The following is a 144179-nucleotide window of genomic DNA, read 5'->3' as shown; positions in this document are numbered from 1 at the left end:
CCACAATAGTTTACGGGTTAGGCATTAGAGACAACCACATTCACTTTAAATAGGGCACCACGTAATTCCGATGATATGACACCGTATGAACTATGGTTTAGAGAAACCTAAGCTATCATTTCTTAAAAGTTTGGGGCTGCGACGCTTATGTGAAAAAGTTTCAGGCTGATAAGCTCGAACCTAAAGCGGATAAATGCATCTTCATAGGACACCCAAAACTGTTGGGTATACCTCCTGTCTCAGATTCGAAAGCAATAAGGGATTGTTTCTAGAATCGGGTCATTTCTCGAGGAAAAGTTTTTCTCGAAAGAATTGAGTGGGAGGATGGTGGAGACTTGATGAGGTTATTGAACCGTTACTTCAACTAGTGTATAGCAGGGCACAAAGAGTTGTTCCTGCGGCACCTACACCAATTGAAGTGGAAGCTTATGATAGTGATCATGAAACTTCAGATCAAGTCACTACCAAACCTCGTGGGATGACAAGGATGCGTGCTACTTCAGAGTGGTACGTAATCCTGTCTTGGAAGTCATGTTGCTAGACAACAATGAACCTACGAGCTATGGAGAAGCGATGGTGGGCCCGGATTCCGATAAATGGCTCGAGGCCATATAATCCGAGAGAGGATCCATATATGAAAACAAAGTGTAGACTTTGGAAGAACTACTTGATGGTCGTAAGGCTGTTAGGTACATATGGATTTTTAAAAGGAAGACGGACAATGATGGTAAATGTCACCATTAAGAAAGCTCGACTTACCGTTAAGATGTTTTCCGACAAGTTCAAGGAGTTGACTACGGTGAGATTTTCTCACTCGTAGCGATGCTAAGAGTCTGTTGGAATTATGTTAGCGATCACTGCATTATTTATGAAATCTTGCAGATAGGATGTCAAAACATTGTTTCCTCGACGTTTTTCTTGAGGAAAGGTTGTATGTGATACAAACCGGAAGGTTTTGTCAATCCTGAAAGATGCTAATAAGTATGCAAAGCTCCAGCAATCCTTCTAGGGACTGGAGTAAGCATCTCGGAGTTGGAATGTGCGCTTTGATGAGATGATCAAAGATTTTGGTTTATACAAAGTTTATGAGAAACTTGTATTTCCAAAGAAGTGAGTGGGAGCACTATAGAATTTCTGATGAGTATATGTTTTAACATATTGTTGATCGGAAATGACGTAGAATTTCTGGAAAGCATATAGGGTTATTTGGAAAGTGTTTTCAATGGAAAGCCTGGATTAAGCTACTTGAACATTGAGCATCAAGATCTATAAGGATAGATCAAAATTCTTAATGGTACTTTCAAATGAGCACATACCTTGACATGATCTTGAAGTTGTTCAAGATGGATCAGTCAAAGAAGGAGTTCTTGCCTGAGTTGTAAGGTATGAAGTTAAGACTTAAAGCTCGACCACGGCAGAATAGAGAGAAAGGACGAAGGTCGTCCCCTATGCTTAAGACATAGGCTCTACAGTATGCTATGCTGTGTGCCGCACCTGAAGTGTGCCTTGCCATGAGTCAGTCAAGGGGTACAAGAGTGATCCAAGAACGGATCACAGGACAGTGGTCAAAATTATCCTTAGTAACTAGTGGACTAAGGAATTTTCTCGATTATGGAAGTGGTAAAAGAGTTCGTCGTAAAGGGTTACGCTGATGCAAACTTTGACACTAATCCAGATTATTCTGAGTAGTAAACTGGATTCGTATAGTAGAACAGTTATTTGGAGTAGCTCCAAATAGAATGTGGTAGCTGCATCTAGGAGATGACATAGAGATTTGTAAAACACACACGGATCTGAAAGGTTCAGACCCGTTGACTAAAACCTCTCTCACAAGCAACATGATCAAACCCAGAACTCATTGAGTGTTAATCACATAGTGATGTGAACTAGATTATTGACTCTAGCAAACCCTTTGGATGTTAGTCACATGACGATGTGACCTGTGAGTGTTAATCACATGGCGATGTGAACTAGATTATTGACTCTAGTGCAAGTGGGAGACTGTTGGAAATATGCCCTAGAGGCAATAATAAATTAGTTATTATTATATTTCCTTGTTCATGATAATTGTCTTTATTCATGCTATAACTGTATTATCCGGAAATCGTAATACACGTGTGAATACATAGACCATAATATGTCCCTAGTAAGCCTCTAGTTGACTAGATCGTTGATCAATAGATGGTTACGGTTTCCTAACCATGGACATTGGATGTCGTTGATAACGGGATCACATCATTAGGAGAATGATGTGATGGACAAGACCCAATCCTAAGCATAGCACTAGATCGTATATTTCATATGCTATAGCTTTTCTAATGTCAAGTATCATTTCCTTAGACCATGAGATTGTGCAACTCCCGGATACCGTAGGAGTGCTTTGGGTGTATCAAACGTCACAACGTAACTGGGTGACTATAAAGATGCATTACGGGTATCTCCGAAAGTGTCTGTTGGGTTGGCACGAATCGAGACTGGGATTTGTCACTCCGTGTAAACGGAGAGGTATCTCTGGGCCCACTCGGTAGGACATCATCATATGCGCAATGTGACCAAGGAGTTGATCACGGGATGATGTGTTATGGAACGAGTAAAGAGACTTTCCGGTAACGAGATTGAACAAGGTATAAGGATACCGACAATCGAATCTCAGGCAAGTAACATACCGCTAGACAAAGGGAATTGTATACGGGATTGATTAAGTCCTTGACATCGTGGTTCATCCGATGAGATCATCATGGAACATGTGGGAGCCATCATGGGTATCCAGATCCCTGTTGGTTATTGACCAGAGAACGTCTCGGTCATGTCTGCATGTCTCCCGAACCCGTAGGGTCTACACACTTAAGGTTCGATGTCGCTAGGGTTATAAAGGAAGTTTGTATGTGGTTACCGAATGTTGTTCGGAGTCCCGGATGAGATCCCGGACGTCACGAGGAGTTCCGGAATGGTCCGGAGGTAAAGATTTATATATGGGAAGTCCTGTTTTGGTCACCGGAAGAGTTCCGGGGTTTATCGGTAATGTACCGGGACCACCGGGAGGGTCCCGGGGGTCCACCAAGTGGGGCCACCAACCCCGGAGGCTTGCGTGGGCTAAGAGTGGTGAGGGACCAGCCCCTTAGTGGGCTGGTGCGCCTCCCACAAGGGCCCATGGCGCCTAAGAGGTGGGAAGGGGGCAAACCCTAAAGGGGATGGGCCTTAGGGCCCATCTAGTGGCGCCTCCCTCCCCTCTCCCCTCTTGGCTGCCACCCTTGTCCCCATCTAGGGTTGCCGCCCCCCCTAGGGGTGGGAACCCTAGAGGGGGCGCAGCCCCTCCCCTTCCCCATATAAATAGAGGCCTAGGGCTGCCCCAAAACACACGTGATTCAATCCCTGTTGGTGCAGCCCTGCATATCTCTCTCTCCCTCCTCTTCTGTGGTGCTTGGCGAAGCCCTGCAGGATTGCCACGCTCCTCCATCACCACCACGCCGTTGTGCTGCTGCTGGATGGAGTCTTCCTCAACCTCTCCCTCTCTCCTTGCTGGATCAAGGCATGGGAGACGTCGTCGGGCTGTACGTGTGTTGAACGCGGAGGTGCCGTGCGTTCGGCACTTGGTCATTGGTGATTTGAATCACGACGAGTACGACTCCATCAACCCCGTTCACTTGAACGCTTCCGCTTAGCGATCTACAAGGGTATGTAGATGCACTCTCCTTCCCCTCGTTGCCAGTCTCTCCATAGATTGATCTTGGTGACACGTAGGAAAAATTTGAATTTCTGCTACGTTCCCCAACAGTATCTACCTGCTGTTCCAAGTAAATTTGTATGTGCCAAACTCTAAACCTTCAAATAAATATCCTATTTTGTATGCTCGAATAGCTCATGTATCAACTAGGGCTGTCCATATCTTCCATGTTAGGCGGGTTATTCTCAAGAGGAGTGGACTCTGCTCCTCACTCACAAGAAAATGGCTGGTCACCGGGATGCCCAGTCCCATGCTTTATGCAAACTAAATCAAAAATAATTGCAAAACAAAACCCCCCTGGGACCTGATGTATGTTGGAGGCACTCGTTGTTTCGAGCAAGCCATGGATTGATGTTTGTTGGTGGAGGGGGAGTATAAACTTTACCATTCTGTTTGGGAACCGCCTATAATGTGTGTAGCATGGAAGATAACGCCATCTCTTGGTTGTTATGTTGACAATGAAAGTATACCGCTCAAAATGTTAATTATCTCTATTTCAAAACCGAGCTCTGGCACCTCTACAAATCCCTGCTTCCCTCTGCAAAGGGCCTATCAATTTACTTTTATGTTGAGTCATCACCCTCTTATTAAAAGCACTAGCTGGAGAGCGCAGCTGTCATTTGCATTCATCACTATTAATTTATATTGGGTGTGACTATGATTGGATCTCTTTTACCATGAATTACAATGTCTAGTCAGTCCTTGATCTTTAAAGGTGCTCTGCATTTATGTTTTGCGGTCTCAGAAAGGGCTAGCGAGATACCATCTTGTTATATCATATTATGATTGTTTTGAGAAAGTGTTGTCATCCGAGATTTATTATTATGGCTTGCTAGTTGATTATGCTATTGATATGGGTAATCATGAGACCTGAGAATTATTGCAAATATGGTTAGTTATAATCTTTGCTGAAAACTTGAATGCTAGCTTGACATATTTACAACAACAAGAGCAAACAGAGTTTGTAAATGTTTTTCTTTATTTCTTTCAGTTTGTCAACTGAATTGCTTGAGGACAAGCAAGGGTTTAAGCTTGGGGGAGTTGATACGTCTCCGCCGTATCTACTTTTCCAAACACTTTTGCCCTTGTTTTGGACTCTAACTTGTATGATTTGAATGGAACTAACCCGGACTGACGCTGTTTTCAGTAGAATTGCCATGATGTTGTTTTATGTGCAGAAAACAAAAGTTCTCGGAATGACCTGAAACTCCATGGAATATCTTACAATAAATAATAAAAAATCCTCGCCAAAGATGAAGACCAGGGGGCCCACACCCTTTCCACGAGGGTGGGCCCCCCCTAGGGCGCGCCCCCTACCTCGTGGGCCCCCTGGAGACCTCCCGACTCCAACTCCAACTCTATATATCTACTTTCGGGGAGAAAAAATAGGAGAGAAGATTTCATCGCGTTTTACGATACGGAGCCGCCGCCAAGCCCTAAAACCTCTCGGGAGGGCTGATCTAGAGTCCGTTCGGGGCTCCGGAGAGGGGGATTCGTCGCCGTCGTCATCATCAACCATCCTCCATCACCAATTTCATGATGCTCACCGCCGTGCGTGAGTAATTCCTTCGTAGGCTTGCTGGACGGTGATGGGTTGGATGAGATTTATCATGTAATCGAGTTAGTTTTGTTAGGGTTTGATCCCTAGTACCCACTATGTTCTGAGATTGATGTTGCTATGACTTTGCTATGCTTAATGCTTATCACTAGGGCCCGAGTGCCATGATTTCAGATATGAACCTATTATGTTTTTATCAATATATGAGAGTTCTTGATCCTATCTTGCAAGTGTATAGTCACCTATTATGTGTTATGATCCGTTAACCCCGAAGTGACAATAATCGGGATACTTACCGGTGATGACCGTAGTTTGAGGAGTTCATGTATTCACTATGTGCTAATGCTTTGTTCTGGTTCTCTATTAAAAGGAGGCCTTAATATCCCTTAGTTTCCATTAGGACCCCGCTGCCACGGGAGGGTAGGACAAAAGATGTCATGCAAGTTCTTTTCCATAAGCACGTATGACTATATTCGGAATACATGCCTACATTACATTGATGAATTGGAGCTAGTTCTGTGTCACCCTATGTTATGACTATTACATGATGAACCACATCCGGCATAATTATCCATCACTGATCCGATGCCTACGAGCTTTCTATATACTGGTTTATGCTTATTTACTTTCCCGTTTCTATTGTTACAATCACTACAAAATACCAAAAACATTACTTTGCTTTCGTTACTCTTTTGTTACCGTTACCATCACTATCATATTACTTTGCTACTAAACACTTTGCTGCAGATACTAAGTTTCCAGGTGTGGTTGAATTGACAACTCAGCTGCTAATACTTGAGAATATTTTTTGGCTCCCCTTGTGTCGAATCAATAAAGTTGGGTTGAATACTCTACCCTCGAAAGCTGTTGCGATCCCCTATACTTGTGGGTTATCAAGGCACATCGCGGTACACATCATGGCTTATCATATAGAGCCTATGGCTAAGGCATAGGGGACGACTTTCGTCCTTTCTCTTTCTTCTGCTATGGTCGAGCTTCAAGTCTTAACTTCACACCTCCCAACTCAGGCAATAACTCCTTCTTTGACTGATCCATTTTGAACTCCTTCAAAATCTGGTCAAGGCATGTGCTCTGTGAAAGTCTTATTAGGCGCCTTCATCTATCTCTATAGATCTTGATGCCCAGTATGTAAGCAGTTTTACCCATGTCTTCCTTTGAAAAACTCCATTCAAACAACCCTTTATGCTTTCTAGAAATTCTACATCATTTCCGATCAACAATGTGTCATCCATATATACTTATCAGAAATGTTGTAGTGCCCCCACTCACTTTCTTGCAAATACAAGTTTCTTGCAATCTTTGTGTAAACCCAAATGCTTTGATCGCCTCATCAAAGCATATGTTCCAACTCCGAGATGCTTGCTCCAGTCCATAGAAGGATCGCTGGAGTTTGCATACCTTTTAGCATCCTTAGGATTGACAAAAACCTTTTGGTTGCATCACATACAACCTTTCCTCACGGAAACCGTCAAGGAAACTTTGTTTTGACATCCATCTGCCCGATTTCTTAAATGAAAATGCAGCAACTGCTAACATAGTTCTAACAGACTTTGGCATCACTATGATTGAGAGAGTCTCATCATAGTCAACTCCTTGAACTTGTTGGAAACTTCTTTGAGACAAGTCGAGCTTCACAAATGGTGACATTACCATCAGCATCTGTCTTCTTCTTAAAGATCCATTTATTCTCAATGGCTTGCCGTTCATCGGGCAAGTCCACCAAAGTCCATACTTTGTTCTCATACATGGATCCTATCTCGGATTTCACGGCTTCTAGCCATTTGTTGGAATCCGGGCCCACCATCGCTTCTTCATAGCTCATAGGTTCATTGTTGTCCAACAAAATGACCTTTAAGACAGGGTTACCACTGAGAAGTTGTACCCTTGTCGACCTACGAGCTTCGATAGTAATTTGATCTGAAGCTTCATGATCATCATCATCAGCTTTCTCTTCAACTGACGTAGTTGCCATAGAAACATCTTTCTGTGCTGCGCTACTCTCTGGTTGAAGTGAAGGGTCAACAATCTCATCAAGTTCTATCTTCCTCCCACTCAATTATTTCGAGAGAAACTCTTTCTCGAGAAAGGACCTATTCTTAGCGACAAACACTTTGCCCTCAGATCTGAGATAGAAGGTATACCCAATCATCTTGTTTGGGTATTCTATGAAGACACAATTTTCCGCTTTGGGTTCGAGCTTTTCCGACCGAAGCCTATCGACATAAGCATCGTAGCCCCAAACCTTAAGAAACAACAACTTTGGTTTCTTGCCAAACCATAGTTCATACGGTGTCGTCTCCATGGACTTAGATGGTGCCCTATTTAAAGTGAATGTAATTGTCTTTAATGCATAACCCCCCAAAAATAGCGGTAGATTGGTAAGAGACATCATACACCATATCCAATAAGGTTCGATTACGACGTTCGGACACACCATCATGCTATGGTGTTCCAGGCGGCGTCAACTGTGAAACGATTCCACCTTGTCTTTAGTGATTGCCAAACTCATAACTCAGATACTTTCCCTTTGATCAGATCGAAGGAACTTGATCTTCTTGTTACGATGATTCTCAACTTCACTCTGAAATTGCTTGAACTTTTCAAACATTTCAGACTTATGCTTCATTAAGTAAATATACCCATATTTATTCAATTCACCGGTGAAGGTGAGAAAATAATGATATCCACCGCGCGCGTCAACACTCATCGGACCGCACACATCAACATGTATGATTTCCAACAAGTCACTTGCCCGTTCCATTGTTCCAAAGAACGGGGTTTTAGTCATCTTGCCAAAGAGGCATGGTTCGCATGTGTCAAGTGATTCTAAATCAAGTGACTTCAAAAGTCCATTAGCATGGAGGTTCTTTCATGCGCTTTACACCAATATGACCTAAGCGGCAGTGCCACATGAAAGTGGTACTATCATTATCAACTCTACATCTTTTGGCATCAATGTTATGAACATGTGTATAACTACGACCGGGATTCAATAAGCCATTCACATTGGGTGCATGACAATAGAAGATATTATTCGTGCAATCAGAATAAGCATTATTCTTTGACTTAAAATGAATAACCGTATTGCAATAAACATGATCTAATCATGTTCATGCTCAACGCAGACACCAATGCAAACAACATTTATCTAGGTTCAACACTAATCCCGAAGGTAGAGGGAGCGTGCGATGGTGATCACATCAACCTTGGAAACACTTCCAACACACATCGTCACCTCGCCCTTAGCTAGTCTCCGTTAATTCAGTAGTTTTTGTTTCGAGTTACCAATATTAGCAACTGAACCGGTATCTAATACCCATGTGCTACTAGGAGTACTAGTAAGGTACACATCAATAACACATATATCAAATATACTTTTGTTGAAGTTGCCAGCCTTCTTATCTACCAAGTATTTGAGGCAGTTCCGCTACCAGTTACCATTCCCCTAATAGAAGCACTTTGTCTCGGGTTTGGGTTCTTGGGTTTCCTCACTGGAGTGGCAACTGGCTTGCCATTCAAGAAGTTTCCCTTCTTGCCCTTCTTTGAAACCAGTGCTCTTGTTAACCATCAACACTTGATGCTCCTTCTTGATTTCTACCTTTACGGCCTTAAGCACGACGAACAGCTCTGGGATTATCTTCCCTTGCATGTTATAGTTCATCACGAAACTCTAGTAGCTTGGTGATAGCGACTGGAGAACTTTTGTCAATCACTCTCTTATCTGGAAGATTAACTCCCACTTGATTCAAGTGATTGAAGTACCCAGACATTCTGAGCACATGCTCACTGGCTGAGCTATTCTCCTCCATCTTGTAGGCAAAGGTCTTGTCAGAGGTCTCAACCTCTCAACACGGGCATGAGCCTGAAATACCAATTTCAGCTCTTCGAACATCTCATATGTTCTATGGCGTTCAAAACGCTTTTGGAGCCCCGACTCTAAGCTGTAAAGCATGGCGCACTAAACTATCAGGTAGTCATCAGAACGTGTCTACTAGATGTTCAGAACATCCACAGACGACACCAGAGGGGTTGGCACACCGAGCGGTGCATCAAGGACATAAGCCTTCTATGTGCAGTGAGGACAATCTTCAGACTACGGCCCTAGTCTACACAATTGCTTACAATATCTTTCAACTTAGTCTTTCTCTAGGAACGTATTAAAATAAAGAGCTAAAGCGCGAGCTATAAATCCACAACATAATTTGCAAAGACAATTTATACTATGTTCATTCATCTAATCAAATTATTCAATGAACTCCCACTCAGATAGACATCCCTCTAGTCATCTAAGTGATACATGATCCGAATCGACTAGGCCGTGTCCGATCATCACGTGAGACGGACTAGTCATCAACGGTGAACATCTACATGTTGATCGTATCTTCTATACGACTCATGTTCGACCTTTCGGGGTCTCGTGTTCCAAGGCCATGTCTGTACATGCTAGGCTCGTCAAGTCAACCTAAGTGTTTTGCATGTGTAAATCTGGCTTACACCCGTTGTATTCGAACGTTAGAATCCATCACACTCGATCATCACGTGGTGCTTTGAAACAACGAACCTTCGCAACGGTGCATAGTTAGGGGGAACAATTTCTTGAAATTTTAGAGAGGGATCATCTTATTTATGCTACCGTCGTTCTAAGCAAATAAGATGTAAACATGACAAACATCACATGCAAATCATAAAGTGACATGATATGGCCAATATCATATTGCGCCTTTGATCTCCATCTTCGAGGTGCGGCATGAACACCATAGTCACCGGCATGACACCATGATCTCCATCATCATGATCTCCATCATTGTGTCTTCATGAAGTTATCTCGCCAACTATTACTTCTACTACTATGGCTAACGGTTAGTGATAAAGTAAAGTAATTACATGACATTTATGTTGACACACATGTCATAAATAAATTAAGACAACTCCTATGGCTCCTGCCGGTTGTCATACTCATCGACATGCAAGTCGTGATTCCTATTACAAGAACATGATCAATCTCATACATCACATATATCATTCATCACATCCTTTTGGCCATATCACATCACATTGCATACCCTGCAAAAACAAGTTAGACGTCCTCTAATTGTTGTTGCATGTTTTACGTGGCTGCTATGGGTTTCTAGCAAGAACGTTTCTTACCTACGAAAAACCACAAGAGTGATATGCCAATTGCTATTTACCCTTCATAAGGACCCTTTTCATCTAATCTGATCCAACTAAAGTGGGAGAGACAGACACCCGCCATCCACCTTATGCATCAAGTGCATGTCAGTCGGTGGAACCAGTCTCACGTAAGCGTACGTGTAAGGTCGGTCCGGGCCGCTTCATCCCACAATGCTGCCGGATCAAGATAAGACTAGTAACGGTAAGCAAATTGAACAAATCATCGCCCACAACTGCTTTGTGTTCTACTCGTGCATAGAATCTACGCATAGACCTAGCTCATGATGCCACTGTTGGGTTACGTAGCTATAATTCAAAATTTTCCTACGTGTCACCAAGATCAATCTAGGAGATACTAGCAACGAGAGAGAGGGAGTGCATCTTCATACCCTTGAAGATCGCAAAGCGGAAGCGTTACAAGGACGCAGTTGGTGGAGTCGTACACGCAGCGATTCAGATCGCGATCGATTCCGATCTAAGCGCCGAACAACAGCGCCTCCGCGTTCAACACACGTACAGCCCGGGAACGTCTCCTCCTTCTTGATCCAGCAAGGGGAGAGGAGAAGTTGAGGGAGAGCTCCGACAGCACAACGGCGTGGTGGTGATGGAGCTTGTGGTTCTCCGGCAGGGCTTCGCCAAGTGCTACGGAGGAGGAGGAGGTGTAGGAGAGGGGGAGGGGCTGCGCCAGGGGAAGGGCGTTCGACTGCCCTCTCTCTCCCTCACTGTATATAGGGGGAAGGGGGGTGGAGGAGGCGCCCTAGGATTCCCTAGGGGAGGGGCGGCGGCCACAGGGGAAACCCTAGATGGGTTTGGGCGCCCCCACCCCTAGGAAACTTGCCCCCCAAGCCTGGAGGGGTGGCTGCCCTAGGGGAGGCGCCCCCACCTCTCCAGGTTAAGTGAGATGGGGTGGGAGGGGCGCTCAGCCCCTTAGTGGGCTGATGTGCCCCCTCCCCTTGGCCCATAAGGCCCCCCAACGCTTGCCGGGGCCTCTGAAACCCCTTTCGGACACGCTGGTCGTCACCCGGTACCCCCGGAACAATTCCGGACTCCAATACCCTTCGTCCAATATATCGATCTTCACCTCCGGACCATTCTGGAGTTCCTCGTCACGTCCGGGATCTCATCCGGGACTCCGAACAACCTTCGGTAACAACATACTATTTCCCATAACAACTCTAGCATCACTAAACCTTAAGTGTGTAGACCCTATGGGTTCGGGAACCATGCAGACATGACCGAGACATCTCTCTGGCCAATAACCAATAGCGGGATCTGGATACCCATATTGGCTCCCACATGTTCCATGATGATCTCATCGGATGAACCACGATGCTAGGGATTCAATCAATCCCGTATACAATTCCCTTTGTCTATCGGTATGTTACTTGTCCGAGATTCGATTGTCGGTATCCCCATACCTCGTTCAATCTTGTTACTGGCAAGTCTCTTTACTCGTTCCGTAACGCATGATCCCGTGGCTAACTCCTTAGTCACATTGAGCTTATTATGATGATGCATTACCGAGTGGGCCCAGAGATACCTCTTCGTCATACAGAGTGACAAATCCCAGTCTCGATTCGTGCCAACCCAACAGACACTTTCGGAGATACCTGTAGTGCACCTTTATAGCCACCCAGTTACGTTGTGACGTTTGGTACACCCAAAGCATTCATACGATATTCGGGAGTTGCACAATCTCATGGTCTAAGGAAATGATACTTGACATTAGAAAAGCTTTAGCAAACGAACTACACGATCTTGTGCTACGCTTAAGATTGGGTCTTGTCCATCACATCATTCTCCTAATGACGTGACCCCGTTATCAATGACATCCAATGTCCATGGTTAGGAAACCATGACCATCTATTGATCAACAATCTAGTCAACTAGAGGCTTACTAGGGACACATTACGATCTATGTATTCATACATGTATTACGGTTTCCGGTTAATACAATTATAGCATGAACAATAGACAATTATCATGAACAAGGAAATATAATAATAACCATTTTATTATTTCCTCTAGGGCATATTTCCAACCGTTTCAGCCCGTATAAAGCTTTCTTCAACCTAAAAACTTTGTTAGGAAACTCGGGGTGTTCAAAGCCAGGTGGTTGTCTAATGTACACTTCCTCATCAAGTTCACCATTGAGGAAAGCACTTTTCACATCCATTTGATAAATCAAAATATCATTGTAGTTTGCATAGGCAAGAAGAATCGAATTGCCTCAAGGCATGCAACAGGAGCATATGTTTCACCGAAATCAATACCTTCTACCTATGTGTACCCTTGAGCAAAAAGTCGTGCTTTGTTTCTCACCACAATACCATTTTCATCTTGCTTATTGTGGAAAATCCATTTTGTGCCAATGATATTGTGCTTCTTGGGATTTGGTCTGTCAACCAGTTCCCAGACATCATTTAATTTGAATTGCACCAACTCCTCTTGCATGGCATTCATCCAGTCTGGATCATTCATGGCTTCTTCATACTTGGTAGGTTCTACCAATGAAACACAGGAGAAGCTGCCACAGTAGTTTGCCAAACGAGTGCGTGAACGAGTTGTGGGTCGATAACCTGGATTCTCAATTTCATCAAGAATTAATGAAGGGTCAACTCGATTTTGCCACACGAGGATGAGCATTTTCTTCGTGATGATCATTGTCATTTTCATCAGCATCAGTATTTGTATCATCATTTCCTTCAGGATTGCCATTATGATCGGCATTTGGATTTTGATTGCCATTTCCATTTAGAGGAGCATTTTCTTCGGTAGTGGCTTGACGAGTTCTGCTTCGAGTCATTGGAGCATCATCATCAGAGGAATCAGGTGCATTCCCTTCATCAGGCCTGACACTCCCAATGGCCATTTGCTGAATAGCATCCGATATCAATGGTTCATCTATCACATTTGGCAGGTGCTCCTTTTGGGAGCCATTAGATTCATCAAATCGCACGTTTACGTTTCCATAACTTTCATGTGGTGAGAGTTATAGACACGATACTTATGCGAGTTTGAGCCATAACTGTGACACTCCAAAAAAATTTATTTGGTTTATCAAATATTTTGTTCTCTAAATTGGAAGGGGGTTATTTAATTTTTTTCTTAAAACCTCTCCTTCTCAAAATTTTTATGGTAAATATTTTTGGTGTTCTTCTCAACCTTGATTTTTGGTCCTGAAGGATTTTTCATCTTGTGTTGGCTCAACACCAATAACATTGGAAGGTTTTTGCAATAATTTTTATTAAAAAGAATTCCATTAAAACTTTTGGATTTATTCTTCCTCTTTCAAAAAAGTGTCCTCTTGCCATGGCCTTTGAAGAAAATTTTCTTCCAAACTCATCTCCTTACTTGGAGTCAAGCCTAGCACCCTATTCCAGCAAGTCTCAACCCCTTTTAAATTTTATTTCTATTTATTTTGCCCTCAAAATCATTTTCTGTCATTTATTTGGGCTTTGGTGGTTTACAAAGGAGCTGCCATTTTCCCTTTGAGTTTCGACTCCAATTAAACTCCTCTGACTAGTCCTTAGCACCCTCAACCAAGATCCATCAAGATCCACTGGCCCACAGTTCAAATTTTTCAAAATTTGCCCACTGCAAGTTTGGACCAGATTTTCCATTTTTGGTGAAATTCATTTGTTTTCTCTTCCTAAAAATCTGAAATAATTCAGGCAGCCTCCAGATACATCAAAAGACCACCTCACCAAAGATCAGCTCCAGAAAATTCTCCCACATGCCAAAATCATTTCATCGAATAGTTGGCATGCACTGTTGCTGTTCAAATTCACACAAATTCAGACTTTCAGTGTTGGGTTCAGTCGACAGCGTCGTTTTCTTCAGAGCACGGCGTCAATCTCGCCGGTAACTGGAGTGGCGCCTTGCTCCCTGTTCCCCCTCCTTATCCAGAGCGCCGCACGGTCGTTTGGATGGGCACAAGCGTCGGTGGCGACGTGTCCTGCCAACGGCGGCATCTTCCGCGGTGGCAGAGCCACCCGTGGCGGCCAACAGGGGCCAGCCCTGTAGTGCAGCACCGTCCGGCACCACCCACACCACCAGAGGCCTCCGCGTGGCCGTCTCCTTCCCTGTGCATGCTGCAGCACCGTCGCCGTGGCCAGAGAAGCGCAGAGCGCGCTCTCTGCCGCCGACGTGCCCGTGAGCCGTTCCATCGAGAACGTGGAGTGTCGCCAAAGTCTTGCCCAGTTTAGCCTCTGGATGGAACCAATAGACCATCACGTTGATGCCCAATCGCCTAAAACCCCTGTTCGGCCACTGCCTCGCCGTAATCGCCATCGGAGTTATCCCGTTCACGGCAACCGCCTTGGATCGGCTATAAAAGGAGCCCTCGAGCTCACCTTCGACGCTGCACCACACCTCCACCTCACTAGAGCCCCGCCTAGCTACTAGGAAGACCTCGGGGAGGCCTTCTTCCCCGACTCCGGCCGCCCCGATCCGCTTCGGGCTCCGGCACGATTCCCTCTGGTGAGACCACCCCGCCTCTTAGACCATGCCAGTCGCCTCCTAGTGCACCCACTCCTCTAACCCGAGCCTCAATTTGACAGCTGCAGCTCTCCCTGGCGAGATCCACCACCGCCCGAACCACCGTCCGCTGGAGTAGAAGCCGCCGTTGACGTGGTGCTCGCCGTCGACCAACTCCACCACCCTCGGGTGCGGAAGAGCCCCCTGAACCCGTAGGTACCCTTCCTTCCCCCTACCTCACCGTGGATCGACGCCGGCGACCACCGCGGCCTTCGGACGCCGGCGGGCTCTGTTTCAAAATTTAAACCTGGTGGGTGGGACCCCCTCGTCAGCCTCTCTTTTTCTGTTCGAACCGTTTTCCTAGAAAAACGCCTTCGAGCAAAGTACGCTTTCCCGTTGGGTTGGCGTATTGCTAACTGAAACGTTTTTTGTTTTTATAAACTAACCCCTGGAAACTTTCTGTCTCATTATAGATGAGTCCCTAGAATGAAACCCTTATAATTTTTTAACAAAAGATGATTTTGAATTGATTCTTTTTCTGTCCTCTTTATCTTCCTGTCTAGTTTTTATCATATTTATTTGAAAAAAAATTGGAACAATTTTTATGCACACACGGTATTTACATTAGTATGCGATTTCTTTATACCGTAGATACCGGAGGAGGTGACGGAACCGCGAACTTCGCCGAGTGAGGGAGTCCTGGATTAGGGGGTGTCCGGATGGCCGGACTATACCTTCAGCCGGACTCCTGGACTATGAAGATACAAGATTGAAGACTTCGTCCCGTGTCCGGAAGGGACTTTCCTTGGCGTGGAAGGCAAGCTTGGCGATACAGATATGTAGATCTCCTACCATTGTAACCGACTTTGTGTAACCCTAACCCTCTCCGGTGTCTATATAAACTGGAGGGTTTTAGTCCGTAGGACAACATACAGAACAACAATCATACCATAGGCTAGCTTCTAGGGTTTAGCCTCTCCGATATCGTGGTAGATCTACTCTTGTGCTACCCATATCATCAATATTAATCAAGCAGGACATAGGGTTTTACCTCCATCAAGAGGGCCCGAACCTGGGTAAAACTTCGTGTCCCTTGCCTCCTGTTACCATCCGGCCTAGACGCACAGTCCGGGACCCCCTACCCAAGATCCGCCGGTTTTGACCTGACATTGGTGCTTTCATTGAGAGTTCCTCTATGTCGTCGCCGTGAGGCTTGATGGTTCCTACGATCATCAATAGCGATGCAGTCCAGGGTGAGACCTTCCTCCCCGGACAGATCTTCGTCTTCGGCGGCTTCGCACTGCGGGCCAATTCACTTGGCCATCTGGAGTATATAAAAAACTATGCCCCTGGCTGTCAGGTCAGATTTGGAAGTTTAAACTACACGGCTGACATCCGCGGGGACTTGATCTTCGACGGATTCGAGCCACTGCCGAGCGCGCCGCACTATCACGACGAGCATGATCTAGCTCTACCACCGAACAGTGCCCTGGAGCCAACTACGCCGATCGAGGATGGGTGGTTGGATGCCGCCTCGGGGGCTGCGATCCCAACGGCGATCATGCCGAACACCAGCCCCGCACTCCGCGAGACTCGTGACTCCAAGGAGTCAGACTCCTCTCCGGACTCCGAGCCCTCCGCGCCCCTGCCGATCGAATCCGATTGGGTGCCGATCATGGAGTTTACTGCCACGGACATCTTTCAGCACTCGCCTTTCGGTGATATTCTGAAGACACTAAAGTCTCTCTCTTTATCAGGAGAGCCCTGGCAGGACTACGGTCAGCAAGGTTGGGATACGGATGATGAAAAAATTCAAAGCCCACCCACCACCCACTTTGTAGCCACTGTCGACGATTTAACCGACATGCTCGACTTCGACTCCGAAGACATCGACGGTATGGACGCCGATGCAGGAGACGATGAAGAACCAGCGCCTATTGGGCCCTGGAAAGCCACCTCGTCATACGACATATACATGGTGGACACCCCAAAAGAAGGAGATGGCGATGGAACAGCGGAGGATGACCCCTCCAAGAAACAGCCTAAGCGCTGGCGTCAGCGGCGCCGCTCAAAATCCCGCCAAAGCAAATACGGTGATTCCAGCACGGGAGATAATAATACTCCGGAGAGTGCCGAAGAAAACCCCCTCCAGCAAGATTCAGCACAGGAGGATGGAGAAGCCAGCCCTCATGAGAGAGCGGCAGACAGAGAGGTCGAGGACGATAACTATACGCCTCCCTCCGAAGACGAGGCAAGCCTCGACGATGACGAATTCATCGTGCCTGAGGATCCCGTTGAGCAAGAGCGTTTTCAACGCAGGCTTATGGCCACGGCAAGAAGCCTCAAGAAAAAACAGCAACAACTTAGAGCTGATCAAGATTTGCTAGTCGACAGATGGACTGAAGTCCTTGCGGCCGAAGAGCATAAACTCGAACGCCCCTCCAAGAGCTACCCAAAGCGCAGGTTGCTACCCCGATTAGAGGAGGAAGCACTTAAACCTACATCACCAGCACTTGATACGTCCGACCGGCCACCTCGTGGCCGCGACAGAGAGGCCTCTCGGCCCTCCACTCAAGCCGCACCTCGTACCAAGGCACGGGAAAATACGCCAGACCTGCGAGACATGTTGGAGGACAAGGCAAGGCAAACAAGATCGATCTATGGATCGCGTGGGCGCCCCACGATTCGAGACGATAACCGTCACGCCGGACACAAATCCGGTAGGGCCGAACACAGTAGACAAAGCTCATTGGAGCTACGTCGTGATATAGCCCAGTACAGAGGCGCCGCACACCCACTATGCTTCATAGACGAAGTAATGGATCATCAAATCCCCGAGGGTTTCAAACCCGTAAACATCGAATCATATGATGGCACAACAGATCCTGCGGTATGGATCGAGGATTATCTCCTTCATATCCACATGGGCCGCGGCGATGATCTCCACGCCATCAAATACCTCCCACTCAAGCTTAAAGGACCAGCTCGGCATTGGCTTAACAGCTTGCCAACAGGATCAATCAGTTGTTGGGAGGACCTGGAAGCCGCATTCCTCGACAATTTCCAGGGCACTTATGTGCGACCACCAGACGCCAATGACCTAAGCCACATAATTCAGCAGCCAGAGGAATCGGCCAGGCAATTCTGGACACGGTTCCTAACAAAGAAAAATCAAATAGTCGACTGTCCGGACGCAGAGGCCCTAGCAGCCTTCAAGCACAATATCCGTGACGAGTGGCTTGCCTGGCACCTTGGACAGGAAAAGCCGAAATCTATGGCAGCACTCACGACACTCATGACCCGCTTTTGCGCGGGAGAAGACAGCTGGCAAGTTAAATGCCAAAAATACAGACAAGGGGCTGCATAGCGATGACGACGAAGAGCCCCGGCCGCCGAACAACAGTGGACAGAAGGGTTTTCCCCCACAAGTGCGGACGGTGAACATGATATACGCAACCCACATCCCCAAGAGGGAGCGGAAGCGCGTGTTAAGGGACGTATACGCGGTAGAGCCAGTCGCCCCAAAGTTCAACCCATGGTCCTCCTGCCCGATCACCTTTGATCGAAGGGACCATCCCACTAGCACCCGTCATGGCGGATTCACCGCATTGGTTCTAGACCCTATTATTGACAGATTTCATCTCACTAGAGTCCTTATGGACGGCGGCAGCAGCCTGAACCTGCTTTAACAGGATACAGTGCAGAAAATGGGCATAGATCCCCCGAGGATTAAGCCTACCAAAACGACCTTTAAAGGCGTAATACCAGGTGTAGAGGCCAACTGTACAGGCTCAGTCACATTTGAAGTGGTCTTCGGATCTCCGGATAATTTCCGAAGCGAGGAGTTAATCTTCGACATAGTCCCATTCCTAAGTGGCTATCACACACTGCTCGGGCGAATCGCATTCGCCAAGTTCAATGCGGTACCGCACTACGCATACCTTAAGCTCAAGATGCCAGGCCCTCGAGGAGTAATTACGGTCAATGGAAACACCGAACGCTCCCTCTGAACGGAGGAGCACACGGCGGCCCTTGCAGCGGAAGTACAAAGCAGCCTCTCCAGGCAGTTCTCCAGTCCGGCCATTAAACGTCCGGACACCGTCAAGCGCGCCCGGAGTATCCTACAACAAGACCGCCTAGCACGTTCCGAGCAGGCGTAGCAATGCAGCCCCAACCCCAGCCCTCGCAAACATGCGACACCAGTGCTTCGCGTACATAACTACGCTCTAGAAATACCATGGGTACAGGGGGAGGGGCACCATCACGGCACGCCCGAAACACGGCTTAAACTGCACCAGGGGCTGCCGATTTTTTAATTTTCTCTTACTTTCAGGACTCCATTCTTCGGAAGGCCTGTTCGGCAGTTCAATTACCGCATAAACGATGCAAGAACCAGGGAAGCAGACAAGCCATGCCGCATTACGGAACTCCCAGGTGGTCTCTATCACGAGCAGTATACCTGTTTCGCACACCATTCCGCACCCTGCCCCGGGAACGGACATGTTAAATAGTCCAACCTTTTGCGTATCGCATTATTTGTATCGTTCTGCTTTGATCGCAGCCCCTTTTTAATAAACAATGCATAGCTTTTGTCTATTTTTGCATTACTCTTTTTTACAAATATATGTTCCTTAACGACATGTTGCACCCGTACACTTTGGTACGGCTAAAATACGCCAGGGGCTTTAGTACCCCTTAATACGGTGTGAGAAGTCCGAACACTTTAACAAGTGCGGCACCCCGAACTTATAGCATTATATGCATCGGCTCCGAATCATGTCTTGGGTCAATAGTTGGGTTTGCCCGGCTCCTATGTTTTGGTGCCTTACGTTCCGCTATGTCGGCTAAGGTAGCACTAGGAGAACTACTGCGATTGTGCCCCAGTTGAGCTGGGTCGAGCACCTCAGTAGAGAAAGCTAAAACTAACTGTCATGATGAAGTGAGAGCTGGTCGCTGTTTGAGAGGTTTTTTCGAGTCCCTAAAGACTTATGCCGCTTAGGGCGAGGAGCCGGCTCTGTCCGGCCAAGGCGTGGATAGCGCCCCGAACTCGGTCTTCCGAATATCAGGGGCTTCGCCGAAATTTAAAATTATAGAATTCTATGGCTAAGTGAGAGTGTTCGCGCATTATAGTCCGATTGCCTTGTTCGTTGGGCTGAGCGCCTCCCTCGAAGGACCCAAACATGGGAAAAAGAGCGCTCAGGTTTATCCCCGAACACCCCAGCACTAGCGGCACGGGGGCAGAAGCCGACGACTCGCCATCTCTCAGAATTGATAAACAGCCGCACAGAAGGTAATATTTTAAATTCCAACAGCATTGCTTAGCGCATATGAACAAGTTTTCAGCGCACAGGACAAAACAAGCGAGTTTTACTCAAAAATTACATCCCTGGAACATTCATCCACCATAAGGCGGGCACCCTTCAGAACATCCTTATAATAATTCTCGGGTTTGCGATGCTCTTTCCCCGGCGGTGGCCCGTCCTTCACAAGCGTCTCAGCATCCAGCTTGCCCCAGTGCACCTTAGCACGGGCAAGGGCCCTACGGGCACCTTCAATGCAGACGGAGCGCTTGATGACTTCGAGCCTTGGACAGGCCCCCACCAGCCGCCGCACCAGCCTGAAATAGCTCCCAGGCAGAGCCTCTCCAGGCCACAGCCGAACTATGAGGCCCTTCATGGCCTGTTCGGCCGCCTTGTGGAGCTCGACCAGTTGCTTCAGCTGGTCGCTCAAGGGCACGGGGTGTCCGGCCTCAGCATACTGAGACCAGAACACCTTCTCTGTCAAGCTGCCCTCCTCGGCTCGATAGAATGTGGCGGCATCGGACACGCTACGAGGAAGATCTGCGAATGCTCCTGGAGAGCTCCGGATTTGGGTAAGTAACAAGTAACTCACGTTTATGTGTTTGCTTTGCATAGATAATGCCTTACCCGCCGCTATCTTTTTCACCACATCCAACTCCTGGAGGGTCTTCTGGGATTCGGCCTTGGCAAACTTGGCATTTTCAATAGCCACCGCGAGCTCGGACGCTCGCATCTTTGAGTCAAGCTCCAAACTCTCATGTTTTTCCATGAGAGCCTGGAGCTCTTGCTGCACCTTGCCAACCTGGGCCTCATACTTCTCCCGCTCGGCGCGCTCCGTGGCCGCCCTCTTCTCGGCCTCGAACAGCGCTTGCTTAAGGGTCGCCACCTCAAACGTGGCCCCTACAATAGCCACGATAATCCTGTCATTTTTTGCAATTGCACCTTATATATATATTTAAACAAGGTATTTCTTACCTTCCTTGTCCTCGAGCTGCTTCTTGGCACGTCCGAGCTCTTGCTCGGACTGCTCGAGGTTCTGCTTTAGCATGTCCACTTCCGCAGTCAGTACGGCGGACGCCAGCAGAGAAGCCTGCATACGCATATTGACTCCTTTTTGTTAGACTCTTGTGAATTTTATTTGATCCTCTATTCGCCTTTTCTTCCCGAACGCCAAACAGAGCATCAGGGGCTACTGTCTATGCGGTAATATTATTTACACATTCTTTACTTACCTCAAAGCCTGTTAAAAGGCTAGCACAAGCTTCAATCAGTCCGCTCTTGGTGGACTGAACCTTCTGGACCACCGCACTCATAATGGTGCGGTGCTCCTCGTCGATGGAGGCGCCTTTGAGCACCTCCAACAGATTGTCCGGCGCCTCCGGTTGGACGGGGGTCACCGGCCCGGTGGGCTTGCTCCTCTTGGAAGGAGGCCGCCCGCCGGACTCTGGAACCTTTGAAGGTTCCGAAGCGGTGTCCGGCCTAGAGCCGGACTTGGAGCCCTGGGGGGTTTTATCCCCTTTACTCCTGGAGTCCGGGAGGTCTCCTTGCGGCGCCTCCGGGACCACCTCCTCCTGGCTTGGAACCTGTTGGGACAACACTTCGGCGTCGTCCATAGGGCGGGGGGAGGTAGCCGGCGGAAGCGAATTCACATCCGATGAGTCCAGTGAACCGCTCGACGACGCGTCGAGCCGGTCTTTGGGTGGGCTGCATAATCATATTCGACATAAGGGAAAGCTGTGCAATAAAGGAACACTATGAATTACTCTGGTATCCGCGTACTTACGATTTCGCCAGGGGCTTGGCCCTGAGCGGCCACTCCTCTCCGCCGTCGTCGGTGTTGGTGGAGTAGTCCGAAGGAAGGGTTTTCCCCTTCTTGGACCCTTCGGCCTCCCCAGTGAGGGCGGCCTTCCTTTTCTTCTCTCCCCCCGCTAGAGGGGGAGAGGTCTCTTCTTCCTCCTCCTCATCTTCATGAGAGGAATGTGCCTTGGAGCCGTAGGATGATGAACCCGACGCCTCCTGGCGCCAGGCACTTTTTCGAGTCCCCGTGGCCTTCTTCGTGGCCTTCTTCTCCGGCACCACATAGGGTGCCGGAACCAGCAGCTTCGCCAAGCGGGCATTGGCTGGGTCTTCGGGCAAAGGAGCCGGACACACGATCTGTTCGGACTTCGCCTGCCAATCCTGTCTAAGGTAAGGGAGCTTAGATCCCGCATAGAGTTAAACTATGAAAAACTAATACCCTGTAAAAGGTACAAACAACTTACCGCGCTAGCGTGACGCTGCGCGCTGAATCCGCGATCCTCGGTAGTGGATGCGGGAGCCTCGGCGCCCTTGAGAAGCACCTTCCAGGCATCTTCGTACGTCGTGTCGAAGAGCCTACTCAGAGTTCGGTGCTGCGCCGGGTTGAACTCCCACAGATTGAAGGCCCGTTGTTGACACGGGAGCATCCGACGGATGAGCATAACCTGGACTACGTTGACAAGCTTGAGCTGCTTGTTCACCAGGGTTTGGATGCATGTTTGCAGTCCAGTCACCTCTACTTTGCTGCCGCACGACAGGCCCATCTCTTTCCAGGACGTGAGCCGCGTTGGGGGTCCGGACCAGAACTCGGGGGCTGCGACCCACTCAGGGTCGCGCGGCTCGGTGATGTAAAACCACCCCGATTGCCACCCCTTCAGGGTCTCCACAAAGGAGACCTCGAGCCATAAGACGTTGGGCATCTTGCCCACCATGGCGCCTCCGCACTCCGCCTGGTTGCCGTGCACCACCTTCGGCTTGACATTGAATGTCTTGAGCCATAGGCCAAAATGGGGGAGGATGCGGAGGAAGGCCTCGCACACGACGATAAACGCCGAGATGTTGAGGATGAAGTTCGGGGCCAGATCATGGAAATCCAGGCCATAGTAGAACATGAGTCCCCGGACGAATGGGTGGATAGGAAAGCCCAGTCCGCGGAGGAAGTGGGGAAGGAACACTACCCTCTCATGGGGCCTTGGGGTGGGGAGGAGCTGCCCCTCTTCGGGAAGCCGGTACGCGATGTCGTTAGACAAGTATCCGGCCTTCCTCAGTTTTTTGATGTGTCCCTCCGTGACGGAGGAGACCATCCACTTGCCTCCCGCTCCGGACATGGCTGGAGAAGGTTGAGGTGGGGAGTGCGGACTTGGGCGCTGGAGCTCGAGTGCGCGAAAATGGATAGGCAAAGGAGGAAGAAGGCGTAGGTGAAAAGGTGGATCCTTATCCCCTTATATGGGTGGATGCAACTACGTGTCCCCACCAGCCTGGTAAAACTCGCTTATCTCCAAGCGCCGTAATCAATGGCGCGGTTGGGTTACCCACGCCCGTATTGATGAGAATCCTGGAATAAGGGGACACGATCTCTGCTTTAACAAGACGTGCCAAGGAAACCGCCTCGCATGACACGCCGAGGTGGGACAATAAAATGATTCGAATAAAGGCTTGGCCGTGGTGTGATGTCACACTACGGAATACGTCAGCAGATTAGATTTGTGTAAATATTATTCTCTCTATGGCAATATGTGGAAACATCTTTTGCAGAGTCGGACACTCTCTTTGTGTTCAAAATCTTCTATGAAGTACTTGGAGGAGGAACCCGCCTTGCAATGCCGAAGACAAACTGCGCGCCGGACTCGTCATCATTGAAGCCTGGTTCAGGGGCTACTGAGGGAGTCCTGGATTCGGGGGTGTCTGGATGGCCGGACTATATCTTCAGCCGGACTCCTGGACTATGAAGATACAAGATTGAAGACTTCGTCCCGTGTCCGGAAGGGACTTTCCTTGGCATGGAAGGCAAGCTTGGCGATACGGATATGTAGATCTCCTACCATTGTAACCGACTTTGTGTAACCCTAACCCTCTCCGATGTCTATATAAACCGGAGGGTTTTAGTCCGTAGGACAACATACAGAATAACAATCATACCATAGGCTAGCTTCTAGGGTTTAGCCTCTCCGATCTCGTGGTAGATCTACTCTTGTACTACCCATATCATCAATATTAATCAAGCAGGACGTAGGGTTTTACCTCCATCAAGAGGGCCCGAACCTGGGTAAAACTTCGTGTCCCTTGCTTCCTATTACCATCCGGCCTAGACGAACAGTCCGGCACCCCCTACCCGAGATCCGCCGGTTTTGACACCAACACTGAGTTTGACTCCGACTACTCCGAACCAGGCAAGCATGTTTGAGCCTTTGATATGATGAGTGTTTTGCATGTTTGCTTGAGTAGTTTTCTCATGGCATGTTTATATAAGCATATTGTGAATGTTATATTGCATGCAAGGCAAGCTACAGGTGAGCTTCGAAGTTGATATGTTCATACGATGATAAGATAACCTGATCATGTGGTGGCATGATAGGTTGTAAGCTGGTATTATTGAAGCATGCCAGTCCTATGTCAACCGCGTAACTCCAGTGTTAACGTGGAACAAGTTTTGTTCCCGTTCGTCCCCATCCGTGCTACCACATGCTTTCTGCAAAGAATGTGGTTTAGTAAGTTGCAAACTTCTCTCCTTGTACACACCAAATAGAGGGGCCATGATGAGGGTTCCATGGCCCTAGATTAAAGCCCATCATCCGGTCAGGGGGCATGGGTGTTTCCGGTTGGGACCGAGAGGGGGGCACCCCTTAGAGCGCGCGAATATAAATTTGATCCCATGCTATTCGAGGTTGTAGCCTCCCCGTCTCAAAGTTTTTCTTGAACGTTGCCTAGGGTGACCCCTGGCAGCAGAATGTGGAATGGGTGTGTACTGGTCAGATGTGTTTCTTCTAAAATACCGTAAATGGAACTAGTCCTTCGTGACTACTGAAATCCGTTGGCTGTGGAATAATAGTGCAAACTCTGCAGAGTCATAACCATCCGAGTAACCGTGTCCATGGTCAAGGACTTCGATCAACATAAGTCTCCGTGTCTGTCTCAGTATCCGTCTCAGTGACAGTCTCCGGAGAATAAGCATGGAACCGAGAGTGGTAAACTCGGCTGAATGTTATTCCTGTGAACGGACTAACCAGTTTATTATTATACGCTGAGTATTTCCTTGTGATGGTTTAAATTCATGAACTACTTGAATTCGAATGATGAACTATAAGCCCTTTATGTGATGTCGCTCAGACGTTCGACCGTGGCATTCTTGTTATTTACTTTTGATATAAGCCCTTTATGTGATGTCGCTCAGACGTCCGACTGTGTCATTCTTGTTATTTACTTTCGATATAAGCCCTTTATGTGATGTCGCTCAGATGTCTGACTGTGGCATTCTTGTTATTTACTTTCGATATAAGCCCTTTATGTGATGTTGCTCAGACGTCCGACTGTGGCACCCTTGTCATTTACTTTCGATATAAGCCCTTTATGTGATGTCGCTCAGACGTTCGACTGTGGCACTCTTGCTATTTACTTTCGATATAAGCCCTTTATGTGATGCCGCTCAGACGTCCGACTGTGGCATCCTTGTTATTTACTTTCATTATAAGCCCTTTTCGAGATGTCGCTTAGATGTCCGACTGTGGCCCGCACTGTTATTTACTTTTCAATATAAGCCCTTTTTGTGGTGTCGCCCCGACGCCCGACTGTGGCATGTTAATTTATTTTTCCTTTACCTTTTGAGGCGTCGCTTCAGACACCCGATCGATCTTCAATTATTTCATTGGGATTTCGGGAGGACTACCGCCTGACTTCCTTTTATTTATTGTGTAGTGCAAATTTATTATCAGAATGTGCATTACTAATTTGCTCATGTGCATCAAGTTTGCATTTGTTATATCTTATGTCCAAACTGTCTTGCGAGTACATTCAAAGTACTCACCTGGCTTGTTGATTTGGCCAGATGTTGACGAAGGCGATCTTATGGATGAAGAGTTCGATAGCGAGTCCGACGCCTAGAGGAGTCCCAGTCAGTCCCATGCGATCCCGGAGTTGATCACTTGTATTATATATACGCTTCCGCTACCCAAATAAAATCATCAAGCCTCACTCCGACGCTTGATGAGCTGTAAGATTTAGGAGTCTTGTCACCCACTTCACTGTGACATACCCACCACCACTTTTATTACGAGTCAGTAGTTATGCCACCATACCTTTGTGTCATATCCGCCTTTATGTGTAATATCGGCGCACTTGTAATAAATTTTTGAGCAGCCTCAGCTCAACCTTGTATAATATTTAGTACTTCTGGATTTCTGTATCAAGGATTTGTCTACCGGTAAGAAGGATTCTTCTGTACCAGTCAATACAAGGGTCGGCTTTTCAATAAATGTTTTATTGGAAAACCGGTCGTGACAATAACCGAGAAGAAAACCTTCATGTGCCTTAGGTGCAAACTTGGAAGAGTGATGCATATCAAGAATGTAACAAAGGTGCACCAAAAACACGTAGATAAGAAACATTCGGTTTCTTGCCAGTGATAAGCTCATATGAAGTTTTCTTAAGGAACTTGTGAAGATAAACATGATTGACAACATGACAAGCAGTATTAATAGCACCAGCCTAGAAGCGAATGGGAGTTCTATACTCACTAAGCATTGTTCTCGCCATCTCAATGAGAGTTCTGTTCTTTCATTCAACAACCCTATTCTGTTGAGGGTGTATGCAGTAGAGAACTCATGAGTTATACCATGATCATCTAGAAATTCATCAATATGAGTATTTTGAACTCAGTTCCATTATCACTTCTGACATGCTTAATTTGCACATCATATTCATTCTGGGCCTTCTTAGCGAAACTTTTGAAGATATCTCGAGTGCATGTCTTGTGTTCGAGAAATAATACCCAGGTGTATCAAGAGAAATCATCAACAATAACCAGACCATAGTGACTACCACCGAAGCTTGCATAATTCTGAGGACCGAATAAATCCATATGAAGAATTTTCAGTGGTCTTGTTGTGGTCATAACTGTCTTGGATGGATGGTGTTTCTTAGCCAATTTACCAACCTCACAAGCAGCAGATAGATGATTCTTGTCGAATTTTACATCATAAATGCCGCAAAGATGAATTTTCTTCACCAAGGTCTGCAAATTTCTCATACCTGCATGACCAAGTCTACGGTGCCATAGCCATCCTTCGGTTGCTTTATCAAGCAAACAAGTTTGGACTAAGAGACCCTTAGGGAAATCCACAATATAAAGATCACTTCCAATCCCCTCAAAGACGAAGGAATTGTCGGAGGCCATGAACACAACGCATTTGGATATAGAGAATAGAACTAGCATGCCTAAGTCACATAGCTTGCCAACTGACATAAAATTGAATCCGAGAGACTGAACAAGTAAAACATCATCAATGGACTTGTCCTTGGAAATAGCAATTTTACCTAGCCCAATTACCTTTCCCTCGTTGTTGTCGCGAAAAGTAATATACTTCAGTGGAGAAGTAGTTAAGTTGGCGTCGACAAACAACGACTTGTCTTCGGTCATATGACTAGTGCATCCACTGTCCATTATCTAGTCAGTGCACCCGGAGACATAGTCTTGCAGAAGAATTAGGCTTTCTTAACCACCCACATCTTTGCAGGTGGCTTTGAAACAAATGAACGAGCATGATATGATTTCTTTCGATAAACATAGTTGTTACTCGATGAGGTGCGAGTATAATTCAACAAATAAGCATTGAAATTCTTTCTAGATGAATGAGCATAGTGATTGTATGCGGTATGCATATACTCATTATGTCGAATTCTTTGTGCCCGCATGGTCAGTCGAGCAGAAACATGCAAAGTATCAATAGTTTTCTTAGGCACCCAAATAGCTTTCTTTGAGGGGGGGGGGATTTCTGGTGTTTGGTCCAACATAGCGAGCAACAGTCTCACCACATTGATTCTTTAACAACTTATAATTGTCTAGGGAATCATCATGGGGATATTCAGGGATAGGAGAGTTGTATCGTGAAAGTAATGCTGGATCGAGCATTTTGCTCTTTGCAGGAACCCACATAGTTTGAGGATATTGATGTGGTTCCCAGTGATACGTCTCCGTCGTATCTACTTTTCCAAACACTTTTGCCCTTGTTTTGGACTCTAACTTGCATGATTTGAATGGAACTAACCCGGACTGACGCTGTTTTCAGCAGAATTGCCATGGTGTTATTTTTGTGCAGAAATTAAAGTTCTCGGAATGACCTGAAAATCAATAGAGATTATTTTTGGAATATATAAAAAATACTGGAAGAAGAATCCACGTCAGGGGGCCCACACCCCGTCCACGAGGGTGGGGGCGCGCCTACCCCCCTGGGCGCCCCCTGCCTCGTGGCCCCCTGACGCTCCACCGACCTCAACTCCAACTCCATATATTCGTGTTCAGGGAGAAAAAAATCAAAGAGAAGGATTCATCGCATTTTACGATACGGAGCCACCGCCAAGCCCTAAACTCTCTCGGGAGGGCTGATCTGGAGTCCGTTCGGGGCTCCGGAGAGGGGAATCCGTCGCCATCGTCATCATCAACCTTCCTCCATCACCAATTTCATGATGCTCACCGCCGTGCATGAGTAATTCCATCATAGGCGCTATACGGTGATGGGTTGGATGAGATTTATCATGTAATCCAGTTAGTTTTGTTAGGGTTTGATCCCTAGTATCCACTATGTTCTAAGATTGATGTTGCTATGACTTTGCTATGCTTAATGCTTGTCGCTAGGGACCGAGTGCCATGATTTCAGATCTGAACCTATTATGTTTTCATGAATATATGTGAGTTCTTGATCCTATCTTGCAAGTCTATAGTCACCTATTATGTGTTATGATCTGTTAACCCCGAAGTGACAATAATCGGGACCATTACCGGCGATGACTGTAGTTTGAGGAGTTCATGTATTCACTATGTGTTAATACTTTGGTCCGGTACTCTATTAAAAGGAGGCCTTAATATCCCTCAGTTTCCAATAGGACCCCGCTGCCACGGGAGGGTAGGACAAAAGATGTCATGCAAGTTCTTTCCAATAAGCACGTATGACTTATTGGGGAACGTAGCAGAAATTCAAAATTTTCCTACGTGTCACCAAGATCTATCTATGGAGAAACCAGCAACGAAGGGAAGGAGAGTGCATCTACATACCCTTGTAGATCGCTACGCGGAAGCGTTCAAGTGAACGGGGTTGATGGAGTCGTACTCGTCGTGATCCAAATCACCGATGATCCTAGTGCCGAACGGACGACACCTCCGTGTTCAACACACGTACAGCCCGGTGATGTCTCCTACGCCTTGATCCAGCAAGGGGAGAAGGAGAGGTTGGGGAAGACTCCATCCAGCAGCAGCACGACGGCGTGGTGGTGGTGGAGGAGCGTGGTACTCCAGCAGGGCTTCGCCAAGCACCGCAAGAGACGAGGAGGGAGAGGGGTAGGGCTGCGCCAAGAAGGAGAGGAACTCGTGTGTCTTGGGCAGCCCAAACCTCAAGTATATATAGGGGAAGGGGAGGGGCTGTGCCCCACCTAGGGTTCCCTCCCTAGGGGTGGCAGCAGCCCCCAGATCCCATCTGGGTGGCGGCCAGGTGGAGGGGGAGAGGGAGGCGCACCAGGCATGGGCCCTAAGGCCCATTTGCCCTTAGGGTTTGCCCCCCCTCCTCCCCTTAGGTGCCTTGGGCCCTTGTGGGGGGGGGGGGGGCGCACCAGCCCACCTGGGGCTGGTCCCCTCCCACACTTGGCCCATGCGGCCCTCCGGGGCTTGTGGCCCCACTTGGTGGACCCCCGGGACCCTACTGGTGGTCCCGGTACGTTACCGATAAACCCCAAAACTTTTCCGATGACCAAAACAGGACTTCCCATATATAAATCTTTACCTCCGGACCATTCCGGAACTCCTCGTGACGTCCGGGATCTCATCCGGGACTCCGAACAACATTCGGTAACCACGTATATCTATTCCTTATAACCCTAGCGTCATCGAAGCTTAAGTGTGTAGACCCTATGGGTTCGGGAACCATGCAGACATGACCGAGATGACTCTCCGGTCAATAACCAACAGTGGGATCTGGATACCCATGTTGGCTCCCACATGTTCCACGATGATCTCATCGGATGAACCACGATGTCGAGGACTTAATCAATCCCGTATACAATTCCCTTTGTCTAGCGGTACGATACTTGCCCGAGATTCGATCGTCGGTATCCCGATACCTTGTTCAATCTCGTTACCGACAAGTCTCTTTACTCGTTCCGTAACACATCATCCCATGATCAACTCCTTGATCACATTGTGCACATTATGATGATGTCCTACCGATTGGGCCCAGAAATACCTCTCCGTTTACACGGAGTGACAAATCCCAGTCTCGATTCGTGCCAACCCAACAGACACTTTCGGAGATACCTGTAGTGTACCTTTATAGCCACCCAGTTACATTGTGACGTTTGGCACACCCAAAGCATTCCTACGATATCTGGGAGTTGCACAATCTCATGGTCTAAGGAAATGATACTTGACATTAGAAAAGCTTTAGCATACGAACTACATGATCTTGTGCTAGGCTTAGGTTTGGGTCTGGTCCATCACATCATTCTCCTAATGATGTGATCCCGTTATCAACGACATCCAATGTCCATGGTCAGGAAACCGTAACCATCTATTGATCAACGAGCTAGTCAACTAGAGGCTTACTAGGGACATGGTGTTGTCTATGTATCCACACATGTATCTGAGTTTCCTATCAATACAATTCTAGCATGGATAATAAACTATTATCATGAACAAGGAAATATAATAATAACTAATTTATTATTGCCTCTAGGGCATATTTCCAACAGTCTCCCACTTGCACTAGAGTCAATAATCCAGTTCACATCGCTATGTGATTAACACTCAAGGTCACATCCCCATGTGACTAACACCCAAAGAGTTCTGGGTTTGATCATGTTATGCTTGTGAGAGAGGTTTCAGTCAACGGGTCTACAACATTCAGATCCGTATGTACTTCGCAAATTTCTATGTCATCTTGTGGATGCAACTACTACGCTACATTTGGAGCCATTTCAAATAACTGTTCTACTCGGAGCTATTCTAAATTGTTGGTCCATTATACGTATCCGGTATCTCTACTCAGAGCTATTCGGATGGGTGTTAAGCTTGCATCGACGTAACTCTTTACGTCGAACTCTTTATCACCTCCATAACCGAGAAACATATCGTTATTCCTCTAAGGATAATTTAGACCGCTATCTGGTGATCTACTCCTAGATTACCTTTGTACCCTCTTGCCAGATATGTGGCAAGGCACACATCAGGTGCCGTACTCAGCATGGCATACCGTATAGAGCCTATGACAAAAGCATAGGGGACGACCTTCGTCCTTCCTCTTTCTTCTGCCGTGGTCGAGCTTTAAGTCTTAACTTCATACCTTACAACTCAGGCAAGAACTCCTTCTTTGACTGATCCATCTTGAACACCTTCAAGATCATGTCAAGGTATGTGCTCATTTGAAAGTACCATTAAGCGTTTTGATCTATCCTTATAGATTTTGATGCTCAATGTTCAAGTGGCTTAATCCAGGTTTTCCATTGAAAAACACTTTTCAAATAACCCTATATGCTTTCCAGAAATTCTACATCATTTCCGATCAACAATATGTCAACAACATATACTCATCAGAAATTTTATAGTGCTCCCACTCACTTCTTTGGAAATACAAGTTTCTCATAAACTTTGTATACACCCAAAATCTTTAATCATCATCAAAGCGTATATTCCAACTCCGAGATGCTTACTCCAGTCCTTAGAAGGATTGCTGGAGCTTTGCATACTTGTTAGCATCTTTCAGGATTGACAAAACCTTCCGGTTGTATCACATACAACCTTTCCTCAAGAAAATCATCAAGGAAACAATGTTTTGGCATCCTGTCTGCAAGATTTCATAAATAATGCAGTAATCGCTAATATAATTCCAACAGACTGTTAGCATTGCTACGAGTGAGAAAGTCTCATCGTAGTCAACTCCTTGAACTTGTCGGGAAACATCTTAACGACAAGTTGAGCTTTCTTAATGGTGATAATTACCATCATTGTCCGTCTTCCTTTTAAAATCCATATGTACCTAACAGCCTTACGACCATCAAGTAGTTCTTCCAAAGTCTACACTTTGTTTTCATATATGGATCCTCTCTCGGATTATATGGCCTCGAGCCATTTTGGAATCCAGGCCCACCATCGCTTCTCCATAGCTCGTAGGTTCATTGTTGTCTAGCAACATGACTTCCAAGACAGGATTACGTACCATTCTGAAGTAGTGCGCATCCTTGTCATCCCACGAGGTTTGGTAGTGACTTGATCTGAAGTTTCATGATCACTATCATAAGCTTCCACTTCAATTGGTGTAGGTGCCACAGGAACAACTCCCTGTGCCCTGCCACACACTAGTTGAAGAGACGGTTCAATAACCTCATCAAGTCTCCACCATCCTCCCACTCAATTCTTTCGAGAGAAACTTTTCCTCGAGAAAGGACCCGATTCTAGAAAAAACCCCTTATTGCTTTCGGATCTGAGACAGGAGGTATACCCAACTGTTTTGGGTGTCCTATGAAGATGCATTTATCCGCTTTGGGTTCGAGCTTATCAGCCTGAAACTTTTTCACATAAGCGTCGCAGCCCCAAACTTTTAAGAAATGACAGCTTAGGTTTCTCTAAACCATAGTTCATACGGTGTCATCTCATCGGAATTACGTGGTGCCCTATTTAAAGTGAATGTGGTTGTCTCTAATGCCTAACCCATAAACTATCGTGGTAATTCGATAAGAGACATCATGGTATGCATCATATCCAATAGGGTGCTGTTATGATGTTCGGACACACCATCACACTATGGTGTTCCAGGCTGTATTGGTTGTGAAACAATTTCCACAATGTCTTAATTCTGTGCCAAACTCGTAATTCAGATATTCATCTCTACGATCATATCATAAACATTTTATCCTCTTGTCACGACGATCTTTCAACTTCACCCTGAAATTACTTGAACCTTTCAATAATTCAGACTCGTGATTCATCAAGTAAATATACTCAACATCTACTCAAATCATCTGTGAAGTAAGAACATAATGACATCCACTACACGCCTCAGCACTCATTGGACTGCACACATCAAAATGTATTACTTCCAACAAGTTGCTTTCTAGTCCCATTTTACTGAAAACGAGGCTTTCAGTCATCTTGCCCATGTGGTATGATTTGCATGTCTCAAGTGATTCAAAATCAAGTGAGTCCAAATGGTCCATTTGCATGGAGTTTCTTCGTGCATATACACCAATAGACATGGTTCGCATGTCTCAAACTTTTCAAAAACGAGTGAGCCCAAAGATCCATCAACATGGAGCTTCTTCATGCGTTTTATACTGATATGACTTACGTGGCAGTGCCACAAGTAGGTGGTACTATCATTACTATCTTATATCTTTTGGCATGAACATGTGTATCACTACAATCGAGATTCAATAAACCATTCATTTTAGGTGCAAGACCATTGAAGGTATTATTCAAATAAACAGAGTAACCATTATTCTCCTTAAATGAATAACCGTATTGCGATAGACATAATCCAATCATGTCTATGCTCAACGCAAACACCAATCTCGATGGAAGAGGGAGCGTGCGATGTTTGATCAACCTTGGAAATACTTCCAACACATATCGTCATCTCACCTTTTAGCTAGTCTCCGTTTATTCCGTAGGCTTTTGTTTCGAGTTACTAACACTTAGCAACTGAAGCGGTATCTAATACCATGGTGCTACTAGGAGTACTAGTAAAGTACACATTAACACAATGTATATCCAATATACTTCTATCGACCTTGCCAGCCTTCTCATCTACCAAGTATCTAGGGTAATTCTGCTCCAGTGGTTGTTCCCCTTATTACAGAAGCACTTAGTCTCGGGTTTGGGTTCAACCTTGGGTTTCTTCACTAGAGCAGCAGCTGAATTGCCGTTTCATGAAGTATCCCTTTTTTTGCCCTTGCCCTTCTTGAAACTAGTGGTTTCACCAACCATCAACAATTGATGCTCCTTCTTGATTTCTACTTTTGTGGTGTCAAACATCGTGAATATCTCAAGGATCATCATATATGTCCCTGATATATTATAGTTCATCATGAAGCTCTAGCAGCTTGGTGGCAATGACTTCGGAGAAACATCACTATCTCATCTGGAAGATCAACTCCCACTCGATTCAAATGATTGTTGTACTCAGACAATCTGAGCACAAGCTCAACAATTGAGCTTTTCTCCCTTAGTTTGTGGGCTAAGAAAATCGTTGGAGGTCTTATACCTCTTGACGTGGGCATGAGCCTGAAGTCCCAATTTCAGCCCTCGAAACATATCATATGTTTTGCGACGTTTCAAAACGTCTTCGGTGCCTCAACTCTAAACCGTTTAACTGAACTATCACGTAGTTATCAAAACGTGTATGTCAGATGTTCGCAACATTCACAGACGACGTTCAAGGTTCAGCACACTGAGCGGTGCATTAAGGACATAAGCCTTCTATGAAGCAATGAGCAAAATCCTCAGTTTACGGACCTAGTCCGCATAATTGCTACTATCAACTTTCAACTAAATTTTCTCTAGGAACATATCTAAACAGTAGAACTGAAGCGCGAGCTACGACATAATTTGCGAATACCTTTTGACTATGTTCAGGATAATTAAGTTCATCTTATGAACTCCCACTCAGATAGACATCCCTCCAGTCATCTAAGTGATTACATGATCCGAGTCAACTAGGCCGTGTCCGATCATCATGTGAGACGGACTAGTCAACATCGGTGAACATCTTCATGTTGATCGTATCTACCATACGACTCATGCTCGACCTTTTGGTCTCTTGTGTTCCGAGGCCATGTCTGTACATGCTAGGCTCGTCAAGTCAACCTAAGTGTTTCGCGTGTGTAAATCTGGCTTACACCCGTTGTATGTGAACGTAAGGATCCATCACACCCGATCATCACGACGTGCTTAGAAACGACGAACTTTAGGAACGGTGCAAAGTTAGGGGAGAACACTTCTTGAAATTGTTATGAGGGATCATCTTATTTACTACCGTCGTTCTAAGCAAATAAGATGTATAAACATGATAAACATCACATGCAATCAAATAGTGACATGATATGGCCAATATCATATTGCTCCTTTTGATCTCCATCTTCGGGGCTCCATGATCATCATTGTCGTCGGCATGACACCATGATCTCCATCATCATGATCCCCATCATTGTGTCTCCATGAAGTTGTCTCGCCAACTTATTACTTCTACTACTATGGCTACCGGTTAGCAATAAAGTAAAGTAATTACATGGCGTTGTACAATGACACGCATGTCATACAATAAATAAAGACAACTCCTATGGCTCCTGCCGGTTGTCATACTCATCGACATGCAAGTCGTGATTCCTATTACAAGAACATGATCAATCTCATACATCTCATATCATTCATCAAATTCTTCTTGGCCATATCACATCACATAGCATACCCTGCAAAAACAAGTTAGACGTCCTCTAATTGTTGTTTGCATGTTTTACGTGGCTGCTATGGGTTTCTAGCAAGAACGTTTCTTACCTACGCAAAACCACAACGTGATATGCCAATTGCTAGTTACCCTTCATAAGGACCCTTTTCATCGAATCCGATCCGACTAAAGTGGGAGAGACAGACACCCGCTAGCCACCTTATGCAACTAGTGCATGTCAGTCGGTGGAACCAGTCTCACGTAAGAGTGCTTGTAAGGTCAGTCCGGGCTGCTTCATCCCACAATGCCGCCGAATCAAGATTGGACTAGTAACGGTAAGCATATTGAACAAAATCAATGCCCACAACTACTTTGTGTTCTACTCGTGCATAGAAACTACGCATAGACCTAGCTCATGATGCCACTGTTGGGGAACGTAGCAGAAATTCAAAATTTTCCTACGTGTCACCAAGATCTATCTATGGAGAAACCAGCAACGAGGGGAAGGAGAGTGCATCTACATACCCTTGTAGATCGCTACGCGGAAGCATTCAAGTGAACGGGGTTGATGGAGTCGTACTCGTCGTGATCCAAATCACCGAAGATCCTAGTGCCGAACGGATGGCACCTCCGTGTTCAACACACGTACAGCCCGATGACGTCTCCTATGCCTTGATCCAGCAAGGGGAGAAGGAGAGGTTGGGGAAGACTCCATCCAGCAGCAGCACGACGGCGTGGTGGTGATGGAGGAGCGTGGTACTCCAGCAGGGCTTTGCCAAGCACCGCAAGAGACGAGGAGGGAGAGGGGCAGGGCTGCGCCAAGAAGGAGAGGAACTCGTGTGTCTTGGGCAGCCCAAACCTCAAGTATATATAGGGGAAGGGGAGGGGCTGTGCCCCACCTAGGGTTCCCTCCCTAGGGGTGGCGGCAGCCCCAGATCCCATCTGGGTGGCGGCTAGGTGGAGGGGGAGAGGGAGGCGCACCAGGCATGGGCCCTAAGGCCCATCTGCCCTTAGGGTTTGCCCCCCCTCCTCCCCTTAGGTGCCTTGGGCCCTTGTGGGGGGGGGGGGGCGCACCAGCCCACCTGGGGCTGGTCCCCTCCCACACTTGGCCCATGCAGCCCTCCGGGGCTTGTGGCCCCACTTGGTGGACCCCCGGGACCCTCCCGGTGGTCCCGGTACGTTACCGATAAACCCCGAAACTTTTCCGGTGACCAAAACAGGACTTCCCATATATAAATCTTTACCTCCGGACCATTCCGGAACTCCTCGTGACATCCGGGATCTCATCCGGGACTCCGAAAAACATTCGGTAACCACGTATATCTATTCCTTATAACCCTAGCGTCATCGAACCTTAAGTGTGTAGACCCTACGGGTTCGGGAACCATGCAGACATGACCGAGATGACTCTCCGGTCAATAACCAACAGCGGGATCTGGATACCCATGTTGGCTCCCACATGTTCCACGATGATCTCATCGGATGAACCACGATGTCGAGGACTTAATCAATCCCGTATACAATTCCCTTTGTCTAGCGGTACGATACTTGCCCGAGATTCGATCGTCGGTATCCCGATACCTTGTTCAATATCGTTACCGGCAAGTCTCTTTACTCGTTTCGTAACACATCATCCCGTGATCAACTCCTTGATCACATTGTGCACATTATGATGATGTCCTACCGAGTGGGCCCAGAGATACCTCTCCGTTTACACGGAGTGACAAATCCCAGTCTCAATTCATGCCAACCCAACAGACACTTTCGGAGATACCTGTAGTGTACCTTTATAGCCACCCAGTTACGTTGTGACGTTTGGCACACCGAAAGCATTCCTACGGTATCCGGGAGTTGCACAATCTCATGGTCTAAGGAAATGATACTTGACATTAGAAAAGCTTTAGCATACGAACTACATGATCTTGTGCTAGGCTTAGGTTTGGGTCTGGTCCATCACACCATTCTCCTAATGATGTGATCCCGTTATCAACGACATCCAATGTCCATGGTCAGGAAACTTTAACCATCTATTGATCAACGAGCTAGTCAACTAGAGGCTTACTAGGGACATGGTGTTGTCTATGTATCCACACATGTATCTGAGTTTCCTATCAATACAATTCTAGCATGGATAATAAACGATTATCATGAACAAGGAAATATAATAATAACTAATTTATTATTGCCTCTAGGGCATATTTCCAACATGACTATATTCAGAATACATGCCTACATTACATTGATGAACTGGAGCTAGTTCTGTGTCACCCTATGTTATAACTGTTGCATGATCGATCACATCCGACATAATTCTCCATCACCGATCCAATGCCTACGAGCTTTTCATATATTGTTCTTCGCTTATTTACTTTTCCGATGCTACTGTTATAATCACTATAAAACCCAAAAATATTACTTTTGCTACCGTTACCACTACTATCATATTACTTTGCTACTAAATACTTTGCTACGGGTATTAAGTTTCCAGGTGTGGTTGAATTGACAACTCAGCTGCTAATACTTGAGAATATTCTTTGGCTCCCCTTGTGTCGAATCAATAAATTTAGGTTGAATACTCTACCCTCAAAAACTGTTGCGATCCCCTATACTTGTGGGTTATCAAGACTATTTTCTGGCGCTGTTGCCGGGGAGCATAGCTCTATTCTTTGAGTCACTTGGGATTTATATCTGCTTATCACTATGAAGAACTTGAAAGATCAAAGAACCAAGATTTTTCCCTCAACTACGAGGGGAGGTAAGGAACTGTCATCTAGCTCTGCACTTGATTCACCTTCTGTTTTGAGTAAACTTGTGACATCTACACATGCAATTGATTCCGATAGGTCGCATGTTATTGATGATGCCACTTCTGCTTTGCATGATACTAATGATGAAACTAATTCTATGCTTGATACTACTGTGCCATTAGGTGAATTTCTTGATGAACAACTTGCTAGGGCTAGAGAGAATGAAATTATTGAAACTCTAGATATGAATTGCCTGTTTTTCCTGAGGGTTATGTTATGGATGAAGAAACCGCTAGAGACTTTCTTGCTTGCAACGATAGATCCGATCTCAAGAAATTATTAGCTAAGCTTAAATAAAAGTCTTTGAATGCTAGAATGAAATATGACCCTGCTTTTGCTACTTCACCTATCTTTATTACTGATAAGGATTATGATTTCTCTGTCGATCCTGAGTTAATTACTTTGGTCGAATATGATCCTTTTTATGGCTATGAATCTGAAACTGTTGTGGCACATCTTACTAAATTAAATGATATAGCCACCCTGTTTACTCATGATGAGAAAACTCGCTATTACTTTATCCTTAAGTTGTTTCCGTTCTCATTAAAGGGTGATGCTAAAACATGGTTTAATTCTCTTGATCCTGGTTGTGTGCGTAGTCCCCAAGATATGATTTATTACTTCTCTGCTAAATATTTCCCAGCTCATAAGAAACAAGCTGCCTTAAGGGAAATATATAATTTTGTGCAAATTGAAGAAGAGAGTCTCCCACAAGCTTGGGGGAGGCTTCTCCGATTACTTAATGCTTTGCCTGATCATCCTCTCAAGAAAAATGAAATACTTGATATCTTTATAATGGACTAACCAATGCTTCCACAGATTACCTGGATAGTTGTGCTGGTTGTATTTTCAGGGAAAGAACTGTTGATCAAGCTGAATTGCTATTGAATAATATGTTAACTAATGAAAATAATTGTACACTTCTTGAACCAACTCCTAAGCCAACTCCGAAGAAAATGGGTATTCTATTTCTCAGTCCTGAAGATATGCAAGAGGCAAAGAAATCTATGAAAGAAAAAGGTATCAAAGCTGAAGATGTTAAAAATTTACCACCTATTGAAGAAATACATGGTCTTGATAACCCGGCATAGGTAGTAAAGGTAAATTCTCTCTATAGATTTGATGAAGGTGATATTCCTCGTTATAAGTCTGCTAGCCAATGCTTAGATGAGTTTGATAATTTTATTGTTAAACAAGAAAACTTCAATGCTTATGTTGGTAGACAATTGAAATGCAATGCTGATATGCTTGAACAATTGAGTGATTATATGTCTAGAATTAAAGGTGAACTTAAACTTATTAGTAGACATGCTTCTATGGTTACCACTCAAGTAGAACAAGTACTTAAAGCTCAGAATGATTTACTCGATGAATTAAATAATAAGAAGAATAATGTTGTTAGAATTAGGACTAGAGGTGGTAAAATGACTCAGGAACCTTTGTATCCCGAGGGCCGTCCTAAGATAATTGAGCAAGATTCTTAGAGAACTAATATTGATGCACCTAGTCCTTCTAAAAGGAAGAAAAAGAAAAATGATAGGACTTTGCATGCTTCTAGTGAACTTGTTGTTGACACACCCGAGAATCCCAATGATATTTCTATTTCTGATGCTGAAACACAATCTGGTAATGAACATGAGCCTAGTGATAATGTTAATGATGATGTTCATGTTGATGCTCAACCTAGCGATGATAATGATGTAGAGATTGAACCTGCTGTTGATCTTGATAACCCACAATCAAACAATCAACGTTATGATAAGAGAGACTTTGTTGCTAGGAAGCACGGTAAAGAAAGAGAACCATGGGTTCAGAAACCTATGCCTTTTCCTCCTAAACCATCCAAGAGAAAGGATGATGAGGATTTTGAGCGCTTTGCTGAAATGATTAGACCTATCTTTTTGCGTATGCATTTGACTGATATGCTTAAAATGAACCCTTATGCTAAGTACCTGAAGGATATTGTTACTAATAAAAGAAAGATACCGGAAGCTAAAATTTCCACCATGCTTGCTAATTACACTTTTAAAGGTGGAATACTTAAGAAACTAGGAGATCCAGGAGTACCAACTATACCATGCTCCATTAAAAGAAACTATGTTAAAACTGCTTTATGTGATCTTGGAGCCGGTGTTAGTGTTATGCCTCTTTCTTTATATCGTAGACTTGATTTGAATAAGTTGACACCTACTGAAATATCTTTGCAAATGGCTGATAAATCAACTGCTATACCTGTCGGTATTTGCGAGGATGTGACTGTTGTGGTTGCAAACGTTACTATTTTAACGGACTTTGTTATTCTTCATATTCCCGAGGATGATAGTATGTCGATTATCCTTGGTAGACCCTTTTTGAATACTACAGGGGCTATTATTGATTGCAACAAAGGCAATGTCACTTTTCATGTTAATGGTAATGAGCATACAGTACACTTTCCGAGGAAACAACCTCAAGTCCATAGTATCAATTCTATTGGAAAAATGTCCACAATTACTATTGGAGGTTTTGATTCCCTCTTCCTACTGTCAAGAAGAAATATGATATTCTTATTATTGGGGATGTGCATATCCCCGTTGAGGTAACCTACTTTATTCGAAATTTCTCCGGTTTCATGTTATTCGAAATGAGTTTGTTAACAAGACCTGATCAACCTTGTTAGTGGATTCCTTTTGATGAGCATGAGATGGATGAATTTAGAAAACACAACTCTCTGTACCCTCTTTTTACTTTCTATTATTTATATTAAATAAAGCAAAAATAGTATTTTTCTGTCTATTTTCTGAATTATCCATGCAATAAAAAAATACCCCTAAAATAAAAGTTCTCCAAATGCCCTGAAATTTAAATATGATTATTTTAGAATATTTGAGAATATCTGGCACTGAGAACACAGCAGGGGAAGCAGCCACGTGCCCACGAGGGTGGAGGGCGCGCCCACCCCCTGGGCGCGCCCCTTGCCTCATGGACCCCATGTGGGTCCCCTCCACTTATTCCAGCCACCACACACTCCTTCCTCACAGAAAATCACTAGCCAGCTCAAACCCGAGTTCTTGCTCATCTTGCTGCCATTTTCGATCTCCTTGCTCAAAGCTCCATTCACAAAACTGCTTTGGGGGATTGTTCTTTGGTATGTGACTCATCCAATTGTCCAATTAGTTTTTGTTCTAGTGCTTTATTCATTGCAATTTTTTGCTGCTTAGGTGACCTTGTTCTTGAGCTTGCATGTCAATTTTATGTGGTCAAAAGCAGTTTTAATGCATGACATAGCCTCTAGACACTTGTAGGAGTAGTTGCTATCAATTTTGTTGAGTTTGGTTCACTTTTATTTTTGAGTTACTAAAAAATTCAGAAATTTTTCAGAGGAAGAAATATGTTTAGGAAAATGTACCAAGGTGGTTCCTCAAGGAAGCAAGGACCCAGGCCCGCAATACGCGAGCCGGACAATAAACTACCAAGGGATGCTCAAGTGCGGCCTTGTGAATGGCCGTCAGAGGACTTCATGGTTTGAGCAGGAATCAAGGAGGAATTTGAAGCATATGTGCGTAACGCTGATCTTGAGAGCTTCGTGGCAGATAAGTGCCGTCAATACCACTATTGACCGATTCATTTTTGAGAAGTTTTAAATTTACATCATCACGCAATTCTCAAACTATCCTATTTGATCTCTATGATAAATCTTATACCTTGGACTTAGAAGATTTCAATACTGCTTGTAAACTCCCACAGTGGGGTAATGTTAGTGAACCTCACAAATCTAAATATAAATACTTTCTTGCTAGTATAACTGTGGGGGCATCTAGGGAAATCACACAAGCTACCATAGGGAGCATTCATTTTCCTGCCACACATTATTTTGCTCTCTTCATAGGTAGATGCATTAACGGTAAGGATGAGGCATGTCACATGTGTGTTCCTGATCTTAGTGTTCTCAAGAGTGCTGTATTAGGAGATAGACAATATAACTTGGGGGCCATTGTTGCATGTAGGTTGCATAATAATAGTATTGATGGAGATTTCTTTGGTGGAATTTATGCAACCCATTTAGCTGACTTTCTTGAGATACCCATACGTGGAGATGATATTGAGTTGCCTCCTACTTATTTAGATTATAATGCCATGGTTCGTCATCAGTTTGTTGAGAGGAACAATTAGTTCCTCCAGTATCGACTAATCTTTGATAGACGATGCACCTATCACGTCGCTCTCCCTGCTCCTACTTTCTTTGACTTTCAGGCAAAAGGGAGATATGTTATAACCAGGGAGGAGGCGACCGAGTATGAGAGGAGGGCGGAGGCAGCTCGCCTCCAACCTGCAGCTCATCAGGCAATTGCTGCTGCATCTCAGTACGACCCCAGCTACAACTTTGATCCATGGGCATAGACCAACTTAGGCCAAAAGCCTAAGCTTGGGGGAGTACGTATTTCTCACCGACATTACATTCATGTTCACACACTCATGCCAATTGTCGGTGCCCATACCTTTTCACTGTATTATCCATGCTAGTTTCTTTTTCTTTTAAGCTTTCTTCTTGTGTGTTTGAAAAACCTTAAGAAAAACCAAAAAATTAGTTGTAGCTTTCAGCTAGTTTACTTTCCATGCATGTAGTAGTAGTAATTAAAAAGGAAAACCCAAAAAGATTTCTCGTTCTTCTTTTGCTTGTTGGGAGCTTTCCCGTGTAAATAGTTTTTTATTTCCTTTGGGGGTCGAGAGGAGAAGACCATAATGAAAATGTTAAGTGGCTCTTATATGCATTATTGTTGATCTAACAAAGAGCTCATATTACCTTGTCTTCTCCCATGAATTGAATGCTTGCAGATTCTAGCTTAGTCCAATGCACGTGCACTATTATTATTTTCCACACTATTCGGTCGTGCAAGTGAAAGGCAATAATGATGATTATATGATGAACTGATTGAGATGAGAAAAGCTGGTATGAACTCGACCTCTCTTGTTTTTGTAAATATGATTAGTCCATCGTTCCTAATTCATCCTATTATGAAAGAAACATGTTTGCAATGACAATTAGAGATTGTAGTTGCTTATGTCATGCTTAATTAGCTAGGAGTTTCTAATGGTTTACCTTGCGTGCCAACATGCTATTAAAATGGTCGTGATGTGGTATGATGGGGTGGTATCCTCCTTTGAACGATTCGAGTGGCTTTACTTGGCACATGTTCACGCATGTAGTTGAAACAAAATCAACATAGCCTCTACGATATTTATGTTCATGGTGAATTATATCCTACTCATGCTTGCATTCGGTGTTGATTAATTTTAATGCATGTTTATGACTGTTGTCGCTCTCTAGCTGGTCGCTTCCCAGTCTTTTTCTAGCTCTCACTTGTACTAAGCGGGAATACTGCTTGTGCATCCAATTCCATAAACCCCAAAGTTATTCCATATGAGTACACTATACCTACCTATATACGGTATCTACCTGCCGTTCCAAGTAAATTTGTATGTGCCAAACTCTAAACCATCAAATAAACATTCTGTTTTGTATGCTCGAATAGCTCATGTACCAACTAGGGCTGTCTGTATCCTCCATGCTAGGTGGGTTATTCCCAAGAGGAGTGGACTCCGCTCCTCATTCATGAGAAATTGGCTGGTCAGCGGGATGCCCAGTCCCTTACTCAAATCAAATCAAAGTAATTGCAAACAAAACTCCCCTAGGATTGTTGTTAGTTGGAGGCACCCGTTGTTTCGGGCAAGCCATGGATTGATGCTTGTTGGTGGTGGGGAAGTATAAACTTTACCATTCTGCTTGGGAACCGCCTATAATGTGTGTAGCATGGAAGATATCGAGATCTCTCGGTTGTTATGTTGACAATGAAAGTATACCGCTCAAAATATTATTCATCTCTATTTCAAAATCAAGCTCTGGCACCTCTACAAATCCCCTCTTCCCTCTGCGAAGGGCCTATCGATTTAATTTTATATTGAGTCATCATCCTCTTATTAAAAAGCACCAGTTGGAGAGCACCGCTGTCATTTGCATCCATTACTGTTAGTTTACATTGAGTATGACTGTGACTGGATCTCTTTTACCATGAATTACAATGTCTAGTCAGTCCTTGATCTTTAAAGGTGCTCTGCATTTATGTTTTGCGGTCCCAGAAAGGGCTAGCGAGATACCATCTTGTTATATCATATTATGATTGTTTTGAGAAAGTGTTGTCATCTAAGATTTATTATTATTGCTCGCTAGTTGATTATTCCATTGATATGAGTAAACATGAGACCTAAGTGTTATTTTGAATATGGTTAGTTCATAATCTTTGCTGAAAACTTGAATGCTGGCTTTACATATTTACAACCACAAGAGCAAACAAAGTTTGTAAAAGTTTTTCTTTATCACTTTTAGTTTATCAACTGAATTGCTTGAGGACAAGCAAAGGTTTAAGCTTGGGGGAGTTGATACGTCTCCGTCGTATCTACTTTTCCAAACACTTTTGCCCTTGTTTTGTACTCTAACTTGCATGATTTGAATGGAACTAACCCGGACTGACGCTGTTTTCAGCAGAATTGCCATGGTGTTATTTTTGTGCAGAAATAAAAGTTCTCGGAATGACCTGAAAATCAATGGAGAGTACTTTTGGAATATATAAAAAATACTAGAAGAAGGATCCACATCAGGGGGCCCACACCCTGTCCACGAGGGTGGGGGCGCGCCTACCCCACTGGGCACGCCCCCTGCCTCGTGGGCCCCCTGACGCTCCACCGACCTCAACTCCAACTCCATATATTCATGTTCGGGGAGAAAAAATTCAAAGAGAAGGATTCATCACGTTTTACGGTACGGAGCCGCCGCCAAGCCCTAAACTCTCTCGGGAGGGCTGATCTGGAGTCCGTTCGGGGCTCCGGAGAGGGGAATCCGTCGCCATCGTCATCATCATCCTTCCTCCATCACCAATTTCATGATGCTCACCGCCGTGCATGAGTAATTCCATCGTAGGCTTGCTGGACGGTGATTGGTTGGATGAGATTTATCATGTAATCGAGTTAGTTTTGTTAGGCTTTGATCCCTAGTATCCACGATGTTCTGAGATAGATGTTGCTATGACTTTGCTATGCTTAATGCTTGTCACTAGGGCCCGAGTGCCATGATTTCAGATCTGAACCTATTATGTTTTCATGAATATATGTGAGTTCTTGATCCTATCTTGCAAGTCTATAGTCACCTATTATGTGTTATGATCCGTTAACCCTGAAGTGACAATAATCGGGACCATTACCGGTGATGACCGTAGTTTGAGGAGTTCATGTATTCACTATGTGTTAATGCTTTGGTCCGGTACTCTATTAAAAGGAGGCCTTAATATCCCTTAGTTTCCAATAGGACCCCGCTGCCACGGGAGGGTAGGACAAAATATGTCATGCAAGTTCTTTTCCATAAGCACATATGACTATATTCGGAATACATGCCTACATTACATTGATGAACTGGAGCTAGTTCTGTGTCACCCTATGTTATAACTGTTCCATGATCGATCGCATCCGACATAATTCTCCATCACCGATCCAATGCCTACGAGCTTTTCATATATTGTTCTTCGCTTATTTACTTTTCCATTGCTACTGTTACAATCACTATAAAACCCCAAAATATTACTTTTGCTACCGTTAGCACTACTATCATATTACTTTGCTACTAAATACTTTGCTGCAGATATTAAGTTTCCAGGTGTGGTTGAATTGACAACTCAGCTGCTAATACTTGAGAATATTCTTTAGCTCCCCTTGTGTCGAATCAATAAATTTGGGTTGAATACTCTACCCTTGAAAACTGTTGCGATCCCCTATACTTGTGGGTTATCACCCAGTAAGTGCCATTTTTATTCAGTTTCCTTTCGAAACCGATACCTTCCTTCCTGGGATTTTTGTGAAGATTGGATTTCTTCAGAACATCGCAAAGGGTTTGGTGTGCTTTGAGATATTTGAACACTCCTGTCTAAAGAAGATCCTTGAACCTAGCATTTTCATCAGAAACAGAACTGTTTTCCTCGACTGAGGGGCTAGCATTCACAGATGATTCAGCATTGGTTCGTTCAAGGCATTTCAAACATGGTGGCTCAAACACCTTAGGTTTATCCTTGAGTTGTTGGGTGAGAAGAGAATTTTCTCTAATCAAATCTTCATGAGCCTCTCTCAGCGCCTCGAGTTCCTGTTTCCTTTTTAGGTAATCATATGTCAACCTTTCGTGGTCTGATGAGAGAGAATCATGACAAGTTGAGGGTTCATCCATTCGTGACTTAGAGTGGAATACTCTTTGGTCAACGACTGATTTTTCTCCATCTCAACCAACAACCCTTCAGATTTTCTGAGGGTTTTCTCAATTTTCTTAAGAGAGTTTTGTTGAATATTAGCAATTTGATCAACTTAGCATGGTCATCCTCATCAAAATAATATTGATCGTTGGAGTGAACCTGGTGATGTTTGGAGGATACCTTTTCTTTTGAAGCCTTGTCCATGAAGCAGTAGGCAGGCGTTTCATTGTCGCTTGACGGGTTCCCGAAGAAATTCGTTGTAGAAGAGGAGGCGCATGCAATGCCAGCCATGCCTGAGTTGGAATCTTCATCGGACTCATTCTCTTCTTCAGAGGCAGACGATTCTTATTCTTCAGAATCCATTTCCTTGCTGATGTACGCCTTGGCCTTGCGAGAAGTATTCTTCCGGTTGGAGGAGGACTTGTAGGGGTTCCTTGATGAAGATCTTGACGAAGATTGTAAAGTGGAGTTGTCCTTTTTCTTGAAGAATTCTTTTCTTCATCGAAGTCATAGTTCTTGCTCTTGTTTTTGCCTCAATCGTTGCCCGAATCATATCTCCCACTAGCGCGGATTTCAGCTTCCCAGAGAGGGCAGTCCGAAATGAAGTGTCCTGGCTTTTTACAATTGAAATAGGTGTATTCTCTAGCAGGTTTTGGTGAAGATTTTGAGCCCCCAGAGTTATTTGAACTTCTTTTCTGAAACTAGCTCTTCTTGTGGAAGCATCGAAATATTTTTGTAGTTAGTGTGAGATCTTTGCCGAGTCTTTCTGGATCATCTGAATCTTCTTCGGCATTTCCATTGGAGGAAGAATCAGTCACAACCTTGCGAGCATGATTTTTGCATTGAGTTGAGCCATACAGATCTCTTTTCTCTTCTTCTTGCTCCTCGTGAGTGTTCAATCTTTCCATGACATCTGCAAAGTTGAGGGACTTGAAATGAGGACGTTCATGAATCATCAGGACAAGAGTGTCGAATGAATTGTCAAGTGATCGGAGCGGTTTCTTCACAACTTCTTGGTCGGTGATATCTTTGGTGTCGAGACCTTGAAGTTCATTTGCTATATCACTGAGACGATCAAAGGTTTGCTGACAACTTTCATTTCCAACGCGCTTGAAGCGATTGAATTTCGAGCGTAGGGTATCAATTCGAGCTTCCTTCTGAGGTGAAACTCCTTCATTGATATTTTCGAGGACATCCCACAGTTCCTTTGCATTTTCATATTGACGATACCGAAGGAATTGTGCTTGAGAGAGATTGCCACCAATCTCATCTTTGGCTAGAGCATCCAGTTGAATGAGGTTCTTTTCTTTGTCGGTAGGACCTTGAGGAATAGCGACTATGAGACCGAGCCGCACCACTTTCCACATATCATCATCTATTGCTCGGAGACGGATCTTCATCTTCTCCTTCCAGAAGGGATAGTCTGTCCCATCGAATATGGGAATCTTGAGATGCGACTTGTAGTTCACTGAAGACGTACTCAAACTCCAAAGTTGTTAGACTGAAATGAGCAGAGTCAAGGAGTACCTTTCTCCGATACCAATTGTAGTAACAAAATATGTCTACCAGAGGGGGGATGGGAGTTTTAAATTTTCTTCAGAAAACTTAAATCTCTCAGAACCAGCAGCGGAACAAATGAAAAACAAACTATAATGAACTAACGCAGAGTACCGAAAGGAAACTAGAGCATGCATTGATGTAAATCATACAAATTAAAATGTATTAAAGGTAAACATGAGTGATAGAGATAACCGAAGATGCTCGATGGCGACAAGGAATTTGTTCGACCAGTTCGTCATTCTACATAAGGACTACATCTGGTTGGAGGGGCTGTGACTTAACACGGAAGATAAACTCTCTTCACCCTATGCTCCTCGACAGTTGATTCATCAACTGATGCCGATTACTCGTGGTAGATACTTGAAGGTGATCTCTGAACCTTTATAGACTTCTTCTTCAAGAACCACAATCACTCTTGGTCTCTGAAAAAATTAACGACTAACCGTCTAGAGAGTTTGCAGCTCTCAGGAGTAATAGGTGGAGCGTACTAAACATAGATTCCAGTGATGCTAAACCACTATCTAATTCTTCGGCTCTAGGGTTTTTCTCTCGGTGGATTTTAAACTCAGATCGCTCAGAGAGTGGGTTGCTCAACAATCTTCTCAGAAATCAAACGAAGCAGCCACTGGACAAAGCCTGCGTGGGGTGGCTATTTATAGCCGCAGCCTTCTGATACATCCATTTTGCATCATGCTTTTATATCGATATTTATTGCATTATGGGCTATTATTACACATTATGTCACAATACTTATGCCTATTCTCTCTTATTTTACAAGGTTTACATAAAGAGGGAGAATGCCGGCAGCTGGGATTCTGGGCTGGAAAAGGAGCAAGTATTAGAGACCTATTCTGCACAGCTCCAAAAGTCCTGAAACTTCATGAAAGTCATTTTCAGAATATATAAAAAATACTGAGCGCAAGAAGTTCACCAGGGGGCCACACCCTGCCCAAGAGGGTGGGGGCGCGCCCCCTACCTCGTGGGTCCCCTGGTGGCCCTCCGATGACCATCTTCTGCTATATGGAGTCTTTCAATGAGGAAAAAACCATAAGCCATCTTTCCGGACGAGACTCCGCTGCCATGAGGCGAAACCTTGGCGGAACCAATCTAGGGCTCTGGCGGAGCAGTTCTCCCGGGGAAACTTCCCTCCGGGAGGGGAAATCATCGCCATCATCATCACCAACGATCCTCTCATCGGGAGGGGGTTAATCTTCATCAACATCTTCACCAGCACCATCTCATCTCAAACCCTAGTTCATCTCTTGTATCCAATTCTTGTCTCCAAGTCTGGGATTGGTACCCGTGGGTTGCTAGTAGTGTTAATTACTCTGTCAGTGTCAAAACCGGCGGATCTCGGGTAGGGGGTCCCGAACTGTGCGTCTAAGGCGGATGGTAACATGAGCCAGGGGACATGATGTTTACCCAGGTTCGGGCCCTCTTGATGGAGGTAATACCCTACGTCTTGCTTGATTGATCTTGATGATATGAGTATTACAAGAGTTGATCTACCACGAGATCGTAGAGGCTAAACCCTAGAAGCTAGCCTATCATATGATTGTTGTTGTCCGGACTAAACCCTCCGGTTTATATAGACACCGGAGGGGGCTAGGGTTACACAGAGTCGGTTACAAGGGAGGAGATCTATATATCCGTATTGCCAAGCTTGCCTTCCACACCAGGGAAAGTCCCATCCGGACACGGGACGAAGTCTTCAATCTTGTATCTTCATAGTCCAATAGTCCAGCTGTCCGGAGACCCCCTAATCCAGGACTCCCTCACTAGCCCCTGAACTAGGCTTCAATGACAATGAGTCCGGCGCGCAGATTTGTCTTCGGCATTGCAAGGCGGGTTCTTCTTCCGAATACTCCATAGAAGATTTTGAACACAAGAATAGTGTCCGGCTCTGCAAAATAAGTTCCACATACCACCGTAGAGAGAATAATATTTCCACAAATCTAATCTACTGACACATTTAGCAGCATGACATCATGCCATGGCCCGGTATTTATTCGAACCATTTTCTCAACCAGCACTGCACATATCGCGAGGCGGTTTTCTTGACACGTCTTGTCAAAGCAGAGATCGTGTCCCCCTTATTACGGGATTCTCATCAATACGGACGTGGGTAACCCAATCGTGCCCGTTGGTATGACTCCTCGATTTTAGGCAAGTCCCAAACGGCCACGAGGAGGACGCTTGATATTCACCCTCTTTATAAAGAGGCCAAGGTTTGTCCTTTTTTCCCTCTCGTGCTCAATCGAATCCTTCCCCCGCCTCGAGTTCCAACACCCAAGGCTTCAGGTCAGGCGCTTCAGACCTTCAACCATGTCCGGATCCAACCTGCAAGGTGGGTGGATGCCTTCCTCTGTCACAGAGGAAGACATCAAGAAGCTAAGAGAGGCCAGGTATTTGACCCTTGAAATCTCGCACAGGCTGCCTGCTCGAGGGCAGGTCATTCCCACTCCCGAACCCGGCGAGAGCATTGTATTCATCTCTCACTTCCTCCGAGGGCTAGGCCTCGCTCTGGATCCCTTTGTTAGGGGGCTCATGTTCTATTATGGGCTGGATTTCCACGACCTGGCCCCAGATTCCCTCCTTCACATCTCGTCGTTCATCGTCGTGTGTGAGGCCTTCCTCCGCATTACCCCACACTTCGGCCTGTGGCTCAAGACTTTCAATGTGAAGCCAAAGATAATCGAGGGGCGACACGCAGAGTGCGGAGGTGTCGTGATAAGAAAAAGTGATGATGTTCCGTGGCCAGAGGGTTCCTTCCTAGAGGTGTCCGGTTTATGGCAACGGGAGTGGTTTTATATCACAGCTCCCCGAAGTGCCAATTGGGTAGCCGCCCCTGCCTTTCGCTCGGCCCCCCCGCCACAACTGACGTCATGGATCAACAAGGGGCTGAATTGGGGGCCAGTAAATGATGTGCCGATATTGCAGAGTCGCATATGAGAACTCCTCAAGAGAGATGTCAGCCTGGTCACGGTAATGCAAGTCATGCTAGTTCGTCGAGTCCCGCCTTGCAAACGTTGACCCCTCCATATGTGGGAATTCAACCCGAAAGGACCGCAAACTATTCAGAACTTCCTCGGCATGACGCTTGAAGAGATGTGCAAATTGTTCTTCGAACCACAAATAAAGTCTCCGGACACCACCGAGGATGCCGGTCTGAGCTGTAATCGCCCAGATACCCAGGTAAGTAATCCCGTGGCCGAACACGTTGTCTTGTTATTTATCATAACATTATTCTAAAAAGTCTCTCCTTGACCAGGACTGGGTAACAAAGGTGAAGATGATCAGGTGTTCGGCCCCCCTTCCCAAAGGCTCAGCAAATCCAGTGCTAGCCAGAATGCTCGAGTCGGCGCCTTATCAGGCGCCCTCAGGGGAAGATAAAGGGGGGAGTAAAGAGGCTGAGAGCCAGCCTCACTCATTATTCATCCAAACCGGGGGAATTAGCACCTCCGCGAAGGAGGATAACCAAGAAGAAGAATCTGAAATTCCCTCTCCCCAAGGAAGGAAGAGGACCACCTCTAAAGACCCGGAAATAAAGGTTTCCAAACGGGGGAAGAAATCTTTGCCAGAGGGTCCTGCCTCGGAGGGTACTCTTGCCGCACAGTGCCCGCAAGGGGATCAGCCCTCTACCGAGCTCTAAGTAAACAAAAAGTACTTAATAGTAAAAATATCCTGCATTACTTCTGAAGACAATAACCGAAGCATATGTCTTGTAGTTCAGGTCGTAGCCCTTCTCGACAGAGTTCGTCTTCGGGGGATCTTCTTCCGGAGATGATGGAGAGCGAAACACCTCCCCCTGCCACCCCGCCTCATGAGGTGGGCGACCTTGGAGTGTCGTTGCGGAGGGTTTCTCCTGATCCGCCAAGGCCAGGGGGTAATCCTTTGGCCACCCGAAGTCCTCAGTATTCCGCTCCTAAAGAGAGCAACAAAAATAGTCCGGAACCGTCTGGTGTGTGATCAGACGCACTGAAGAATCTTCTGGAGCAAGCGGCCATCTCAGAAGCACATCGTACGCTAATGGGTACAGTGATTGAGAGGATTTCGTCTGCTGAAAGAGGGTTGCACGAAGCTTTTATGAGTCTACTGAAAGGCTTTGAGGTACGTGAAATAGTGTATGATTTTGACAGTACCGCACATGTTAGGTGTGCCCTATGCAGATAGTAGCCCCTGAGACTCTGGTTGCCGTCAAGAATGGTGACAAACAGAGGATCATAGTCCTAGGTAATAATCAGGCCGCCGTCATGTGCAGGTGGCTAAAGGTCCGGTGGCTAGCCGGACTGATGAGTTTGCCGAGCTGAAGCGGCAATTTGATGCGGCAGATGCTCACATCATGCTTGTCAACAAGCGGCTCGACGAGGCACAAGGTATGTGATTTCTCTGGTGATCAACACATAGTAAGAGGAGCATGATGCCAGTATCTTTAATATGTTGTGACTGCAGATGGAGCTGCCGTCATGGAGACCCTTTAGGCGGAACTTGCCCGAGCCAAGGAACAAGCCAGGAATAGTAATGCGGCCGCTCTAAAGGCGGCCGAAGAGCTGAGGGCCGAACAGGCTGTGCATTGCCAAAGCAAGGAAAGAATAGCCAAGATGGTCGTTGAGTTAAAAGATGCCGCCGACCGTTACCAGCTTCTTGAAAAAGAAAGCCGAGCGAAGGCGACGGACCTGGAGAAGGCCAAGGTAGCAGCCAAGGAAGCCCGCTCCAAAATTAGAGCGGCAAAGGAGGAGCTTCGACAAGCTGGAGATATCGCGGCTGGGAAGCCCTTTTTGTTGCGGACTAAGTTCAGAGATCCGAAGTATGCCCCTCTTGATCAACTATGGAGTTCTGTAGACGCATACGTGGATCTGGCAGCAAGTGCTGCTGATGCGGCCGAGTACTTCAAGGATCAAAAAGATCGTGAAGTGGAAAAGCTGTTCTGGTCACAGTTCCATGCTCCAGTGTGTCCGCTGCTATTGAATGAGCGAATGGCCGAGTGTGCCGAGCTCCATAGGTTGTCCGGACTTGCCATGAGGTCTGTTGTGGATCATCTGTGGTCGGAAGGGCCAAGGCCGAATAGTTACTTTAGTTTAGTGCAACAATTCCTTGGTGCTGTGCCGCACATCAACGCTATGAAGAGGTCGGCGTGCATAGGGGGTGCGCGGATGGCACTTGCTCGTGTCAAGACATACTGGGCAGAGATGGAGGCCACCACCATTGCAGCACAGGGTTCGGCCGTGGGCCGAGTAGCTACCAAGTACTACTTTGAGAAAGTCCTTGAAGGCGCTCATTCAATAGAGGCTAAGTGCTCGAAGAATATGATGTTCTAGTGACATGTATTCCCATTGTAAAAACAATTTTTTATTGAATTATAAAGGCCGTGTTTATACTTTTGCCCGAAAGTATTATGATGCCTCCTGTGCGGCCGTTTATGTATATATGTATATAACCTGAAAGTTTGCAGTCGTCGGCTTCAGCCCCCACGCATATAATGCGGGGGTGTTCGCAAAAAACGCGTATTCTCACTTGATCCAACGTCTTGGTCCATGAAGGAGGTGGTAGCGCAACGAACGAGGCAATCAGACTATATTGCTTTAACACTTTCACTTAGCCATAGGAGTTTGACGGTGGGACTACTATATAGCCCATGGTACTTCCGCGCTCGTCCGAATACGGGGCGCGTACGTACATGACCGTGAAACGACCCTTTGTTAATGCGGAGGAATCCCAAAGATTCCGCTAAGTCATTGAGTGGTTGACCAGTCTCGCGCTTTATCATGACAGTCAGTTTTTGGCTTTCTCTACTGAGGTGCTCATCCGGATGAACCCGAGCACAATCGAAGTAGTTCTCCTGGTGCCGCCTTAGCCGATAGAGCGGAACATAAGGTAGCAAAACACGAGAGCCAGGAAACCCAACATTTGACCAAAGACATGATTCGGAGCTGATGCATATAAGGCCAAACTCGCGACGCCGAACACTCCCTAAGGTATTCGGTCTTTATAAAATATGCCGGGCTGAATAATGCCCTTAACAATAAACCCCGAGTGTCCAGGTACGTGCAATATCCTGACATGGCCACATGCCAATAACGTCAGCATCCTTCTCGGTTGTATTGAGTATCCGGAGGATGTGAACAACAAGAGATAGTAAAAAAGGTTTACGCAGGGTCTTAATATGAAAAGAAACCTTTGAGCGGGTCCCTGCTGCACGTCTGCGCCTGTGTCTCCGTTGTGCCGTGTCCTGGACGGGTGTAGCACGATTGTCATCTGTAAAAGAGAAGAACTTAGGTGAAAGTTGTCGTGCCAAAAAATTGGTTATTATCAATAAGCCATTAAAATTTAAGATAAGTCAAGTTGAGCCGAACTAGCGCTGATTACACGCGGGAAGCCCCTGGTACCGTCTATGAGGGTTTAACCATCAATCCAATCTCATGTATATGTAGTGATGCGCCAGACTCGTCTAACCGTGTCCGTGGTCTTGACGACCTGCCATTTATTCTGGTTGGTGATGCCGTCTAGTGCTCGGCTGTTAAAGTCGCCGCATGTTCTTCCGCGCGTAGAGAACGCTCAATATTTCCACTAACTGTGATGGTGCCACGTGGACCAGGCATCTTAAGATTGAGAGAAGCGTAATGCGGCACTGCATTAAAACAAGCGAAAGCCGCTCTTGCGAGTAGTGCTTGATAGCCACTTCGTAACGGAGCGATGTAGAAAATTAACTTTTCACTTCGGAAGTTGTCGGAAGAACCGAATACAACCTCTAGTAATAGAGAGCCCGTGCAGCGGGCCTTTGGGCATGGTATTACTCCCTTGAAGGTAGTATTACCGCGGCTGATTTTTGTCAGGTCTATCCCCATTTTGCGGACTGTGTCTTGATATATCAAATTTAGACCACTGCCGCCGTCCATAAGGACTCGTGTGAGATGGTATCCGTTTATTATTGGGTTTAACACCAAGGCAGCCAATCCTTCATGCTGGATGCTTGTCAGGTGCTCCCTGCGATTGAAAGTGATCGGGCAGGCCAACCAGGGGGTGAACTTGGGTGTGACGGGCTCTATGGCGCATATGTCTCGGAGTGCATGTTTGCTTCTCCTCTTCGTCACATGGATCTTGTTTACTGTTTTAACCTCTGGTGGGAATTTTTTCTGTCCTCCAGTGCTTTGCTGGCGAGGTTCGTCCTCGTCTTCGCTTGGTGTCTCCCCCCTTGTGTTCGGCATTTAGCTTACCGGCCTTCTTGAAGACCCAGTATTCTCTATGGGTGTGATTTGCGGGTTTATCGGGGGTGCCATGAATCTGACATAGTTTGTCTAGAATCTTGTTTAGGCTAGACGGTCCATCTCTGCTACCTTTAAAAGGCTTTTTCCGCTGACCTGGTCGAGAGCCCCTGAATCCGGCGTTTACCGCCGTATTATCTGGGCTGTCTTGTTTATTTCGACGCTTGCTTTTACTTCGTCATGGTTTTCCATTGCCATCCCTAACTTAGGATGTGTTTGGGCCGCTGGTGCTACTGTGGGCCAACCAGCTATCTTCGCTCGCGCAAAAGCGGGTCATGAGGCTTGTCAGGGCTGCCATTGTTCTCGGTTTTTCTTGGCCGGGGTGTTTGGTGAGCCATTCGTCTCGGATGATGTGCTTGAAAGATGCTAAGGCTTCAGTGTCCGGACAGTCTACGATTTGGTTCTTCTTAGTGAGAAACATGTTCCAAAGCTTTCGGGCTGACTCTCTGGGCTATTGAATTATATGACTTAAATCGTCTGCATCTGGAGGTTGGACATAGGTCCCTTGAAAATTAGCCCGAAAAGCATCCTCGAGCTCCTCCCAACTTCCAATTGAGTTTTCGGGGAGGCTTTTCAGCCAGTGCCGAGCTGGTCCTTTAAGCTTGAGGGGCAAGTACTTGATGGCGTGGAGATCGTCTCCGCGAGCCATATGGATATGGAGGATAAAGTCCTCAATCCAGACCCCAGGGTCTGTGGTCCCGCCGTATGCCTCTATGTTCACTGGTTTGAATCCTTCTAGAAATTCATGGTCTAGCACCTCATCGGTGAAACATAGGGGTGTGCGGCACCCCTGTATTTGGATGCGTCATGGCGTTCGGACGGTTGTAGTATTCGGTTTTGATTTTGTGTCGGAGCGCGCTTCCTAGATCCATAGATGGATCTGGTCATACTGGATTTTTGGCGCAAGTCCTCACGTAGATCGTGTGTTGACTTATGTGCGGCCTTGTTAGCCACTCTATCGCGGTCGCAAGGTGGTTTATCCGGCCGGTTGGCCGTTTTATTTTTCAGCTGTGTGGGCTCTAAGGCCTCGTCGTCTAATTCGGGTAATAGGTTGCACTTTGGATAGCTTTTTGTGTCGTAACTTCCACCATACTTTTCTTCATTGTCGAGCACTTTGTTCCACCAGCTATTGAGCGTATTTTGTGTAGCCTTAAGCCTTTGCTTCTGCTTCTTCAGACTCCTCGCTGTGGCAATAAGCCTTCTGCGGAGGTTCTCTTGCTCCAAGTGTGTTTCCGGGATGATGTGTGCATCTTCGTCCGGACTGTTTTCCTTCCCAGAGGGGGTTTGATGAGGTTTATCCTCGGCATCGCCGTGTTCGAACATCGGATCCATACTATGTTTGCCGGTTATCGTTTCATCGTGCTCTGCCGCTGGGTCGATGTGGTCGTCGTTTCCTATGGAGTCGACTGGAGTGTTATTTTCTCTTGCGCTGTTATCGCTGTTTTTGCAGAGGCGGGATTTTGAGCGGCGCCTACGCCGACGCTTTGATTGCTTCTTGAGGGAGCTATTCTTCTCTGCATCCTGCCGTCCTTCGTCATTGTTTTCTTTGGGTGTATCCACCATGTATATGTCATGTGGTGAAGTGGTTGTCCAGCGCCCTGTGGGTACTGGTTCCTGTTCCTCTCCTGCATCGTCGTCCATGCCGTCGATGTCTTCGGAGTCGAAATCAAGCATGTCGGTCTAATCATCGACAGAGGCTACTAAGTGGGTGGTGGGTGGGCAGCGAATTTCTTCGTCGTCCGCATCCCATTCTAGCCGGACATAGTTTGGCCAAGGTTCTCCCGACAAGGAGAGAGACCTTAATGAATTTAGCACATCGCCGAAAGGCGAGTGCTGAAAGATATCCGCGGAAGTAAACTCCATGACCGGTGCCCAATCGGATTCGATAGGCACGGACACAGGCGGCTCGGAGTCCATGGCCGGGGATGAATCCAGTGGTTCGGCAACACGACTCTCGTAAGGGGTGAAGTCATTATCCGGCTACATCGCCACTGAGAGCGGGGCCTCCATGGAGGGGTCTATTCCCCCGTCCTAGGATGGCGCGATTTGCTCCGGATTGAGGGCCGGAGTAGTTGCAGATGCAATCTCCCGAACATTGTCCAACGACAGAGTTACGTCATGCTTGTCGTGATTGTGTGGCGCACCTGACATGGGCTCGAATCCGTCGAAGATCAAGTCTCCGCGGATGTCGGCAGTGTAGTTTAAGTTTCCGAACCTGACCTGATGGTCAGGGGCGTAGCTCTCGATCAGCTCCAGATGGCCAAACGAGTCGGCCCGCAGTGCGAAGCTGCTGAATACGAAGATCTGCCCGGGGAGAAAAACCTCACCCTGGACCGCATCGTTACCGATGATCGAAGGAGCCATCAAGCCTTATGGTGACGACATAGTGGAACTCTCAATGAAAGCACCAATGTCGGTGTCAAAACCGGCAGATCTCGGGTAGGGGTTCCCGAACTGTGCATCTAAGGCGGATGGTAACAGGAGGCAGGGGGCACGATGTTTACCCAGGTTTGGGCCCTCTTGATGGAGGTAATACCCTACGTCCTGCTTGATTGATCTTGATGATATGAGTATTACAAGAGTTGATCTACCACGATATCATAGAGGCTAAACCCTAGAAGCTAGACTATGGTATGATTGTTGTTGTCCTATGGACTAAACCCTCCGGTTTATATAGACACCGGAGCGGGCTAGGGTTACACAGAGTCGGTTACAAGGGAGGAGATCTATATATCCGTATTGCCAAGCTTGCCTTCCACGCCAGGGAAAGTCCCATCCGGACACGGGACGAAGTCTTCAATCTTGTATCTTCATAGTCCAACAGTCCGGCCAAAGGATATAGTCTGGCTGTCCGGAGACCCCCTAATCCAGGACTCCCTCATACTCCTTGTAGTTGATGCTAGTTGGTTTATTTGGTGGAAGATCATATGTTCAGATCCTATATGCATATTAATACCCCTCTGATTATGAACATGACTATGCTTTGTGAGTAGTTACATTTGTTCCTGAGGACATGGAGAAGTCTTGCTATTAGTAGTCACGTGAATTTGGTATTCGTTCGATATTTTGATGAGATGTATGTTGTCTCTCCTCTAGTGGTGTTATGTGAACGTCAACTACATGACACTTCACCATTATTTGGGCCTAGAGGAAGGCATTGGGGAGTAATAAGTAGATGATGGGTTGCTAGAGTGATAGAAGCTTAAACCCTAGTTTATGCGTTGCTTCGTAAGGGGCTGATTTGGATCCATATGTTTCATGCTATGGTTAGGTTTACCTTAATACTTTTGTTGTAGTTGCGGATGCTTTCAATAGAGGTTAATCATAAGTGGGATTCTTGTCCAAGTAAGGCCAGTACCCAAGCACCGGTCCACCCAGATACCAAATTATCAAAGTACCGAACGCGAATCGTATGAACGTGATGAATACTAGCTTGACGATAATTCCCATGTGTCCTCAGGAGCGCTTTACATCATATAAGAGTTTGTCCAGGCTTGTCCTTTGCTACAAAAAGGATTGGGCCACCTTGCTGCACTTTATTTACTTTTGTTACTTGTTACTCGTTACAAATTATCCTATCATAAAACTATCTGTTACCTATTATTTCAGTGCTTGCAGAGAATACCTTGCTGAAAACCACTTATCATTTCCTTTTGCTCCTCGTTGGGTTCGACACTCTTACTTATCGAAAGGACTACGATAGATCCCCTATACTTGTGGGTCATCAAGACTCTTTTCTAGCGCCGTTGCCAGGGAGTGAAGCGCCTTTGGTAGGTGGAATTTGGTAAGGAAAAACTTATATAGTGTGCTGAAATTTACTGTCACTAGTTACTATGGTAAGTAATCCTCTGAGGGGCTTGTTCGGGGTATCTTCACCCCGACCAGTAGATCAAAGAGTTGCTCCTCAACCTACCGAACCTACTGAAATTGAAAATGTCTACTTTGAAATTCCTTCAGGTATGTTAGAAAAACTGCTAGCTAATCCTTTTGCAGGAGATGGAACAAAGCATCCTGATGAGCACCTAATATATGTGGATGAAGTTTGTGGGTTATTTAAGCTTGTAGGTGTGCCCGGAGATGTTATTAAGAAGAAGGTCTTCCCTTTATCTTTGAAGGGAGATGCATTGACATGGTATAGGCTATGTGATGATACGAGGTCATGGAACTACAAACGATTGAAATTGGAATTTCATCAGAAGTTTTATCCTATGCATCTTGTTCATCGTGATCACAATTATATATATAATTTTTGGCCTCGTGAAGGAGAAAGCATCGCTCAAGCTTGGGGGAGGCTTAAATCAATGTTATATTCATGCCCCAATCATGAGCTCTCAAGAGAAATAATTATTCAAAATTTATATGCTCGGCTTTCTGATAGCAATCGCACCATGCTCGATACTTCTTGTGCTGGCTCTTTTATGATGAAGACTATTGAATTAAAATGGGATTTATTGGAAAGAATTAAACGCAACTCTGAAGATTGGGACCTCGACGAAGGTAAGGAGTCAGGTATGACACCTAAGTATGATTGTGTTAAATCTTTTATGGATACCGATGTTTTCCGTAAATTTAGCACTAAATATGGACTTGACTCTGAGATAGTAGCCTCTTTCTGTGAATCTTTTGCTGCTCATATCGATCGTCCTAAGGAGAAGTGGTTTAAATATCATCCTCCCATAGAATTAAAAGTAGTTTCACCTATTAAAGTTGAAGAAAAGACTATCACTTATAATAATCCTATTGTTCCTACTGCTTATGTTGAGAAACCACCTTTTCCTGTTAGAATGAAAGATCATGCTAAAGCTTCAACTGTGGTTCGTAAAAGCAATATTAGAACTTATACACCTCTTGAGCAAGTTAAAGTTGAACCTAATATTGCTATTGTTAAAGATCTGTTGTCTGATAATATTGATGTGCATGTTATTTATTTCTGTGATGAAACTGCTAGAATTGCTAAACCTTGTGCTAAAGATAAACCTAGACCTGTGGTAGGCATGCCTGTTATTTCTGTTAAAATAGGAGATCATTGTTATCATGGCTTATGTGATATGGGTGCCAGTGCTAGTGCAATACCTATTGACCTATATAGAGAAATTATGCATGATATTGCACCTGTTGAGGTAGAAGATATTGATGTCACAATTAAACTTGCCAATAGAGATACTATTTCACCAATGGGAATTGTTAGAGATGTTGAAGTTTTGTGTGGGAAAACTAAATATCCTGCTGATTTTCTTGTTCTTGGTTCCCCACAAGATAGCTTTTGTCCCATTATTTTCGGTAGACCCTTCTTGAACACTGTTAATGCTAAGATAGACTGCAATAACACTACAAAAAAAAGACACATCCGTGACATTTTGGGCCGAACGAATTTTTTTCCTGAAATACATATGACACTTCTATGACGATAATTGTGACAAAACCCGGTATCATCATAGATGTGGTGGGCTCCTACTTCTATGACAAAAAATCATGACAGAAAATATGCTTTTCGTCTTGGGCGGGCCGGAGACGCAGCTGCATGACATTCTTTGGGCCGTCCATGACGGAAAAACTGTGGTAGAAGCGAGGGGGAGGAAAATTTCGGGGAGTTCCCGGTTACGGTGGGAGGTTGGGGGCCGAGCGATGCGCGTTTCTCTCGTACACGTACGCGCGTGTGTGCGAGGCGTTGGCTCTAACTGAACCCGAGCAAGGCGTTGGGCTCTAACTGAACCCGAGTGATTGCACTGCAAGCTACGCGTTACTGAACCTGAGCGGTCGATCAATGGTTGTTAACTGAACCCGATCAAGCGATTCCTTCGCTACTGCTGCTAACTGAAGCCGGTCGATTGGATGAACAGTGAGCGTTGCGGGAGGGGGGGTGGGGGGGGTTGGATGAACAGTGAGCGGTGGTGTTGCCTCTGGATGAACAGGACCCCATGGTGTGGAGGGCTGGATGAACAGTAGAAGCTGGAGGGGTGCCCGTGGAGGGGTGGTTGAACAGGACCCCGTGGTGTGGAGGGCTGGATGAACAGTAGACGGTGGAGGGGTGGTTGAACTGTAGCCGGTGGAGTAGCGCGCGGTGGAGGCTGGATGAATAGGAGCTCGTGGAGGCTGGAGGAGGTCGACGGTAGCCCCTGGAGGCCGGAGGAGGTCGACGGTGGAGATGAACAGTATCTCGTGGAGTCCCGTTTTGCGGTACGCCACACCCCTCCCGATGAACAGGACCCCCGTTTCGACCGCAGGGGGTCCGTTTCGTCCGTTTTGCCGTACGTCACACCCCTCCCGATTAACAGGACCCCCGTTTAGACCGTAGGAGGACCGTTTCGTCTGTTTTGCGGTATGCCACACCCTTCCCGATCAACATGACCCCCGTTTCGACCGTAGGAGGTCCGTTTCCTCCGTTTTGCGGTACGCCACACCCCTCTCGATCAACAGGACCCCGTTCCGAACGTAGGAGGTCCGTTTCCTCCGTTTTGCGGTACGCCATGCCTTGTTTCCATCGCCTGTTCCGTCCAAGCCCTCCCGATGAACACGATCACGCATTCCGTTCCGACCCAGCTGGTTGGCTCCCATGCGTTCCGTTCCCTCCCGATGAACATGACGCATTCCGTTGCCTCCCCATGAACACGACACATTCCGTTGCCTCCCCTGAACACGACGCATTCCGTTGCCTCCCCATGAACATGACGACGACGCTGTTTCTCCGTTCCGACCCAGCCATGTACACGAGCCCTGGCCGTACGTATGTGCAAGTAGGCGTTCGAGACCCCGCCCGTATGTACACATACGTGGCCGTATTTTCTTTCTTGCACCCTGGCCGTTGTACGTACGTGTACATGCTACGTGCGCGCCTCTACCATGACACGTACGCGCCTCTACTACGACACGTGCGCGCCTCTACATCCACCAGTATATATGTACGTACATGTTCGCGACCAGAATGACAACGCTACGTACGCTTCGACCAGGTGGGTCCCGACTGTCAGGCACTTCCTTGCGTGTGAAGATGTAGCTGGTGGGTCCCAGCAGTCAGGGGGCGAATCATTTTTTTGCCCGGACGCAATTCCTTGCGTGCGAAGATGTAGCTGGTGGATCCCAGCAGTCAGGGGGCGAATCATTTTTTTGCCCGGACGCATTTTATTGCGTGCGAAGATGTAGCTGGTGGGTCCCAGCAGTCAGGGGGAAACGTTTTTTCATGAAAAACGGTGGCCCGTCCGGTGGGTCCCCGCTGTCAGGTGGAGGAATCATTATTTTGCGCATAATAAGGAGGCACTTCCTTGCTGTGGCCGTGGACCCAGCTGTCAGCCTCTCCAAGTAAAGTCCACGTCCGATGGAAGTCGTTCCTTGACCACGTTGACCACGCCGCGCCGAGACCACCACGGCGGTGGACGACGGCGAAGACTAGGAAGGGGACGACTCGGAGCCGGGGAAGATGCGACAGTGGATGCCCACGCGAAGAGGAGTACGAGGGTTCACTGGTCCGGCTGCGGTGTGAGGCTGTTGTCGCCGCAGAATAACAGGGGGTGTGGGTGAGTAGAGGGATGGCCTGGCCAGCGGTGGGAGTAGTAGGGGGCGGTGAGGCCTCCGCGACATCACAGCCGGCTACGGGAGGCAGGAGCACGCGGCACGACCGGCGCTGGTTTGGGCGGCTGGAGCAAGAAGACCAGAGGTTGAAGAAGCACTACGGCCGTTGGATGAACATCGTAAGGTAACAGGAGCTAGAATCGTTCATATTGACTAAGTTGACAAAGCTCTCCATCCCCGTCAACTTGGTAGGCCCACAAGTCAGCCTCCCACTATGCTGGGTTCCAGCTGGCAGGGGAATATTCATTTTTTGTGCGTAATAAGGAGGCACTTCCTTGCGTGCGAAGATAACTGGTGGGTCAAATATGTCAGCGGGGGGCACATTATTTTCGCAAAATACAGAGGCCCTTCCGGTGGGTCCAAGATGTCAGGTGGAGGAATCATTATTTTTCGCGTAATAAGGAGGCATTTCCTTGTGTGCGGCCATGGACCCAGCTGTCAGCCTCTCCACGCACAGTCTACTTCCGATGGTGTTGTTCGTTGACCACGTTGACCACACGGCGCCGAGCGCATCCAAGGTGGTGGACGACGGCAAGGCCCCGGACAGCAACGAGCCGGAGATGGGAAGACGTGGGAGTAGAGTCGCAGACGGAGAGGTGTACGAGGGTTAACTGGTTCTAGTGCGCTGTGGTTCGGTAGTCGGTGGAGAAGAACATGAGGTGTGGAGGGGTGGAAGGATGGCCTGGCCAACGGTGGAGTAGCGCTTCATAGCGAAGCGTGTTAAGCAGAGCTGCTAGCAGCAGGAGGCGGGAGGTGGTCCCGGCGGCGCTGGAGGAAGAAGACGAGAGATTGAAGATGGTGTCGGTCGTTGGATGTAAATCCAATGGCTAACATGTCAGAATCATTTGTTGACTAAATTGACAACGACTTGCGTTGGCTTCGACCTATTGGCCCACATTTCAGCCTCCAAAAATGTGGTACGTATTCAACCCATTTTTTCAGAATTTACAGTCTGTTTTTGCGCGGTAGAATTTACAGTCAATTTGATCATTTTTTTGAATTACATCCATTAGCTGGGCTGGGTGAACAAATAATGTAGCGTCCATTTGCACTTTCTTGAAATACACGATTTTGCTGGGCTGATTCTAATTATAATGTTGGGTTAGGCCAGCAATGTTATCAAAAAATAAAAAGGGGCTGAGCATTTTGTTATAAATATATTTAAATAATAAGTGATATTATTACATTCGTCCTCAAATGTTACCAAGCTTTTGTACACAATCACTAGGATTTTCGTGCCAAAACAATCCAGGATTTTATTTGTTAAGAAATTATTTTTATAACTTAATAAGATGTGGGATATTGTTTTCTTACATATGTAAGTATCTGTTAAATATATGGTGACAATAAAAGGGTCATGCTATTCGTCACCCTGGGTGAGGAATAGTTATTCTTCACTCCCCCTCTATTTTACCATCAATGCACCATAATTTTACGTTCCGTAAGTTTTTTCTTATTTCCAACGCAAAAAGAGACCGTAAGAAAATATATAATCGCTGTAAAAAGTATTTTATGTTATGTAAAATTACAAACGTAAAAACATAGTATAAAATACACATAAACAGCAAATTTTCGTGTCTTATGACCTATATTTTTATTTTCTTATGTCAAATTTTACGTAGTGAATCAATAGGAATGTAACTATTTGAATTCCAAACGTAATTTAATTATGAAATGATCGTAAGATTACCTCTGATGAAGAACAACTTATTCTGCACCCTGGGTGATAAATAGTAACACTAGACAATAAAAATATTATATAATAACATATAAAATAATTTAAATATATATAATATAGTTAGAAGGGAAACATAAGTTGGACCTGGCGTTCCTATTCTTATATAGAAAAATAGAACAGACCTCCGCGTTTTCTTCAAAAAAATACATAAATTGGGCTGCCAAAAATAAAACCTCGGATGGGAGGTCCATAGGCCGGTAAATACATGACGGCCCTAAGAAAATACAAACAGGCCTATGGACCTCCCATCCGAGGTCGTGGGCTGCGCATGTTAAAAATGAAAGCCTAGACGGGGCAGCCCAAAACCACGTCCAACACTTGCCAAAACTTCGTCCCTCATTTTCTCTGTGTTTCGCACACTCGACATTGTGTGGGCATTTTGACTGTGCATCATATGAAGATGTGCTATGCATGAATGTTGATCAGCATGATGTTAACTGGCTGGTAGTTCCATTTTCGACCATGAATAAAACTTCCAACACGATGTTAACCCTGTTTGAAAAGGCCGTGTTAATATAAATGCTCTGCCTCTGAAAGTTGTAGTTTCTTAACTGAAACTGAACTTGCAGTTTCTTATCTGAAACTGAACTTGCAGTTTCTTATCTGAAACTGAAACTTGCAGTTTCTTCTCTGAGAATCACATTGTCTGCACTTTTATACTCCTACGAAACCTCATTTTTTAAGTGCTAAAAATAGATCTCTAGAATTCATAAAATACTTCATATGCTCAATACTGCAAATCTGAAATTCAAAAGACATTCATATATGAAAGTACTCTCAAAATACACAACACAAAACACAATTCACAACCTGCAAATACTGACAACCCTAAGCTCCTCCTGACAATTCACAACCTGCCCGACTATTGGGCTGTGGGGCAGCCCCCTCCTATTCCTCGGCGGCAGACAGCCGCCCCGTGAGACGATGTGAACGGCGAGGGAGACGATGGCGGGGAAGCGTCATCGGGCCAACTGCTTTTCTCCTCTTGTAGTTGGGTTCGGTCGACGAAGACTCCACTGGCTCGCTCTAGCAGGACACCCTCACAAACGACACCTTGTAGATGCTCGATCCTTCAATCTCTGGTGGATGCTCCATCTGGGATCAATACTCCCACCACCGCTCCCTCACGATCGGATTCGGTGAATCTGTTTGCTCCATGGCCCAGAGGAGCAACTCTATGTACTCCGGCGCGACTCCCTCCGGGAGTATCGCCGCCTTTTCGTCCTGTTGCAGATATTTGGCCATGGATGTCGCCGTCGCCGCTAGTTGGTCCTTGTTGTCAAACCAAGACTGTATCTCCAACATCCTAGCTAGCTTCACAGGTCGCCGTCTGCGATCCTCATGTATCGGTTGTACTCCTCCATCGATCTACTTCTCCACAGCACCTTCACTCACCGGCGGTGGTTTTTGAATGGAAGAGGAGAGGAGCAGTGCTGGTTTTGGATTAGAACGGGAGAGGAGCAACGCTGGTTTTGGACTGGAACAGGAGAGGAGGGGCGGTGGTTTTGAAATGGAAGAGGAGAGGAGCGGCCCTGCATTTATATTAGATCAGGAGAGGAGCGGCGGTGGTTTAAGAGGAGAAGATAATTAAATCACAACATATTAGTCCCATTTTTATTAGTCCCGCTGTAATTAAATCACCACATATTACACTGATTCCGCTGCTTGTTGCGTATGCTGATTGGGAAAAATAAATACCCAGCCGTAGCATGCACTAGGGATGTGCGTGAGGCTTGCATGCGGCTGCATGCGGAGGGAGGCGAGACAATTCAATTAATTAATGCCGCTCCTACTCGTCCCCGCACGTCCTTCAATACTACGGCGGTTCGCTCCTAGTTGTCCCATCCATTCACATTACGGCAGTTCCACTAATCCTAACCCCCCTCCCAAATCCATGGCATCCCAAATCTCCACGATCGGCGGTGAGTACAAGGTTAGAACCATCACCGGCGATGAGTTCGACATCATCTACACCCGTTCTTCCACGACGGTGAAAGGATGCCTTTCTCGCTTCAGACGCATGTTCGAAGACTCAGATGATGAGTGGGTCGCTGGGCTAGATGTTGAGTACACCATAGTCCTGGGACCAAAGAAGGATCTAAAGGACGAAGAGAGGAAGAAGCCCGCCGTGATCCAGGTTTGCGTGCATGACTTATGCTTGGTCTACCACATATGCCATGCCAACGTTGAGTGCCAGGAATTTAAGGACTTCCTCGAGAGCAACCTAGTAAAATTCGTTACTATAGACTTTGGTAACGACAAAGAAGTCCTGCGTCGGATAGGCCTCGTTGTAGGCAACACCTTCGACCTCCAAAAGAATCGGCTGGTGTCCTCTCGTTAGCCTTCAATGCTGACCCTGGCAGGAGCCATGGTTCATCCTTCGTACGGTAAACTGGAGAAACCTCCATACACGTTTCATCGTCATGCATGGCAGCGGAATGTACTAAATATAGACCACATCCACTATGCTGCAATGGATGGCTACCTTTGCTTCAATATCTACAAGGGTTGGATGAAGAGCAACAACCAAGTGTGCGGTTCAAGCAAAGAAGTATCGGCCAAGAGGAAGAGGGACAAGGACGAAGTCGAGGACGTGGATGAGGACTCCGAGTAAGGTGGCAGTGTCGTTGCTCATGGTGGTTCTAATGCAGAGTCTACCGGAATAGTTGCAAAGTTTAATTTCATGTGTGCTTAATTTAATTTGAGGGGTGTGTTGTGCTGAGCCTCCAGCAGAACTATGTTATGTTTCTTCTCGTTACTTTAACTCTTCAGTACGTACATACTAGTATTTCTTACATTTCATCTTTTAGTTGGTATAGTAGTACCACTCGTTTCTTCACATTATATACGTACAATATATATGGCCAACATCATATAGCCAACAGTTTAGTTGTCAAAGAATTTCAGGGTACTTAGTTTTGTCAAAGAATTCGAGGATGCTTAGAGGGTGCTTGGATCCAAGGGACTTATTTTAGTCTGACTAAAAATAGTCTCTTTAAGAGGCTAAAGTTCCAAGCACCCCTAACTAAAGAGGGGCTAAAACTAGTCTTGAGACTAAAAAAAATTTAGTCAGGGGTACCCCTACTAAAATGTGGATTAGTCCTCTCTCTACTCATTTAAGTCCTCTCCTTTAACACAGGTGAGTTCTGGATTGGAGGGTTTGGAGGATAATAAATGCTCATTAACTTGATTTTAGCCTTTTGAGTATTTGGATCCAAGCATGGGTGAGGCTAGCATGTTTTAGTCCCACTACTTTTAGTCATGGGACTAAAACGTATCCAAGCACCCTCTTAGTTTTATTTGAGGGGTGGGTTGTGCTGGACACCATTATTGTGACTAGCCTTTTTAATAGTACTATATGCATAATTTGGCGACGAGCGCTCTCTATATGTACCACCTTTTTTAAATTTCAAGTTTTGCTCCACGGCGCAATCCATCGATACTACTGTTGTACAAAAGTATACATTTTTTTAAAAGGCTAGAGGGTGGGGCAGTCTAGCTTGGTCGGTTTCACCAGAGGCGAGGGCCTTTGTGATTTGACGGCTCATTACTGCTGGAAGGCGGGCCTTGTGATTTGACTGCTCGTATAAATGCGCCGACGACCTGATCGAGGAGGAGCAAAGAACCGTGCAGTATACTCAAGTTTTCCACTAGGGTAGTACTGCGACGGAGGAGCACGAAACACGGCAGCCCAGTGCCATATGGCGATAAAAATGATCTAATTTGCTAGTCATCTCATTGTTAGCATTGTTCTATTCATTCCCTAAAAAAACCATTGTTCTATTCATGCCTCGCAGAGAACGTGACACGTGCGGCAAAACACCCGAAGCAAAAGATGAAACACAGGAGCAAAAGAAGAAGGAAGATTATCACCCCAAATGATCTAATTCACTGCGGAGTCGTAACTGCTTCTTCATTGCCTCCATGAACTCCATCTCCTTGCGCGTCTCCTCCACCATCTTCTTCATTCCGTCCATGACGCGGGATTTCTCGACGTGAGCCTTCATCATCTGTTCCACGGCCACATTATGCACCTTGACAGCAGCCGGGTGCTCGATGCGGAGCTTCACCATCTCCTCCATCAGTTCCATGACGAGGGCCTACAGCATCTTCATCGAGGAACTACTATTCTCATGCAGCTTCTTCCAGCCGGCGTTCTTCTCCTTCAATAGGTCGATCTTGTGGCAGAGCTTCGCCTTGTCCTCCTGAAGTCGCAGGATTTTGCCGGTCGCCTTCTTCTCCGAGGCAATGCTCTTCTTCAGCAGCATCACCAAGCCGGCGGTCAACTCCCCCTGCTGATTGAGCTCAGCGGGCATGTCGTCGAGGCTCTCCTTCAGCAACTCCATCAAGCCTTGGATGGACTCCTTCTGCTTATTGAGGTGCTTATTGAGCTGATCGGGCATGCCATCGAGGGATAACGACTCCAGCTCCGTCGTCTCGGCATGTTCGCCTCCGCGGCTAGGGCGCTCCTGGGAGCCATCGCCTGCCCGTGAGAGATCTTTCGAGGTCTCTACGTGGCGGCGAGCCCTCTCTTTTTTTCTGCAGCCTTGGTTGCCGCTCCCTTGTTACGAGTAGTTCTCGACCTAGAGCTCTGCTCACTGGCCATTGATGAAGCTATGTACCTAGGGTAGGGTCATGGACCTGTCCAAACTGACCTACCCAAGGACACCTCCAGAAGAAGTCACATTTCAATTGACTTGGCGATGTTTCATTCGACGGACTCGAAGACACTCGACCAAGAAGCAACCACTCGACCAAGATCCAACCACCCGACGGCCAGGAGACCTAAAGTCACTCCGCACGCTAACGGTCGGCCATTAAGTAGCTTTTATGGTCATCATAGCACTTTATTAGGGGCGTTACCAGTAACGCCCGACCTTAATGTACTTAAAACCCTGCATAACTGAGGGCCGGAGGGGTCTGGCGGACTCTATATAAGCCACCCCCTCCTCAGTGTAAAGGGTTCGCACCCCTGTAATTCATACTCTCATAATCCAGTCGACCGCCTCCGGGCTCCGAGACGTAGGGCTATTACTTCCTCCGAGAAGGGCCTGAACTCGTAAACCTTGCGTTCTTACAACTTCTCCATAGCTAAGATCTTGCCTCTCCATACTTACCCCCCTACACTACTGTCAGACTTGGAACCACGACAGTTGGCGCCCACCTTGGGGCAGGTGTTTTAGCGTTTGTTGGAGAAGTTGTGACCTTTTCCGACCTGAATGATCATGGTTTTCGGCGGAGTTTTGGTGGAGGGCCACGAGATCCATCTCGGTGCGCTCACGTTCATCGTCGGCGACTCTGCTTAGCTCCAGGAGGCTCCGCTCGACGTGGACGCACTCCCTGTTCGCAGGGCAACGCACTTTAGTGTGTGCGTCCGCGGCGTTCTCCTGCGGCAACCGTCGACCCCCTATCGGTCGGCTCCTGTGTTGTCCTCCCTCCCCGTTTCCCGTCGGCGCAAGCGCTCCGGTCGGTCGAGACTTCAGCGGTGGGTGAGACATGCGGTGGCACGTCAGTCGGCCACCCTCAAGTCGCGGCGATCGAGCCCGATGAATCCCTCTACGGCCTGTTCGACCTGTCGACTGGCTCTGCAGAGACCGCATCCGAGTGCGACAGCAGCGATCCGGCGGCGGAGGTTCTGATGGTCGATGGACCGCCCAGTCCTCCTGGTTTTCCCCGCACCGACGGAGGCGCGGGTGGAGGCGACCCGTCACGTCCCCATGAGGAGTATCTTCCCGAGCCTCTCACGTCGCTGCAGAGAGAAGAACTTCGCCGCCGGAATGTGGATGCACTGCACACTCCTATCGTTGGAGAAACCCCCGAGGCTCGTGCCTTGGAAGACGCGCGCCTGGCAAACTTGGCCGAGCGCACTCGACTGGAGAACCTCCAGCGAGCACTCGACGAGCGTGCGCGACAACGGGTTCCCGAATCCAGTCGATGTCAGCTCTTCCCGCCCCCGCAGGTATATCGAACTCCGATTCAGAATTTAGCAGCTGCGGCCCGTATAGCGGAGTCAATTCAGCCTTCCCAGTCGGAGGCTGGCAGAGGCTTGCTGCAGATCAGAGCGTTACTCCGGGCAGCAGGAGACCAGAATTCCGCTGTTTCTCAGTCGCGGAACAGGATTCATAGCAAATCCGTTGCCGCGGACACAGTCCAGTCGGCTCACAGCCCGAGATCGCCCCCGAGGCGTGAGGGACGTGGAGACCAGCGTGACCAGTATGGGAACCATGAGCAGTATGATCACCGAGTCGATCGTGATGGTCGACGTCGAGTGCCCACGCCTCCCCCGAGGAGCGGGTCGTATGTGCCTCGCCAGCAGGATGACAGGCGCCCTCATAGTGGTGGGAGAAGGATTCCAGTCGACCCCAGAGGGCCAGGCTTTGATGCGAGATCCATTCTCGTCCAAGGTTTGGTCGACAGGAACAGGGCTCACCGAGAAGGTCACGATAGAGATGCACCTACCAGCAGCAGAGTACATGTTTCGGGGCCAGAGTGCTTTAGTAGAGCCATCAGGGCCGCTGTGATTCCTCCCAACTTCAGGTTGGCGACTGGAGTCAGTAAGTTCACTGGCGAGTCCAAGCCCAATACTTGGCTTGAGGACTACCGAGTGGCCGTCCAGATTGGCGGCGGCAATGATGAAGTGGCCATGAAGCACCTGCCTCTCATGTTGGAGGGCTCGGCCGGAGCGTGGCTGAACCAGTTAGCGCCTAGCAGCATTTACACTTGGGAAGATCTCTCCCGAGTGTTCGTCACCACATTTGAAGGCACATGCAAGCGACCGGCAGGGCTGACGGAACTAGGGTCTTGCGTGCAGAAGCCGAATGAAACTTTGAGGGATTACATCCAGAGGTGGATCACGTTACATCACTCGGTGGAGAATGTGCCTGACCACCAAACAGTTTGTGCCTTCAAGGAAGGCGTCAAGTACAGAGAACTGAATTTGAAATTCAGTCGAACCGGAGATATGTCCCTGAATCGGATGATGGAGATTGCCACCAAGTATGCTAATGGTGAAGATGAGGATCAACTCAGGAGTGGCAAGCTCAAGTCAGTCGCCCAAGAAACCGGAGGAAATTCCAATCGGAAACAGAAGCAGAAAGCCGAGCCAGCGGCTCCTGGGGAAGCCTTGGCTTTAACCCAAGGAAAGTTTAAAGGGAAACCTAAAGGACCTTGGAACCCCAAAAAGGTTAAAGACCAGGACGGAAATGATGTGTTGGACTTACCATGTCCCGTCCACACAAAGAAAGATGAAGAGTGTAATTTCATTTACCCGAAACATACCACTCGACAGTGTCGACTCTTGATCCAGCAGTTCCAGGGCAAGCAGCCCAAAGGTAAGGAAAAGGAGTCGGACAAGGTCGAGGACAAAGAAGACAGTGACGACGGATACCCTCAGGTCAATTCCACTCTAATGATTTTTGCCGAAGTTGAAAGCAAAAGTCGACTGAAAGTTATTAACTGAGAGGTGAATATGGTCGCTCCGGTGACACCTAGTTACCTTAAATGGTCTCAGACTGCCATAACATTCGACCAGTCCGACCACCCAACGCACATCGCCACCCCTGGGAGGCAAGCTTTGGTGGTCGACCCAGTTGTTGAAGGCACTCGACTGACCAAAGTCCTGATGGATGGTGGCAGTGGTTTGAACATATTGTATGCTGAGACATTGAAAGGGATGGGCATTCCAATGTCCAGACTCAGTGCCAGCAACATTGAGTTTCCATGGAGTCATTCCTGGGACGAAGGCTAAATCACTCGGCCAGATTGCTCTTGGTGTGGTTTTCGGTGATTCCAAAAATTACCGCAAAGAAAAGTTGACATTCGAAGTTGTAGACTTCCAGAGTGCCTACCACGCTATTTTGGGGAGGCCGGCTTATGCACGCTTCATGGCCCGACCATGTTACGTGTACCTCAAATTGAAGATGCCTGGCCCCAAAGGTGTGATCACTATTACGGGCAATCGGAAGAAAGCGGAAGAATGTTTTCAGAAAGGTTCGAAGATCGCTGATGCTCAGATGGCAGTGGTGGAGTTGCAGGAATACCCGAAGACTGCAGACCCGAGTGATTTGTTGCGAGCCAAGAAGCCCGCTACAGAGTCAGCTTTTTAGTCGACTGGCGATATGAAGACAGCTCACATCCACCCGACCGACCCCAGCGCTGCTCCAACTCATATCTCGACAACACTCGACTCCAAATAGGAAGAAGCGCTCATCCAGTTCCTCCGTGAGAACTGGGACATTTTCGCATGGAAGCCCTCTGACATGCCAGGTGTTCCCAGGGAGCTGGCTGAGCACCGCCTAAGAGTCGACTCAAAAGTAAAACCTATCAAGGAACATCTCCGACGGTCCGCCGTCCAGAAGAGAAAGGCCATTGGCGAAGAGGTGGCTCGGCTCTTAGCGGCGGAGTTCATCCAAGAAATCTACCACTCCGAGTGGCTCGCCAATGTTGTCATGGTCCCCAAGAAGGACAAGTCACTTCGCATGTGCATTGACTTTAAACATATCAATCGGGCCTGCCCGAAAGATCATTTTCCTCTCCCCCGCATCGACCAGATAGTCGACTCGACTGCGGGATGTGAGCGACTGCCTTTTTTAGACGCCTATTCTGGGTACCATCAGATCCGTCTGTATGGGCCTGACGAGATCAAAACAGCTTTCATCACTCCATTCGGGTGCTTTTGTTATGTTACCATGCCATTCGGCCTCAAGAATGCCGAAGCCACATTCATGAGGATGATTCAGAAGTGTTTGCTCACCCAAATCAGTCGGAATGTGGAGGCGTACATGGATGATATTGTGGTCAAGTCACGGAAGGGTTCTGACCTGCTGACTGACCTTGCTGAAACCTTTGCCAACCTCAGAAGGTTTGATATCAAGCTTAATCCATCAAAATGCACATTCGGGGTTCCTGGCGGAAAGTTGCTCGGTTTTCTTGTTTCCGAACGGGGAATCGACGCCAATCTAGAAAAAGTCGGTACTATACTCCGAATGAAAAGTCCTGTACGATTGCACGATGTTCAGAAGCTTACTGGTTGCTTGGCCGCCCTAAGTCGATTCATATCTCGTCTCGGTGAAAAGGCATTGCCTCTTTACCGATTGATGAAGAAGTCTGACAAGTTCGAGTGGACTCCTAAAGCTGACGCAGCGTTCGCAGAGCTCAAAGCTCTGCTCTCCACCCAGCCGGTGCTTGCTGCCCCAATCAGCAAGGAGCCTTTGCTGCTTTACATTGCAGCCACAGGACAAGTCGTCAGTACGGTACTTACGGTCGAGTGGGAAGAAAAAGGGAAACCCTTCAAAGTTCAGCGCCCAGTGTATTATATTTCTGAAGTCTTGACCCCATCGAAGCAAAGATATCCTCATTATCAGAAGCTCGTATATGGGATTTATATGACCACAAAGAAAGTTGCCCACTACTTCTCTGATCATTCCATTACAGTCGTCAGCGACGCTCCGTTGTCAGAGACCTTGCATAACAGGGACGCAACTGGTCGAGTGGCAAAATGGGCGATTGAACTCCTTCCTCTAGATATCAAGTTTGAGGCAAAGAAAGCTATCAAGTCCCAGGCAATCGCGGATTTCGTCGCCGAGTGGATTGAACAGCAACTGCCGACTCAGGTTCACTCGGAGCATTGGACCATGTTCTTCGACGGTTCCAAGATGCTAAATGGTTCCGGCGCCGGAGTGGTGTTGGTCTCCCCCAGAGGAGATAAACTCAGATATGTTCTTCAAATCCACTTTGATTCCTCTAACAACGAGGCAGAATACGAAGCACTTTTATATGGGTTGCGCATGGCCATTTCACTCGGTGTCCGTCGCCTCATGGTCTATGGCGACTCAGATTTGGTGGTTAATCAAGTGATGAAGGAATGACACATCAGAAGTCCATCCATGACTGGTTATTGCAATGAAGTGAGAAAGCTGGAGAAGAAATTCGAGGGGTTAGAGCTTCATCACGTACCCCGACTGAAAAATCAAGCAGCTGATGATCTGGCAAAAATAGGTTCCAAAAGAGAAGCCATTCCCAGCAATGTGTTTTTGGAACACATCCACACACCATCAGTCCAGGAGGATCCCTTCACTGAACAGGCCCCGCAGCCAAAAAGCGCCACGGATCCGACTGAAGTTGAAGTTCCAGCTGTGGTCGACCTGATCATGGAAGTCTTGGTTATCACTCCCGTCTGGATAGAACCGTACATCGCGTACATCCTAAGGAAAGAACTCCCAGAAGACGAAGAAGAGGCTCGACAGATCGTCCGTCGATCCAAGGCCTTTACAGTCATAAAGGGACAGTTATATAGAGAAAGCGCGACTGGGGTCGGCCAGAAGTGTATTACACCAGAAGAAGGTCAGATGATCCTTAACGATATCCACTCGGGGACCTGTGGTCATCATGCGTCCTCTCGGACCATTGTGGCTAAAGCATACTGAGCGGGGTTCTACTGGCCAAGAGTCAATGATATGGCAAAACAGATAGTCGACAAATGTGAAGGATGTCAGTATTACTCCAATATGCCGCACAAGCCCGCGTCAGCCCTGAAAACCATTCCACTCGTCTGGCCCTTCGCTGTTTGGGGGCTGGACATGGTTGGACCACTGAGAACAGGCAGGAGCGGCTTCACTCATGTGTTGGTAGCAGTCGACAAGTTCACCAAATGGATTGAAGCCAAGCCTATCAAGAATCTTGATGCTTGCACCGCTATCAGTTTCATCAGAGAGTTGATATTCAGATATGGAGTTCCACACAGCATCATCACCGACAACGGGTCAAACTTCGATTTCGACAAATTCAGGGCCTTTTGCGCCTCTCAGGGCACTCGAGTCGACTATGCTTCGGTCGCTCACCCCCAGTCGAATGGGCAAGCACAAAGGGCAAACGGCCTGATTCTCAAAGGACTGAAACCCCGATTGATGCGCGATCTCAAGCACGCAGCAGGTGCATGGGTCGACGAGCTTCCATCAGTCCTTTGGGGATTAAGAACAACCCCGAATCGATCGACCGGAAGAACCCCATTCTTTTTGGTCTACGGAGCCGAGGCAGTCTTACCGAGTGACCTGCTTCACAATGCTCCCCGAGTCGAGCTCTACTCTGAAGATGAAGCAGAACAAGCCCGACAGGATGCAGTCGACCTCCTAGAAGAAGAAAGAGAAATGGCCTTGATTCGATCGACCATCTATCAGCAAGACTTGCGTCGATTCCATGCCAGAAACATGAAGAGCCGAGCCTTCCAAGAAGGAGACTTAGTCCTCCGAGTGGATCAGCAGAAACCACACAAGCTCGCTCCTACTTGGGAGGCCCCTTCATAGTCACCAGAGTCCTCCACAATGGAGCATACCACCTCTACAATGTCGATCGCCAGATTGATGAGCCATGAGCCTGGAATGCGGAGCTACTCCGCCCCTTTTATACTTGAGTTATCATTCAGATAAGATGTAATAAGAAAAAACTCATGTAGTTTATTTATCAAAGACAAGAGCATTATAATTTTCCCAGTGATTATTATTGTTTTTGTTTACGTAAGAAATCCCCTAGTGGGTGGCTTAGCTGCGAATCCGCTTCACCTAAGTTTATAAAAACGATTTCCTACCGAGTGGCGAGCCAGCCTCCCACTCGGAGTCTTAGCTGCGAATCCGTTTCGCCTAAGTTTGAAAAAAAATCCTACCGAGTGGAGAGCAGCCCTCCCACTCGGGGGCTTAGCTGCAGTCCAGTACTCGCCTAAGTTCTCTCACTTGAGGACTTAGCTGCAGTCAGGCACTCGCCTAAGTTTGAAAAAATCCTACCGAGTGGAGAGCAGCCCTCCCACTCGGGGGCTTAGCTGCAGTCCAGTACTCGCCTAAGTTATCTCGCTTGAGGACTTAGCTGCAGTCAGGCACTCGCCTAAGTTTGAAAAAATCCTACCGAGTGGAGAGCAGCCCTCCCACTCGGGGGCTTAGCTGCAGTCCAGTACTCGCCTAAGTTCTCTCGCTTGAGGACTTAGCTGCAGTCAGGCACTCGCCTAAGTTTGAAAAAATCCTACCGAGTGGAGAGCAGCCCTCCCACTGGGGGGCTTAGCTGCAGTCCAGTACTCTCCTAAGTTCTCTCGCTTGAGGACTTAGCTGTAGTCAGGCACTCGCCCAAGTTTGAAAAAATCCTACCGAGTGGAGAGCAGCCCTCCCACTCGGGGGCTTAGCTGCAGTCCAGTACTCGCCTAAGTTCTCTCGCTTGAGGACTTAGCTGCAGTCGGGCACTCGCCTAACTTTGAAAAAATCCTACCGAGTGGAGAGCAGCCCTCCCACTCGGGGGCTTAGCTGCAGTCCAGTACTCGCCTAAGTTCTCTCTCTTGAGGACTTAGCTGCAGTCAGGCACTCGTCTAAGTTTGAAAAAATCCTACCAAGTGGAGATCATCCCTCCCACTCGGGGGCTTAGCTGCAGTCCAGTACTCGCCTAAGTTCTCTCTCTTGAGGACTCAGCTGCAGTCAGGCACTCGCCTAAGTTTGAAAAACAAAAAATCCTACCGAGTGGAGAGCAGCCCTCCCACTCGGAGGCTTAGCTGCAGTCCAGTACTCGCCTAAGTTCTCTTGCTTGAGGACTTAGCTGTAGTGAGGCACTCGCCTAAGTTTGAAAAATCCTACCGAGTGGACAGCAGTCCTCCCACTCGGGGGCTTAGCTGCAGTCCGGTACTTGCCTAAGTTTTCTCGTTTGAAGACTTAGCTGCGGTCAGGCACTCGCCTAAGTACGAAACACATCCCGCTCTGCAGTAACAAGCTGCAGATCGACGGCCACCTCCTCCTTGGAGAGCTTCGCCACAAATACAACGTGCACTCCATCCTGCTCTGCAGTAATGAGGTGCAGGTCAACTGCTACCTTCCCCTTCGGAGCCGCGCCACAAGTACAAAAAAGTTGTCTCGAAAGAAGAACTATTTCCACTCGACGGGGGATTCATAAAGATATTCAACGATAAACCGAGTTCAGATAAATCCTAAAGGGTCCGGACCACAGGTCAAAGTGCTCAGGCATTCAGCCCGAAAGAGTTTAATGGTTACAAAAACCACTCGGCATTTCGAGGCAAATTTAAGGTGGGGCATAAAAGTTTGTTCACTCCGCAGGAGGAGGGCTGGCAGGCTCGACGAACTCGTCCAGGTCGACTCCATCGGCAATCCGAGTGGCGGCAGCAATGAAAGTCTCCATAAAAGTTTGGAAGTCGTGCTTCTGGGGTTGGCGACCTTGATTGCGGCCAGCTTATCTTGTCGCACCTCCTTGCAGTGGACACGAACCAAAGACAGAGCCACATCAGCGCCACACCGAGCAGAAGACTTCTTCCACTCCTGCACTCGGTCAGGGATTCCGTTAAGTCGAGTCATCAGAGACTCAAGATCGTTTTGGAGTGTGGCCTTTGGCCAAATTGTCGGGTCGATCCGTGACATGGCGACCTTCAGTCGAGCCAAGTAGTCCACGGCACCGTCGATGCGAGATTCCAGTCAGAGCAGATTCATGGCAGTTTCATCTTTCACGGGAGAGTTGATTGGATCCAAACCTGGTTCGATCCGCCCAGTCTCCTCTTCAAAGTTCTGGCAAAACTCTGCATTCACGATCCAAGGATAAGTCAATTTTTGTACAGTGAGTCGACACAAAAAAATCAGTCGGAACAGAATGTGCACCTACAAGCTTGATGAACAACTTCTTGGCAAGACTTCTCAGATAGCTCTCCAGAGCATCCCTCCTGCGAGCAATGTTTTCCATTTTCTTGCCCTGGACGAGATTCGCCTTCTTCCAGCGCGAGCACTCCTTGTTGGAGTCATTCAGAGCAGACTTCAGCCTGGTATTCTCTTCTTCCAACTGGCCGACCGAAGCCAGCTTCTGTTCGGCCAGAGCGACTCTGTCGCCAGCTTCCTTTCAGGCAGCAGCCAGATCCTAGTCCTTCTTTGCCAGAGCTTCTCTCAGCTTTTCTGCAAAGAAATGGTGCTTGATTCAGAAAGAGCAGAAGGGTACTCAAGCCCAAGGCAAACCAGTCAACAAACTCATCTTACCATTGGCACCATCCTTAGCCTTTTGCAGCTCTGTCTTGGCCAGCTCCAAGTCAAGGTTCAGTTGGATCTGCTGTTTCTCCAAATCAGCAAAGCGAGCTCCCAGATCACAAGATTTCTGCAATCAAAGAGGAGAAGTTATTTTACAGCGAAAAACAACAAAGGCAATAAATACTAAGACTACGGTCGACTGCCCGCAGTCCACCATAGTCTCGGGGACTACACCCAGTGGGTGCACTTTGCGTGCCCCCACCGGTTCTGATCCCACTCGACCGGCCCGCCGAAGTCGAGTCCAGGAAGTAAAAAAAAGGCAGAAAGAGAGAAAGTAGAACTCAGACTACAGTCGACTGCCAGCGGTCCACCGTAGTCTCGGGGACTACACCTAGTGGGTGCACTTTGCGTGCCCCCACCGATTCTGATCCCACTCAACCAGACCGAGTGGAAGAGACAAACTACCAGTTTGGTTTATACATTCGAAAAAATACAACGACTACAGTCGACTGCCAGCAGTCCACCGTAGTCTCGGGGACTACACCCAGTGGGTGCACTCAGCGTGCCCCCACCGGTTCAAAAATTTCAATCGACGCACCCAGTGGGTGTACAGATGCAAAGATTTTCGGAAAAGAGTCTTCAGATAACATATCCTAACAAAACAAGCAGTGACCAATTAACCTGCATATTGCTTTGGAGGGCCGAGCTAGCATCGTAGGCAGCCTGACTGGCGTCCCGCACCATCCTCATCTTCTCCATCATGTTGCCCGCCTGACGTATGGCTTCCTTGGCAGCATTCGCTTCGTCCTCCGGGACATGATGGGTCGCAAAAACTGAAGGTGGGTCGACGGGAGCCTGAGCAGTCGACGAAGAGGGAAAGGCACTCGACAGTGGCACAGCAAAGGTAACAGGACTCCGATTGGCGTCGCCAGTGTCCTGAACGACTGGTTCCGTCCTTGCCGTCGACTGTGGCGCCTCGCTTGTAGGAGCCTGCCTATTTTTCCTCGTCAAAGGCCTCTCGGGCTCTTCATCATCATCAGGGAGGTCAATAATGTTGGGAGCTATGCAAAGTTCAATCGTCAAAATCACATCACCCAATGGTACACGTTGCAGTTGAATCGACCAAAATAAAGACAGTATGGCAGGAGTCATACCCAGTTTTGACGTGACCGCATCCTCCATCACCTCATCATCATCCCTGTAAGCTGAGGTCCTAGAAGTGGCAGCGTTGGCAGCTCCAAAGTTCGTCCGGTTAAAACAAGAAAAACAAACGGCGCTGAGCGTCGAGTGTATACAGAGGAAGACACTTACGCAGAAGCGACGGGGATGCCAATCTTAATCTTCGGCAACGCCTTCTGGATTTTTGGCTCCGCAACTTTGGGGTGCTTGGGTGCTTTCTCGGTCGGGGTTGGTGAAGAGATCCGAGGACGCTTTGAAGATTGACCAGCTTGAGCAGTCGCCTTTTCACAGACGCTCGGTCGTTCTTGGGCAAGTTTGGATCGCCTCTCCGTGCGAGGAGGCGACTCAACTTCTTCTTCGTCGCTTGAGTCTTCGCTTTCTCCATCCTCTTCACCATCAGAAGTCCACTCGCCACTGTCGCCGCCGCTCGCCTCGCCTTCCAAGTCTTGCCCTTGCTCTCCATTGGGCATCGAGTACATTTCAATGAGGGCCTGAAAAAATAACAATCAAAAGACATTCAGTCGACCGCAAACGGGACATCACATGGAGAGTCGGAAAGTTACTTACAGAAACATACCTGCTCCGGCTGACGCAAGTTGTCGAATGGAATCACCCTCCTGGATCCCCGAGGGTTGTCTTTGTTGCAAGTGATTCCTCTCAACCAGCTCTCCAAGGTATACTCACCGACCTCCTCCGGGTGGATCCGAGTGGTATCTTCGAGCCCAGAATACATCCACATCGGATGATCGCGCGCCTGAAGGGGTTGGATGCGTCGACCGAGAAAGACCTCCAGCAGATCCATCCCGGTCACTTCGTCGCGGACGAGCTGGACGACCCGTTCGACCAGCTCCTTGACCTGCGCCTTCTCTTCTGGAACTATCTTCAGGGGAGCAGGCTTCTCCACTCGAGCCAAGGAGAAAGGAGGAAGGCTAGTCGACTAGCCAGGGGTCGGCTGATCCTTGCAGTAAAACCAAGTCGACTGCCAGCCCTAGGCCGAGTCAGGAAGGATCATCGCTGGGAAAGTACTTTTGCTCCTCATCTGGATCCCCAGACCACCGCACATCTGGATCACCCGAGTCCTCTCGTCACTCGACTTGGTCTTTTTGACCGACTGGGAATGGCAAGTGAAGATATGTTTGAAGAGCCCCCAGTGCGATCGACAGCCCAAGAAGTTTTCGCACATAGACACGAAAGCGGCCAGATAGACTATGGTATTCGGAGTAAAATGGTGGAGCTGAGCCCCAAAGAAGTTCAAAAAACCCCGGAAGAAAGGGTGGGGAGGCAGCGAGAACCCATGATCTATGTGAGTTGCTAAGAGGACGCACTCACCCTCTCTGGGCTGCGGCTCAGTTTCGTCTCCCGGGAGCCGAGCCGACTTGTGGGGGATAAATCCCCCTTCCACCAGGTCGTCGAGGTCGTCCTGCGTGATTGCCGAGCGGATCCAGTCGCCCTGGATCCAGCCCGCCAACAGGCCGGACCTCGACAAGGATCCGCCCCGGTTGGTCCGCTTGCCCTTCGCCTTCGCGGTTGCCTTCTTCGCGCGTTCCAGCGCCGCCGTCTTGTCCTTCCCCATGGTGGCAGTTCGAGCTCGAGCAGAGATACGGTGGCAAGACGGGAGCAAGGGTGGCGGAGAAATCGGGAGAAAACAGAGAGAGAATGGTGGTGTGCAGAACAGAGCCCCGGCCCAACACCTTATATGAGGCTGCTTCCGAGTGGCTGACTGGTAGGCCCGGACGGCCCTGCTAAATCCCGCGGTGATCGCGCGCGCGATACGTGGCAAAAAAGGTGGCGCGGGGATCGAGGAGGCTCCGCGCTATCCCATCCGTTTACTGCGGCCTCTCCCGTCCCACGCGCTTCCCGAAATTTGGATCCCACGAAATCCGCGGGCAGCAGAACAACTCGTCGGACCGAAGATCTCCTCCGCACCGTCACTCAGAACTCTTCAAGTATAAGAACTCACTCAACAAAACCTAAGAATGGATCAAGGCGACTGGAAAGAAAGTTGTTGTCATCACTCTGGTCCATTGATCCGAAACAAGGTATGCTCAGGACATGAAAAATGAGTCGGAGATGTGCTCAAACCCTTTCCCACTCAAACCTCGATCCATTCGGGGGCTAATGATGAAGCTATGTACCTAGGGTAGGGTCATGGACCTGTCCAAACTGACCTACCCAAGGACACCTCCAGAAGAAGTCACATTTCAATCGACTTGGCGGTGTTCCATTCGATGGACTCGAAGACACTCGACCAAGAAGCAACCACTCGACCAAGATCCAACCACCCGACGGCCAGGAGACCTAAAGTCACTCCGCACGCTAACGGTCGGCCATTAAGTAGCTTTTATGGTCATCATAGAACTTTATTAGGGGCGTTACCAGTAACGCCCGACCTTAATGTACTTAAAACCCTGCATAACTGAGGGCCGAAGGGGTCTGGCGGACTCTATATAAGCCACCCCCTCCTCAGTGTAAAGGGTTCGCACCCCTGTAATTCATACTCTCATAATCCAGTCGACCGCCTCCGGGCTCCGAGACGTAGGGCTATTACTTCCTCCGAGAAGGGCCTGAACTCGTAAACCTTGCGTTCTTACAACTTCTCCATAGCTAAGATCTTGCCTCTCCATACTTGCCCCCCTACACTACTGTCAGACTTGGAACCACGACAGCCATGGCAACGACGGCCGAAGAAGAAGCACTTATGAGGAGGAAAGGTAGAGTAATTTTCGGTTAGGTAGTTCCCCTTTTTATAACCTAAGTACTAGCACTGGTACTAATACATGCATAGTGGGAACACGTTCAGGTTTGGTACGTACTAGTAGGTGTGAGCAGGCTTTCGAATGTGATGGGAACAAGGTAAAGATTAATTGATGGTTTTGGTTTCGAGGCCCGAAACGGCTCCCGATCAGTTTAGCGGGACATAAATTTCAAGTACTACACTGCTCAAATGCGTAAATATTATGTTACTATCAAAAATTGGCACAAAATGTGAAGGAGACCAATGGAAGTACTACTAGCAACCCAGATTTAACTACTCGCATGCGCACAGTGGAGTAATAATGTCTTTCTTCCGCCCTCACGTCCACTCAATTTGCATGCGCTGTCTTAATTGACCATCAATGAAGTGAATGACTTTACACACGTCAAATTATCACATGGGTGGATCTTGGTACAAAATTGCGTCCGCCCGTGTACCCGCATGTGCGTGCGAGGGAATGAGTGCGTGCGTGCGCATCTTCGCTTCGTGCATGTACCGCCAGTATGGCTCAGGGAGGACGTGTACATTCTTCTGGAACCAGCAACATGTCACTGTGATCAATCCACGCAAGGAGGTCGCGACAAGCCGCCACATGTGCCACGTGGCTTCATGAACTGTAAGAGAGACATTGTGTAGCATGCCATTGGTATTCTAATTTACGTGTTTTGCACATACTCGAAGTACTAGTAAGGAACACATGCATTGCACGCATCAGATTTTGCAACCAAATTATGAATAAATACCACACTATAGCATGTAAGCTCGGAGTCATATATGCCCGATGTAACCCTTTGTTTAATTCTTATAGTTCATCTCATTCAAAATCAATTAGTTTTTATAAAAAAGCTAAGAATGCGGGAATAGGAAAAACATGGGATTATAGTGGAATGTCGTCTTGAATCAGGATTGTACGAGTGTTTGATTGTGCATAGAAAAAACACAGAATTCTTTCAAAGAGGTTTGAGTGGATGGGATGTTTCCTATGAAATCTAGTGCAAATGAATCATATGGAAAAATTCCTATGGTTTACAATCCTACGAATCAAACAACCAAGATAGGAAAAATTCCTAATGATTAGAATCCTCCAAAATTCCTTTAATAATCCTTTGAATCAAAGAAGCCCTTAATCTATTTTATGATTCATGGAATTGTGCATTGTAAAGCATAAAGTAAAAACAAATAATGGCAATTCAACTAGAAAAAAAAGTTTGGGCAGTTATGATACGGAAGATTCTAGAACAAAAGAGAACCACTGTTGTTTTGAGGTTTGTGCATTATGCTTAAGTTCAACCATGGAGTCTGCTAGATTGTACATGTGGCAAAATCCGGTGGGGGCTAGAAGATGGTGCGAGGGGCCGAGTGGAGGGATAATATGAAGGAATGCACAAGTGCGAGATCAATATTTAGAGAGAGGGGGCGAACACGTGCGTTGTTGCACGCAGTGGCGGAGCCATGAAAAATAAATGAGCTAGGGGGACAAGCATTGCTAATCCTTTACGAGGAGGGTCAATTCATGAACTTAAACCATTTTTAGCAGCAATTGTCTAATGATCACATTCATATTAGCCTCTATATATAGTGATGTTAGGGGGGAGGGGGGGCAGGGCCCTTACTGCCCCCTGTCTTCGCCATTGTGCACGCGTCTGAGAGATGAAGCGGAAGGCATGGATGATGAGAGGGGGACGTTGGATATATAATTAATGTGGGTGTATTAGCTATATATTTTAATCCTATATAGAGAGGTATAGATTGATCGATGTGGACGTGGGAAAGAGGGTGAGACCTCACTGGATATATCGATTGATCGGTTTGTGTCGAAAACTATGAAAGACCTAGCTATACACACACATACATATAGGAACATCGATCATTGTGCATGCACGCGTGAGAGATAAAGAATGCCCGATATGATGGAGAGGGGGATGTGTGTGGGTGTGCGCCTTCATGGGAGACCGACCTAAAGAAAAAGATTGCATGCGTGCGATGGATAATGCCGACTGGTAGTGTGTGTGCATGCATGCACGAGGGAAAGTTAGTGGTACAATTATAAAGAGAAGACTACTGTGTGGGTGTAAAAGAATAGGTGAGGTCATAATCAATGTAAAGTTGAATTCAAATATTTGAATAAGAGATCCTGATGTTTGAAACCCATGCATGCATGAATATAACGGAGATCTGCACGGTGTGGTTTGGAAACGAGCATGTTGTAATGTATACACATTGAACAAGGTCAGACTGATTTGAATTTGAGATACCGATGGCAGACATCATTTGGCCACGTCGCATTCGTGCATGGACACACTATTCTAATTGGAGATGATGGGCGGCTTTCGCATCACATATCTATATCTATACCCCTATATATTATATTATATATTTTTTATATTGTGTGCGGGTAACTTTAACTTTGAAAGATGGTCGTTGGATGAGGCGAATCCGATGGTCCAAATATGGCAAATTTGAGCACTACTGGCCGTTGGATATCATCTAGATTCCACCAGATTTCACCACATGTATAATCTAGAAGACTCCATGGTTGAACTTAAGCATAATGCACAAACATCAAAACACAAGCACTTATTATTTGTTCTAGAATCTTCCGTATCAGAATTGCCCAAATGTTTTTCTCACATGATTTTCCATTATTTGTTTTTACTTTATGTCTTATGACGCACAATTCCATGAATCTTAAAATAGATTAGCTTTCTTATAAAAACTACATGATTTTGAATGAAATTAACTATAAGAATTAAACGAACATCTACATCATGCATATATGACTCAAAGCTTGCATGCTATAATGTGGTATTTATTCATAATTTGGTTGCCAAATCTCATGCGTGCAATGGACGTGTACCTTACTCTAGTCTAAATGGTGTTTGTATGTGTGTTGTGCGTGTTGAGGTGCAAATTGTCTTTTTTTGGTACACGTTAAGCTTGTTCTTCCAAAATTTCAAGCCGCGCCTTGTTATGCCGAAAATTCAATCTAGCGTATTTGTCTATCGTGCTGCAAAACTCCCGCCTCTTCAACCCGCGCCTTGTTAGCCCGAAATATTTAAGATATATCTTTGTCTTGTTGTGCTCCGACAACTCCCTCCATCTCAATCCGCGCCTTGCTATTCCGAAATTACAACGCGCGCGAAAACCCCACCTCCTGTGAAATCCCGACACGTGAAATGCCCGTGGTACCCCTGAACCGAAAGAACCACCTCAAATTGGTGGGGGTACTTTCGTAACTTACCCCACATTTTGGACAAGCGCGGCTCTAAGCCACGGTTCCCCACTGCCATCCCATCCACCCACCTATTCGTACACCGAGGCCGCGAAAACCCGTGACAAAACCCCACACCCTGCTCCGTCCACCACCCAGCCGGAGCCTCTTCCCCGACGACGTCGTCCACAACAACACCTCGACGTCCCTCATCCACCGTACCAGATGAGGATCCGTCGTCGATCTCATCGTCCCGCCGGTTCAGCCACCCCGTCCTCCACCTCCAAGGAGCTACCCCGACGTTCCCCTCGCCTTTCACGCCACCTCCATTCCCACACCGCCGTCTTCACCTGCACCACCGGAAGAGCATCATCATCACCGTTTCCTCGGATGAAGCTATGGCCTAATCGGTGCCACCAAAGAGTTTGTACACTAATCGCTGCATTTTCTTCTTGATTCGATCTCACAGTGTTGCCGGCGCTCGGTCCCGAGCCGACACGGCGCGGCTCCATCCACGGCAGAGTTGCCGGCCACTTCCTCCACGGTGTCGCTCCCTCGGTGGCGACGTCCACATCAGTAGGAGCCGCTGCTGCTTTAGCTCTCGCTCGCACTGCTGCTCTGCTCTTGCTCTCGGTCCCCTGCCTGGTCTGCTCTTGCTCTTGCTCTTGCTCGCGCTGCTGCTCTCGCTCTTGCTCTTGCTTGCGATGCTACTCCGATTTAGCTACACTTCAGTCGACTGAATCGACTTTTGCGTCAATCGATTTTCAGGGGGGGGGCTCGCCGGGGTGAAGGAAGAACCAGCCGCAGCGGCGAGGGGGCTCGCCGGAGAGGTACCCCACTATCTATCTTAGGGTTCAGGATGGGGGCCGTGGTCGCCGGCGGTGGCGGGGCGGTGGCGGGGCGGTGGCGTGGGGATCGCTGGAGAAAAAGCTCGGCACGGGGGGCCTAGAGGGATGGCCGGAGCGGCGGTGGACCGGCGGTGGGGAGTGTTTTCGGGCCGGCGGGGCGGCGCACCGCCGGCCGCGAGCGGCAGGGGGCTGCTGTTTGGCCGGTGGTGGCTGGTGGCTCAGGGGGGTGGAGGTTGAAGATGAACCGCAGGCCCTTGATTTCGTATCCAACGGCTGCAAAATCGACTGACCATAGATGAAAAAGTCAGTCGACCGACGTGTAGTATCACCTTGCTAGTGCATTCAGTTTCGACAGCAAAATTCAGTTTCGACAGCAAAATTCAGTTTCGATAGTTAAGTTCAGTTTCGATAGTTAAGTTCAGTTTCGAAAGTTAAGTTCAGTTTCGACAGTTAAGTTCATAGATGAGCGGCTGATGTATTTTACATCTAGCACTTTGTGGTTATGTATTTTATGTCAGGTATTCGAGATGCTATTAGAATTCCACTCAGGTTAACGTTGTTCGTTGTCTCGCTTGTCCTGCTTTAGCCTCGGCGTCGTAAAACTCACTGGAGCTGCTCCAACGACGAAACCCTCCATCACAGCGGAGCAGTACCTCAGGCTCCATCTCCAGACGCCTAAGATCTTCTTCCTCTCCTCCGACAGCCAAGTCAGCCGGAGCATCCTCACCGGCCAACCCAATCACGTTGAGATCGACATGGCTTTTCCAAAGAGGTTGTACACTTGTTGCATCTCTTTTTACTCTACATGTTATATATATTGTCCACTGAGCACTCGTAGTAACGGGAAATACAATTATTTTATCCTACTATATGACAAGCAGTGAGGTACCAGGCAACTTAGCTATCCGTGATGGACTCTCTTGAATGCCATCATTATTTATCTCTGCGCGTTTGAGCTGTGCATTTGTTGATGGGCCTGGGAGTTGAGCTAGTATGGCAGTGGCCTGGGTTCAAAGTAATAGAAGTAGCACAAACACATTTTTTTAGTGTAGGATTTTCCTTGCTCAAGCCTTCCTACTAGAATCGCCAGTGCTTGAAAGGAAAAGTGAATGAAAAACATCAAAATTGGAAAGTTTCCTATGGTACTACTTTTCATGAATTTGGTGCAAAGGAATGGAGCAAAGGAAAACTATAGGATTTGTTCCTTTAGTGTCTCCTTGAAAGAAAAACCGTAGGAATTCTAATTTCCACTTCTCCTCCTTTTCGTATTCCTATTCATCAAGCACAAGACTAAGAGATAGTAGCATAATAGCATTATAACCGTACATTTTCTTGTGGTTTGACTCAATCTCACCATGCTTTTTTGCATCCTGTGATCTTCCAATTGTTGTGAATCAAACACCCAGATTGGCAGAAATCCTGCGTTTTTAAATTCTCTGTTTTGCACGTGCATTCCTATCCTATTCATGTCTATTTCCTATCCCTGCATTGTTAGAATCCTCAAATTCAAACAAGCCCTTACTCAATTACTTCTGTTACAGATATGTGTCAAAGAAAACCTTGTGTGGTTTGTCCTGCTCCTGCGGCGCTGTGTTCCACCCCAGCTCAGCTGCTCCAATGATGGAAGGGTTCACCACAGTAGGGATTCGCTCTCCAGACTGTCTTTCGCCGCCTCAGATCTTCTTCCCCGCCGCCGGCAGCCACGGCAACTGCATTACCATCATCAACTGAGCAGATGACCTAGAGGACTACATGGGTCCGCAAGAGAGGTCGCACTCTTCCGTGTCTGCTTATGTTATGTGTCGCTTAATATGATGACATGCTACATTATCATCGTGTTCACCTATTAGACTTCGAGTCAGGTCCAAACTAATGCTGAAACTTGAGTTTTTAAATGGTTGTGGGGTACATATTGGGGCAGCAATCAGTACTATCTGTCTACTATCTGGTTAATCTCCGGTGTCTACTATGAGTTTCATGTTGGGTGCAAACAAACATTAAAGGAGCCATTATCTGTATTTTTTAACTAAAGCTATTATCTGCCTGCTATCATTGGTTTTGGGTCTATCCACAGTTTGCTACCATCACTCTAGATTTGTGCATGCACTCCTTACAAAATCTCACTATGTTTTATTCCTATGCATGCCAGTTATTGTAGACAATGGAACTGATCATGTAGAGCAAAAGAGACGAGCCTTGTGTGGCAGTAAAATTTCATGCAGACGTCGTTCCACGGTGGGCACAAAGGCAGCCCCTCCTCCACCCATTTCGGATCGTAATCAAGAGGAAGATAACTGTTCTGAGGGGGATTCAGAAGGAGAAGACCACTCCTATTTACCCCATGAGGTCTTCGCTCTAACTTGGCATGCTGATGTTGGTAATATCATGCATATGGCGCCTTGCATTGCTTACTGTATACATTAAAGATGTCATCTGCTTAGTTTAGACATGCTTTGTGTCAATGCCGTCTGTTTAGTTTCTTTATCGTATATGTGAATCATGCAATGCCATCTTGTCTAGCCAGGCATCATATATGTGAATTTTGCAATGCCTCCCTGGTTAGCCAGTCATTTTATATGTGAATTATATCATGCCATCATTTTTTATTACATGTTAAATTTGTCAACTATTTTAGTACATTCAATTACTCTTCCTGTGCATCAGCCACTCGGCACGGTCATGGAAAAATCTGGAGTGGAAACAAGGTCTTCAGAGGAGACAATGCTATCTGACGAAGCGCATGTCTGTCTGGTTGCCGATAGCTCCTCAGAGGAGGATTCAAAGACAGATGACCAGTCATATTCCCCCCCCCCCCCCCGAGGTGCATGCCCTAACTTGGCAGGGTTATGTTGCTCATATCGTGCGTATGGTATCTTGCATTGCTATGTCATTTGCTTAGCTTAGACATGCTTTGTGTGAATGCCACTTGTTTAGTGTCTAATTACCATATATGTGAATTATGCAATGTCATCTTGTTGCAAGACATTATATATGTGAATTATGCAATGTTATCTTGTTGCAAGGCATTATGTATGTGAATTATGCAATGCCATGTTGTTTAGGCAAGCATCATATATGTGAATTATATCATGCCGTGCTTTTTTGTATTTCTCATTGCTTTTGTCGACAATGTTTGTATATTCAACTGCTCTTCCTATGCATCAGCCATCTGAATTAGTGATGGAGAAATCTAGAGTGAAAACAAGGTCTTCAGAGCAGACGATGCTACCTGCTGAAGCAGATATCTTGCTGGTTACATATAGCTCTTCAGAGGAGGATTCAGAGGCAGATGACCAGTCCTATTATCCCCCTGAGGTGTATGCTCAAACTTGGCAGGGTTATATTGCTCATATAATGCATATGTTGTATTGCAATGCTTAGTTTTTACATCATATACACAATACTGAATGCCATCTCCTTAGTTGACACATCATATATGCGATTGCCCTCTGCTCACTTCCTTAGTATATAAATCATATATTTGAATTATGTCATGCCATGATGTTTACATAGACAGCATGTATCTGAATTATGGCATGCCAACCCATTTTCTAAAGACATAATATAGTTATATCATCTCATCCTGTTTACATAGTCATCATATTTTAAATTATGTCATTCTATCCGTGAATTATATCATGCCATCATGTTTCCATCGACGACATGTTTGTGATTTATGGCATGCCAACCACTTTAATAGACACATCGTATAGTTATATCATGTCATCCTGTTTACATAGTCATCATATTTTAAAGTATGTCATTCTATCCTGTTTAGTTAGCCATCATACGTGTGAAATTGTGTCATGTTATCCTGTTTAATTAGCCATCATATATGTGAAATTATGTCCTGCTATTCTGTTTGCTTAGACAACATAAATGTGAATTATTTCATGCCCTGTTTTCTTCCCTACTATCCATTGCACCTGTCTATCTTACAATGTCTGTACATTCAATTACTTTTCTTGTTTATTAGCCATTTCAATTGGAGGGAGTGATGGCAGTATCTGTGGGAGTAAAACACGGTCTTCAGAAAAGATAGTGCTACCTGTCGATGCAGATAGAACCATGGTTGTACTTGCCCAAGAACCAGCCCCACCACACATAACCCACACTCATGCAGATTGTACCCCTACCCAGTTAGATAGAGAACCAGCTACACCCCTTCTAACCCCAACTCCAGTAGATAGACACCCAGTTCTCGTTGACACAACACCGTCTCCACCACAGAGCACCCAAACACGAGAAGTTAGTAAGGCAAATGCAGTGCCCAAATCACGAGGACCACCACTCCGAACCCAAAGTCAACGCTTAAAGCAGAAGAAGAATTGTTCTCAGGCCAGGTTCCGTAGCTATGGTTCATACTACTTTGCTCTTGCATCACTGTATTTACTGATACCAACTAATTTCAAATTTGAAGGATGCAATTGAAACTCCAATAGCACAACATGTCTGTTTTAAACATGTTTCTTCAACGTGTTTGGCTGTTTGCTGTTGTAACTTGCTCTATGTTGATTTCAGTTTCAATTGAATAAATAGTTATGTTCTCATGCCATGCACATTACAAGTGTTGTTATTGTTGTGTAGTTTCCCACACTTATATTCTGTATATGCTGCTTTGTCTTAAATAGATATGATTCGAACTGTATCTATCTTGATTTGGCAACATAAACTAGAATGATATAGACCATACAGTGACCATACTACATAGATATATGTTTGTTTCATGCTATTATCCTGTCCATCTTACTACTGAACTGGTTTACCAAAATGAGTTTCATATACTACATTGTAAACCTGAGATGTGTTTGCTTGTTTCTCCTTTAGAACGCGGATAAAATATTGGAGAAGAGTACCCTGTTATGCAATGGTAAAGGAAGTAATGCAGATAAGGTTCAAGATAGTGAGACATCCCTGTTGGTCTCCAAGAAAGCTGATAAAAACTATATTGAAGATAGTGAGACAACCCCAAAGTCCTGTCTTGATGTAGTGTTCGAGTTACTAGCTACCACTGCTGGCACCAGCTCTTCGAACTCATTGCCTGAATCAGTTCGGCTTCTTGAGTCTCAACTTCAAGTTGAAAGACATCGATCAGATGTCATCCGACAGGAAGCCGAAGGACTGAGGAAGTCCCTGCAGAATTCAGATGCATACTTTTTGGTGCAACAGCAAGCGCTGGAGGACTTAAGCGCCAAACAAGAAAAAGTTAATAAGCTTGCTAAGCATCTTGCCAGCATTATGGGTACCCAGGATATTGTTTCTTGAGCTCTTCTGAAGTGGTTTCAGTTCTGGAGTTGTTTTGCTGCGGCGTTTATATGCTGCTGTGTTCCCTATATTTGCACTGGCGGCGAACTTTGATGCCCAGTGGATGTAATATGTGTAATAGCCGTGATAGCCTAGTGTAAGTTGCTTGTTTATTTATTTCCTTGTTGTCTTGTTTATTTGTTTGCTTGTAGTCAGTGCAGTTCTTTTTCTGCGGTTTGCTAGTGGCTGCAATAACCTATTTTTTAAAACTAGGCCACAATAACCATGGGCTAATATTTACTGTAGTGACACTGGGCCTCCTACGGGCCGTAGAAATAGTGGGCCTTCCATGGGCCGTATAAACAGTGGGCCTTCTATGGGCCGTAGAACAGTGGGCCTTCTACGGGCCGTAGAAACAATGGGCCTTCTACGGGTCGTAGAAACAATGGGCCTTCTATGGGCCGTATCATCAATGGGCCTTATACGGGCCGTATGATCGATTGGCCAAACATGGGCCAAACAGACCGCATTCTGGCCGTAAACGGGCTAGAGTTGGAATCGTACGTTCATGGGCCGACCATAACGGGCCATCGTTAATAGGCCATATTTGATGACGCTATGAAAACGGCCCAACGTATTAACGGACCACAAACGGGCCGACTGTAACCATGGGCTGAATTTGGCCCACAAGCAGAAAATGACAGTAATGGGCCGTAAGTAAACGAATGCTGGAAAATAGCCCATGAATAAATGGGCTTTGAGAAGGCCGAAAGATAACATGGGCTGGAAACGGCCCAATGGAATAATGGGCCGTTAATGGGTATAAAGTGATACACTGTTCTTTACGGGCCAGTTTCACCACGGGTCGTTAATGGGTGTAAAGTGATACACTGTTCATTACGGGCCAGTTTCACCACGGGCCGTTAATAGGCCAAGAGTTACATAGGGCCTCATATGGGCCGAAAGACGTCATGGGCCATACATGGGCCAGAAGTGAAAACGGGCTGGAATCATATTGGATGGCCCAGATGATGCTACTGGGCCTAATTCGAATAGGGCGTAACAGGCCTTGGGTTAGCAGGCTGTAAATGGGCTATATGCGAACAGGCCATTAACAGGCTTTCCATGGGCCGGCCCGCCACCTTTTGGCCAAGTCAAACGGGCCGGCCTTTTCACAGGAATGGGCCTCTGTTGGGTCATGCCACGTGTCGACGTATCATAGGCGCCTTCTGTCCAATGAGTGGATGATATCTGTCCCAGCGATGAGCCGACACGTGTTTCCTCCAACCAATGATGATTTTACATGTGGAAAATCCCCATTGGTCGGGGCTGTTAACGGGTTATCGGATCCAAAACCCGACCCGATAGCTTAACGGTGTTCCGTTACGGTGGATGCCACGTGTCGGTCACCCTTGACGAAAGCACTTCTGTGATGCGCGATTTATCATCATGGAAGTGGACACTTCCATGATGATAATTTTGGTAATGTCATGGAACACTTCTATGACAGCACAGGTATGACTATCTTGATTCTGTCATAAAATCTTCATGGATGTACATGCATGACAGAAAACGCGACCTACTGTGACAAACACGTATCATCACAGAAGTGTATTTTTTTGTAGTGTAAGGATGTTATTACTATTGGTTTCGGTGATATGTCTCATGAGTTCAACTTCTCTAAATTTCATAAACAACACCGTGAAGAGGAATTACCTAGTAAAGATGAAATTATTGGTCGTGCTTCTATTGCCGTACCTCCTAGTGATCCTTTAGAACAATATTTGCTAGACCATGAAAATGATATGTTTATGAATGAAAGAAGGGAAATAGATGAAGTATTCTTTAAACAGGAACCCATCCTGAAACACAATTTGTCTGTTGAAATCCTAGGGGATCCTCCTCCACCCAAGGGTGATCCCGTGTTTGAGCTTAAACCGTTACCTGATACTCTTAAATATGCATATCTTGATGAAAAGAATATATATCATGTTATTATTAGTGCTAACCTTTCAGAGCATGAAGAAGAGAGATTATTGAAAACTCTGAAGAAGCACCGTGCTGCTATTGGATATACTCTCAATGATCTTAAGGGCATTAGTCCCACACTATGTCAACACAAAATAAATTTGGAGAAAGATGCCAAACCAGTTCGTGATCACCAACGACGGCTGAATCCTAAAATGAAAGAAGTGGTAAGAAAGGAAATACTAAAGCTCCTTGAGGCAGGTATAATTTATCCTGTTGCTGATTGTCAGTGGGTAAGTCATGTCCATCGTGTCCCTAAAAAGGGAGGTATTACTGTCATTCCTAATGATAAAGATGAATTGATTCCGCAAAGAATTATTACAGGTTATAGGATGGTAATTGATTTCCGCAAATTAAATAAGGCTACTAAAAAGAGCATTACCCCTTACCTTTTATTGATCAAATGCTAGAAAGATTATCCAAACATACACATTTTTGCTTTCTAGATGGTTATTCTGGTTTCTCTCAAATACCTGTGTCAGCTGATGATCAATATAAGACCACTTTTACTTGCCCTTTCGGTACTTTTGCTTATAGACGTATGCCTTTTGGTTTATGTAATGCACCTGCTACCTTCCAAAGATGCATGATGGCTATATTCTCTAACTTTTGTGAAAAGATTTGTGAGGTTTTCATGGATGATTTCTCCTTCTATGGATCCTCTTTTGATGCTTGCTTAAGCAACCTTGATCGAGTTTTGCAGAGATGTGAATAAACTAACCTTGTCTTGAATTGGGGGAAGTGCCACTTTATGGTTAATGAAGGTATTGTCTTGGGGCATAAAGTTTCTGAAAGAGGTATTGAAGTTGATAAAGCTAAGGTTGATGCTATTGAAAAGATGCCATGTCCCAAGGACATCAAAGGTATAAAAAGTTTCCTTGGTCACGCCGGTTTTTATAGGAGGTTCATTAAGGACTTCTCAAAAATTTCTCGGCCTTTGACTAATTTATTACAAAAAGATATACCATTTGTTTTTGATGATGATTGCGTAGAAGCATTTGAAATACTTAAGAAAGCATTGATCTCTGCACCTATTGTTCAGCCACCTGATTGGAATTTACCTTTTGAAATTATGTGTGATGCTAGTGATTATGCTGTAGGTGCTGTTCTAGGGCAAAGAGTTGATAAGAAATTAAATGTTATTCAATATGCTAGTAAAACTCTAGACAATGCTCAGAGAAATTATGCTACTACCGAAAAAGAATTCTTAGCAGCTGTATTTGCTTGTGATAAGTTTAGACCATATATTGTTGATTCTAAAGTAACTATTCACACGGATCATGCTGCTATTAAATACTAAGAAAGATGCTAAACCTAGACTTATTAGATGGGTTCTCTTGCTACAAGAATTTGATTTGCATATTATTGATAGAAAGGGAGCTGAGAACCCCGTTGCAGACAACTTGTCTAGGCTAGAGAATGTTCTTGATGACCCACTACCTATTGATGATAGTTTTCCTGGTGAACAATTAAATGTCATAAATGCTTCTCATGCTGCTCCATGGTATGCTGATTATGCTAATTACATCGTTGCTAAATTTATACCACCTAGTTTCACATACCAACAAAAGAAAAAGTTCTTCTATGATTTGAGACATTACTTTTGGGATGACCCACATCTTTATAAATAAGGAGTAGATGGTGTTATTAGACGTTGTGTACCTGAGCATGAACAGGAACAGATCCTATGCAACTGTCACTCCGAGGCTTATGGAGGACACCATGTTGGAGATAGAACTGCACATAAGGTATTGCAATCCGGTTTTTATTGGCCTACTCTCTTCAAGGATGCCCGTAAGTTTGTCTTGTCTTGTGATGAATGTCAAAGAATTGGTAATATTAGTAGACATCAAGAAATGCCTATGAATTATTCACTTGTTATTGAGCCATTTGATGTTTGGGGCTTTGATTATATGGGACCGTTTCCTGCCTCCAATGGATATACACATATTTTAGTTGTTGTTGATTATGTTACTAAGTGGGTAGAAGCTATTCCAACTAGTAGTGCTGATCATAACACCTCTATTAAGATGCTTAAAGAAGTCATTTTTCCAAGGTTTGGAGTCCCTAGATATTTAATGACTGATGGTGGTTCAAATTTTATTCATGGTGCTTTCCGTAAAATGCTTGCTAAATATGATGTTAATCATAGAATTGCATCTCCTTATCACCCACAGTCTAGTGGTCAAGTAGAATTGAGCAATAGAGAACTCAAAATAATTTTGCAAAAGACTGTTAATAGATCTAGAAAGAATTGGTCCAAGAAACTTGATGATGCATTATGGGCCTATAGAACTGCATATAAAAATCCTATGGGTATGTCTCCGTATAAAATGGTTTATGGAAAATCTTGTCACTTACCTCTTGAAATAGAACATAAAGCTTATTGGGCTATTAATGAGCTCAACTATGATTTCAAACTTTCTGGTGAGAAGAGGTTATTTGACATTAGCTCACTTGATGAATGGAGAACCCAAGCCTATGAGAATGCCAAATTATTTAAAGAAAAAGTTAAAAGATGGCATGACAAAAGAATACAAAAGCGTGAGTTTAATGTAGGTGATTATGTATTGCTATACAACTCTCGTTTAAGATTTTTTGCAGGAAAACTTCTCTCTAAATGGGAAGGTCCTTACGTTATCGAGGAGGTCTATCGTTCCGGTGCCATAAAAATCAACAACTTCGAAGGCACAAATCTGAAGGTGGTGAATGGTCAAAGAATTAAACATTATATCTCAGGTAATCCTATAAATGTTGAAACCAATGTTATTGAAACCGTAAACCCGGAGGAATACATAAGGGACACTTTTCGGAACGTTTCAGACTCCGAAAAGGAATAGGTATGTGGTACGGTAAGTAAACCGACTCCAAAACAGTTCTAATGGTAATTTTTCTCCATTTTGGAATATTTAGAAAAATAGAAAAATAAGAAGTAGTCCGGGAAGGACACGAGGGCTCCACGAGGGTGGAGGGCGCGCCCTACCCCCTGGGCGCGCCCCTACCCCATGGGCACCTCGTGTACTCTCCGGAGTCCGTTTTCTTACACGTTACGTATTTTGGTCGGTAAAAATTCATTATATAATCTCCCGGAGGTTTTGACTCCCGTATCATGCAAATATCTCTTGTCCTTGTTTCGAGCTATTTTTTTGACAGATCTAGGTTGTCATGATGTCTTCAGGTGCCCCCAAGGACAAGTTTTTCGATAAGGTCATCAACTCCTACCTCGCAGAAGTGCTCCAACACCCTCAAACCATTGAGATGCGTGAGGGGGTGCTGCACATCCGTGATGCTGAGGGACCAAGGAGGACCGGAAGCGTGGAGACAAGGCTCGAGGCAATGGAGCAACAAGTTTTCGTGTGCTAGGAGATGGTGGAACGCGGACTCGACACCAACCATATGATGATCGCGGAGTTCACCAACAACCACAAACCGTATGCTAAGAACATTGGGGAGACCATCTTCAAGCTTCACGAGAAGATCGAGCACCTCCAAGCCCAAATCTATGACCTGCAAAACCAAAACTGTGAGTATGAATATAGATTCAAAAGGATGAGTTTGGCTACAGATTTGAGGATCCAGGATACTCGGTCATCCTTCTATGATGGCGAGCCTATGCCTTGGAAGAAGGACAACAAGCCTACATCATCAACGACTCCACCCTCTCCACCAACAAAGAAGAACCGAGTATCGGGTATGGGCACTCCCCTTGGCAAGTGCCAAGCTTGGGGGAGTGCCCCGGTATCGTATCACCATCACTTTTATCTTTACCGTTTTTTTCTTAGTTTGATCCTTTTGATAATATCTTGATCTAGTAGAATAAAAGCTTTTTAGTATGATCTAGTTGTGAGTTTTGCTTTATGATCCTTCTATGTAATCGAGTCTGTGAGCTATATATAATAAATATTAGTGTTGAGTCAAGGGCTTGATTTTTTTGCCATGATCTTGAGTGAATAAAAGAAAAGAGAAAGAATAAAAAGGAAATAAAAGAGATCATATGGATCTTATGGAGAGTAATGAGCTCACATAGAAAAAGTATGATGAATAAAAGCTGTTGAGAGTTGACAAACATAGTTTTGGTCATCGTTGCAATTAATAGGAATTAATAAAGAAAGAGAGGTCTTCACATATAAATATACTATCTTGGGCATCTTTTATGATAGTGAGCACTCATTAAAATATGACATGCTAAAGAGTTAACGTTGGACAAGGAAGACAACATAATGGTTTATGTTTTCTTACATCTGAGATAAATTATATTGGCATGGATCATTCAACATGATTGAGCATGCCTTTCCCTCTCATGCTAGCCAATTCTTTGCGCCAAGTAGAGATACTACTTGTGCTTCCAAGCACCCTTAAACCAGTTTTGCCATGACAGTCCACCATACCTACCTATGGATTGAGTAAGATCCTCCAAGTAAGTTGTCATCGGTGCAAGCAATAAAAAATGCTCTCTAAATATGTATGACTTATTAGTGTGGGAGAAAATAAGATTTATACGATCGTGTGATATGGAAGAAATAAAAGCGACAGACTGCATAATAAAGGTCCATATCACAAGTGGCAATATAAAGTGACGTTCTTTCGCATTAAGATTTTGTGCATCCATCCATAAAAGCGCATGACAACCTCTGCTTCCCTCTGCGAAGGGCTTATCTTTTACTTTTATCTCCTACCTTACATAAGAGTCATGGTGATCTTCACCCTTCCTTTTTACATTTTATCTTTTGGCAAGCACAACATGTTGGAAAGATCCTGGTATATATGGCTAATTGGATGTAAGTTTTCATGAACCATCATTGTTGACATTACCCTTGAGGTAAAACGTTGGGAGGCAAAACCATAAGCCCCTATCTTTCTCTGTGTCCGATTAAAACTCCATACCCATAAGTATTGCGTGAGTGTTAGCAATTGTGAAAGACTATATGATAGTTGAGTATGTGGACTTGCTGAAAAGCTCTTATATTGACTCTTTCTTATGTTACGATAAATTGCAATTGCTCCAATGACTGAGATTATAGTTTGTTACTCCCTCCATCCCATAGTATAAGAACGTTTTTGACACTAGTGTAGTGTTAAAAACGTTCTTATATTTAGGGACAGAGGGAATAGTTTTCGATGAAGTTTACGTTTCATACTTGAAATTATGATTGAATTATTACTATAGCATAAGAAATCATATGACAAGAATTATATAAGTTGTTGTTCTAAGAATGATCATGATGCCCTCATGACCGTATTTTATTTTTATCGACACCTCTATCTCTAAACATGTGGACATATTTTTCGATTTCGGCTTTCGCTTGAGAACAAGCGAGGTCTAAGCTTGGGGGAGTTGATACGTCCATTTTGTATCATGCTTTTATATAGATATTTATTGCATTATGGGCTGTTATTACACATTATGTCACAATACCTATGCCACTAGTATGCCTCTACTTGACTAGCTCATTAATCAAAGATGGTTATGTTTCCTAACCATAGACATGAGTTGTCATTTGATTAATGGGATCACATCATTAGGAGAATGATGTGATTGACATGACCCATTCCGTTAGCTTAGCACTTGATCGTTTAGTTTGTTGCTATTGCTTTCTTCATGACTTATACATGTTCCTATGACTATGAGATTATGCAAATCCCGTTTACCGGAGGAACACTTTGTGTGCTACCAAACGTCACAACGTAACTGGGTGATTATAAAGGTGCTCTACAGGTGTCTCCGAAGGTACTTGTTGGGTTGGAGTATTTCGAGATTAGGATTTATCACTCCGATTGTTAGAGAGGTATCTCTGAGCCCTCTCGATAATGCACATCACTTAAGCCTTGCAAGCATTGCAACTAATGAGTTAGTTGCAGGATGATGTTTTATGGAACGAGTAATGAGACTTGCCGGTAACGAGATTGAACTAGGTATTGAGATACCGACGATCGAATCTCGGGCAGGTAACATACCGATGACAAAGGGAACAACGTATGTTGTTATGCGTTCTAACCGATAAAGATCTTCGTAGAATATGTGGGAGCCAATATGAGCATCCAGGTTCCGCTATTGGTCATTGACCGGAGACGTGTATCGGTCATGTCTACATAGTTCTCGAACCCGTAGGGTCCGCACGCTTAACATTTCGATGACAGCTATATTATGAGTTTATATGTTTTGATGTACCGAAGGTTGTTTGGAGTCCCGGATGTGATCACGGACATGACGAGGAGTCTCGAAATGGTCGAGGCATGAAGATTGATATATTGGAAGCCTATATTTGGATATCGGAAGTGTTCCGGGTGAAATCAGGATTTTATGGGAGTACCAAGGGGTTACCGGAACCCCCCGGGGGCTTAATGGGCCATAGTGGGCCTTTGTGGAGATGAGGAGAGGCGGCCAGGGCAGGCCCGCGCGCCCCTCCACCTAGTTCGAATAGGACAAGGAGAGGGGGGCGCCCCCCTTTCCTTCCTCTCTCCCTCCTCTTTCCCCCTCCACTCCTAATCCAACAAGGAAAAGGGAGGGAGTCCTACTCCCGGTGGGAGTAGGACTCCTCCTGGCGCGTCTCTCCTGGCCGGCTGCACCTCCCCCCTTGGTCCTTTATATACGGGGGCAGGGGGCACCCTAGAGAATGATTGATCGTTTGATCTTTTAGTCATGTGCGGTGCCCCCTCCACTATAGTCCACCTCGATAATACTGTAGCGGTGCTTAGGCGAAGCCCTGCATCGGTAGAACATCATGATCATCACCACACCGGCGTGCTAACAAAACTCCCCCTCAACACTCGGCTGGATCGGAGTTCGAGGGACGTCATCAGGCTGAACGTGTGCTGAACTCGGAGGTGCCGTATGTTCGGTACTTGATCGGTCGGATCGTGAAGACGTACGACTACATCAACCGCGTTGTGCTAACGCTTCCGCTTTCGGTCTACGAGGGTACGTGGACAACACTCTCCCCTCTCGTTGCTATGCATCACCATGATCTTGCGTGTGCATAGGAATTTTTTTGAAATTACTACGTTCCCCAACAGTGGTATTAGAGCCTGGTTTTATGCGTAGATGTCACATGCACGAGTAGAACACAAGTGAGTTGTGGGCGATATAAGTCATACTGCTTACCAGCATGTCATACTTTGGTTCGGCGGTATTGTTGGATGAAGCGGCCCGGACCGACATTACGTGTATGCTTACGCGAGACTGGTTCTACCGACGTGCTTTGCACACAGGTGGCTGGCGGGTGTCAGTTTATCCAACTTTAGTTGAACCGAGTGTGGCTACGCCCGGTCCTTGCGAAGGTTAAAACAGCACCAACTTGACAAACTATCACTGTGGTTTTGATGCGTAGGTAAGAACAGTTCTTGCTAAGCCCAGTAGCAGCCACGTAAAACTTGCAACAACAAAGCAGAGGACGTCTAACTAGTTTTTGCAGGGCATGTTGTGATGTGATATGGCCAAGACATGATGCTAAATTTTATTGTATGAGATGATCATGTTTTGTAACCGAGTTATCGGCAACTGGCAGGAGCCATATGGTTGTCGCTTTATTGTATGCAATGCAATCGCCCTGTAATGCTTTACTTTATCACTAATCGGTAGCGATAGTCGTAGAAGCATAAGATTGGCGAGACGACCACGATGCTACGATGGAGATCAAGGTGTCGCACCGGTGACGATGGTGATCATGACGGTGCTTTGGAGATGGAGATCACAAGCACAAGATGATGATGGCCATATCATATCACTTATATTGATTGCATGTGATGTTTATCTGTTATGCATCTTATCTTGCTTTGTTTGACGGTAGCATTATAAGATGATCTCTCACTAAATTTCAAGATAAAAGTGTTCTCCCTGAGTATGCACCGTTGCCAAAGTTCGTCGTGCCCAGACACCACGTGATGATCGGGTGTGATAAGCTCTACGTCCATCTACAATAGGTGCAAGCCAGTTTTGCACACGCAGAATACTCAGGTTAAACTTGACGAGCCTAGCATATGCAGATATGGCCTCGGAACACTGAGACCGAAAGGTCGAGCGTGAATCATATAGTAGATATGATCAACATAGTGATGTTCACCATTGAAAACTACTCCATTTCATGTGATGATCGGTTATGGTTTAGTTGATTTGGATCACGTGATCACTTAGAGGATTAGAGCGATGTCTATCTAAGTGGGAGTTCTTAAGTAATATGATTAATTGAACTTAAATTTATCATGAACTTAGTACCTGATAGTATCTTGCTTGTCTATGTCTATTGTAGATAGATGACCCGTGTTGTTGTTCCGTTGAATTTTAATGTGTTCCTTGAGAAAGCAAAGTTGAAAGATGATGGTAGAAATTACACGGGTTGGGTTTGTAACTTGAGGATTATCCTCATTGCTGCACAGAAGAGTTACGTCCTGGAAGCACCGCTAGGTGTACCACATGCGCCAGCAACTGCAGACATTGTGAATGCCTGGCAGTCATGTGTTGATGACTACTCGATGGTTCAGTGTGCCATGCTTTACGGCTTAGAACTGGGACTTCAACGACGTTTTGAACGTCATGGAGCATATGAGATGTTCCAGGAATTGAAGTTAATATTTCAAAAGAATGCCCGGATTGAGAGATATGAAGTCTCCAATAAGTTCTACAGCTGCAAGATGGAGCAGAATAGTTCTGTCAGTGAGCGTATACTCAAGATGTCTGGGTACTGCAATCACTTGATTCAACTGGGAGTTAATCTTCTGGATGATAGCGTCATTGACACTTCAATCACTGCCACCAAGCTACAAGAGCTTCATGATGAACTATAACATGCAAGGGATGGATAAGACGATTCCCGAGCTCTTCGCATTGCTAAAGGCTGCGGAGGTAGAAACCAAGGAGCGTCAAGTGTTGATGTTCAATAAGACCACCAGTTTCAAGAAAAAGGCAAAGGGAAGAAGAAGGGGAACTTCAAGAAGAACAGCAAGCAAGTTGCTGCTCAAGGGAAGAAACCCAAGTCTGGACCTAAGCCCGAGACTGAGTGCTTCTACTGCAAGCAGACTGGTCACTGGAAGTGGAACTGCCCCAAGTATTTGGTGGATAAGAAGGATGGCAAGGTGAACAAAGGTATATGTGATATACATGTTATTGATGTGTACCTTACCAGAGCTTGTAGTAGCACCTCGGTATTTGATACTGGTTCTGTTGCTAATATTTGCAACTCGAAACAGGGACTACAGATTAAGCGAACACTGGCCAAGGACGAGGTGACGATGCGCGTGGGAAATGGTTCCAAAGTCGATGTGATCACCGTCGGCACGCTACCTCTACATCTACCTTCTGGATTAGTATTAGACCTAAATAATTGTTATTTGGTGCCAGCGTTGAGCATGAACATTATATCTGGATCTTGTTTGATACGAGACGGTTATTCATTTAAATCAGAGAATAATGGTTGTTCTATTTATATGAGTAATATCTTTTATGGTCATGCACCCTTGAAGACTGTTCTATTTTTGATGAATCTCGATAGTAGTGATACACATATTCATAATGTTGAAGACAAAAGATGCAGAGTTGATAATGATAGTGCAACTTATTTGTGGCACTACCGTTTAGGTCATATCGGTGTAAAGCGCATGAAGAAACTCCATACTGATGGACTTTTGGAACCACTTGATTATGAATCACTTGGTACTTGCGAACCGTGCCTCATGGGCAAGATGACTAAAACGCCGTTCTCCGATACTATGGAGAGAGCAACAAATATGTTAGAAATCATACATATAGATGTATGTGGTCCAATGAATGTTGAGGCTCGCAGCAGATATTGTTATTTTCTCACCTTCACAGATGATTTAAGCAGATATGGGTATATCTACTTAATGAAACATAAGTCTGAAACATTTGAAAAGTTCAAAGAATTTCAGAGTGAAGATGAAAATCATCGTAACAAGAAAATAAAGTTTCTACGATCTGATCGTGGAGGAGAATATTTGAGTTACGAGTTTGGTCTACATTTGAAACAACGCAGAATAGTTTCGCAACTCACGCCACCCGGAACACCACAGCGTAATGGTGTGTCCGAACGTCGTAATCGTACTTTACTAGATATGGTGCGATCTATGATGTCTCTTACTGATTTACCGCTATCGTTTTGGTGTTATGCTTTAGAGACGGCTGCATTCACGTTAAATAGGGCACCATCGAAATCCGTTGAGACGACGCCTTATGAACTGTGGTTTGGAAAGAAACCAAAGTTGTCGTTTCTTAAAGCTTGGGGCTGCGATGCTTATGTGAAAAAGCTTCAACCTGATAAGCTCGAACCCAAATCGGAGAAATGTGTCTTCATAGTATACCCAAAGGAGACTGTTGGGTACACCTTCTATCATAGATCCGAAGGCAAGACATTCATTGCTAAGAATAGATCCTTTCTAGAGAAGGAGTTTCTCTCGAAATAAGTGAGTGGGAGGAAAGTAGAACTTGATGAGGTAACTGTACCTACTCCCTTATTGGAAAGTAGTTCATCACAGAAACCGATTCCTGTGACGCCTACACCAATTAGTGAGGAAGTTAATTATGATGATCATGGAACTTCAGATCAAGTTGTTACTGAACCTCGTAGGTCAACCAGAGTAAGATCCGCACCAGAGTGGTACGGTAATCCTGTTCTGGAGGTTATGTTACTAGACCATGACAAACCTATGAACTATGAAGAAGCGATGGTGAGCCCAGATTCCGCAAAATGGCTTGAGGCCATGAAATCTGAGATGGGATCCATGTATGAGAACAAAGTGTGGACTTTGGTTGACTTGCCCGATGATCGGCAAGCCATTGAGAATAAATGGATCTTCAAGAAGAAGACTGACGCTGACGGTAATGTTAGTGTCTATAAAGCTCGACTTGTTGCAAAAGGTTTTCGACAAGTTCAAGGGGTTGACTACGATGAGACTTTCTCACTTGTAGCGATGCTTAAGTCTGTCCGAATCATGTTAGCAATTGCCGCATTTTATGATTATGAAATTTGGCAAATGGATGTCAAAACTGCATTCCTGAATGGATTTCTGGAAGAAAAGTTGTATATGATGCAACCAGAAGGTTTTGTCAATCCAAAGGGAGCTAACAAAGTGTGCAAGCTCCAGCGATCCATTTATGGACTGGTGCAAGCCTCTCGGAGTTGGAATAAACGCTTTGATAGTGTGATCAAAGCATTTGGTTTTGTACAGACTTTTGGAGAAGCCTGTATTTACAAGAAAGTGAGTGGGAGCTCTGTAGCATTTCTGATATTATATGTGTATGACATATTTTTGATTGGAAATGATATAGAATTTCTAGATAGCATAAAGGGATACTTGAATAAGAGTTTTTCAATGAAGGACCTCGGTGAAGCTGCTTATATATTGGGCATCAAGATCTATAGAGATAGATCAAGACGCTTAATTGGACTTTCGCAAAGCACATACCTTGATAAAGTTTTGAAGAAGTTCAAAATGGATCAAGCAAAGAAAGGGTTCTTGCCTGTGTTACAAGGTGTGAAGTTGAGTAAGACTCAATGCCCGACCACTGTGCTTTAATGGTTGGATGCACAAAATCTTAATGCGAAAGAACGTCACTTTATATTGCCACTTCTGATATGGACCTTTATTATGCAGTCTATCACTTTTCTTTCTTCCATATCACACGATCGTATAAAGCTTATTTCTCCCACACTAATAAGTCATCATATTTAGAGAGCAATTTTTATTGCTTGCACCGATGACAACTTACTTGGAGGATCTTACTCAATCCATAGGTAGGTATGGTGGACTCTCATGGCAAAACTGGTTTAAGTGTATTTGGAAGCACATGTAGTATCTCTACTTGGTGCGATGAATTTGGCTAGCATGAGGGGGAAAGGCAAGCTCAACCATGTTGGATGATCCATGACAATATAATTTATCTCAGATGTAAGAAAACATAACCCATTACGTTGTCTTCCTTGTCCAACGTCAACTCTTTAGCATGTCATATTTTAATGAGTGCTCACAATCATAAAAGATGTACAAGATAGTATATTTATATGTGAAGATCTCTCTTTCTTTATTAATTCCTATTAATTGCAATGATGACCCAAACTATGTTTATCAACTCTCAACAACTTTTATTCATCATACTTTTTCTATGTGAGCTCATTACTCTCCATAAGACTCACATGATCTCTTTGTTTCTTTTTATTTCTTTCTCTTTTCTTTTATTCCCTTAGGATCATGGCAAAATAATCAGGCCCTTGACTCAACACAAATCTTTATTATATAGCTCACAGACTCGATTACATAGAGGAGTTATAAAGCAAAACTCACTACTAGATCATACTAAGAACTTTTATTCTAATAGATCAAGATATTACCAAAAGGATCGAACTAAGAAAAACGGTAAAGATAAAAGTGGTGGTGATATGATACCGGGGCACTCCCCCAATCTTGGCAGTTGCCAAGGGGAGTGCCCATTCCCATGTGATTAGGTCTCTCTTTTCGGGGATGGTGATGTGATATTATTGGCAATGATGCCCCTCAGGATACGATTCTCCTCCTCGAGCTTATTGACTTGCTGCTTGAGGTCCATTATTTCCTTTCGGAGTTTTCCTGTAACAGCCAAAGCTCCCTGAACCCAAGGGTGCTGCATAGCTGCATGAGAACCAGTGACACTCTTTTTCATATTCTCATAAGAAAGAAATCTAACATTGGAAGGGATAATCGAGTTTGGAATAGCCGAGCTCTGCAGTTCTCCCATTGTGAATCCAGCTCGGAAGCGGGAAATGACTTCTTGATCCTCTTCCATGGCATCTATCCTCTTCAAATCAGCCTCCATCTCTTCCTCCGTGGCTGGCCCAAAGAGGTCAACATTGTTGTTTGTCATTGATCTCGGTGCCGGATGAGACACCCGGCTCTCCCCGACTGACGCTTGCGAAGACATCTTGCTATAATCTGCAGGAGCAACAACTCGAAACACAAACAGAGGATAATTGCGTGATACGGGATTCAAAACCTCCGGGAGATTATATAATGAATTTTTGCCGACCAAAATACGTGTCGTGTAAGAAAACGGAGTCCGGAGAGCGCACGAGGTGCCCACGAGGTAGGGGGCGCGCCCAGTAGGGTAGGGCGCGCCCTCCACCCTCGTGGGAGCCTCATGTCCTTCCTGGACTGCTTCTTATTTTTCTATTTTTCTAAATATTCCAAAACGGATAAATATTGCCTTAAAACTGTTTTGGAGTCGGTTTACTTACCGTACCACATACCTATTCCTTTTCGGAGTCTGAACATTCAGGAAAGTGTCCCTTATGTATTCCTCCGGGGTTACGGTTTCAATAACATTGGTTTCAACATTTATGGGATTACCTGAGATATAATTTTTGATTCTTTGACCGTTCACCACCTTCGAATTTGTGCCTTCGAAGTTGTTGATTTTTATGGCATCGGAACGATAGACCTCCTCGATAACGTAAGGACCTTCCCATTTGGAGAGAAGTTTTCCTGCAAAAAATCTTAAACGAGAGTTGTATAGCAATACATAATCACCTACATTAAACTCACAATTTTGTATCCTTTTATCATGCCATCTTTTAACTTTTTCTTTAAACAACTTGGCATTTTCGTAGGCTTGGGTTCTCTATTCATCGAGTGAGCTAATATCAAATAACCTCTTCTCACCGGCAAGTTTAAAATCATAATTGAGCTCTTTAATAGCCCAATATGCCTTGTGTTCTAGTTCGAGAGGTAAGTGACATGCTTTTCCATAAACCATTTTATACGAAGACATACCTATAGGATTTTTATATGCAGTCCATAAAGGCGCTTCACTCCCCAGCAATGGCGCCAGAGAGTCTTGATGACCCATAAGTATAGGGGATCTATCGTAGTCCTTTTGATAAGTAAGAGTGTCTAACCCAATGAGGAGCAGAAGGAAATGATAAGCAGTTTCCATCAAGGTATTCTCTACAAGTACTGAAATAAGTGGTAACAGATAGTTTTGTGATAGGATAATTTGTAACGAGCAACAAGTAACAAAAGTAAATAAAGTGCAGCAAGGTGGCCCAATCCTTTTGTAGCAAAGGTCAAGCCTGGACAAACTCTTATATAGAGAAAAGCGCTCCCGAGGACACATGGGAATATCGTCAAGCTAGTTTTCATCACGCTCATATGATTCGCGTTCGGTACTTTGATAATTTGGTATGTGGGTGGAACGGTGCTTGGGTCATGTCCTTACTTGGACAAGCATCCCACTTACGATTAACCTCTATTGCAAGCATCCGCAACTACAACAAAAGTATTAAGGTAAACCTAACCATATCATGAAACATATGGATCCAAATCAACCCTTTACGAAGCAACGCATAAACTAGGGTTTAAGCTTCTATCACTCTAGCAACCCATCATCTACTTATTACTTCCCAATGCCTTCCTCTAGGCCCAAATCATGGTGAAGTGTCATGTAGTCGACGTTCACATAACACCACTAGAGGAGAGACAACATACATCTCATCAAAATATCGAACGAATACCAAATTCACATGACTACTAATAGCAAGACTTCTCCCATGTCCTCAGGAACAAACCTAACTACTCACAAAGCTTATTCATGTTCATAATCAGAGGGGTATTAATATGCATATATGATCTGAACATATGATCTTCCACCAAATAAACCAACTAGCATCAACTACAAGGAGTAATTAACACTACTAGCAACCTACTAGCACCAATCCCGGACTTGAAGACAAGAATTGGATACAAGAGATGAACTAGGGTTTTGAGAGGAGATGGTGCTGATGAAGATGTTGATGGAGAATGCCCTCTCCCGATGAGAGGAGCGTTAGTGATGACGATGGCGATGATTTCCCCCTCCCGGAGGGAAGTTTCCCCGGCAGAACAGCTCTGCCGGAGCCCTAGATTGGTTCCGCCAAGGTTCCACCTCATGGCGGCGGAGTTTCGTCCGAGAAGATGGCTTATTATTTTTTCCCATCGAAAGACTTCATATAGCAGAAGATAGCCACCGGAGGGCCACCAGAGGGCCCACGAGGTAGGGGGCGCGCCCAGGGGGTAGGGCGCACCCCCACCCTCGTGGGCAGGGTGTGGCCCCCTGGTGAACTTCTTCTGCTAAGTATTTTTTATATATTCTGAAAATGTCTTCTGTGAAGTTTCAGGACTTTTGGAGCTGTGCATAGTAGGTCTCTAATATTTGCTCCTTTTCTAGCCCAGAATCCCGGCTGCCGGCATTCTCCCTCTTTATGTAAACCTTGTAAAATAAGAGAGAATAGGCATAAGTATTGTGACATAATGTGTAATAACAGTCCATAATACAATAAATATCGATATAAAAGCATTATGCAAAATGGACGTATCAGTGTGCATCCAACTCGCTTGCTCACGAAGACCTAGGGCAATTTGAGGAAGCCCATCATTGGAATATACAAGCCAAGTACTATAATGAAAAAAAATTCTCACTGGTATATGAAAGTGACAACATAGGAGACTCTTTGGCATGAAGATCATGGTGCTACTTTGAAGCACAAGTGTGGTAAAAGGGTAGTGTCATCACCCCTTCTCTCTTTTCTCATTTTTTTGTTGGGCCTTCTCTCATTTTTTGGCATATTTTTTTCCATCCGGAGTCTCATCCCGACTTGTGGGGGAATCATAGTCTCCATCATCCTTTCCTCACATGGGACAATGCTCTAATAATGAAGATCATCACACTTTTATTTACTTACAACTCAAGGATTACAACTCGATACTTAGAAGAAAATATGAATCTATATGAATGCCTCCGGCGGTATACCGTGATGTGCAATGAATCAAGAGTGGCATGTATGAAAGTATTATGAAAGGTGGCTTTGCCACAAATACGATGTCAACTACATGATCATGCAAAGCAATATGACAATGATGAAGCGTGTCATAATAAATGGAATGGAAAGTTGCATGGCAATATATCTCGGAATGGCTAAGGAAATGCCATAATAGGTAGGTATGGTGGCTCTTTTGAGGAAGGTATATGGTGGGTGCATGGTACCGGCGAAAGTTAGTTATCGAAATGAAGTACTACGCGCATGCTCCTAGGGGGATAGATTTTTAGGAAAAGACCATCGCTCGTCCCCGACCGCCACTCATAAGGAAGACAATCAATAAATAAATCATGCTCCGACTTCATCACATAACGGTTCATCATATGTGCATGCTACAAGAATCACAAACTTTAACACAAGTATTTCTACAATCCATAATTACTCAGTAGCATGACTCTAATATGACCATCTTTATATCTCAAAACAATCATAAGGAATCAAACTTCTCATAGTATTCAATGCACTTTATATGAAAGTTTTTATTATATCCATCTTGGATGTCTATCATATTAGGACTAAATTTATAACCAAAGCAAAGTACCATGTTGTTTACAGACTCTCAAAATAATATAAGTGAAGCATGAGAGTTCAGTAATTTCTATAAAATAAATCCACCGCCGTGGTCTAAAAAGATATAAGTGAAGCACTAGAGCAAAATTGCCTAGCTCAAAAGATATAAGTGAAGCACATAGAGTATTCTAATAAATCTCGATTCATGCATGTCCCTCTCAAAAGGTGTGTATAGCAAGGATGATTGTGGCAAACTAAAAAGCAAAGACTCATATCATACAAGACGCTCCAAGCAAAACACATATCATGTGGTGAATAAAAATATAGCCTCAAGTAAAGTTACTGATAGATGATGACAAAAAAGGGGGATGCCTTCCGAGGCATCCCCAAGCTTAGGCTCTTGGTTGTACTTGAATATTACCTTGGGGTGCCTTGGGCATCCCCAAGCTTAGGCTCTTGCCACTCCTTATTCCATAGTCCATCAAATCCTTACCCAAAACTTGAAAACTTCACAACACAAAACTCAACAGAAAATCTCATAAGCTCTGTTAGTATAAGAATATAAATCACCACTTTTGGTACTGTTGTGACCTCATTCTTTATTTATATAGGTGTAATATCTACTGTATTCCAACTTTTCCATGGTTCATACCCCAATACTACCCATAGATTCATCAAAATAAGCAAACAACACATAGAAAACAGATTCTGTCAAAAATAGAACAGTCTGTAGTAATCCGTAACTCTCGAATACCTCTGTAACACCAAAAATTCTGAGAAATTAGGACCGCAGTTGAGAGAAAACTGACGTCCCTCCCTCTCCCCGCCCGCGTCATTTACTAGTACTACTAGACTAGAAGAGAGAGAGGTCGGCTGAGTGTTAATGAGACCATATCGACGCTCGAATTTGGCCAGGAAAATAGGGAAACCTACATGTGGGGCACACCTGTCGGGATGACATGGCGTAGACTAGTCCAATGGAGGATCTGGCCCATGACCTCCTCGCCACCGGCAACTGTTCATGTGGGTCGTGCGGGCCAGCAACGTGGTGTAGCTCCTGCATCGCCTCTGGACATGGTGTGGGATCGAAAGTATGTCTAGAGGGGGGTGATTAGACTACTTGACCAAATAAAAACTTAAACTTTTCCCAATTTTAGTTCTTGGCAGATTTTAGCTATTTTAGGACAAGTCAAGCAATCATCACACAATTCAAGCAAGCATGCAAAGAGTATATTGGCAGCGGAAAGTAAAGCATGCAACTTGCAAGAATGTAAAGGGAAGGGTTTGGAGAATTCAAATGCTATTGGAGACACGGATGTTTTTCCCGTGGTTCGGATAGGTGGTGCTATCCTACATCCATGTTGATGGAGACTTCAACCCACGAAGGGTAACGGTTGCACGAGTCCACACAGGGCTCCACCCAAGGGCAACGGTTGCGCGAGTCCACACAGGGCTCCACCCACGAAGGGTCCACGAAGAAGCAACCACCCACAAAGGGTCCACGAAGTAGCAACCTTGTCTATCCCACCACGGCCATCGCCCACGAAGGACTTGCCTCACTAGCGGTAGATCTTCACGAAGTAGGCGATCTCCTTGCCCTTACAAACTCCTTGGTTCAACTCCACAATCTTGTCGGAGGCTCCCAAGTGACACCTAGCCAATCTAGGAGACACCACTCTTCAAGAAGTAACAAATGGTGTGTAGGTAATGAACTCCTTGCTCTTGTGCTTCAAATGATAGTCTCCCCAACACTCAACTCTCTCTCATAGGATTTGGATTTGGTGGAAATAAGATTTGAGTGGAAAGCAACTTGGGAAGGCTAGAGATCAAGATTCATATGATAGGAATGGAATGTCTTGGTCTCAACACATGAGTAGGTGGTTCTCTCTCAGAACAAATGAGTTGGAATGATGTGTGTGTTCTGATGGCTCTCTCATCGAATGAGAAAGAGGTGGAGGGGTATATATAGCCTCCACACAAAATCCAACCGTTACACAGTTTTCCAATCTCGGTGGGACCGAATCATAAAACTCGGTCGGACCGAAAATGTAAACCTAGTGACCATTAGTGATTTCGGTGGGACTGACATGCAACTCGGTAGGACCGATTCGGTTAGGGTTTGGGCATAACGTAATCTCGGTGAGACCGATTACACAAACTCGGTGAGACCGAATTTGGTAATTAGCTAACCAGAGAGTTGGTCAGGCAAACTCGGTGGGACCGATTTGCTCTTTCGGTGAGACCGAGTGGAACTCGGTGAGACCGAAAAGTTACAAAGGGGAAACACTGAGTTTACGTTGCAATCTCGGTGGGACCGATTCGCTCTTTCGGTGGGACCGAAAAGTTACGAAAGGGAAACAGAGAGTTTGCAACCCCATCTCGGTGGGACCGAGATCCTTGTCGGTAGGACCGAATTGCTAGGGTTTGGCAGTGGCTAATGACAATTGAAACTCGGTGGCGCCGGATAGGAAGAATCGGTAGGACCGAGTTTGGCTTAGAGTTTTGGTCATATGTGGATATGGGAAAGTAGTTGAGGGTTTTGGAGCATATCACTAAGCACATGAAGCAAGAGGCTCATTAAGCAACACCTCATCCCTCCTTAATAGTATTGGCTTTTCCTATGGACTCAATGTGATCTTGGATCACTAAAATATGAAATGAAGAGTCTTGAGCTTTTGAGCTTGAGCCAATCCATTGTCCTTAGCATTTTGAGGGTTCCACTTTCATATCCATGCCATGCCAATCATTGAGCTTTCCTGAAATAATCATCTTGGAATAGCATTAGCTCAATGAGCTATATGTTGTTATGAATTACCAAAACCACCTAGGGATAGTTGCACTTTCAATCTCCCCCTTTTTGCTAATTGATGACAACATATAGATCAAAGCTTCGACAAATGATAATAAGCATGAAATACACCATCGCTTTGAGAAGTATGTGATAAATAAGAGCTCCCCCTAAATTTGTGCATATTTAAAATTTGCTTTGGACTGCAAATGCACAAGGAGTTAGAGTCATGGGTTACTCTTCCATGTCACATACATCTTGGTGGAGCGCTCAAAATGATAAGAATGAAATACATGCACTCATCACCAAGAATAGTGAATGATCACAAATGATAGATAGAATGATAATATTTAAGCAAGCATTAAGCAAACATTAAGTGTAGCTTATGATCAAACACATGATCATCGATGTCTCACAAACATAAGGACGTAGTATCAAGCACTCAAAAGCAGAAAATGTTCGAAAAACCACCAAATAAAACAAGAGAGAAAAGCAACACTCTCTCTCTCGAAGCCTATGATCTATACATCTTCTCCCCCTTTGGCAACAAGTTACCAAAAAGTTCCTAGAAAATGCATAGCACTAGATCGACGCTCAGGCTTGATCTTCAGGTGGTGGTGGAGTCCGGATCACTCCAAGGACGAAGGCTTCTGTAGATGTTGAAGTAGTCGCTGGAGTTGGAGCTGAGGTAGATGTTGGAGCTGAGGCTGAAGCTGGTGCTGAAGTAGTGGCTCTGGTGTCAGCGACTGGCAGTGCAGACGACCTCGGACCTCGTGGCACTCTAGAAAAAGCATGAGTGGTACTCCTTCCTCTCCTCTCATTCATGTCCTCCTGGAGCTGCTCCACTGCAGACTGAACTTCTGTTACCTTGACATCCAAGTCATAGAACTTCTGTTCCATGATCCTCTCTAGGCTCTGCTAATTTTTAGCGAGGTTGGCCAGACTTTGCTCAATTCTCAGCGAGGATGCAATCAAGTAACTGAGATGCTCTTGTTTGGTCTTCAAGAAGTACTCAGATGCCTCCTCTTGAGTAGGCATCCTGGCAGCTTTTTCCTTCTTTGCCTTCTCCTTCTTTGCATATGCTTGTGCAGACGATGGCTCATTCTCTGTCATCACAACTTCATTGTTCTCAAAATCTGGACGGATGGGCAGGTGTTCCTTATCCAACAAGTATATGCCCGTGCCCATCTTGGAGTTGATGAGCTCCTGAATCTGAGGGGCATATCCACAGCTCCTCTTCTGATCTGCAGCTGTCCTTTTGATCGTTTCAACTATGAGACTCATGACCTTGAATTTCTGAGGCACATCAAACACATGTAGCAAGTTGATAGCATGGCCTCTGATCATCTTGTGATCTCTAGACTTAGGCAACAGAGTGTGCCTTAGTATCCAATTGATAGTAGGCAATCCTGAGAGCAGATAATGTACTGAGCCAAACTTGAACGTGTCAAGTGCTTCATTCGGGATCTCCTTGTACATGTTAGACACTGAGTTATGATCCATCTTCTTCTTGGCGTAGATATCCAAGTCCTCATCTTGCTCTTCTAGGGCATTGATGATCTGTGCCCACTCAGCCACTGTAGATTGGTACCTTGTACCCTCTGACATCCATGTGATCCTCCCGTCTGGATAAAAGTGAGCTGTGGAGTAGAACTGCATGATGAGTTCCTCGTTCCACTTTGTGAGCTTCTGCCCAACAAAGTCCTCTACTCCACACGCTCTGAAGCTGTCCTGAACTCTTGGGTAGTGCTCTTCATTCTCCTTGATGTAGGTCCAGTCGACCCATCTCATGTCACAAACGATTGGCTTCTTGTCAAGCAACACAGTCTCAATCTTGTTGCTCCTTGGTATGAAATCTGTAATCCACGGCAGTCCTTCTCCTAGAAGCATACGGGTCTGCTTCTCTCCACTTCCTTAGCCCTGAATCTCTCCTGAGCTTCATATCCTCAGCCACAGGATGAGCATCGTTGTGGTCTGGGATCTTGGGCTTGAGCTTCCGAAGGACACTCTCTTCCTCTTCTTCAGTAGCTTCAGGCACTGGGGCCTTGTTCTTTTCTGCGGCAGGTATACTCCTTGTGTTTCTCTTTGGTGCTGTCTTAGGCTTAGATGCAGCCTTGGGTGCTTCCTTGGGCTTGGATGCAGCTGTGCCTGACCTTATGGCATCTCCCATGAGTTTGGCTGCCTTGGGCGCTGGTGCAGCTGCCTCTTCTTCCTCCTCCTCTTCTACCATGATGGAGGCTCTCCCAAGCACTTTGGCTACAGTCTTCTTTACTCTCTCTTTCCTCTTTTTGCTCTCAGCAGCAATGGGCTCAATGGGAGCAGGTGCAGGCTTCTCAGTTGAGGCTCTAGCCTTTGACATTGGCTGCCTGCCTGCTGGCCTCTTGACTTTCAGCCCTGGCTTTGAGCCTTGAGCTGGCTCAACCCTTTTGGAAGTGGCCTCTTCCTTTGCCACATAGTCTTCATCCTCAGAATCAGACGTTCTCTTCTTCCTTTGACGTGTGGCAGCCTTAGGCAGATTGCTGGGTGTGCTCCTGCTGCCATCATCAGAAGAACTTGAGGGGCTAGTGCCCTCACTCATGACCACTTGCTGCTCAGACACATTCTGGCTGTCACTTTGATCAGACATGTTGCAAACTGACTGCTGACCCTATGAATAGATTATGGATAAGATAGAGTGGATGAGCATCACAAAAAGCAGAGATTTTTGCAAAAGAATAATCCAAAAACTTAGTTTTAGTTTTCCACGGAAAGCATCTCGGATCTACCGATTTTCAAACTCGGTGACACCGAAGCAGTTTTGGCACCAGAACTGGTGAACTCAGTCAGACCGAGTCACAGTTCGGTGGCACCGAGACTGCTAGGGTTTCACAGAATTCCAAAATCGGTCACACCGATAAGTTATTCTCGGTCAGACCGAGTTTCACTTGTGCAATGGCAAAAGCCAGATCGGTGGGACCGAGTTTTTCAACTCGGTGGGTCCGAGATGGTTTCGGCGGAAACCTAAACCTAGAATTTTCGAATTAAACCTAATCTATGAGCGTTTTGACTGGATAGAAGTGTATCAAACGTGGCCAGAAACATCATGATCACAATGTGCTAGGAATCAGATTGAGGAATAGCACAAAGATCAAGTCCATACCCTAGTTCGACGTGGACTTGCTATGGCGGCAACGGCGGGGCAGAAATTCCGTTGACGGCGGCGAAGACCAGCGACTGGAGGCTGCTGGCGGCGAGGAGACGATCCGGAGACCACGAAGGCAGAGCAAGCTATCGCGCGGGCGAGGAGGTTTCGAAGAAATTTCCAAAATTCTGCCAGTCACTATATATAGCCTGACCCTGTCGGTGTGACCGAGTGGAACGACTCGGTGGCACCGAGATGCAAAACTGTGTGCAGTTTTTGCAACTCGGTGTGACCGAAAAGTTCAAATCAGTTGCACCGAGATCGAAAAGCTAGATCAACTTAATGAACTCGGTAGGACCGAGAGTGGATTATCGGTCAGACCGAGATTCATAAAGAGGTTTTGGAAGTTTAAGTCTATGACGAATCAGGGACTCCGAGCGCTCCTCACACGGAGTGGTTCGAATCTGACTTGATCAAATTTTGTGATGCAGCATGAATAGAGTTTGAGACGAGAAAAGCATAGATAGCTAGAGGAGGTTCTTAGGCATTCTTGTCCATCCACTTGGCAAAAGAAGAAGCCAAACAATCAAAGCAACAAGTGGATGTCCTCGAATGAGTAAAATATGCAATCAGCATGCTCACACAATAAGATAGCAAATGAAATATGTGGCAAAGCATGCACAACCAATTCTAGCATCTATCAAGCAATTTGCGATGACTAGGTCATCTATATATGAGTATATTGACTTAGGAGTCAAGTGAGAACACTTGATCGTAGGTCATACTCATCGTTTAAGCTCAAGTGGGGTTACCACTTTTACATAAAGCATTGTTTTGTTCACATCTTTAGAGTTGCTTTAGCTCAAGTCTTAGAGTAAAGCTCCCCCTAGATGTGATATCCCCCCTAAGAGGGATGAACTAACCTTGGGTTTTGTCGATGATGACTTCATGTAGATATTGAAGATGTGGATGCTCAATGTTGATGTAGATCTCTTGGAGCTATCCATTTGAGTGAATTGCACTTTCAATACCTACATGGGTTAGTCCCACAAGGAACAAACAAGGATATCCATAGACATAGAGTGATGCACACAAAAGATGATGTCCATGAAAACTTTAGGTTACCTTGTCCCTTGTCTTACCAACAAGAGGGTTTGTGACTCCTTGAAGTAGTGCAAGATGTGGAAGTTGATTGCACTTGTTCTTGCCAAAAATGATAAGAGTGAAGTATGTTGGCGGAGTCACCCTCAAGAACTCTCTAGTTCTTCTTCTTTTGGATCCACATCATCTTGATGGGAATCCCTGGAGTTGTAGTCGTACTTGATGAAGTAGAGGTTGAAGTAGTCTTGGGAATCCACTTGACTAAGGTCTTAGGAGCTTCTTCAAATGCATCAATTTCCTCTTGAAGCTTGTCCTTGCCTTTTTGTTCGTAGTCTTGTGGTGGAAGATCATCTTGAGCTTGTGTCCCCTTGAAAGAAGTATACTTCTCTTGTTGAGGGACAAACTTCGTCTTGGGGTATTGATCTTCTTCCCATTCAACTCCATTGGCATTGAACTTTCGTTCAAAGCCAACACCTTGATTCTTCCAGTGCATTCCTTGCTTGCGCACAATTTCCTCGAATTGCTTACTCCCGGCAAGGCTTTTGTACACTCCTTTCTCTATAATCCCCTTCAATAAGCTATTTTCTTGCTCAAGTGTAACTTGGCTAAGAGAATCATTAGTGGAATCAAGAGAACTACTAGAAGCAACAATATTGGATTTAGCATGATCATTGTTACTACTAGAGGAAGAATCTTTCTTGTTACTAGACTTGACTTGAGGCATGTAAGTGGATAAGAGTAAACGCTTGGCAACGTAAGAAGAACTTTTCTTGCGGAGATCATCATTGATTGCCTTTAAGAACTCATGTTCTTGCTCAAGATTGAGCTTTTCAAAGCGTAGCTTCTCATGAGCCCTTAAAAGTTCTCGATGATCTTCGAAGATAGTGTCATGAGCTAACTTAAGAGTTTTTAGTTCTTTAGTTAGAGCCTCAATCTTCTCCTTATCATTGTCATTCGTTTTATCTTGATTAGCATGATTAATTGATCTTTCATCATAGTATTCATCACTAGAGTTGTCACCAATCAAATCATCACCTAACAAGTCATCTTCATCACTATTGAAATCAACATACTCGGGGTGTGTTACCTTAGGACCTTTGGCCATGAAGCATCTTCCAATTCCTTCATTTGGTGAATCAAATATGTCGTAGGAGTTGGTTGACACAAGTGCTAGACCGGCAACACCTTCATCTTGAGTATCTTCGGAGTCGGAGTGATAACTTCTCTCGGAGTGGCTGTCGGAGTCAGAGCCGGATACCCATTCACCAACATGAGCTTGATGTCTTCGTCTTGTGTAGCTCCTTGATGATTTTTCCTTCCTTTCCGAATCCTTGCTTCTCCGTGAGTATCTTTGTTCATAACGATCATCTCTACTCCTTCTCTCTCTTGGTGGTGATCCTTTGCTTCTTCTTTTTGGAGAATCTTCTCTTCTCTTGTAGGGAGCCGTACACTCATTGGAATAGTGTCCGGGTCTTCCACAATTGTAACAGTTTCGCTCTCGACTAGAAGATCTTTTGTCATTGTAGGACCTTGACTTGGAGCTTCTATCTTTGCTTCTACTCTTGTAGAACTTGTTGAAGTTCTTCACCATTAAGCTCAATTCTTCATTGAAGTCTTGTTTCTCACTTGATGATGTAGGGGCTTCACATGAGGCTTTATAGGCACCACTTGATTTGTTGTGAAGTTCCTCTTTATCCTTAAGTGACATCTCATGAGCAACAATTCTTCCAATCACTTCCGTTGGCTTGAGATCTTTGTAATTGGGCATCATTTGGATCAATGTGCACACGGTATCATATTTTCCATCCAAGGCTCTAAGGATCTTCTTGATGATGAATTTATCGGTCATCTCTTCACTTCCTAAGCCGACAATCTCATTTGTGATGAGAGCAAGCCTAGAGTACATTTCAGCGACACCTTCACCATCCTTCATCTTGAACTTGTCAAGTTGGCTTTGAAGCACATCCAACTTGGATTCCTTGACGGAGTCGGTACCTTCGTGCATATCAATCAAAGTGTCCCAAATTTCCTTTGCATTCTCAAGGAGGCTGATTTTGTTGAATTCTTCGGGGCACAATCCGTTGAAGAGAATATCACAAGCTTGAGCATTGTATTGCAACATCTTCAACTCCTCCGCGGTAGCTTCACGGTTTGGTTCTTTCCCATCAAAGAAGTCACCTTGCAAACCAACACACACAATAGCCCAAACGGCGAGGTTATGTCCAAGAATATGCATTTTCATTTTATGCTTCCAACTAGCAAAATTAGTACCATCAAAGTAAGGACCTCTACGGTGATAATTTCCCTCGCTAGACGCCATACTCTCCTAGGTCGTGAAACCAAGGCTATGACCACCAAAAGCTATGGAGATTAAGCAAATGGAGACCAAAGATCTGATACCACTTGTGGGATCGAAAGTATGTCTAGAGGGGGGGTGATTAGACTACTTGACCAAATAAAAACTTAACCTTTTCCCAATTTTAGTTCTTGGCAGATTTTAGCTATTTTAGGACAAGTCAAGCAATCATCACACAATTCAAGCAAGCATGCAAAGAGTATATTGGCAGCGGAAAGTAAAGCATGCAACTTGCAAGAATGTAAAGGGAAGGGTTTGGAGAATTCAAACGCTATTGGAGACACGGATGTTTTTCCCGTGGTTCGGATAGGTGGTGCTATCCTACATCCACGTTGATGGAGACTTCAACCCACGAAGGGTAACGGTTGCACGAGTCCACACAGGGCTCCACCCAAGGGCAACGGTTGCGCGAGTCCACACAGGGCTCCACCCACGAAGGGTCCACGAAGAAGCAACCACCCACAAAGGGTCCACGAAGTAGCAACCTTGTCTATCCCACCACGGCCATCGCCCACGAAGGACTTGCCTCACTAGCGGTAGATCTTCACGAAGTAGGCGATCTCCTTGCCCTTACAAACTCCTTGGTTCAACTCCACAATCTTGTCGGAGGCTCCCAAGTGACACCTAGCCAATCTAGGAGACACCACTCTCCAAGAAGTAACAAATGGTGTGTAGGTAATGAACTCCTTGCTCTCGTGCTTCAAATGATAGTCTCCCCAACACTCAACTCTCTCTCATAGGATTTGGATTTGGTGGAAAGAAGATTTGAGTGGAAAGCAACTTGGGAAGGCTAGAGATCAAGATTCATATGATAGGAATGGAATGTCTTGGTCTCAACACATGAGTAGGTGGTTCTCTCTCGGAACAAATGAGTTGGAATGATGTGTGTGTTCTGATGGCTCTCTCATCAAATGAGAAAGAGGTGGAGGGGTATATATAGCCTCCACACAAATTCCAATCGTTACACAGTTTTCCAATCTCAGTGGGACCGAATCATAAAACTCGGTCGGACCGAAAATGTAAACCTAGTGACCGTTAGTGATTTCGGTGGGACTGACATGCAACTCGGTAGGACCGATTCGGTTAGGGTTTGGGCATAACGTAATCTCGATGAGACCGATTACACAAACTCGGTGAGACCGAATTTGGTAATTAGCTAACCAGAGAGTTGGTCAGGCAAACTCGGTGGGACCGATTTGCTCTTTCGGTGAGACCGAAAAGTTACAAAGGGGAAACACTGAGTTTACGTTGCAATCTCGGTGGGACCGATTCGCTCTTTCGGTGGGACCGAAAAGTTACGAAAGGGAAACAGAGAGTTTGCAACCCCATCTCGGTGGGACTGAGATCCTTGTCGGTAGGACCGAATTGCTAGGGTTTGGCAGTGGCTAATGACAATTGAAACTCGGTGGCGCCGGATAGGAAGAATCGGTAGGACCGAGTTTGGCTTAGAGTTTTGGTCATATGTGGATATGGGAAAGTAGTTGAGGGTTTTGGAGCATATCACTAAGCACATGAAGCAAGAGGCTCATTAAGCAACACCTCATCCCTCCTTAATAGTATTGGCTTTTCCTATGGACTCAATGTGATCTTGGATCACTAAAATATGAAATGAAGAGTCTTGAGCTTTTGAGCTTGAGCCAATCCATTGTCCTTAGCATTTTGAGGGTTCCACTTTCATATCCATGCCATGCCAATCATTGAGCTTTCCTGAAATAATCATCTTGGAATAGCATTAGCTCAATGAGCTATATGTTGTTATGAATTACCAAAACCACCTAGGGATAGTTGCACTTTCACATGGCGATCGCGGAGAGCGACACGCTCATCGTCGCTGGACACACTCGGCTTCAGGGTGCCGAGTGTGGCGCTACCGCTGTGGCACGACCAGCAGATCAACACCCGGCTCGTCGAGGATGCACGGGGCGCCGATGTGACGCCCCCGATTCAATCGTACACTAATCATACATGCAAACATGTACAATCAAGATCAGGGACTCACGGGAAGATATCACAACACAACTCTACAAATAAAATAAGTCATACAAGCATGATATTACAAGCTAGGGGCCTCGAGGGCTCGAATACAAGAGCTCAATCATAGACGAGTCAGCGGAAGCAACAATATCTTAGTACAGACATAAGTTAAACAAGTTTTCCTTAAGAAGGCTAGCATGAACTGGGATACAGATCGAAAGAGGCGCAGTCCTCCTGCCTGGGATCCTCCTAAACTACTCCTGGTCGTTGTCAGCGGCTTGCACGTAGTAGTAGGCACCTCCCGAGTAGTAGCAGTCATCATTGACAGTGGCGTCTGGTTCCTGGACTCCAACGTTTGGTCGCAACAATCGAATATAGAAAGGGGGAAAAGGGGAGCAAAGCAACCGTGAGTACTCATCCAAAGTACTCACAAGCAAGGAACTACACTATATATGCATTGGTACCAATGAAATGAGGTAGTATATGTGGACTGAACTACAGAATGCCAGAATAAGAGGGGGAGAGCTAGTCCCGTCGAAGACTACTCTTCTAGCCGCCTCCATCTTGCAGCATGTAGAAGAGGGTAGATGGTAAGTTCACCAAGTATCATCGCATAGCATAATCCTTCCCGGCGATCCTCCCCTCGTCGCCCTGTGAGAGAGTGATCACCGGGTTGTATCTGGCACTTGGACTCGTGTGTTTTATAAGTATCTGGTTCTAGTTGTCATAAGGTCAAGGTACAACTCCGGGTCGTCCTTTTACTGTAACATCCCAAATTTTCAATTTGGAATGTTATACACTAGATGATCATTGCATATCATATTTTATTGCATTTTGGTTGATCCAGAAATTTCACGCAACTCAAGGACCCTCGGAGAGAGTTGGGGATTTCATTATTTTCATATTTGAGTTTTCCTCAAATTTTGAAAATAGGATCATTTGATTTTATTTATTTTATCTTCAATTATTTCTATTATCAAAATATGAGAGAGGGAATAAAATGACTTTCCCAAAATAAAGAAATATTGAGGATTTAATAAAAAATCAAATAAGATTTTATTTTGGTTTTATTTGCTATTTTATTTGAATTTAGGAAAAAATGCGCGTTTTTCAAAATTGCATTTAGGCCCCAAATAAATGTTCATCCTGTGCGGCTTGATTTTAGAAGACGGGGAAAATTTATTTTGGGATTTTTGGAGTCTGTTTAGTATTCCTTTTGTTTTTTCTGAGCGTAACTATTTAAAAAAATCCGAACCGACCTTGGGCCGTGTCTGGCCAGGACTCCGCCTGGCCGGGGGGGGGGGGCTTTATATAGCGCCGCCCCGGGCCGCCCCAGCCCATAGTGCCACGCCCCCGCAAACCCTAGCCGCCGACGCCAGCCGCCGACGCCGCCGCCGGAGTTCGCCGCCGACGAGGTCGAGCCGCCCCGCTTTTTTTAGAAAACCGTTGGTATTCACCGGTTTTTTTGGTTTTTTTTAGATTCGTTTTTTTAGATAGATCGGTTTTTTTCTCGGTTTAGTTAATTAGCGAGCGTTCGCTCGTTCGTTCGTTTTAACGAACGCGTTCATCGTTTAGATCCAGATAACGAACGTTCGTTCGTTAATCTGTTCGTCGTTTTTCTTTTTCTCGGATTAAATCCGCGATTTTTCTGATCGCGATTTCTGATCCGATTTTCGTTTTAGTATAACTTTTCGCTCGTTTGTCGGAATCAGGCGATTCAAGCGCCTGGAATTTCGTCTCGAAACCCTCTTTCCGTTTAACCAACTCAAACAAGTTTTTGCCTCCGTAAAATTTGACCTAGATCCAGATTAGTAAACGAAGCTTGTTTCTTTTGCCATTTGTCTTTCGTTGCTTCGTTCAATTTGATTCTTTTTGCCAACCAGAGTTCTTAAGTTGAACTTTCTGGTTAGATCTCTTATTTGAGTTTTACCTATGCATTAGTTGAGTACTTATTGTATTCTTGTTTGTTTGCGATAGAGTACCCGGAGTGCGCCGCTTGCTACTTCGAATCGCTAGGTTTCACGGATCATCAGCAAGGCAAGTAACACTTTGATCATACCTCTTACTACCCAGTTTTTATTTCATTAGATCAATCCTCACACATTGCATGATTAGGATCTAATTAAATTGTGGGTTTGGGAAGTAGATGAGGTAGTACCTATTACCTGTTTTATTATCAAACCTTTGGGAGTTACTTCTACGTTTGCTTATTATGCCATGCTATGCTAGTAGACGTGGATTGGGTGAGTGAAATCCATGACAGATGTGAGTTTGTTAAATTAATGGTTTATCTAAGGTAGCAACTTAAACACACATCTGGGTGGATTGAGGCATCTGGGTATTCCGGCGATTGCCTATTTTTTTTGGACCGCCACCCAGGCTCAAAGGGATCATGAGATTATTCATACTAGAAACTTCCGTGTGCAGCCACAAGCTACTATGGGCTCTAGCATAGTTGACTAAGTTGTGCGAACTCTTACAGTGGTAGACTAGCATATGTAAGGGAAAGTAGGTGTAACGGTCTACCCATTCGTAAGGTGTTAGCGCTTCTAAAAGACTATGTCTCGGACATCCGTTTCTCAAACACCATGTAGTGCGAGAATCCCAACGGAGGAGATCGAGTCTTGTGGGGAAAAGTGCGCAAACCTCTGAAGAGTGTATAAACTAATCATGGTTAGCCGTGTCCCCGGTTATGGACATCTTGAGTATCTAGTACGTGGATTATCATGTGAATCTCATCATGTTACTTTAATTAATTTGGTTGGGTTTCTAATGTTGATGCTTAATTGGGATTGAGAGGGTGTCTACACTCTTAATGTTTAACAACCACCATGATAGTTAAATAAAATTTATTCCTTTGCAGTAGGGAAAAATTGACTTTACGCAAAACTGTAACCATAGAGCTTTCCATCAGCCAAATATGCAAATAGTATAGCCTTATTCTTTCATTGCTCTCTATGTGTTACATTGCCAGCATATTCCATGTGCTGACCCGTTTCGGGCTGCAACGTTCATGTTGCAGACTTTTCAAACAACGAGTAAGGTGCTTTTAGGTCGTGGTTCTATACTCAGTGATGCCGTTGCAGTTGATGGACTCACTTATCTTCCAAGCCTTTCGCTGTTATCGTTGTTAGATGGCCTTAAGCCATATTTATTGTAATAAGTCCTCTTTTGAGACACTCGATGTAATAAGTGTGTGATTGCTACTCTGTTATAAATCCTTAAAGTACTGTGTGGTGTCAGCATTACTAATCCAGGGATGACACCGGAGCACAGAGATTGGACCGTTTGAGGTCTGGTCGCTACATTTACCGAGGGACGCGGCTATTTGAATAGATCAACTTCCCTACAGGGGTGCACCACATTTCCCAACACGCTCGATCCCCTTTGTCCGGACACACTTTTATGGGTCATGCCCGGCCTCGAAAGATCAACACGTCGCAGCCCTACCTAGGCACAACAGACAGGTCAGCACGCCGGTCTAAACCCTATGGTGCAGGGGTCTAGGCCCATCGCCCATTGCACACCTGCATGTTGCATACGCGGCCGGTGAGCAGACCTAGCAACCTCCATTACAAAGGAAGTTGCGTTACACGGTCCAACCCGGCGCGCGCCGCTCACTCGCTGACGTCACGAAGGGTTTGGCTGATACCACGACATCGAGTGCCCATAACTGTTCCTGCGTAGTTGCTTAATGCGTATAGACCAGTGACCAGACTCAGATCAAATACCAAGATCTCGTTAAGCGTGTTATTTTGAAGTAACCGCGAACGCCGACCAGGTCCAGGCCCACCTCTCTCCTGGGTGGTCTCAACCTGCCCTGTCGCTCCGCCACAAAGATCCACACAGAGGGCGGTCGGGAAAGTATGTCCTTTCAGCCCCCAATTCGTGAATCAACCGCGGGTACTCAACGAGCCGACCCGACTTTAGTCACAACATGTATCAGGTGTAATATGTATAGTATATACCCGTGATCAACACCCGACATGATCACGGCCCGATAGTATAGCATGGAGGACTGACAAGAATGTAGGGCCACTGATGATAAACTAGCATCCTATACTAAGCATTTAGGATTGCAAGTAAAGGTAACAACGGTAGTAGCAAGGACAGGCTATGCAACAGAATAGGATTAACAGAAAGCAGTAACATGTTACACTACTCTAATGCAAGCAGTAGAGAGAAGAATAGGCGATATCTGGTGATCAAGGGGGGGGGGCTTGCCTGGTTGCTCTGGCAAGAAGGTGGGGTTGTCAATACCGTAGTTGAACTGGGGGTCGCCGATAGTGTCGGGGTCTACCGGAACGAAGTAACGGAGGGGGAACACAATAAATAACAGAGCAATCAAAGCATCACAAAGTGTATGATGGCATTACGCGGTGCTAGAGGTTACCTAACGTAGTAGTAGGTGCTACCGGCGAATGGGGAAACATTTGGAAAAGTATTCCCGGTGTTTGACGTTTTCGGACATACGAACCGCAGGTGGATTGTTGCATGTTTGCTATGCTAGGGACGTGTGGTGAACGAACGGATTGCGTATTCAGATTTGTCTCGTCGTTCTGAGCAACTTTTGTATATAAATTATTTTCATCTGAGTTATAGATTATTTTATATGATTTTTCAAAGTTTAAAACATTTTCTAGATTTTCTGGATGTAATTTAATTCGAAAATCATTTAAATAATAAATGCTATGGGTACACATAAGTCTACCCAAAGAGGTGCTAGTGAGGCTGACAGGCGGGGCTAGCTGACTGGGTCAACTGCCCAGTCAGCAGAGGCTAATTGGGGTTCAGGGGCTGAGTCAGCAGTCCAGTTAGCGGTTAACATATTGACTGTTGGCTGGTCAAACTTGACCAGTCAAACTGCAGGCGGGGACCACTCTTCAGTGACACAAGTCTTTAGAATTCGTTTAATGGACTAATTAAGTGAATAGGGTCCACTAGTCATCGGGTCAAGACGCTAACCTAACCACTAATCAATCCCTAACTAAACTCCTATTAGTCCTTAGCTAAAATGGGTCGGCCTCGTCCGGTAGAGTACCAGCCGCAGCTCACTGATGGTTGGGCACACATGTATGCACACGCGCATGGCGCCATGGACACAGCCAAATGCAGGCACAAGGGAGCACCAGGGACGGCCGGAACAGCGATGGGCATGGCGCGCGGGTCGCGGTCAGCAAGCACGGGACACAGTGGGCACCGGCGCGCACAAGCAGCAGCAGCGGCATCAGCAAGGAGCAGCAGCATCAAGCAACAGCAGCGGCCGGCTATGGCAGCGGGCGTCAGCAGTAGCAGAGCAGCGGTCAAGCCGTGAAGCAGCAGCGCGGTTAGCAAGCAACAGGAGCATGGCGGCGGACGGCTAAGGCCTAAGGCGCGCGAGTTGCTGGGGCGCGCGCGTACGCGGAAACTTGAGCATGGCCATGGACAAGGACGGCCGAACTCGGTGACAACGACAAACGTCGACGAACGGAAGGGAAAAAGGGGGGAATCGGCAGAGGAGCTCAATCTGTAGGCACACGAGGACCCGTCGATAGATTAGGAGCCGCAGGCGTCGCTGGATCCGAAGAAGATCGCCGGCAGCAGCCGTGGGGAGGATTCGGTCGATGCGGTGGTGCGGAGCTCGCGTTCTTCCACGCGGACGAAGCAGAAGGACGCAACCGGGCTCCTGAACACGGTCCTAGGCCAAGGGTTGGTTGGTGGGCGCGCGGAAGATGCCGGCCATGGCGACGGTGGCGGTGGTCTCCTCCAGATCGGGAAGGGGGGCGAGTGTGGGGAAGAACTGGGAGAGGCAAGTGGAGGGGAGGTGAGGAGGTCGAGGGGGTTGCAGGGGGCGTCCTTATCTTCCCCCGGCGGGAATGGCGAGGTGGTCGGGGATGACCGACGGGCGCGCCTCGGTCGGCTTCCCCTGTAGCGAGGTGGAAGGCGACCGAGTGGGGTTGGGCTGGGCCTGTCCCTGTGGCCTAAGGCCCAGGGGCATGGAGCCTTTTATTTTCTTTTATTTTTAATTTCCTTTTTCTTTTATTTGTTCTGTTTCTAATTCTTTTCAATGATTTTAGTTTTAAAACACAAAACTTGCTCCACTATTTTTGATATATATTACGCCACTACCGTAATAACTTTGGCACTTAACTAAAATAGTTTGTAACTTCTACAATTTAAAAAGCATTTTAAAATATTGAATTGGCCCATGTTTTAATCATTTTTATGGCACCTAAACACTTTAAAAAAATTGGTTTCATCATGAAAATTACTCATTGATTAATTTCAATGCAATGAACATTTTTATTTTACTGTTTGAATAAATATTATTATTTTTTACTTTATTCAAAATTTGAAATTGAATATGGTTTGGATGAAAGTGAGGTTTAGAAAATAAATTGTGATGATATGGCACCATTAGTGTGTGGTTACTGTTACTTAATTACCGGGGTGTTACAAATCTCCTCAACTATAAGAAATCTCGTCCCGAGATTTAAGAGGTGGAGTAAAGGGGAAGGAATTGGTTATGAAATTTTAACTGATCTTTTTGTTCTGGGTTGCTCTTCTCAAAGGAGTCGATCCCTATCGTTGACGTCTTCATTCCCCTGCTCTAGTCATCATGATGAAGTTGCCATCCTTTCTTCGGGGTCCTCATCATACTTATGAAAGGTCAAGGGGTAACTTCGAAAGAACAGTCCTCTAAAAGGTGGCTTATCTGGTAGATAACATCAGGGAAGGTGGCGAAAAGTAACTCTCGAATTGAAACTCAGGAAAGTCATCAAGAGAGACAAAAGAAGGCATGAGAAGTTTTAAGCGGGTGGGTAATCATTTAATGCCCAACCGAGAGTGTGAATGGAGTTCAGAGCAACGGGAATAAGTATTGTGTTTAATACCAGAATTGATGATTACACGGAAGGTGGCTCGTGAATTACATACGAAGCCAAGCATGAGGAATAACTTTGGGAACAGGGGGTGTACAGGAGAGTCAGGTTTCGATCCTGTGGAACTTTGGGTTATGGGCCCACAATGTGGGTTAAAAGTAGGAAGGCGGTGACGATTTGCACGATCATGTAAGCAAGGCATGCCAGAGAGTAGCCTGTCGATTATGTAGGCAACAACGTCGGTACCAAGGGCAAGGGACGAAGAGAACCATTTTCCTGCTCGTTGAATGAGGCGGACCAATAGGCAAAGTTCTCGTCCATCGGTGGCTACCGGAATGTCATCAACAATAGTAACAGGGGCTTGCTAACAGAATTGTACACCGAGATGTTTACATAAGCAGGAGAATATTACTGCTTAGATCTTATAGATCACAAGCAACATTAAACCAAACAATGGAAAGGAAGATATGATTATCAGATTAAACAGAACAATAGAAAGGAAAATGTGTTTAAACACATATTTCAAGGGTATATCCTTCCCAAGGACAAGCAGAGCATGATATCCATGACATGATATAATGTAGAAAAACCTTTAGGTAAGGGGAGAGAAATTTCATGACATTACCCATACAGCGGTGTTTGGATAATTAAGAAAGAAACATTTAGCATTGGGCTTCAAATGTTCTTGTTGAAAAATCGGAGTACCATAGACATGCTTCGAGATAGCATTGACATGGTTTCCAAGCAAAGGTCGGATTTTGGATACACAAAGGATCCATCAGGAACAACTTATAGAATAAGTCTTAGAATTTCCTCATGAAAGAATGGATAACCTTGCTAAAAAAGAAAACTATAACAATGGGTCCTCCGGCCCGGTGCGCTAGGCATGACATCACCTTCCCGGCTAATATAAGGACCAATGTTGTAACTCTTGAAAATATATTCCAACCATCATGTCTGACCGAGATTCAGATCTGATCGGTTTCAGGATACCTCAGACTCAGGATGCCTGAGAAGAAAAGGTGCGACACAAATTGACGAGATGACATTGTAAGATCCTCGGGAAATGAACTATGTAAGCAAGTTCTGAAATAAGAGTTTATCATTAAAGCAAGGAAATGACGAGGGGGTGGCTAATGGACTCAACGACAATTCCCTGAGTTTTACTAAAAGATGGATTTCCACAATTATGTGAACAAGGAGACAACATTTGTGAAATCAAATGATATAATGAGGTATGCTCGAGGAAAACATACACAATTAAACATTGGTAGAAGGTGCACCCGAAATACGGTCTTGGGTAGCATAATCAATGTTAGAATGGTGATTCTATAACAAATGGCCTAAGAATGAAATGTTGACCATTAACTTCAAAGCAATAAGGTTGCTAGAAGTTTTAAAATTACTAGTCCATTTGTCGGTATTCCGGTTAGGAACAACATGGGGACCAAGACAAGAATGGTGATGGTGATAAGTATCACCTATATCAAGAATTCTCAAGAGGTGGTGAAATCCCCACGACATCCTTGACATAAAAGATGGTAATACCCCAAGGTAGAACATACACAAGCTGGATAGAAAGGAACTAAAGGTAATACACAAAACATGAGCAAGTGTGTGTTGGAGGGAGGGCATTAATGTTGCCGATGATAACACAAATCATCGAGGGCGAGGATGGTACTTGTCATCATGAATTTGGTTGATATTATGGAAGGAGTCAAAATGTTGATGATGATCACGACAAATTTTTGTCTAGAGGATCCATGAAGAAGCAATCGAACAATGACTACATCAAGCAAAAGGAGTGTTGTAGCGAAAGATTATTGGAACCACGGATACTTCTCCAGCTCGGAATCAAGCTTATTGTTCAAGGCGAAATGGTATGACGTGGAAGATCGACGTAAGCTTAGCTCATTATCGAAAGTTGTGCTTCGGGATTAAGGACCAGGTAGCACATTTAAAGTTTAGCATGATAATGATATTGCCGAGCAGACTAGGACTTACGTGATTGAGTTCAAATTCGTAAGTAATGAAGGTTATCCAGAGTTGTTTAATCATGGTGCGAACTCGATTCAGTTATCGGTGTTCTCGAGTGAATAATAACTTAGAACCCGAGGGAAATCAGAAATCGATGAGAAGCAATACTAGATGAAGACTCATAGGAAGCAACACAGTTCTTTGATATTCTCGAGGTAACGGAGGGTAATACTCAAGGAAGGTCAATATAGAGGTTGCAGAGATGTATTGATCTATAGAAGACAAGTACTATAACTTGTCTGAGAAATGGAATTTAAAGGAGAACATGGCCGGAACCACGATCGTAAAAAGGCCGGATCCCGGATTTAAGAACTTATACCAAGGGAATAATTAATTTAAGAGAAGCTTTAATGATAAGATCCACATCGTGTCCATGGGCATGAACACAAAGTTCAAGGTCGACTCCCACTTCTTCAATGCATAATCTTTCATTCACTGCTCTCGATAAAAATGATTTCAGTGTCAAAACGTACCTGGTGAATTACCAGAGGAGTATGACCTGTGAAAACTTTCGGGTTCACACAGATTAAGGAAGGCATAGGTTCAACCCATCCGGGCTTCTTAGAACATATACGACAAACTTCAGGAGCGAATAACTCAAGCTCGGGAGCAGAGCATGGTTGACAAAAGCAGGGGATACAATTTTACCAAAGGCATTATGTAGATGAAAGGCTCACAATGTTTAATGAATATGAAGGACGGTGTCGGACAAAATCCAACAAAGGATCTGGTGGTCCATAAGGGATCTGATGTGAGTATCGGTACTCAACCAGAGGAAGAAAGGATGCAAGGAGATCATATTATAGAAACAACTGACTAACTCAAAGCTCATATGGAAAGGAATTATGAATTCCAAGATAAGGGATCAGAAGCAATGCTCTGATTAGGGATGGACAAGTTGAATAGCCTTAGGGGTACGATCGATGGCAATTTGGTTGGTCGAGATCCAGCTCATGTTTAAAATGGCGTCTGAGCCGGAAGGATGAATTCTAGGATCTGGTTGAGGATTGCGAGCATTCGCACTTATTGAATCAATAGGATCAAAACGATAGTGGCAAAGGATGCCGATAAGATTACTATACTTATGGGATTAACCATAATGCAAACAAGCAAGAATTTCAAGAGCAATAAGCTGCTAAGGATTTTCGGAAGATCAAATAGTATTTAGAAGACTTTGGTGAAACACATGAACAACTGGGGAGAAACAAATCCTCGGTGTGTGTGAGGATTAATTTATAGGTGTATTCAGGTGACAAGGAACCGCAAGGCAGTAGGCACAAAGATTCTCGGATCAACAACGAGTATTTCGGGGTATCTTGTAATAACAACATCAATTGGGTACTAAGGTAAGAATGGCAAGTGCATGTAGTTATCTATAGGGTTTGACAGTGGAAGGGAATTGCAAACGCAATGAGCACAAGCTCTCGGGATAACATCGGAGAGTATCTTATAAATCTTCTAGTGCAACAGGCGATCATCTGTAATAAGGGGCTCTCCGGAAGGAAGTAATTATGAGAACCTAGAGTTAGAGTTAGCAAAATCTTTTAACCCGATTAGAAGAGAGATCAGAGTCCCAGAGTATAGACGAGGAATAAAAAGATCCTACTACCACCCAAATGGCGACGTGGGCCCATAAGCCACACAACCATGTTAGTAAAAGTTTTGTAATGACTAGACTCAACTTCGGCCAAGGAGTGTGGAAGGGGGATTCCTACAGGCAGTCGGCTCTGATACCAACTTGTGACGCCCCCGATTCAATCGTAGACAAATCATACACGCAAACGTGTACGATCAAGATCAGGGACTCACGGGAAGATATCACAACACAACTCTACAAATAAAATAAGTCATACAAGCATCATATTACAAGCCAGGGGCCTCGAGGGCTCGAATACAAGAGCTCGATCATAGACGAGGTAGCGGAAGCAACAATATCTGAGTACAGACATAAGTTAAACAAGTTTGCCTTAAGAAGGCTAGCACAAACTGGGATACAGATCGAAAGAGGCATGAGAGTTCAATAATTTCTATAAAATAAATCCACCGCCGTTCTCTAAAAAGATATAAGTGAAGGACTAGAACAAAATTGCCTAGCTCAAAAGATATAAGTGAAGCACATAGAGTATTCTAATAAATCATGATTCATGCATGTCCCTCTCAAAAGGTGTGTATAGAAAGGATGATTGTGGCAAACTAAAAATCAAATACTCATATCATACAAGCCGCTCCAAGCAAAACACATATCATGTGGTGAATAAAAATATAGCCTCAAGTAAAGTTACCGACAGATGATGACGAAAGAGGGGATGCCTTCCGAGGCATCCCCAAGCTTAGGCTCTTGGTTGTCCTTGAATATTACCTTGGGGTGCCTTGGTATTCCCCAAGCTTAGGCTCTTGCCACTCCTTATTTCATAGTCCATCAAATCCTTACCCAAAACTTGAAAACTTCACAACACAAAACTCAACAGAAAATCTCATAAGCTCCGTTAGTATAAGAATATAAATCACCACTTTTGGTATTGTTGTGAACTCATTCTTTATTTATATAGGTGTAATATCTACTGTATTCCAACTTTTTCATGGTTCATACCCCCGATACTACCCATAGATTCATCAAAATAAGCAAACAACACATAGAAAACAGATTCTGTCAAAAATAGAACAGTCTGTAGTAATCCATAACTCTCGAATACTTCTGTAACTCCAAAAATTCTGAAAAATTAGGACTGCAGTTGAGAGAAAACTGACGTCCCTCCTTCTCCCCGCCCGCGTCATTTACTAGTACTACTAGACTAGAAGAGAGAGAGGTCGGCCGAGTGTTAATGAGGCCATATCGACGCTCGAATTTGGCCGGGAAAATAGGGAAACCTACATGTGGGGCACACCTGTCGGGATGACGTGGCGTAGACTAGTCCAATGGAGGAGCTGGCCCACGACCTCCTCGCCACCGGCAACTGTTCATGTGGGTCGGGCGGGCCAGCAACGTGGCGCAGCTCCCGCATCGCCTCTGGACATGGCGATCGCGGTGAGAGACACGCTCATCGTCGCTGGACACGCTCGGCTTCAGGGTGCCGAGTGTGGCGCTACCGCTGTGGCACGACCAGCAGATCAACACCCGGCTCATCGAGGATGCATGGGGCACTGATGTGACGCCCCCGATTCAATCATACACTAATCATGCATGCAAATGTGTACGATCAAGATCAGGGACTCACGGGAAGATATCACAACACAACTCTACAAATCAAATAAGTCATACAAGCATCATATTAGAAGCCAGGGGCCTCGAGGGCTCGAATACAAGAGCTCGATCATAGACGAGTCAGCGGAAGCAACAATATCTGAGTACAGACAAAAGTTAAACAAGTTTGCCTTAAGAAGGCTAGCACAAACGGGGATACAGATCCAAAGAGGCGCATGCCTCCTTCCTGGGATCCTCCTAAACTACTCCTGGTTGTCGCCAGCGGCCTGCACATAATAGTTGGCACCTCCCGAGTAGTAGCAGTCATCATCGACAGTGGTGTCTGGCTCCTGGACTCCAATGTCTGGTCGCAACAATCGAATATAGAAAGGGGGAAAAGGGGAGCAAAGCAACCATGAGTACTCATCCAAAGTACTCGCAAGCAAGGAACTACACTACATATGCATTGGTATCAATGAAAGGGGGTAGTATATGTGGACTAAACTGCAGAATGCCAGAATAAGAGGGGGATAGCTAGTCCTGTCGAAGACTACGCTTTTGGCCGCCTCCATCTTGCAGTATGTAGAAGAGGGTAGATGGTAAGTTCACCAAGTATCATCGCATAGCATAATCCTACCCGGCGATCCTCCCCTTGTCGCCCTGTGAGAGAGCGATCGCCGGGTTGTATTTGGCACTTGGAAGGATGTGTTTTATTAAGTATCTGGTTCTAGTTGTCATAAGGTCAAGGTACAACTCCGGGTCGTCCTTTTACCGAGGGACACGGCTATTCGAATATATCAACTTCCCTGCAGGGGTGCACCACATTTCCAACACGCTCGATCCCCTTTGTCCGGACACACTTTTCTGGGTCATGCCCGGCCTCGGAATATCAACACGTCGCAGCCCTACCTAGGCACAACAGAGAGGTCAGCACGCCGGTCTAAATCCTATGGCGCAGGGGTCTGGGCCCATCGCCCATTGCACACCTACACGTTGCGTACGCGGCCGGTGAGCAAACCTAGCAACCTCCATTATAAAGGAAGTTGCGTTACACGGTCCAACCCGGCGCGCGTCGCTCAGTCGCTGATGTCACGAAGGCTTTGGCTGATATCACGACATCGAGTGCCCATAACTGTTCCCGCGTAGTTGGTTAGTGCGTATAGGCCAGTGTCCAGACTCAGATCAAATACCAAGATTTTGTTAAGCATGTTATTTTGAAGTAATCGCGAACGCCGACCAGGTCCAGGCCCACCTCACTCCTGGGTGGTCTCAACCTGCCCTGTCGCTCCGCCACAAAGATCCACACAGAGGGCCGTCGGGAAAATATGGCCTTTCAGCCCCCAATTCGTGAATCAACCACGGGTACTCAACGAGCCGACCCGACTTTAGTCACAACATGTATCAGGTGTAATATGTATAGTATATACCCGTGATCAACACCCGACGTGATCACGGCCCGATAGTATAGAATGGAAGACTGACAAGAATGTAGGGCCACTGATGATAAACTAGCATCCTATACTAAGCATTTAGGATTGTAGGTAAAGGTAACAACAGTAGTAGCAAGGACATGCTATGCAACAGAATAGGATTAACGAAAAGTAGTAACATGCTACACTAATCTAATGCAAGAAGTAGAGAGAAGAATAGGCGATATCTGGTGATCAAGGGGGGGCTTGCCTGGTTGCTCTAGCAAGAAGGTGGGGTCGTCAATACCATAGTCGAACTTTCTCCACAATTTTTAATATATATTACGCCACTACCATAATAACTTTGTCACTTAACTAAAATAGTTTGTAACTTTTACAATTTAAAAAGCATTTTAAAATATTGAATTGTCCCATGTTTTAATCATTTTTAGGGCACCTAAACACTTTAAAAAAATGGTTTCACCATGAAAATTACTCATTGATTAATTGTAATGCAATGAAAATTTTTATTTTACTTTTTGAATAAATATTATTTTTACTTTATTTAAAATTTGAAATTGAATTCGGTTTGGATGAAAGTGAGGTTTAGAAAATAAATTGTGATGACATGGCACCATTAGTGTGTGGTTACTGTTACTTAATTACCGGGGTGTTACAGCCGAAGTGCGCGCGTGCCGCGACGCGTCTGCGGGGTGTTCTAGCGCAGCCAACTGCATCCCCAGGACCCGAGACCATGTCGGGTCGTCTTTCAATGACATTTGGGATCGCATGTGAGCAAAGGGCATGTCCAACGTTGCCACGCCAACAGCTGACTACCCTGGCACACAAAAAAACCTCGTCCCTCGCGCCATCGCGCGCGTGCGTTCCCAGCTGTTGCCAGCTGCCCGCATTCATGCCGTCCATCCGTATGCCGTCATTAAGCAGGCTCGCTGCCCGAGGAACCAACTCCGGCAACTTATTGATGCACCCAGACACTTGGCCTCATCGGAATGCGCTACTTAAAGCAGCAATGCCCAGCTAAACTCCACACCATAGCACATCCTCCTACCTGGCACCACATCCACCATGACCGCGAGCGGGAACGCTCTGCGGGAGAGCTTGTCTTCGGGGATGAAGCTCGAGGTCTCCTCCCTCGCTCAACTCGCCGATCGCAACGCAATACCGGCATAGTCGGACGCGGACTCGATCGCACAAGTGGTGGCCACGCTGGTGGCCGATGACAGGAGCACCGCCAGCCACTCATCCTACTTGTCGCCGTCCAATGCTCGGTGGCGCATGTGGCAGGTGAAAAGACAGACCGTCCACGTCCATCATCATTGACCTCACGTCCACCAGCACCGCCGAGGTCGGGGACTCCTCCGAGGATGAGTAGGGCATGGGAGGCGGTAGGGCATGGTGTGCCAACTGGCCGGTCCGTCTCCCGTGTTCTACTCTTCCTCACCGGAGACTGCACCTTCACTTCAGGGGTCTTGAACCCCACCGCCGTTCATGGAGACGGCAGATGGAGGACGTCTTCGCCGATGTGGAAGTACAAAGGAAAGTCGACGTCGGTGATAACCCACAAGTATAGGCGATCGCAACAGTTTTCAAGGGTAGAGTATTCAACCCAAATTTATTGATTAGACATAAGGGGAGCCAAAGAATATTCTCAAGTATTAGCAGATGAGTTATCAATTCAATCACACCTGGAAGACTTAATATCTGCAGCAAAGTATTTAGTAGCAAAGTAGTATGGAAGTAATGGTAACAGTGGCAAAAGTAATAGTAGCAGTCTTGTAGCAATCGTAAAAGTGGCAACAGAAAAGTAACTTAGCAAATATCAATATGAAACAAACTCGTAGGTAATGGATCAATTATGAATAATTATGTCGGATGGCATTCATCATGCAACAGTTATAACATAAGATGACACAGAACTAGCTCCAATTCATCAATATAATGTAGGCATGTATTCCGAATATAGTCATACGTGCTTATGGAAAAGAACTTGCATGACATCTTTTGTCCTACCCTCCCGTGGCAGCGGGGTCCTATTGGAAACTAAGGGATATTAAGGCCTCCTTTTAATAGAGTACCGGACCAAAGCATTAGCACTGAGTGAATACATAAACTCCTCAAACTATGGTCATCACCGGGAAGTGTCCCGACTATTGTCACTCCGGGGTTGCCGGATCATAACACATAGTAGGTGACTATAACTTGCAAGATAGGATCAAGAACACAAATATATTCATGAAAACATAATAGGTTCAGATCTAAAATCATGGCACTCTGGCCCTATTGACTAGCATTAGGCATAGCAAAGTCATAACAACATCAATCTTAGAACATAGTGGATACTAGGGATCAAACCCTAACAAAACTAACTCGATTACATGGTAAATCTCATCCAACCCATCACGGTCCAGCAAATCTATGACGGAATTACTCACGCACGGCGATGAGCATCATGAAATTGGTGATGGAGGAAGGCTGGTGATGATGGTGGCGACTATTTCCCCTCTCCGGAGCCCAAAACAGACCCTAGATCTGCCCTCCCAAGGAAAAACGCGATGAATCCTTCTCTCTAATTTTTTTCTCCCCGAACGTGAATATATGGAGTTGGAGTTGAGGTCAGTGGAGGTCCAGGGGGCCCATAAGGATGGAGGGCGCGTGAAAGTGCTAGTGATCGACTAGAGGGGGGGGGTGAATAGGCGATTTTTATGGAAGTCTTCAAAACATGGAAGTTTCGAAGACAAACGATAGAAATAAACCTATTACCATCAAGCGGAAGGTAGACTACACTAGGCAAGCCATAGTCATGTATTCAATGAAGTGAAAGCACAATGACTAATAGCAGCTAGGCAGTAAAGATCAGGTAGGAAGATATAGTGAAGCCAATCAGAACAAGCAGTCACTCAATGAAGACAAAAGATAATGCAATCATGCAATGACTTCACCAGGGCCAACAGTAAGTAAAGGAATGGGAAGGATGAAACCAGTGACTCGTTGAAGACAATGATTTGTTGGACCAGTTCCAGTTGTTGTGACAACTGTACATCTGGTTAGGGAGGCTGAGATTCAACTCAGAAGACCGCGTCTTCACCTTATTCCCCTTGAGCTAAGGATACCCAGTCCTTGCCCAATCACTCTGGTAAGTCTTCAAGGTAGACTTCCAAACCTTCACAGACTTCGTTCACCGGCGATCCACAATGACTCTTGGATGCTCAGAACGCGACGCCTAACCGGCTGGCGGATTCACAGTCCTCAAGTGTAATAAGTCTTCAGATCACACAGACAGGAAGACTTCAGTGATGCCTAACTCTCTTTGGCTCTGGGTGGTTAGGGCTTTATCCTCGCAAGGAATTCTCTCTCAAAGGCTTCAAGGTGGGTTGCTCTCAAATGACAAAAGCCGTACACTAACTCTGAGCAGCCAACCATTTATGGTTGTAGGGGGTGGGCTATTTATAGCCACTAGGCAACCCGACCTGATTTGTCCGAAATGACCCTCGGTCACTAAGGAACTAACACGTGTTCCAACGGTCAGATTTCAAACACACACGACAACTTTACTTGGGCTACAAGCAAAGCTGACTTATCCAACTCTGGACAAGATTTTCTCTCATAGTCTTCGCTCGAAGACATAGGATTTTGGTTAAGCATCACTTCAGTCATTCTGACTGGTTCTCTTGAACCCCACTTAACAGTACGGTGGTTCCTATGACTCAACAAAGAAGAAAAAGAACGACGAAACAACTAAGTCTTCGCGCTCCATAGTCTTCATGCGATGTCTTCTCTTGTCATAGACTTCAATGTGAATGTCTTCACATACCACCTTTGACTTCAATGTCTTCATACATTTTAGGGGTCATCTCTGGTAGGAAAACCGAATCAATGAGGGACTTCTACCTGTGTTATCCTGCAATTCTCACAAACACATTAGTTCCTCAACTAGGTTTGTCGTCAATACTCCAAAACCAACTAGGGGTGGCACTAGATGCACTTACAATCTCCCCCTTTTTGGTGATTGATGACAAACTAGTTGAAGTTTTCAACGGGGAATAAAATATGTGAAATTGTAAAGGATAGGGGATTGTCTTCATAAGTGGCAAAGGCTCCCCCTGAAGATGTGCATATAAGTAATTTGCTTTTGGTATGCAAATGCACATGGAAGGTTGTACTTGTGGAGATCCTCTTCAACTTATGATGACAATTCATCATGCATGAAAAGTATGTGAAGATAATGACATGCATAATGAAAAATGGACGTCTGTAGAATGACCTAAGTGCGGAAGTTATCATCGCACATGCGGAATTTATCATCGCATCACAGAATAGCAAATAAGTAGCAGACGACCATCTAGTTTAAGTGTTACAACTCAAAGAACCAAATGTATCAGAAAGCGAGAGTTGTAAACACTAGGCAAAATATAAAACCACCGCCCATATGGACCCGCTTGAAGACTATCAAACTCATATGATTCTCCCCCTTTTGTCAGTAAGGACCAAAAAGGTTTGAAGACATAGAGCACCTACTCGTTCCCTTGAGGAGTTGGTGAAGCAGCAGGGTCGTCGGTGTTGGTTGGCAGTGCAGACGAACTTGGTGCAGTGTTGATTCGCGTTGAAGGTGGAGGAGGTGAAGTTGCATCATCTTGGTCATCGATGACTCTGGCATTTACGGTCGTAGCTGAGGACGAGTATTCAGAGTCTTCAAGTGAGAGAGTCCGACGCAAGTGAGCATTTCTAGGAGGAGTTGAGTCAAACTTGAAGCGTTCGGTGAAGCCATCGTCGTGCAGATCAGCTTCAGCACTCAGTAGGTTCAAACTCTTCCACGACCTCCGACAGGTTTCATGAGTGACAAAGGCATTCTTGGTGGCAAGATTGCGAATGCGGTTGACATCCACCAAGAGGCTTTGCATCTGACGCTTAAGCTAGTCGTGATGTTTGTCCTGTTTCTGATGCAGCGCGACGAGAAGCTCTCGGTCATTGAGGACACGAGATCGTCTTTGAGGCCTTTGTGCAATGGTGCTACCAGTGACATCAGTTTGAGCACGAGGGACACGTGTGTTTCCAGCCAGAGGATAAACACGAGAAACGGCTGGAATCCCTTCAATGGGCTGGGTGAAGCTTTGGTGATCAGCATTGTGAAGATAAATGGGATCCTTAGCAGGCTCTGGGTAAATGGCTTCAACTGATAGATCAACCTCGGGCAAGAATATAAGATGATTGCGCGTAGACGGCTGATAGTTGAAAGCTGAGTGACGCTTTATCAGACGCATGACCCATGGAGCATAGAATTTCAACCCAAAGATGTCAGAGCCGGACGCAGCAAACTGCCTGATGAAGAATTCTTGAGCATTGAAGTTGATGCCATTGAAGATATAGAAAACCAAAGTCTTCATTACTCCTTCAAGCTTCGCTGCAGATGAGTGTCCTTTGACAGGCCATAGAGTCTTCCTGATGATGTGGTAAATGGTGCGAGGCAGGTACTCTAGGTCTTAAACAAAGAACTCAGATGGGTATTCAGCGTCATGAGGCAGAGGCTTCATCATGCTCAGCATTTGACTCATGTTGGGCTCTGGCTTCTGAAAGATGCTTTCCAAGGCATTTTGATGTTGTTGCCAACCTGGTTCATAGTATTCACCAGGAGTGGGCAGGCCTGTGAGCTCAATGATATCAAGAGCTTTAGCTTCATGATGGACATTGCCTATCATCCACTCAAGGACCCAAGTCTTCGGATCCCTGTTGTAGCCTCGAATATGAAGAGTGGCATAGAATTGAAGCAGAAATTCTTCGTTCCAGTGCTCCTTGTTAGTGACGAACTACAACAGACCAGCGTCTCAGAAACAGTCCAATGCTTCTTCAAGACAGGGCAGACCAACTATAGCTTCAGAGTCGAGGCGCATATGTGGAAATATGCGCCCTTGATTGTATAGGACACAAGAATAGTAGCTGCGCTGCTGATAGCTCCAGAACCGATTTGAGGAGATGCGCGGTCTTGTATAGGGGTTCTTGGAGCTGTTGAAGAAGGTATTATGTGCCACGAAGCCATTTGCATTGAAAACCCCAGGTGAAGTGGCAGTGCCTGGGAATCGTGGAAGTCTTGGCTTGGGCTTTTGAACTTGAGGCATGTGCTCGACGTGGTACTCAAATTGTGGACCAGCAACAGGCGGAGGAGTCAGAATGGGCCATCGAACCATAACTGGCTGACCACGATCAAATGCCAGCTCCATTATGTGAGGTCTTGGAGGGGGAACAGGGGCATTGGCATTGTCTTCATGGGCTTCAGGGGTCACATGCGCTTCAGGTACTTGGACCTCATGTGCTGCAACATTGACTTCAGGTGTTGCAGCATTGACTTCTGGTGCCTCATTGGCTTCTGGCGCCGTATTGGCGTCAACCATGACAACGTCATTGGCGTCAGCAGTGATGTTGGTGGCTACTTCAGGGTTGTTAACCTCCACTTCAGAAGCTGGAGGGTCGGTCACGTTCTCCTCGAAAACAACATCTTGGTGAGACGGGGGTGTAGCAACTCTTGAAACTCTTGGGGCTTCTTCTTCATCTTCTTCTTCATCGGCTGATGCAGCCGGAACATCTTCAGCCATTTTGGCTTCGGATTCAGACACGTGCATTGTGGGAGTGACTTGGGGCCTTGGTCCTTTGTGAAGCCTGCGTAATGCGGGCGACGCTTGTGGAGATGGAGCGTGCGGGGCCTCAAAGTCATCATCATTTTGCACTGTTGGGGTAGCTTGCGGTTGGGGAGAGCTTGGAGTGTCTTGTCTCTGTGGGTGATCAGCCCACGATTCATCCTGAGCAGTTGGGATCAGAGGACGACCAATGCTGATGAGTTCGCTGTGCGTGAGCACAGGCGATGATACCAATTGGTGCTCGATCTGAGGAAGGACTTCATCATCTTCAACATTGTCATGGTGACCAATGTCTTCAGCAGCAGTGGGGTCAACTGCTGGAATGTCTTCAGTTTCAGGAGTCTCTATGGAAGCAGGCTCATGAACTATCATCCGTCGTTCTTGATGCGAAGAGGCAGGACGAGCAACCGAGATGGGCTCAACAACAAGGGGCTCTGTGGGAGCAGCCCGATCTTTCTTGGTTTTGCGCTTCTTCTTGGAGGGAGCGGCATCAGAAGCTTCAGGATTTTTCCTCTTTCTGGCTTCAGCCTCGGCAGCCCTTGTCTTCTTTAGTTCTGAAGAAACTGTGGGGACCTTAGGCTTTGAACTTGTCATACTGGCAGGGAAGACAATGGGATGTACTTCCTGCCTTGTTGCTTCGGGTTCGGCCACAACTGGCTTCTTCTGCTTTGGCTTGGCCGCCATTCTGGGGTCGATGCCAGGACGCCCAAGAGCCTTGCGCTTCTCAGTTTCATTGTAGGCTTGCACACACTTGTCAGCCAGACTCTTCATGCGCTCACGAGACCCTTTAGCTTCTTCACGTTTCTTGAGAAAGGTTTCCTTGAGCTCGTGCAGCATAATATTGAAGTTTTTCACATCTTGCACGCTGAGCTTGGCCATGTGCTTCTTGAACTAAGCTTTCTCATAGTCGATCTTTTGCTTCAGTTCAACGATGCGCTGAGCTAGAGCTAGCTTAGAAGCAATGGCGCCAGTGAAAGCGACGCTGAGGCCAATTGGAAGTTGCAAATCATCAAAGCTGAGATTGGGGGTTTAAAACCACTCATCAATGAAGTTGTGGAGGATTGCTACGTCAAAGAGAGGCAAATCATTGAAGATTTCTGCTTCTTCTTTGCTCTTAATCAGTTGCTCAAGAGCGTCATCTGCAAGATCTTCATCGCTGGACAGATCAATGGCGTCATTGCGCAGAATAGCAACAGCGGTCAGTTCTTGGCTGGTGGGTTGCAAGGGCATCTTCACTCTCGAGGGCTTGGAGATGCGTGACAAATCTTCAGACTGCACACTGTGTTCAGGAGGTGAAGTGGCCAGAGGCTTCTCCTGTAAGACCTTTGGTGCAGGAGCAGGCTTTGAAGCTTTAGGCTTCTTCAGTTTCTTTGGCTTCGGCGATGCAGGTGCTTCATCAGATTCAGCGTCATCTGCAGGCTCATCCACGGCTGTCCCTTGAACCATGATATGAGTGATGAGACCTTCCAAATTGTAGAAGGGCCCAACAAGATTGGGTTCAGCTTCGCGTGTGCCATCAGCACAAGGAGCAGAGGGGCCTGGATTGAAGTCTAAGCCTCGTGACTTCTTGTTCTCTTTGGCCGAGTTCCTGGCAAACTGAAGGTTGCGCTTGAATAGATTATCATCGCGGCACCACAGTAATGAAGATGGGTCTGCATCCGCGGGATGCGGTCCACGGATCATGCAAGGATAGAAGCCTTATTCAATGGCTTCAGCTCTGGACTTGGGTTGAAGATTTCTGTATAGAATGTCTCCCCATGGTCGTTTGATGGCATTCTTCTTAGCATACTCCTAGGTCACGAACCTGTACTTGAACCACTGTTCTGCCCAATATCTTCGAATCCATTGGATTCGAGTTTTTCGCTGATTGTAGTCCTCCTCTGGATCTGTCTTGTACAGCTCATAGAGGTCAGGAGGCAAATCTCTTGAGGTGTTGCCACGATGCTGTCTGCCACCCTTTCTTGTAGGTTTCTCTGGTGACATGAAGCTTAAACTGAAGGGCTTCAACACGTTTAAAGGCTTCAAAGGCTTCCGCTTTCTGGTCAAACAGGAACTGGCTTCGGGAGAGTTAATGTGATGCTGTAAGAATTCTACAAACGAATGCAGACTATGAGAACCAAGGGATTCTCCCACAGACATGTACCTGTGACAGCATTAAGGTGCGAGGGAAGGGGAAGAGGTCATATGCATTCTCAGAAGATTTTGAAGATAAATCAGTTTAGAA

This window comes from Triticum urartu, chromosome 5A, assembly GCF_056163025.1.
Source record: "Triticum urartu cultivar PI428250 chromosome 5A, HENAU_Tu73, whole genome shotgun sequence".
Classification (NCBI taxonomy): Eukaryota; Viridiplantae; Streptophyta; class Magnoliopsida; order Poales; family Poaceae; genus Triticum; species Triticum urartu.
Note: the sequence above shows the minus strand (reverse complement) of the source record.